The following is a 117,745-nucleotide window of genomic DNA, read 5'->3' as shown; positions in this document are numbered from 1 at the left end:
TTTGATAAAAAATGTTTGAAAGGTGGAGAAAAGCTCCACAAACACACAGAGTGTAAATTTAAAGTTGTAAAACCTGTTTTACTGAAAGCTGTGAGGATGCAGTGGATTTGTTTTGTTTTAGCTAAAGATGGTTCTGAAGTTAAACTTGTAAATATGCGTCTGGTTTCTTGTGCAGGGACATTTATAGAGAATATTAGCTACAATGAATACACACTTTGTCATTTTTATGAAAATAACAACTGGATCTTTTTTTAAATCAGGGTAATGTCTGTATGCATGTTTGTTTTCTGACAGCTGAAACTGGAACAGAGGTAAATACCTTAAAAGCTCTGCAGAAATACTGATGCTCCTGTTGTTCAGGAAATGCAACCATTAAAGTCAGCATTTGTTTCTGCTGATAAATGATCATGTTTGCTTACATTTTTTGTTTATGTATTGTCAAAGTCACAGAAATGACCTGAGAAGTTTGTTTCACCTGGTTTTACTTTAAGTTGCACATCTTAACCATTTTTTGCCTGATGCTGGATCATATTTTCTCTTCCATTTTAGCTGACTCAAACCTGTTGATAATGTTTTTACTTTCACTCAATGCCACCATCTCACTACTGTAAATAGTTCATTTTAACACAGAGATGTTGTGAACAAATATCCTGTATTTTAGGCTTTGCGGTTTAAGTTAAAGACTCCAGTGTTGGAAACGGATCAGTATGTTGTGTGACGGATGTCGGTGGCTCTGCCATCAGTTTTTAAAATGTCCTGCTTCTGTTGCTGCTGTTTACACTGTAAATGCTCCAGGATCCTGCATGTTGTGTTCACCGACTCAAACTCAATGAATTACAGTCATAATGACCAGTTTCACCTGGGTGTGCCATCTTTCTTCCACCTGCAGGTAAAGAGCTGTGGATCATTAAGTTGAACTTAATTAAATATTATTACATTTCTGATGGGTTTGTGTGATGAAGCTGCTCAGGTTCAATCATATTAAAACTTCTAGATTCCATACAAAATTTTTTTGACTGAACTTTCATCTGGAAAATGTTCTGGATTTTATGTAGAAAATAGACTTTGTAGCAGTGAAATAAGAATCCATTTATACTCTTTAAAAATGAACAATTGATTAACATTTGTAATTTAAGTATTATTGATGGAAGAGATCTCAGTCCACATACAGTTGTACAATTTTTATGTATTAAAATCCAATGGTAGGTTTTATATTTGCGCTGGTATAAAATGATCAGCCAGCATTACTGAAATGTCCTCTTAAGGACAGGAAAGAGACCAGCTGAACTGTGTCGAATACAAAATTTTACATTTAAAGGAACAAACTGAAACTCAGAAGCTGGGGGATTCATGGTAGGTATTATTGAACCTACATAAAAGAACCACAGACAACATATATAAGTTTTCTGACCAAGCTTTTGCAAAAGGAGAAGACTCAGCAAACTGCTCCTCCAAGCCGTTCACTGGGCGTTCTAAAGACCTTTTGTAACCCACGTTAAAATCTGAATAAATAGGAATAAATAGCTGCTCAGTTAAAATCTGAATAAATAGGAATAAATACTTGCCCATGTTAAAATCTGACATAAATAAGAATAAATAGCGGATTAAAAGTCTGAATAGAGAATAACGTCGCTGCCCCTTTAAGGAACCAGCGTCACAGACGCGACGCCTGGGTGACGCTGCGGTGCACAGACCAGAGGGAGGGAGCAGAGGAAGAATCGGAGGAAAAGAGCAGTTGATTGATTAACGGAAAAGAGTTAATATTATAGTTAAGAAGACATAATTTGCTTGGTCGGAAACTGACGGGGATTTTATGAAAACTAAGCTACATCGGTTTTGGTCAGGTTTTTTTGTTCGGTTGGAAGCTCGGTCGGAGCGAAGATTGGTCTGCCGTGTGCGACGCCCACATTCACAGACGGGATTCAAGATGGCGAGCCAGACCTAGACCTTCAATTCATCTTCTCCATCATATCAGGGAGGGACTCTCCTGCTATGATAATTCGCTGCCGGAGCGGTAGGAACTACAGGAACTAGTTCAAACCGAACTGAACAGGATTAAGAACTGATTTAAGAACTGGTGAAATTATTATTATTTTTCTGGACTGAATCAAAACTGAAGCTTTTCATTGAACTGAGAACCTGAACTCACATTTGGACTTGAACTTGAGTTTAAAGTGGCATACTTGGCTTTTCATATGTTATGTCTCTGAATGTGAATTGAATAATTGTGGTCCACTTTGATTTGTTTGAAGGTATTTCCTTACCTGTGAAAGAAAAAAAGCGAGTTAACTCAGAGAAAAAATAGGAATCCTAAAATAGGTGCAACCTAAGAAAAGGAGACTGGTCTAACTAACTTAAATTAGTTTGACTAAAATAACCTAGGAAAAAGAGACTGGTCTAACTAAATTAGATTAGTTTTACTGAAATACGCTAGGTGAACTAGTGAGTAAAAAGAAGTGATACATTTTTCTTTTTCTTCTTTTTTTAGGGGGGTTTTGTGTATTGTGTTTCATGTGTGTTTTGCATTCAGTAAATTGCCGGCTTTTTGCATTTAAAGCAGCGGTCTCTGGTGTTGTTATTCTTGCTTCCCCACTCCTTAGAGCCTAGAACTGGTCCAGTAGCGCAGTTAGCCGTGTGATACCGGTGCTACACTTTGGTTACAACTTTGTCTTTTATTATCAAGCAAAAAAGAGGGAGGGTAGGAGAGATGATAGGTAAGCAAGACAAGAGAGACAAAATACTTCTGCACACAGGTAGTTTCTCAAGTGAGGAGTATTCTGGTAGATAAAGAGGCAGCTGTGGAAACATAATTCAAGGTCTGGGAAACACACAGTAAATTGTTTCACATGAAGACGAACAGGCAGATGGGGCCTCCAGGCAGTGGCGCAACTACACATTATTCAGGTGGATGTGAAAACATAAATCGGTGCCCCCACCTCCACCCCCCCAGGGAAGGAACGTCAGGGTGAAGGAGCGACGCTGACCAACCCCCCCTGAGGCAATGATACGTGAAGTGTAAAAATCGCTACATTTACCTCGTTATGTGCGAGAGGTGCTGAAGTGTATGGGAAAACATAATCGGTGCGTCGCCCCCTCCAGACGGGGTTTTGGCGACCCCTCTGGTGCTGCGCGCCCCCCCCCGTTGCATACGCTGCATACCCACTTTTTGCGCCTCTGCCTCCAGGTCAGCTTATATACACAGAAGGAAGTTAAACACTTTAAATTAAGAATCACAATAATCTATAACAATATAATGTTGGGTTAATGATCTAAAATAATGAATGTTTCATGTTATAAATGTAAGAATGATAACACAAAAAATCCTAATATAAGACTCCTTAAAAAAAATGAACATGTTCAGTACCACGGAGTAGGCGAATAAGCAGAAGCAAACAGATTGTGACTAACTCCTAGAAAATTATATAGCATCTCACACTGACTTACAGAATTGATAGTAAAGCATCAACATAATATTGTTTACATTAACTTTACAAGTTATTTTTCCACACATTTTTAAAGACAAAGAAAAAAAGTAACCAGTTGTAACATTCAGCCAAATCCACACTCAGCTGTCGGGATGTAACGGTGCACAAATTTTCTTCCTCAAAATATCCAGTTGGTTCAGAACACACATAATTTCTGTACACATGCAGAATCTTCAGTTGCTGAACTAAAAGGACAATGCAACATATTTTAATGCAACTTCAAGAACAACACTGATTATTTTCAAGTAGTTTATTGTGGTGTAACCATCCATCAGGTTAAAATGTGAAGTTAAAGTCATTTCAACAAGCACGATCAAACAGGAACTCAAGGGACTGAACAGCTTTATAGAGAGCCACTAATCAGTGAGGCTAACTGGAGAAAAGGGCAAGAGAGCATAAAGATTGAACTCTGGAGCAATGGAAGAAGTTCATGTGGCTTGATGATTCCAGATGTAGCCTTTTGCAGAAAGATGGACATATCAGGGTAAGAAGAGCAGCAGATGAAGTGATGCAGCCATCATGCTTAGTGACTGCAGTACAAGCCTGTGGAGGCAGAACTATGATCTGAGATTGCTGCAGCTGGTCAGGTCCAAGTTCAACATTATAAGGTCAGCTGACTCCCTGAATATACTGAATGACCAGGTTATTCCACCAATGGAAGTTTTTATTCTCTGATGTTAAGGGGATATTCCAAGATGACAATACCAGAATTCATCAGGCTCAAATTGTGAAAGATGTGTTGTGCAGCTTCGCACAGTAGTTGGACTCTTCCATCATCAATAAAAAAAATGAATGCAACACTGGTTGAAAATAAATCTTATTACATTGAACAAGCTTATTAAAACAATGGCACAGTGAATGACATAATCAAAGCTAAATTCAGTTCAATGAAATATTAAGAGTGTTTGAACTTTTCTTTGGTGGTAGTTAGGCATAACAATTACTCATTTACTCACTTTGAATCAACATTCACAACTGACATTTACAACCTATCCACTCCTGATAACTTGGCTTCTCATTATAACAGTCTAAATGTTAATATACGGTTAACCATACAGATATGCTACACTCTTTAAAATCCACACACTATACGCTCGCTTACCTCAGTAAACTCAGATGGTTGTCTAGTGAATTGATTGTATTAATTATGTACAAGTTTAGATGCAATTCATGTGAGTAGCCAGTTGTTTCAGTCCTTTGAAAAAGTTTTTATTCAGCTTGGCAAAAACACAAAAAAACAAAACCTTGATGCAGTTTTAGAAAGTTAAAGCAGCACTTGTGGTTTACAGCAAAATCCATAAAAACAAAGCAAAATAAAAACAACAAAAAAGAAAAAGCATAAATGTCACTGAACAAAATAGGAAGATTAAAAATGAAAGATGACAATACCAAAAGCTTCAACTGTGAGACTGCATGTTAATACACAAAGGAAATCACTTCATATGTAACATCATGAACGTCTGTTTGAAAATGTATTGTCACTGCACATTGGTTTCAAAATACATGCAGCACCACCACAAAGTCCCATCACCCTCCACTTTTTCTTTAAAACATACAGGCACATAGGATAAGTTAAATCAGTCCATAACAAAATCAATTCATAAAAACAAGAATGAGACCAAACTACTGTAACTAGAAAACTAGAAAAATAAAAAGCAGTCCATATACTGGATTTATATACATTGATACTGGTGACAATAATGGGATATCTTCCCAGGTTTTATTATAAGATATGTGGTACACAGTAATGGTATTTTTAGTTTTGAATGAGTAAGTTTTTAAAAAGGCTTCATGTAATTGGCCATTACTTATGGAAACCACCTCCTTTGAGACGTTAATCTGATGTCCAGAGGTTCTGAAATATTTACTAAGAAGCCAATAAAACCAGCATTATATTTTAACATTATGCAGAATTCGATGAAAAGGATCAAATGAAACTTGGCCTCATTGTTTGCTAACACTACTGTTTCTAATATATTTGGCAGGATTTTTTTTACAGTTTTGAGGCTGAGACTCTTTCACTATTTTATTGCATTTTGTGACATTTATGTTCAAGTATTGACATTTTTTTTTTTTTTGGTGTGTTAAGGACAAACAGCAGCGGTTCATTTATTTTGAGCTGGTCATTTGTAGTAATGGAGGAAGAGCTACTGGAATTGAAGACCCTGGTTGCTCAATTAAAGGCTGGCAATGAGAAGCTGCGTGCAGAGCGTTCACCTTCCACATCTAGCTCCAGTGCTGGGCCGTCTTCAGCTTCTGCACCCCCCACTGCCCAAATAACGGACAGGTTAGTGTTTGTCCCACGTGATCGTAAGTGTCCTATGTTTAGGGGACGGATGGGGATTAGTGTGAGCGAGTGGGTTGAGGAGGTGCAGGCGTGTATGCGGGCACGAAATTTGTCAGCAGTAGATCAGGCCTTCTTTTTGTATGACCATTTAGAAGGAGAGGCTAGGGATGAGATCAAATATCGCTCTAGTCAGGAAAGAGGGGATCCGGCTAAAATCATTTCTATCCTCAAGGAGCTTTATGGATGTAATGAGTCACATGTTGCATTACAGGAGGCATTTTTCTCCAGAAAGCAATTAGATGGGGAAACATTGTAAGAGTTCTCCCTTGCTTTGATGAGCCTCATGGAGAAAGTAAAAGCACAGGCCCCTAGGGACATGCCTAACGCTGAAGTTCTCTTGCGTGATCAGTTTATAGAATATGTCCTTGATGGTGCGCTTCGTCGTGCGCTAAAACAGTACGTTCGTCTGAAACCGGCAGCAACACTGCTTGATGTCAGAGGTGAGGCAATGAGGTGGGAATTCGAGGGTTTGCCAGCTAGTATGCGGGGCCGGAGTAATTCTCTGCCTTCAGCACCCAGTTTTCAGTTTGCTGTTCGTGGTGGGTCACCAGCTATTGTTAGCCCCACTCAAACGGAGGTTAATGAGTTAAAAGAACTCTTAAAACAGCAACAGGAGCAGCTTAATCGGCTTACTCACAGCATTACCCTCCTCCAAACTGCACAAGGGCGCAGCCGCTCTCCACGTCGAGGTCCTATTATATGTCGACGGTGCCAACAGCCCGGACATATTGCTAGGGAGTGTGGGGGGCCACATGTTTCCTTCCGTCAGCCATCTTTCTCAGAGTCACGTCAGGGAAGTCAGCCTCTGGGAAACTAGCACCCACCGAGTTGCAGAGCCAAGGCTCGGGTGGGGCATCCATAGGCTCAACTAGTGGTTTATGTTCAGCAGATGTACCTAAATTAATTGCTTCTTGTCCACATATTGAAGTGAACATGGCTGGAGTGAAAGTGCCTTGCTTGGTTGACACTGGTTCAATGGTGTCCACCATTACAGAGAGCTTCTTTATTGAATTCTTTGAGCCCTGGGGCGAAGAGCGTTTAAGAGCTTGCCACTGGCTACAGCTAAAAGCAGCCAATGGTCTCCCAATTCCTTACATCGGTTATTTGGAAGTATCTATTGAACTGTGTGGCAAGTTGATGCCCCACTGTGGGGTGTTGGTAGTAAGAAACCCCCCAGATAGTGGTTCAGCTTCAGTTCCTGGTGTGTTGGGGATGAACGTCATAAATAAGTGTTACCAAGAACTATTTGGACAGCATGGCAATGCTCTGTTTAATACAACCCCTGTTGTGTCATTTCCCAAGCCCTTGGTTAATGCCTTACAGAAATGTCATGCAGCTGAAATGCAGTACACTCCTAAGCAGCCTAGTAAGGTTAGGGTGCGAGGCAGGAGGGCCTGACGCATTCCAGGAGGTGTAATGAAGATTGTGCCTACCACCTGCTGTGAGCAATACTCAGGCACCACACAAGTGCCTGAATCTAATTGGTTGTGGCGCTGGCTGCCTGTATATAAAGGACCCTCCCTCACCTGGTTGACATGACGTTGTTTTCCTTCCGGTTCAGACCTCGGTGTTTGTTGGTGCTGCACGCTAGGTAAGGCAGGCTTCACCTCTCTCAAGCAAACTTATTACTTGTGATTTATTTACATTTTCTGTATAACAGCTGCAAATTAATGCGTGCGCGCAAACGATGCGCTTAACGACGCTCTGATCGCCGCCGCCTGTACAAGCTCTACATTTCCTCCTTCCTTTTAGAGGCACTACATAAAGAGCTCAGTGGTAGGTGAAGTGCTGGAGTTTGGATGCTTTTAGATTCCATTTCTAACATTTATTTTTGATAGCCGCTGCTGTTTGTCCTTGGCTGGCTGTTTGCCCGCTGTTCTGGTTGTCCCCGACCGACGGTCCGCCTGTCAACTGGATAATCTGTCGACTGTCGTCCTGTTTGCTGGCTTCATGCCCGCCGTCCTGGTCGGCGTAAAGCTGGCTTCTACCACTCGTCCAGTGCGGCCGATTTGGGCTGATTGGTGATCAGCTCGGACTATCTTTCTACTGCCGCTCTGAGTGGCGTCTGCTACAGCGGATCGGTTTCTCCCCGGACAGACTCTTAATTTGGACTATTGCTGCTTGATTGTTTGTGGGCTGAACTGCATAATTGTATTGTTTGTAATTTGAATGTCTCTCTTATTTTTTGACAGGAACGGCCAGCTCGTGGTGTTGGTGGTGGACTTTCCGGGAGGTGGTACTCCTTTTGGTTTGGTGCACGATTTTCTTTTGTTTTGCCTTGTTTTGTTTGCTGTGTTTTTCTTTTAGGACACTACCCCAAATTGCACTCCCGTCCCTGAGTTGCGCTAACACTGACTTTTAATGTGTGAGTGGTTTTAGACTAGTATTTTTGATTAAACAAACTGTGGAATAAATAAAAATTGTTACATTGTGAGATTGTCTCAAGCCTCATCTGTAGCGGGTCTGTGTGCCTTTAAGGTAACTTTTTAGTGGAGTTGTTGCAACCAATTATTAAAATGGTGTTTTTAAACTTAAGTTCCCAATTATCACACTGCTCCTGCCACACACAAAAATAATAAATTCCCTTCTCACCCTCCGTGGGTGGTCTCTTTCATCCTCTGAGCTCAGGTCCTCTACCAGAGGCCTGGGAGCTTGAGGGTTCTGCGCAGTATCTTGGCTGTGCCTAGAACTGCACATTTCTGGACTGAGATGTCTGATGTTGTTCCTGGGATCTGTTGTAGCCACTGCTCCAGCCTCCGTGCTGTCCTTGAGTCCAGCTTTCTCCAGCCATTGGTAGGATTTCCTGATATCAGCCACTTCAGTTATTTGTCGGTGGTACATCCCATGTAGGGGCTTGTCCTCCCATGATGGTTCCTCCAGCACCTTGTCCTCTGTTCCCCATTACCTGAGACATTCGTTGAGCACATTGTCCGTTGAGGCTTTGTCCTTGATGTATTTATGGATCTTGGATGAATATATATATTCTCCATTGCTACCTACTATCGCCTCAGAGCCTTTATTGTAATGATCAGAATGTTTTCATACCTTATTAACACTCAATGATACAAAATGAATACCAGTTCTTCTCATTGGGAAACATTACATATCAATTATTCTATATCCTAAGTTCCATTAGTTCACCCTCGTAGTTTGCAACGTCTTTAGTCCTGTCACCTGTTGAGTTAGGATTAATGATGCCATTAATCATACATGCAAGAAAAACAAATCAAATTCTTTGTATGACTGAAATGCAGATTTGAGGCTGTCAATAAAATTATTCTATTAAGTTAATGAAGCAAAATTTGATTAGTTAAAAACCAAAATAGTCTTCATTCACTAGCAATGTTGCAGTGCCACGAGAAAACCTGGGCTAAGCAAAAACACGGGTTTAGTCGTGAGTTCAGACACAGGAGTTAAAAGAATAAAACGTAATGTTGCTATTTAAGATTTTTTTTTTCAGCAATAAAACAATTTATGAAGTTACAATGACAAAAAGCTAAAATTAACACAAAAATAACAGTTTTTACACGTTTCCAGTACCAGCAACAGTGGCAAAAAGTAATGAATATTACTTTAGTTTATAAGCTTAACTGAAACTTTCAGACTGAAATTAAAGATTTTTTTTAATCAAAAATCTTATTTTAATCATTTAAACAGTAAATAAAACTATAACATTATGAGGGAATGGACTGAGCTAAAAGTTATATTTTGATCTCTCAAACAAATTTTGTTTTGGCACATCACTGAGGTGCAGGGAAGAAATGTCAGCCTTTTTTTACTCACATTAGAGCGACTGATGCTAAACATAAAGCTCATTATGCATGCCAAGAAAAACTGAAACATCCAAACTTACCTGAAGATCTTTTGTTCTTCCACAGAAAATAGAGCACAGTTGTATTGACAATGGCAGTGACAATGGCAGTCAAAATGACAGCGACAGCGGCAATGTCAATGGCACATCCAGAACTTAATCCTTTGTCATCGCCTGAAACACATTACAAGAGGATAATGTTACTCTCACAATGTACCAGTAGACCACTTTACCTAACATACAAAATAGGGCTGAGCGTTTTGGACTAAAAATATTTCAAAATTTTTAAGCCTTATGGTGATATACTATACATATCTCAATATTTTTTTCTTTACATAAAGTAAAAACTAATAAAATAAACATTTGACTTAAAGCTTTGTCCAGGATGCAGACATATTTATTAAACAGCAGTATTTGTATGGAGATCCATTTCATTCAAGACAAAATAAATAAATGTTCCCATGAAATAAAACATTTAAATAGAAATGTCTATTTTTCCCCCAAGATTTATTTTTTAAATTTATTTCAAGATTTATTGATTGATTATGTACTAGTTTAGCTGTAATTCAACTTTGTAGTCTGTTGCTCCAGCCTTTTCTTCAGCTTGGCCAGGTTTAGGTTGAGCTTTGTTCCCATTGCAACTTATTTATTTACTTCACCAGGAAAATCCCATCAATATTAAAAATCTTTTTTACAAGAGCATTTCGACCAAGACTGGCAGCAGCACACAGAGTTTACAGAATATTCACAGTAAAACTCTTCTCAGAAGGTGAGATGGTGGCAGGCTCACAAAGACATTTCTTGGTCAAGCAGCTCAGTGATGGAAAACAATGTTGTGTTCCTTCTGCCATTTGAGATGGGCAGCATCACTTTCTACACAAACTGAGAATAGGTAGCTAGAAAGTTCACACTCTATTTCTTCCCCCTGTGTGAAAGTGGTACTGGTAGTTGTGTTGTGCTGGAAGAGGCTGGCCAGTAATCACTTATTTTTAACTGAGGTCACCACTGCTGCTTCTTCTAAGCTGAGGAAAGTAGATCAGATCAACATCTGTCATGATATGTGAGCAGAGACTCCGCTTCAGAGATTACTTTATGTTTTAATGCATCAATTTTTTCACTGTGAATGTATCTGACCCTGAAGCATGGATCCACAAAAGAAGCTATGTCCAACATGTCACAAAAAAATTGTTGTAGAGGTAATCCACAGAGCTGGTCTTGATGGATGAACAGAGCGAACCTCACGCTCTCCAGGTGCCAGAAAACTAGTGTTGTATAGGTATAGATCTGCTCTGACATATAACAGGGTCATAGTCTTCGCCTGAAAGAGCGTCAGTGAAATCCTGACACAGTTTCAGAGCTTTCTGAACTCCTTCAAGAACCTCTATATCCTGCTGGGTAGGAACAATTGGCCTGGTTTTTATGTAAACAGAAAGCACTTTAGAAAGAGCTCCTTCCTGCTCCAGAACCCCATACATCATTAGCAGCCTTACCATGACTTTCACTGTTACATGTGTCTATACTTTATGTTTGGAACTTATTTTGTCCTTAAGTTTAGTTTTCAAACAAAATGTTTAAGCAAATAAAGACTTTTTGAATTTTAATTTAAATGTTAACATTTAACAGTAAACCCAGTACTGAGACTGCTCTTGTCAAAGTGTTAAATGACATCCATATAAATACAGACTGTCAAAGAACCACAGTGCTGGTTCTGTTGGACTTCACTGTTGATGATGACATTCTGTCAAAGTGACTGGAGAGCTGATTCTGACTCCCTGGTCCAGCACTCAGTTCATCCCGCTCACATCCCGCTCACCACCTTGGATCTTCTTCCCTACACTTAAACGTCTCTTGGCTCCGCCCACTTTTCTGGAATTTTTCAAAATCTGCCAGAGGCAGAGTTTTGTCTTGATACGAGAGCTAGGTACACTTCAAAAATTTGGTGGTATTTTTAATTCAAAAACTATCGACACTTTTTTAAATTCAATACATGTGACTTCTCTCCACTCCGATGAGAAGTTACCTGTTGACACAAAGAAATCCCCGTTCTTTAGGTAAAATTCATGTTATAATGTTTTTCCCTCATCAAAAACACATCTGTGATGTTGCCTCAATTCTTTCCTGCATGTTTGAGAAATTCTTTAATCTCCTGTGATCACCTAACCTGGCCATTGCCTTCCTGTGTAATTCTGCTTGGAAAACAAAACTCACTTACAGCACATTCGTTTCTCAATAGCTGAGAGCCCAGAGCCTCTGTAGGAAGCAAAGTGTAAAAACAAGGGGCTGGTTTTTACCAGGCTAGTTGCAGTCATTCAGCTGTGCAAAACTCTTGTGGGAACCTAGCGTCACCTTCCTACTCAGTGCTTCTGTATCCAAGCTTACAATTTTCCACCTCACAGAACATCCTTTCCATGTGACTCCCTCACTCAGCTCCTTCAGACCAGCCAGCAGCTATTAGCAAACATCTGGTGGAACTGTGCATCTGCTGAGCTCATTATGTGAGCTACTTCTGAGTGCAATGCTGGTAAAAATGTTGTTAAAAGGTTATTAGAGGAGTGAAGTTATGACGACTTCCTGAAGGGAAAATGTTGGAAAGAGCAGGATTTTCTTAAAGCGACAGAGGCACGATTTCATGGAGTTAAACTATGAAATTAAAATTCTTTTAAGTCATGTTTGATATATACAGCATTTTTATAACAATTGAAAGTGCTATAAAATTAAATATATGTCTGTAAAACATGTAATACTGCCCCTGTAAGAAAATATGATAGGAATAATGGGAAAAAATATATATTAATCCAGTCGTAGTTAAATTGTCTTTATGTACCACAATCCTTCTCAAAATTTCATTTTAGAAGGAGGAATGATAAAGTAATACCAACTTTATTATTAAACATTTTGTCACCAGGAGGCAGCAATTTATTCTAACCATAACAAATTGTGGAAGAGAATAGTTTACTCATAACTCTCCTGTAGTGTTACCAACCCATTGTTCACAAAACTCACAGTCCAAATAAGTAGATTAAAAATCAATAGAATTGATCAGGAAATATCAAAGCTTCAGTTAATGGCCTTGTGTCTTTACTTGTCATGATAGACTGCATGACATTTAATAAAGTTGATCACAGTTTTCTCTTACAAATAGTCAAGTAATAAATGAACAGCAAGAGCTTTCTTTCCTTTCTTTCACTTTGTAGAACTATCAGAGAGCACAGCATTAATTTCCATTATTTAATTCATTAGAAGCACTATTTCATTAAAATTAGAAATATGTTCCATAGATTTGTAGAAAATAATTATCCATGCACTTGTTTCTTCAAGACATGAGTATTGTGAAGTTCTCATATCAGGAAAGTCAAAGAAAATCTGTGGAAACCCTTCAGCTCATTTAAAAAGAGGGATCTTATTTCTCCAATTTTTGTTTTTCTTGATTAGCTCCCTGTAAAATTAGAATAGACTTTATGAAGATCCTATGAAATCTGTTTCACCATTTTCAAAATTCCATTTTATTTTTTCCAAATTCCACTTCTTCAGCTTTCATTTTTCTGAATTCCATTTTTTCATTTTAACCATATTTATTAATCTAAAAAAGTATGTAAATATGTTGTAAATGAAAACATTAAATAAAATCAGTAGAGGTCAACATTTACTGTTATTCTGCTCATCAATATAATAGAGTGCTGGGGTTCAACAGCTCCCAGCCAGCATGCCTATGTGGGCCCCACGTGGGGGAAAGGAGGGCTGATAAATGGGTCCCATATGGGTTTGTCCACGGGTTCCACGGTGGCCCCACATGGGTTTGCCCATATAGGGCCACAGCCTACGTGGGCCCTACATGGGCTCTAAATGGACAAACCCATGTGGGCCCACCACCATGTAGGGCCCATGTAGGGCCCATGTGGGCTGTGGTCCTATATTGGCAAACCCATGTGGGGCCACTGTGGAACCCGCAGAGAAACCCATATGGGACCCATATATCAGCCCTCCTTTTCCCCACATGGGGCCCACATAGACATGCTGGCAGGGAGAACATTTGTTTTACAAAGTGTTAAAAAGTTTTTCCCACAATTGTCATCAAAAATGATGTGCAAACCTAAGATCTTATTTTTAAGATAAAATAAAATAGCTTTTTAAAAAATTCTTTAACTGAACTGAACACTAAAATATTCATCATGTAGAAAACTTGCAAAAAGTAAAAGCCTGTAAACACTTTAATAAAGATCATTGTTCATTTTCATTTCTGTCTGTCACAGACATGAAGTAATGACTGTCAGTGTTTAGATTTCATGTTAAGCTAATTCTGTGAAATTCCACATTTTATTGGGGTTTTTTTTAAAATTAAATTTCATCTACATTTTCAGCATTGCTGAAATCATAGGGCCCTACTTTAAATTTCTATTTGTTACACATAAATCTCTTAATAATCAAACTACATATTATCTCTGAGTACTTTGCTCTCAGACTGCAGGTTTACTGGAGGTTCCAGGAGTTTCTAAAAGTAATTAAGTGAAGTGATACATAAAAAATTAAAGATCTGTGAATCCTGTCACTGGTCCATTATCCTTTTTATAGCTTTTACTGATCTTTAAATCAATACTTGTGCTTATTTTAGGTGTAAGGAAGGCCCTTTTTAACATCTCTCTGACATCCTCAGTGTGGGAATCCAAAGTTCATTAGTTTTTCATTCAATAATAAGAATAATATGGCATTTAGCTTTAATCTCTTCTTACTAAAATCTTAACAAGAGAACAGAGTAAGACTTGGAGTTTTTCTTTTTCAGCTCTTTGGAGGGGAAGGATAAAATCCCAGCTGTATCTCATTTATAAGCTGGAATTTTATCATCGTTTTAGCTCTGGTGTAAAGTCCCTCGTTATCTTGAATTGAATTAGTACCGACAACCAGGAATCACTGCTTATTGTTAAGGGGTTATTCCAATGACAGGAACATATAATTTCACTATCTTACTAAATAAAAAGTATATGTTTAGAATATTCATTCTTCTTTGTCTAATCTCAGCAGAACTTGATAACACTAAAACTGAGGAGGTTCAGACTCAGCTAATGTCTTTTTAATTTGATCTTTCTTTTCATTCTTAAAGAATTTTTTTAATGAAATTCATAATGATGTTATATGTAAAAAATAAAATAACCACAAATGTTCATAATATCAAAACTAAAAACAAACTCACCAGATATCAGAACAAAAATCTCCTCTGAATAAATTTGATGGCAGAATTCGTTCTGCTTCACAAGACAACGATAGTGGCCATCATTGGGCACAGAAAACATGAAGTCTTGGGGATTTTGTGAGGTTACAGCTTCAACAGGCTTATATGCAGTCCCATCATCACTGTTCTGCATCTCCATCTCGACTTTTGAAACATCAGGAACTGAACAGATCACCCTTATGCCATCAGCTGTTTTTTTAGTGCTGAGTATTGGCTTTGGACAAACATCTGTGAAAACAGCACAGGCAATAAAAAAGATAAAGATTAGAAAAATACATTTATAATTTCCACTTCCTTGTATAATGAACATTATACATTACATTGCTACTAAATACTTGCAACTAAATTCTGGTATCTAAAGAATGAAAAGAAAAAAAAGATGTATAAAAATATGATTAAAAAAACAGATTCAGGCAGGAGAAAAAAAACTTGACAAATCGTTTTTTAAAACAAGCAAAAAAAAGCCCTGATTCTTAGAGTTGGTAATGTAAATATATTGTATGTATCTTAAAGTATTTCCACAGCAGGTAGAAAACAGTATAACAATAGAGCTTGCACATACACAAAATGTTTCACTTCAACTTACATTGTAGGTGCGTCCATATCTGATGTATTTTTTTTATTCAGTGAAGTTAATGCCCATCGGTCGGGTATCCAAAAAATATAGTTGAGTAAGTGTAAAAAGTATAGTGTAGTAATTTACTCCAAAAAGTGAGTTTTTATTTGTTGCCAAAGGTTTCTTAAGTAAACTGAGTAAATGTAACTAGTCACCCACATCTGTAGTTTCTTTTGTAAAGTCACTTTTTTAGGAGTTACCGTGAAACAACTACAGCTTGTGACACCAGCAAGTCTTACAAACTTACTGTCTGTTAGAATAGGAGTTGTTTATTGTAGTTATATAATGAGCCCTAGTTCTGTACAGTCCTCATTGTTACATTTAACTCACTGTACATTTTTCCCCTTGTTTTAATCCCATTATCCATTTACAAACTTCAACTTTCCACCACCAGATGAGAAACTACTGATCTTTTCAGTGGGGAAAATGCCACAACAAAGCATGTGCTTAGGCCACACAAGTGGGCGGCACCAGCCCTGTTTGAAAGTATTTATTTTTGTTACTTACAGTGATTTTCCACTTACATGTATTAAAACATGCAATTTAAAATTTGATTACATTAGACCATTAGAACAAACATTTTAAATGCAGAAATTTGGACTTAAAGTATGTTTAGTTTCAACATGTGCTTTTAATCTGACAAATGAGCCAAATCAGAATTCATATCCTAATGTACTGAATAAGACTGTACATGGCTGGGGTTAATTATAGCATGTAGCCTAAATGTGATCTGGGATCAGTTATGTCGTAAAAAGATTTGATAAAATTTCTAATGAAGATTGATCTTGCTGGGACCAATGAGATGACTAAACTTGTTATGGGTTTCATTAATGAAGCACAACTTCATTGTTTTTACCTATTATTAGTAACAATACATGTAAAAACAAACAAACAAAACAAAACAAAAAAACAAGTTCACTTCACAGGAATCACGACTCACCTGGCCCATAAAAGGTATGTTACACACTTGCTAATGCAATATTATCTTTGCATCAACATAAAGAAAAAAATAGAAGTTCAGAAGTGTTGTTCACACCTGATTAAGGTGAAAAGTGCCAAGACATTGGAATGACAAGGTAAATTAAATTAAGAAAATTAGTTTGACCTCAACAGTTCTTATAACATTAACTTTCAAAAATAATATTGTAATTGCATATTTTCCCTAACATCATGCAGCTCAATCTAAGATCAAATCTATTTGAGAACAATTATAAAACATTACATTTTAAAGATTCAACAAGTCTTCTATGACATCCTCAGTCACTGAGAAAGAAGGGATTTATTGTGATGGAAAGATTTTAATCAAATTCATTTAAACATCAAATAATTTACTATTAACATTTAAATTCTGCAGATAACCATTTTCCTTTTCTTCTGTGTTCTTAAAATTTTAGATGTGTAAGGATGACTAACTTTCATATTTAAATTAACTTTCTTATTAAGCTACCTATAGTCAAATAACACCAAATGACTGTCAGTGAAATGTTGGAAAATTAACAGTGAAAGTAATTTGATCCTAATCTCTTCTGTGAAAGGTAAACATTGTTGTTTAAGTGAGTTAATTAGTTGCGTGTGAAAAATTTTAAACATCTGTGCTATTAGCAGTGGAACTCAACTTTCTTTCAAGATTGGGTAAAACGTTTTGTACTTACGAACATCAAGCTTCATGTAGAACATCTGTCCTGGTGGCTGAAGAAGTGGAAATGTACAACTGTAGTTTCCACTGTCAGTCAGCTTTGTGTTTTTGATACGTATGGAGGCATTGCCAAACTGGAGCTGATCTTGGAAAAACTCGACACGATTTCTGAAATTTTCATTTTGACCAGTTAGTCCATTGTTGTAATGTTTGCCATTGTGATATAAAAACACCTCCTGCGTATCATCTTTCTTCCAGTCGAACGTTTCATGTGTGAGGTCGATCTTTCCACTGGGAGAACAGGGCAAGATGACATCACTGCCCTCTCTTGTTTGAACATCTATGAAAACAAATCACATTTTAACAAGATAAACAGGTGGAAAATTAAAAAAAAGATATTTACAAATCAAATTTTTAAGATAGTTTGTTGGTAGATTTGTCAAACCTAAATGAATTGTGGAAACTACATCGGGTCAACAAACTAATATGCCTAAAAAATATAGTCATACAAAAATAATAATTTTTGTTTTACCTCCATCATACCGTAAAATTGATAGTGATCTACATCTTGCAATAGATGGCATCTTGTTTGAATATACAGAATAGTTTTTCTCTAAAAGGAGAACTCCCTTCAATATCAGTAAATGATTCTTATTTACTGAGGAGCCTAGAGCTGTTTTACTGTTTAGGTTTGAAAGTTTGTCAATAATATTCAAAGATAAATAAGAACAATCTTACTTAGAAAGGAGTCTTTGTAATGGCTGTGAAATATATTTTAAAACAACTTTTGAATAATTATTCAATCAGAATCAAATAAAAACTGATTTTAATCTGGATTTTGAAATAAATAGGTTCAATGCTGAATAATTAATGGACAGCGAATAATTAAATAAAAGCAGCTCTAACAACTGAGCAACTAACTGGCATGACTGACTAATAGAGGGAGAGGTGTTTTTCTGTTGTCTCTGTTCTTTGCTCAACATAAACTGACTATGATCCATATATATGAAATATTAAGCATAATATGAAGAAGGAGTTTGATGGTCCCTGTTGTAGTTTAGGTCTTTTCCACAGTCTGTTCTGATTCAAAGAGCCTGGTGTAACAAACATAATAAAATAATAATATCTGTTTAGTGTAAGTGGCTAATCCTAAACTTAAATTAAAATTAAAATTCTTTGAAATTCTTGATCTGGTGGAAATTTATAAGAACTGAGGCTGCTAAGGTAAAGAGGGATCAAACAAATCATTTGTCTGGTTTATATTTGGCTTCTAACTTCCTTTGTGTTTCAAAAACTGATACTATAAACTATTTTTATTTCTATTTTTGACAACATTTTATCTGTACTTCCATTTTAACCCCTGTCTAAAATAATTTGAATAGCATTATACCAAATCTATGTAAGTGTACATTTCCAATATGGATTTTTGCAGTAACATATCTACATTCGTATACTAAGATTTAGTTTAGGGGAGTGCTGTGATTAACAGATTGTTTTTAATAATTCTTATCCATCATAAATCAGATCTAAAGACTAATTGTGTATTCAGGAAGTCAGCAGTAAATACTAAAGCTACATTTTAAGTCAGTGAATATCTCCCAGAATAACCAGCAAACCATAAAGGAGGCCAAACTAAAGGGACTGTAAACAAACATGAAAGGCCAGGTCTAAAACTGTGTGCATGTAATTATTGCAACATCAATTTATATTTTAACAGTAATAAAAACTAATGTTGTCCTCAAAAAACAATAAAGTTATGAATAGCTTAACATTATTCTAGCAAAAAAAATTATCAACTGTTTAAAGGGAAATCTATATTTAAAATTAAAACATAAATAAAAATCAAAAGGATCATGGAGAAAATAAATATAAAAAGTAGAAAGAGTTCAGATATTGATTTTTATCTTGCAAGATTATGACAAAAGTCAAATACTTACTGACAACAAGCTTGATGTTGAATGTTTGACTTCCTGAATTAAGACCTGAAATCTCACAGCTGTAGATTCCACTGTCTTGAATCGTTACAGTTTGGATCTGAATGGAGGCATCACCAGAACGTAGCTGATCTTCAAAAAATGACACACGATCTTTGAACTGTGGATCTTGACCTCGAAGTCCATTGTTGTAATGAACCCCAGCATCATAATAAAACACATTCTGACCATCTTTTCTCCACTTAAATGACTTAAATGAGAGATCTTCCTTTGTGGTTGGAGAACAGGGTAAGATGGCATCACTACCCTGTGATACAGTCACAGTGACGACACCTGGAAAGACAAATAACTTAAAAAAACAAACTTATCAAGGATAACAGACAACAGATTCACAAAACTACAATGATCTAAGATTGCCAGAAACATTTGATAATTAAATTTGTTTTAAGTTAACTCATGTCAATAATTACTTCAAGAAATCCACTTAAATATTTGTGGCACCATTAGCACAAGGAGACATCTTGCTTTCCTATCCATTATCTTCTAAGTTGTAGATGTGTTACTGTCACAAATCCTGAACAGTAGAAGGGTGAAAAATGTGGACTGGTCAACAGATAATAATTTGATTCGACAAGTTTTCACCAATAGTTCCCCTGGTGTAAGGGATTGTCCTACTATATTGTGGTCTTCAAAAAATAAAATGAAGTTGAAAGCAATTTATAAAGAATCAGAACCAACTTATAAACAACGTACTGAGGAACAACTAAAGAAAAGGAACTGTTTAAATAAAGAGAAAAATAATTCTGATGACAGATTTGTTTTACTGAACTGTTGGTTAGTTTTATGTTTTGCACATTTGCAGTTTTGGTCTCTTTCCTCCATGTTGTATGATGATAGAACAAGCTGCAGGCCAATGATCTCTGCATTAATGCCACAAGTTCTCATGAATATCTTCATGTCTCTTTGTGTATGAGAATCATCATCTCCCATAGTTCACAGAAAACTGATCAATATGCCAATCACAAAAATCAATACAAGTAAGGTGTCATATTAAAGCTTAACAAAATGTATACAGCTGAAAAACAAAAGTTTAAGTAATTTATGCATATTTTTGCTTTGATTGATCAGATTGTTTTATGAAATGAAAGGTTAAACTGGGATGAAATCAAAGCAGGACTGAGTAGAAGTTAAATTATAACATAAATGTTTTGGCATGGTAACCAAAATGTTGAAGGACCAGATGAACCCGAACCGCTCATGATTTACGGTTAGATGTGTTGTAGACTGATCCATCTCAGCCATTCAAAGTCTGGGGAAAATGTAGGAGCCAAGATTTAAAGAAAGAAATTCTTTAGAGAAAAAAACTTAATCAAGTCAGTAAAAACATTAAATCAATATTTGGTGGTAATGACCATTCTTTGTTTCAGTACATGTTTTGGCTATAAATAATAAACATACAGGATGATAAAATGAGAGAGTGGTTTTCTGTTTGTGACTGTAAAGCTGACTGAGTCTCAAAGAGCTCCTCAGTCTCTGAAAATAAATATGAAGCTGAGACAGTGTATGTTGGAGAGCTTTTTGTTCAGCATCCTCCTTTCCCTCTATAACTTAAACATCTCCATTTTCACTTTAAGGTGAAAGCCCAAGTAGTTGAAGCACTCGACAACTTCATTTCCTGTCCGAAAAAGCTGGCAGAAATTATTTCCTTCTAACATCAACCAGCATCTCCTTCGTCTCATGTTCAGGAGCAAATTATTTCTGCTGGATCATCCCACACAGCTACCCACTATCTCCTACAGTTCAGATTCCTGACCTTCTTCACAAAAAAATAATACTGTATTAGTCCTGACTTTGTTGTGGTTAAAGGTATAAAGAATGAATAGAAATTGACAAAGTTATTGGTTGTTATTGATCACCCCATCAGATGCTACCCAGCCAAAATAGCTTTGTCAGGTAGTCAGCAGCTCAGGTAAAGAAGAGCAGGTAATAGATGATAAATGGTTGGAGGGATGAATTCAGCAGAGGAAGGCCACCAACCTCAAATAGCCTCACTAAAAACAGCCTCAGATAAACTGATGAGACACCTCACTCTTAACATTGGCTCTCATTGTGTCACTCTTCCAAGAACCAGCCTGGGTCTGTTTACTTTCAGTTTTGAACACCCTACGCTCGGTGGATGGAGAATCCCTTCACATTTGTTCAATCCATCCTCAAGTCTTATCTTTCCAACTGTTTTGGAAAAAGTATTGGAGGTTTGGTACTGTCCCTCTTTGGAATTCAGAGTCAAATCTCATCTAAAAACTAGCTTGCTGAAAGAATAGAGAATGTTTCTGTGACAAAACAACAGACTAAATTTTAGTCCATTTGTACTCTGAGTGTTTTTGACAAGGCTAAATTAAAGTTTTTAGAAAAACTATCTTCTTTTTTCAACTGTTTTTTACTCTTTCAGAGAGACAATCACAGGGTTTCTGCAAAATTAATCACATTTAATACTTTTAAATGCCAAAGTGCACAAGTTCTTTTAAATACTATTTTAATCCCATTTTATGCTATAGACAGCATAATCTATACATAGTTTTGTGCTGTTTCAGGAAAATATCAAGTCATGTGCCTTAGTTGCAAACTTCTTCCAATTTTCAGTTCATTTAATTTTACACTGCCTTACTTCCTCATACTGTTTTTGTTATCATTTGAGCCATTGTGGTGTTGATTTGTTTTCAGACTGCTCCACCTGTTTAAGCATGCTTTTGAAGGCGTTTGTATGCTGCCTTCAACATCTCTTTTTTTTCTTTTTCAGTTCCTGCAGCTCATTTTTCCTCCGGGCATTACACCCTCTATCTTCTTCTCTCTCTTTAAAAAATAGCCTGTTTTATTTATAGCCTGAGTCATAACAGTGAAGTGTGTGCATCTGTGTAAGCGGAAGTATGTCAAAGGTCAGTTCTATGCAGTTCAAAATAATATTTAGGATGGTTCAAATAGATCACCAGGGGTCCGCAATTTACTGATCTTCTTTACTGGGAAAATTCGTACCACCATTAAAGGCAACATGTGCATTAGCTTTTATGTGTTTTCAGTACAACACATATAACACACATTATAAAACACGTTTAACTAGAAACACTTAAAGATGCAGTATGTAACTTTTAACGAAAAATATTTTTTTTACATATTTGTTGAAACTGTCACTATGTCCTGACAGTATGAGACATATGTGAAAAAAACTGAGCTTCTCCCAGTGCTAGAAACAATCAGAGCCAGGAGATGGGTCTTATCACTGTTCTCAGTACAACACATATAAGATTATTATTTATAATTATTTTATTAGGGGTAAATTATTTTATAATGTATTATTTTATAATCACTCAAGGTTTATCAAGCAGATATTCTATTTTTTTCTTTTTTTTAATTCACTGTAAATTCAAACATGGTATTTAACTGAAAATAGTAAATTGACTAAAATTTGTTTTCATCAAATTGCTATCAACACTCAATTTTAGTAAGTTACTTGGGATTTGTGGTTGAAAGTCCCTCCACTCTAATTGAGTTGAATTAATTTAGAAAAAGTAAGTTTTTGATAATAGTTATTTTTTCTGTGTTGGAAAGTACTTTGACTGAATAATGCAAGCATCCAAGTACAAATGCTTGACTTGAGTTCTTTTCTTTTCTGGACCCAGTAACTTATCTCATCTCACTCATGAAGAGAGACTAATCCAGGTATTTTCATCAAAAGAAGTGCATTCACATAGCAGAACATCAGACCAAGTCTCCATGTATCATTTTATCTTAAGCTAGGCTGTTAGCACTATGTTAACTTTAGTTGCCAACAATAACAGTCTGTGCTTGTGAAAGACAGGACTACCACTGTGTGTCGACCTATTAGGGACATCACCACAGTCAACTAATTTATTGTTTCTTTTTCTTGGGCCATTATCGCAGATAATTGCTTTTTTATATATATATAAAGCTGGACCTTTTGTATTCTGTTTCTGATGTTCCTGTAAATCTGATGCACAAGCAACATCTGCAAATGACAGTGATGGTCAAGAGTGAATTCATCTTTATTGTAGATTTTAATAAGAGAATATTTTTGTACATATTATGCATTTCAAATATTTGATGTTATTAGTAATTCTGTGAAGTGGGAGAGATGGCACAGGGGTAAAGCGCCACCGCAGCGCCGGTAAAAATGACTCGACTGTCAGAGAGTCAAGTCATTTTGAGGATGACTTGACTGTCCCAGGTTCGAGTCACGGCCTGATGACCTTTGCTGCATGTCCTCTTCATTTTTACCCACTTTCCTGTCTGACCATTCTCAAACAATAATTCAAGATATCTTCAATTACATTTTGAAGAGTCAAAATTTCTTTCAAGATATCTCAAATGACGTCGCCAGATCAGCCACATTATAGACATAATAAGCAAATATTATGTCTATGGAATAGAACCTTTTCACATGACGTCAGACAACATCCGTTTTGACTCGATCCAGTGTATCTTTAGTTCCGGTGTGTGTAGTTAACGCTGTTTCTGGACTCTAAAGCAGCTGCCACAAATACGATTTGAAGATATATCACTATTTGCAAACATTTTTTCTTCATCAACATAATCTAAACAGGACAAATTCCTCGCTGATTGATACCAGTTTGACTACGAAGGTATGTGTTTTGTTTTTTTTCTAGCTGTTAGTTGATATGCTAGGATAGCAATAGTAATTTGTTAGCTGGCTAACATTACGTAGCCTTTCTGTTTTGGAAATAGAACGCATTTAGGCTCTAATCTTAATCAGATTTTTATAGTATAGACTGGGGTTGCCACCCGTCATGGAAAATGCGTGATCGTATTAAACACTCCTCATTTACCCTAGTTTCACCACCCGCTCAGTAGCGACATTACCTGTAGCCACAAGTCCAAACCTTGACAGTTATGCCAAACACCCGCTGCTCCATCACGTCCTGAGAAGTTAAACTCTTACTACGATCAAGACATGAGGAGGAAGACGCTGTTTTAGATAGATAGAAATATTTATTAACGTTTCATTGGAGAAATGTGACGAGCAAATATATATATATATATTAGCTCATTAACTTCACATTTCTCCAATGAATATTTATCAAATGTTATGATTAGAAGGTTAAGTTTATTATACTTTGTTTTCCTGCAGTTGTAGACTTGGCAGTAGAAAATTGATAATATAAGAATAACACCTTTATATCCCTTTTAACAGGTTACACTTGATTCTGCTGTGGTGCCTGTGGAAACAAAGTGCATGAAGTTTGTGCTCAGGTGGGAAAACCCTGTGGATCACATGGTGGGACTTCAGCTTCAAACTGCTCACTACAGTTTACCATTGCCTCTGTCATGCACCAGTTCATGATCGCATGATCTACAGTTGTATCCGCCACTTCCTCAGTCTAAAAAGTCTATGCGTAGTTTTTTCTTACCGTTTTCATCAGCAGACGTTTTTCCAGTCCATGTTGAGACGCAGAGGTACAAGAGTAAAAGAAGCTCCATTGTTTTTTCAGTATTTACAAAACTGTAACAAAAAGAGCTCTATTTAACGAACAATCTACAGCCACTCCCTTCAGATCCACTTTCGGTTTCAGCTTCCACCACTGCAGAAACGCAAACATTTCACTGCGGTGAAGTTAGTTTCAAGTCGGACATTGGATATTCGCGCTCCGCGGAGTAAGCGGCGTCTAGCTCAAGGTCGATCCGATTCAGAAACACCGATTTCGTCCAGCCGCTCTCTACCGCTCCCTCTTTTCACGCCCGAAGGATCGCTTAGGGCCCATAAAGTTGTCTCCATAGACATCAATACATACGTATAATACGTATTAATGTCTATGGTTGCCTCCTCCTCCTCCTCTTCCTCCTCCTCCTCCTCCTTCTTCTTCTTCTTCTTCTTCTTCTTCTTCTTCTTCTGCAGATTTTAATTGCAGCTTAATATCCATCAATGTTCCATTACTGCCATCTCTTGGACATCATTGCTCATTACCTTTCCTTAAATTCTCCTATACTGAGGCCATGTATTTTTCAACAAACGAAATATCGTTCCTTTTCACTTCATTACTATTTAGCTGAGAATTGAGCAACCAGATTTTCAAAAGTTAGTTCCTTATTAAAGCCCATTTCCATATTAAATGATCTTCTTTGATTCACATATTTCCTGCAACTAATAAAAACATCTTGTATAGTTTCTGTAGTATTACACCAATTACATAAACCAGCAAGATGTTTCCTCATTTTAGAGTGCCATTCAAAAAACTATAACCAGTTCTTATTCTATTTATAATAATTTCTTCCCTCCTGCTTATTCCTCTAATTCTTATATCGACTTTATTTTGCATCCTACATAAACGTATTCCATTTATTTCATTATCCCAACTCATTTCCATAACTTCTTTCTTTCTTTAATCAATCAATCAAATTTTATTTGTATAGCACATTTCAGCAGCAAGGCATTTCAAGGTGCTTTACATAATTAAAAACAAAATAAAAACAGCAAACTAAACATTTGCCTTCAGATTTAGATAACTTTGTCAATAACTGCTTTTTTAATAACCTCCTTAGCCAATTTATCTGCTCTTTCAGGGGCTCCAACAGGGGCTTCCAGCCCTTCAACATTTATTCACTTCCAAGCAGGCGTGTCGTCATAGTGATAATTCAACAACAAAGACAAGTACAGGAAAATGCATCCCATATATGGCAACTCTTTTTAAGACAGATTAGGTTACACAGGATGTTATCGTTAAGCTATTTCTGTCACAGCTGTGAAAGCGTCTGCACATTGTCTAAAACATCTTTAACAGGAAATCACATCTTGCAGAAGTATAAAAACACAGCAAATACATCAGTAAATAAATGGTAAAAAGTATCAATATCCCTATCAGAGCTCTGTGCCCATTACTGATCCAGCCACAGGCCCATCCATCCGGTCCAGTAAGAATGAGTCTCATCTCATCAGTCCATAAAACCTTTGAAAAACCTGTCTTCAGATCTGTCGTGGCCCAATCTCGATGTTTCAACTTATGCGTCTTATTTGGTGTTGGTCGGGTTTCAGCCTTCCTTGACTTGGCCATGTCTCTGAGCTCTGAACATCTTACCTCTGCGCACTCCAGGTAGGTTGCAGTTCTCGAATATGACAGCACCAGAAGATAAAGGGTTCCTGGAAGCTTCATGCTACGGTCCAACCAGTAAGGCACAAGGACAAAGGCATATATAAAAAATATATTTTCTATTTATTCTTCCAAAAAATTTTAACAAAAGGCTTTCAACTAGTGATGGGTCATCTGAAGCCAGGCTTCGAGGCGTACTGAGTAAAAAGGGGGCGTGTCAGATGAAGCCCCGCTTCGGCACTTGTGTCATCTTGCTCATAGAGATCATGGTCTTGCTGAAAACCAGCCACCAAACTTTCAGAGAGCCTTGTTTCATCAGGTGATCGGCCCCTGTAAGCCCTGCAGTGACCCCAACCTCTCTGTGGCTGAGAAAGGTAACCAAACATACACTTATCTTTGTAAAATATGAATGATACTAAATAGGGGTCCAGCTATCTTAAGCCACTCTGTATCTGTGTCTCCTGCAGTCCTGACCACACCCAGCAGCTGGAGTTTGGACAGCGGCACCAGGGAGGCCCTGCCTTTCCTCTCCTCCCATGTTGGCAGCGTGTTGGCTCCACCGGTTCCCCCCCGGAACGTTCCTCATGGTATGAAGCTGTGGCTGCATCCATCTGTCTGCTCATTTGCTTGAGTATTTCTTCACTGATTCACTTGTGGATGCTGATTTTAGATCCTCATGATGCTTTTTCAACTTTTCAACTTATATTCTTGCAGTTGAAGTTCCAAATGAAAGCTTCCCGTCTTTCTGCAGTATATTTGTGATTATCTTTATGATGTTCCACACTGGGATAACAAATTAATCTCACAGAAAGGAGTTAAAAAGAAAAGTAGAAGGTGAACTTGGAATAAGATATTTTACATGTGGAAAAGCAGGAACCCAATAAAACTGGCTTTATTTACTATTATGCAAAATTCACATTTTGTACTTCTCAGCTGCTTCTAAAAACAGCCTAAGCATTTCAAAAAAAAAAAAAAAAAACATCCAAATGTTTTTTGGTAATAAGTTGGTGTTAGTGGAAAATGATTCGTTTCAAAAACATCCAGATTGTTGAGTCACATTCCACCAGCACTGCATTGTTACAACCTCATTATGTATGAATGATTTTGTGCAAACAATGTAAACATGCTTCGTACAGCTCATAGATCTATCCTGACTTGCTCAAGAAAATATCAACTTTAAAAGATTAGATTTAAATCCCTCCTCTCCATCACACACTCCTCCACCTCCTCACTGATTTAGTTTTCCTCCTGCTCCTCCTCTCACCCTGTCTCTTCTCTTTTCCCTCCTCCCCTCTGTCATCATTTCTTTGCCTCTTCACTCCATCTTTCTCCCTCCTTCCTCCTCTGAGATGCGAGTGTGGATTTTTCAGTCAGTCCTGCTGTGTCTCCCTCTGTAGGGCAACACCTGTCGATGCACTTTGATGCTTTCCACCACCAGGTCAGCGACCTCCCTCCAGCTCTCCCTGCGCGCTCCTTAAGAAAGGTACCCTCCTTCTCCTCCTTCTCCTCCATTTGCTGCTCCCAGTTCCTGCTGTTAGTTTGGATGCTTGGATGTCTGTCTGCCTACTCCCCTTAAGAAACACAAATATATGTATTATGCTTTTTTTAATCATAAATTGTTATGATTGAGTTTTAAACTGTGATAAGTTAACAGACTGACGAGATGAAGATCGACACAGGAAATCATAGATTTTTTTGTCCTAATTTCTGTGTTTTCCTGTTTTCTTTCCAGATGTGGTTTTAACTTTCATGTGTATTTTGCTGTTGTGAATAATTTGGTTTCTTATCCCACATAAAAACAACTTCCTTTAATTTTTTTTTTTTACTTTTTTTGATCACTTTGAATATTCTATTAAATCTAGAGACAGACCCAGTTATGATGATCATGAATCGTTTTTTATAACTGTTTCCTGTCTCCCCAGTCTCCCCTGCACCCTATACCTGCCTCGCCCACCAGTCCGCAGTCCGTCCTGGATGGCAGTAACTCCACACTCTCGGGCAGCGCCAGCCGGGGGTCTCCTCCCTCAGCGAGAGCAACTTTGGCGGCGCCACCTCCTCCTCAGACCCCCCGGCCAGCCGCACAGACACCCTGGAGTCCGTCCCCAGCAGCCAGGCCTGGACCACCGACCAGGAAGACTTGGATTCTCCCTATCAGCCCGTCAGATACAGCATGTCTGAGCCAGACGTCCTGGAGGGAGTTAAATCTCCGCCCTGCCGCAGCAACTCGGCCCCAGGAGGAGTCAACCCGGCCCAGGTGGGCTACCAGATCCAGCCTCAGGCTGCAGGGTTGGGCTGCACTGGAGCTCCACAGCCGGATGGGCTGCAGCAGCAGCAACACCAGTTTTACCACCACCACTTCCACCCTCACTACATCCCCCACAATCCACCTCTCTACCATCTCCATGAGCCCCCTCCTGCCCTCCCGCCTAAACCGTACCTCAGAGAGGGCTGCATCCCTGAGGAGGACCCCCTGATGGCCCAGTCCGGACCGCCGCGCCTGGCTGTACCTCGGCCGATGCCACGCAAGATCTCCCAGCCCATAATAGCAGCAACCAAGGATGAACAAGCTAAGGTGGCGTGGGAGCACGGCATCAGTGAGGAGTGAGGCCCGGCGATGGTTTGGAGAAACAGAACAGGAACTTCTTGTTGAATATAAACATGAGAGCCGAACTGGACCTGAAACATTTAGATTCTCCTCAGACGTCCTGCAGGAACCACTGATGGCTCAGCTGATCTGATTTCTCTCTGACTCTGTCCTGCGCAGTGACTCGTCCTCAATATCTGAACTTTTTCTTTTCGTCTCACTTCATCCCTGTACAAACTGAAATAGCTTTCATTCTACATCCATCAGGATAAAAACCCAGTGACATTTCCAAATGCTGCCACTTCCTAAAGCTGCACAGATGTCATGTTATTGATTTTGGTTTCATTTACAATAATAATAAACTCCATTCTAATGATGGGAATTTCAAGTACAAAATTTGCACAGGAATTGTATTTTTATTTTATTTTATACCTCACTCTGACAATGTTAAGTGAACGGCACTTTAAGAAAGGAACATAGAATCATAAGATTTAAGAGAAATTTTATTTACAACATATACTATAAAATAACAAAATGCAAACAGTTTTGAAGAGAACCAGATTTAAGATTACAATATTTAAAGGTTCAATTCTTTTTTTAGAAGCTTAGAACAACGAGCCCAACAAACTGAATCAGTAATTGATCTGGTACATTTAATGATGAGGGTCTTGATGGAAATGAAAGATATTTTTCCAGTTAAGAATGTTAAAATTAAAGGGTATATAAAGTTATTAAATCTATAATTTATATTTAAAGTTTATACTTTTGTTTAAAGGTGAAGTTGATGTAGAAATATGCAAGATGTTGGGTTTCTGAGTCCAAAGTAGCTGTTTGATAAAAAATGTTTGAAAGGTGGAGAAAAGCTCCACAAACACACAGAGTGTAAATTTAAAGTTGTAAAACCTGTTTTACTGAAAGCTGTGAGGATGCAGTGGATTTGTTTTGTTTTAGCTAAAGATGGTTCTGAAGTTAAACTTGTAAATATGCGTCTAGTTTCATGTGCAGGGACATTTATAGAGAATATTAGCTACAATGAATACACACTTTGTCATTTTTATGAAAATAACAACTGGATCTTTTTTTAAATCAGGGTAATGTCTGTATGCATGTTTGTTTTCTGACAGCTGAAACTGGAACAGAGATAAATACCTTAATAGCTCTGCAGAAATACTGATGCTCCTGTTGTTCAGGAAATGTAACCATTAAAGTCAGCTAGGGCTGTTGTAAACGAATATTTTAGTAATCGAGTAATCTATCGATTATTCTTACGATTAATCGAGTAATCGGATAAAAAAAAATTATAAAATGAAATATTGGTAAATCTGGCATAATACCGGTGTTACTATCAGATATCAATATCAGTCCAATTTTTCATATTTGAGCATCCCTAACAGTTGCTTTTTTGTAGTTTAGAAAACTAACCTGTAACAATAATAGCTCACTTTCTAAGTTAACCAGAAGAAAAGTTATAGAAAAATCTGAAATTATATTGAATTTAATAACAAAGAGGCAGGCTCACAAATATGCTTATAAAAAATGTCTACAATCCAGGTTTAGTTTATGTATTCATCTTCAGTGAGTTTAATAGATTAATTAAACTCACCTTGCCACCTAACCTGTCACGCTTTGGGTTTGAAAATACGGGAAATGCCGCCTGGAGTGGGAGGAGAGGGCGAATGAACGAACGTAAGATGGGGTGGAGGGGAGGAAATAGACCAGCGGACTGACGAACCGTTAGACCGGGGGACGAACACGGGGGAAGCAATACGGGATATTTACGACACCTTCAATGGTCACACTCAGAAACTCATCTACCAGCCATGTACGATGCGCTCCGCCACCCGTTTCTTCAGACCGGGATATGAAATTTATTGTGCGGTTCGTCGGTAAAGCTACATTTACACGGTAAGCATCAGCTACTCAGCCGCCCGCCCTGTTCAGTCTATCCGCTCACCTCAGCGCTCTTCCCGCCGTTCGCTTTCAACCAGCAGCCCCGGAGGAGAAATGCTGCCGTACTTCAGGCATTCCCCCAGTCATTTTAAGGATGCTTATTGGTTCCCCAAAAACGATAAAAAGTCGGGCATTATCATCAATCAATAAAATCCCCACGGGCCAATCTTGAAGATTGGACTTTATGCCGCTGAGACTTAGCTTTTGTCAACAACTCAGAGGCGGAAGTGAGAGCTCCGCGCAACGCAAATGAAGTCCCGGCCGGAACACGGTGCGCTAACTAATAAAACATAAATTAACGAAGCTTCGAGGCAGGTAAATTTTCCTCGAGGAATTTTAGTAATCGAGGTACTCGAATCATTCGAGGAATCGTTTCAGCCCTAAAGTCAGCATTTGTTTCTGCTGATAAATGATCATGTTTGCTTACATTTTTTGTTTATGTATTATCAAAGTCACAGAAATGACCTGAGAACAGTTTGTTTCACCTGGTTTTACTTTAAGTTGCACATCTTAACCATTCTTTGCCTGATGCTGGATCATATTTTCTCTTCCATTTTAGCTGAATCAAACCTGTTGATGATGTTTTTACTTTCACTCAATGCCACCATCTCACTACTGTAAATAGTTCATTTTAACACAGAGATGTTGTGAACAAATATCCTGTATTTTAGGCTTTGCGGTTTAAGTTAAAGACTCCAATGTTGGAAACGGATCAGTATGTTGTGTGACGGATGTCGGTGGCTCTGCCATCAGTTTTTAAAATGTCCTGCTTCTGTTGCTGCTGTTTACACTGTAAATGCTCCAGGATCCTGCATGTTGTGTTCACTGACTCAAACTCAATGAATTACAGTCATAATGACCAGTTTCGCCTGGGTGTGCCATCTTTCTTCCACCTGCAGGTAAAGAGCTGTGGATCATTAAGTTGAACTTAATTAAATATTATTACATTTCTGATGGGTTTGTGTGATGAAGCTGCTCAGGTTCAATCATATTAAAACTTCTAGATTCCATACAAAATGTTTTGGCTGACATTGCATCTGGAAAACGTACTTAATTTTATGTAGAAAGTAGATTTATACATCAGTAGCAGTAAAATTTAGATTACATTTATACTGCTTAAAAATCAAACTATGATCCCAGTAGGTTAACATTTGCAACTGAAGTATTATTGTTGGAAGAGATTTCAGAAGATTTTGTACTTCAGGGAAATAATCTTGGTTGATCTCTGACGCTCAGTCCACATAACTACAGTTGTACAACTATTACATATTTAAATCTAATGGCAGCTTTTATATTTGCTCTGACATGAAGAGATCAGCTAGTTTTATTGAATTATACTCTTAAGGACAGGTGTAAGAGACCAGCTGAACAATCCTCATCTTCCTGGACTTTAGTGCAACTTTCAACACCATCTGTCACACCACCCTCCTCCGAAAGGTTACCTTCTATTGCCACACATATCTCACACTCCATTAGACTAGTTAGCTAGTCTAATGAACTAGTCTAATTAGACTAGTTGAGTGTGAGATACATGTGGGAACAAGCTCTAGAATTTGCTGACTGACTCCAAAACAAAACTCTGAAATTAAATGAACCAGGGTATTTAAAATTTGCCACAGTTCCAGCAGGTTAGTCAACCAGTAATTTGGCTCCACTTTAAAATCTTGTTTATGGCATATAATTAGCTCTTTTGTCTTGGCTGAATCAATAAGCAGTTTGCTCTAAAAACATTTTTAAAGGATCTTCATGTTAAATAACTAAACAGATTCGCCCATAACATTGTTTTTCCTTAATAATCCAGCCAGAGCCAAACAAAATTTTTACAAATCCCTTGGGGCTCAAGAGTTTTTTTTTTAGCCATGTTATATTCAACAGTCAACACAGCATCGATGTGCTTCTGTTGCTTCTACATTCAAATTGGAGTGGAAAATAGAGACCAGAGAATTGCAACGGCTGATAAGGACCCGCTCCATAGCTTTACATGAAATGGGGCTAATGGCAATAGACCAAAACATGCTGCTCACAGCTTGTACAACTCAAGATTACTGGTTTGCTGGAACATTGAGTTTTGCTTAGGGTTAGGCTGTAGAAATGAATGGAAGTCAATGGAAAGTCCCCAAATATGGCATGACAAATGTGTGTGTATATTAAATATGGTAAACTGGCAAAAAATATTTTTTAAATAATGTAGAATTTCAAGCTTGTCTAATTTAAAACTGTGAAACATGATTCAGAGAGAAAAGTGTCCCACAAACTCTCCTGAACAATGTTTTGTTCTTGAATTTATTTCTGTTTTAATAAGAGAAATTACTTGTATCTTCGGTGAAGGGCAAAGACTTTAAACATGTAGCTTGTGATCAGATTAGTTTGTCCTTCTCCTTGTTGGTGTTTTATTTTATTGTAAAGAACAGCAACTTTAGAAGGCATATTTATAATTAGGTGTACCTCACATAGCACTTTATCTAGTCTATGAATTTGCAGGAAAAAATGTTGTTGAATTAAAGTGTTGTATTCAGCTAATATTTTATTAAGGGCCTTAATTATCCCCTTCTATTAAACACACACAAACAATATGTTTGTTAAACTCAGAGTTGTACAATTAATTGATTTTATTAATTACATACAGGTTTAGACGTAATTCAGCTGCATAGCCAGTTGTTTCAGTCCTTTGAAGCAGTTTTTATTCAACTTGGCAAAAAAAGTAAAATATAAAAATAACTGCCTTGATGCAGTTTTAGAAAATTAGCACTTGTGATTTACAACAAAATACAGAAAAACAAAGAAAAGCAAAAAACAAACAAAACAAAAAGCACAAATGCCACTGAACAAAACAGAGATTAAAGATGAAAGACAAAAGCATCAACTATGTGATTACATGTTAACACTCAAAGGAAATCATTTCATATGTAACATCATGAACATCTTTTTGAAAATGTATTGTCACTGCACATTGATTTCAAAATACATACAAAGCATTCCCACTGCTTCACTTTTTCTTTTAGCATACAGGCACAAAGGTCAAGTTAAATCAGTCCATAACAAAATCAATTAACAAACACATGAATGAGACCAAAATAATGTAGCTAGGAAAATAAAAAACAGTCTGTATATTGGATTCATATACATTCATACTAACAACAATAATGAGATATCTTCCCAGGTGTTATTAGGTTTTATTATCTTCCCAGTTCTGTTCATTATTGTGAATCACAGTAATGGTATTACTGGTTCACCAGGCTTCATTGTTTGTTAACACTATAGTTTCTAAAATAGACTAGAAAAACAAATAAAGCTTTAAATATTAAATAAAATGCTGAGGATGAGAAAATACAATAAAAAATGTTGGTAACACTTTATTTGAAGGGGGTGAATAAGACTGTCATGACACTGTCATAAACATGACATAACACCTGTCATGAACATGAATAAGCCTTCATGAATATTTATGACTGTTGTCATAAAGCGTCATTCGGTAAATTATGACACTTTTAATACAAAGTTGACATCATTCAAAATGTCTTTGTTATGACAACTTGACAGTAACCAGGAAATCATTACTGTTTAAACTTTACCTTTAATAACATAAAGATACCTAATTTTTAAAGTGCAATCAGTAATACTTTTAGAACAAATTTATGTCACTAATGATTTCTTGGTTACTGTCAAGTTGTCATAACAAAGACATTTTGAATGATGTCAACTTTGTATTAAAAGTGTCATGATTTACCGAATGACGCTTTATGACAAAGGTCATAAATATTCATGAAGGCTTATTCATGTTCATGACAGGTGTTTATGACAGTGTCATGACAGTCTTATTCACCCCCCTTCAAATAAAGTGTTACCAAAATGTTTTATATAAAAAAGTAAAAAGCGGCTTTTTAAAAAATGACAGTTGTAAAAATATACACAAAGCCATAACAAGCATATAGCTGCATTCTCTATCATTCATTAACCCCTAACTCTGTTAAAGTCACATCAATTTGGCCAAAACAGAAACCACTGACTATGAGGTATAAAAATATTCTGATCATTACAATAAAGGCTCAGAGGCAGTAGTAGGCAGCAATGCAATTTTCTTAAAACAGTAATTATATTTTACTGAATCTTAGCATGAGATGAGACTGAGTTTAACTGAATATAGTTTAATTCAATATAACCCGACAAGTTGGTCTGCCTCTGATGATCAGTGTCAGAATGAAAAAAAAAGGGATTGAATCTTGATTTGGTTAATAAACCTGAAATTTTCATTCAAAAAGTGAGATACATTTTGGTTGATTATTCATCATGTGTTTATAAAATCTTGATGTCATGATAATGACTGTCAAACTTTTTAAATGTCTTAAAACACTTTGGAGAGAATTTATCTTAGTGTATAATTTTTAAGCAATCAATGATATAAAATTAATATCAATTCTTCTCTTTGAGAAACATTAGAAATCAATTAATGCATTATCTCATGCATCATTTGTTGGTTTAGAAACCTCCTGAAGGGGTTCACCCTCAGGGTTTGCGAGGTCTTTAGTCCCGTCACCTGTTGAGTTAACTGTGTTACCTTCGCAGCCCAGAAAACGCCTGATGGTATTAATCACAGCTGCAAAAAAAGTAAAGAATATATTTCACTTAAAATCAAATTCTTTAACCTCAATACAGAATTGGAGGTTGTCCAAAAATTATTCTATAAAATTTAAGAAGTAAAATTTGATTTGACTGCATAGTTAAAATCCTAAACAGCCTTCATTCACTAGCAAAGTCGCAGTAGCCATCAGCAAACCTGGACTAAATCAGTTAAACACAGGTTTAGTTCTGAGTTCAGACAGAGGAATAAAACTAAATATTGCTGTTCAAGAATTACTTGTTCAACAACAAAACAATTTATAAAAATAAAATTACTAAAAGCTCAAATTAACTCATGAAATAACACTTTTTCCTATTTTCCAGTACCAGCAGCAGTGGTAAAAAGTAATGCAGGACATTAGTGTAGTTTATAAGCTTCATTGATACGTTACTAAAACTTTCAGACTGAAATGAAAGATATTCTTAATCACAAATTTAATTTCAATAGTTTAATTTATTGAAATCAGATTTCAATAATCTCATTGATTATTTAAATAAATAATCAATCATAATATGATGATTCTGGTGCAATGGAACAAGAACATTAAAAGATAAAGAAGCCTTTCTATATTAAAAACAGGGACCGAGATAAAAGTTATTTGCAAGGAACAAATTTTCTTTTGTCTCATCACTGAGGTGCAGCAAAGAAATTAAGCCTTTTTTACTTACTTTAGACTGAATGATGGCTAAATATACAGCTCATTATATAAAACAAGACAAAATGAAACATCATAACTTACCTAAAATTCTTTGGCGCAGAAGAAACCCAATAACTCCAAGTGCAACAACAGGAAGTGCAACAGCAAGTCCAATAACAGTTGCTTTTGTATAACCTGAAACACATTACAAGAGGATAATGTTACTCTCACAATGTACCAGTAGAACAAGACCTTACTGAATGCACAGAAAAGGGCTGAGCAATTTGGACCAAAAGTAATATCTCAATATTTTTATGCTAAATGGCGATATACAATATATATCTTAATTTTTTTTTCTTTACATAAAGTAAGAATAGAAAAATACATCCGAGTCAAAGTGTTGTCCCAGATACAGACATATTTATTAAACAGCTCTAGATAACAATTGGCCTAAAAATGCCCTCCTGGAAAATATTAGATAATCTTTCTCAAATAAAATTAAGTTGTTTTCTGTTGTAACAAAACAGAAAACACAGATGTGCAACTAAAGTTTAAACAGAAAGAAATATATCAAAGGACTAATTTGTTCTCTAAAGTCTGTTTCCTGCTATCTACTCCTGTAAACATCTTTTACTTTGGGCAAATAACTGTAAGCAAACTGAATTCAATGAACATAATTCCATCCGTTTCTCTGCTTTTTCGTGCAAAAGTGAAATAAAATTAAAATGAGTACACAACCAGGCCAACTACTGAACAAATTGCAGATTTTGTAACAAAAAAAGACTAGTCTGTCCTTTTGGTAAGTTAGAATGTTCTCATTCCAACTGTTTTTCTAACCTTTTTTTTAATTATTATTTCACCTTAGGGCACAGACGGCATGTAAGCAAGTAAACAAAAGCAAAAACCTTTTTTCTAGCATCAATTTTCTTTCTGTGTGTTCCAGCTTCTGAATTTGATCTGTCCAAGTGCAAGACTATCAGACAAGTCTTGGCTCACTTTTCTGTCCTTGACTGAGAGGTGGAGTTAACAGATTAAAAAAATAAATAAAAAATTCACCAGTCTGTATGATTTTCTTTTCCAGCAGTGAGTGCACTGCACCCGGTCCTTGAGCCGGCCTGCCCATCTTAAAGGATAGTAGTAAGTAATGACAGGAGAAATATGGATCTTATACACACAGTATGAATTATTAACAACAAAGTCACGTCTGAAGACACTATATGCATAAAATAAAAAAAAAAGTAAAAGCTTTAAGATATTATGTAAAATCTGCTCTGTTTGGGGTTATGAATCTAATCCATTTATTACAAATTCTGTAGAATTTGCCTTTTTTGAGTTTTCTCAAGATATACTAACTTCTCCATCTCGAAAATTTCAAAATCACTTCTTGCCAATCTTTAAATTGTACTGATCAATCTGTCATTGCTTTCTTACTTGTGGCTAAGATAATTTTTAACAACTTAAGATCCTCTTTGTGCTTAATTACATCTATTTGACCTGAGTGTAGTTAAACTGAATAGTGTTTTCAGTCCAAATACAAAGTAAAATACTTCTTGCCAGCACAGGTCCAGCTCTGAGGCCCAGAATATGTGGTAGTGGTTTGGCTGCCAATTGCTGCTTCTTCTATGCTGTTGAAGGCAGATCAGATGAACATCTGTCATGATACGTGAGCAGAGACTTTGCCTCAGAGATAACTTTATGTTTTAATGCATCCATTTTTACAATAAGTATGTATTTGGCCCTGAAGTGTGGATCCACAAAAGAAGTTATGCCCAACATGTCACTAAAATAATGTTGTTGAGGTAATCCACAGAGCTGGTCTTAATGGATTTACAGAGCAAACACTCACCCTCTCCAGGTGCTAGAAGATTAGTGTAATGTAGGTGTAAATCCTGACACAGTTTCAGAGCTTTCTGAACTGCTTCAAGAACCTCTATATCCTGCTGGGTAGGAACAAATGGCCTGGTTTTTATGTAAACAGACAGCACTTTAGAAAGAGCTCCTTCCTACACCAGAACCCCATACATCATTAGCAGCCTTAAGACTTTCACTGTTACATGTGTCGATATTTTATGTTTGGAACTTCTTTTGTCCTCAAGATTAGTTTTCAAAATGTTTAAGCAAATAAAGACTTTTTGAATTTTAATTTAAATGTTAAAATTTAACAGTAAACCCAGTACTCGGACTGCTCTTGTCAAAGTGTTAAATGACATCCATATAAATACAGACTATCAAAGAACCACAGTGCTGGTTCTGTTGGACCTCACTGTTGATGATGACATTCTGTCAAAGTGACTGGAGAGTAGGGCTGTTGTAAACGAATATTTTAGTAATCGAGTATTCTATCGATTATTCTTACGATTAATCGAGTAATCGGATAAAAAAAAATTATAAAATGAAATATTGGTAAATCTGGCATAATACCGGTGTTACTATCAGATATCAATCAGTCCAATTTTTCATATTTGAGCATCCCTAACAGTTGCTTTATTGTAGTTTAGAAAACTAACCTGTAACAATAATAGCTCACTTTCTAAGTTAACCAGAAGAAAAGTTATAGAAAAATCTGAAATTATATTGAATTTAATAACAAAGAGGCAGGCTCACAAATATGCTTATAAAAAATGTCTACAATCCAGCTTTTAGTTTATGTATTCATCTTCAGTGAGTTTAATAGATTAATTAAACTCACCTTGCCACCTAACCTGTCACGCTTTGGGTTTGAAAATACGGGAAATGCCGCCTGGAGTGGGAGGAGAGGGCGAATGAACGAACGTAAGATGGGTGGAGGGGAGGAAATAGACCAGCGGACTGACGAACCGTTAGACCGGGGAACGAACACGGGGGGAAGCAATACGGGATATTTACGACACCTTCACTGGTCACACTCAGAAACTCATCTACCAGCCATGTACGATGCGCTCCGCCACCCGTTTCTTCAGACCGGGATATGAAATTTATTGTGCGGTTCGTCGGTAAAGCTACATTTACACGGTAAGCATCGGCTACTCAGCCGCCCGCCCTGTTCAGTCTATCCGCTCACCTCACCGCTCTTCCCGCCGTTCGCTTTCAACCAGCAGCCCCGGAGGAGAAATGCTGCCGTACTCCAGGCATTCCCCCAGTCATTTTAAGGATGCTTATTGGTTCCCCAAAAACGATAAAAAGTCGGGCATTATCATCAATCAATAAAATCCCCACGGGCCAATCTTGAAGATTGGACTTTATGCCGCTGAGACTTAGCTTTTGTCAACAACTCAGAGGCGGAAGTGAGAGCTCCGCGCAACGCAAATGAAGTCCCGGCCGGAACACAGTGCGCTAACTAATAAAACATAAATTAACGAAGCTTCGAGGCAGGTAAATTTTCCTCGAGGAATTTTAGTAATTGAGGTACTCGAATCATTCGAGGAATCGTTTCAGCCCTACTGGAGAGCTAAATCTGACTCCTTAGTCCAGCACTCGGTTCGTCCTGATCACATCCCGCTCACCCCCTTGGATCTTCTTCCCTACAATTAAACGTTTCTTGGCTCCGCCCACTTTTCTGGAATTTTTCAAAATCTGCCAGAGGCAGAGTTTTGTCTTGATATGAGAGCTAGGTACACTTCAAAAATTTGGTGGTATTTTTAATTCAAAAACTATCGACACTTTTTTAAATTCAATACATGTGACTTCTCTCCACTCCGATAAGAAGTTACCTGTTGACACAAAGAAATCCCCGTTCTTTAGGTAAAATTCATGTTATAATGTTTTTCCCTCATCAAAAACACATCTGTGATGTTGCCTCAATTCCTTCTTGCATGTTTGACAAATTCTTTAATCTCCTGTGATCACCTAACCTGGCCATTGCCTTCTTGTGTAATTCTGCTTGGAAAAAAAAAACTCACTTACAGCACATTCGTTTCTCAATGGCTGAGAGCCCAGAGCCTCTGTAGGAAGCAAAGTGTAAAAACAAGGGGCTGGTTTTTACCAGGCTAGTTGCAGCCATTCAGCTGTGCAAAACTCTTGTGGGAACTTGGGGTCACCTTCCTACTCAGTGCTTCTGTATCCAAGCTTACAATTTTCCACCTCACAGAACATCCTTTCCATGTGACTCCCTCACTCAGCTCCTTCAGACTAGCCAGCAGCTATTAGCAAACATCTGGTGGAACTGTGCATCTGCTGAGCTCATTATGTGAGCTACTTCTGAGTGCAATGCTGGTAAAAATGTTGTTAAAAGGTTATTAGAGGAGTGAAGTTATGACGACTTCCTGAAGGGAAAATGTTGGAAAGAGCAGGATTTTCTTAAAGCGACAGAGGCACGATTTCATGGAGTTAAATTATGAAATTAAAATTCTTTTAAGTCATGTTTGATATATACAGCATTTTTATAACAATTGAAAGGGCTATAAAATTAAATATGTGTCTGTAAAACATCTAATACTGCCCCTTTAAGAAATTATGGTAGGAATAATGGGAAAAAGAATATTATCCCAGTAGTCATTAAATTGTCTTTCTGTACCACAATCCTTCTCAAAATTTTATTTTAGAAGGGGGAGTGATAAAGTATTACCAACTTTATTATCAAACATTTTGCCACCTCTCCTTGTGTTGTTTAAAGGATGCAGCAATTTATTCCAACCATAACAAACAATGGAAGAGAATAGTTTACTCGTACTTCTCTGCAGCTCCTGTAGTGTAAGTGAGTTTGCTCTAAAGTTGAAGGACTGTTAAGCGCTGTTCAGGTTTGTCACCGCTCTCAACCTGGAGTGTCGGTCAGAACACCACTCAGGCCAGGATTCAGCTCAGGACCAGATGTTAGGATGAGGTGCATCAGATGTTTAATGAAGACACGAGGCAGGATCCTTTAACTGTTCTGTATTCCAAACTGTATCACAGATAATAATCCAATGAACACGGATGGGCATAAAGGTGTCTACATGAAGGTGTGTGTGGTTTCTCATCAATGACGCACACTCTTAAGGAGAACACATATCTTGCGGTCTTTCCCACGTGTTAGCACAGCGGCTCGGTTACCCAAACTTCCCCACCAGATACCAGCAACGTTGGCTACGGCAAGGTGTTGACGTCATCACTGCCCTAACTACGGTATGCCTTAAGGGACAAAAGTAACGCTGAACAGAAAACACATAATACAAAGAGTAATACTCAACACCAAACTTAAACTATATATAAGGGTCTTTTGAACATGTAGTGTTACCAACCCATTGTTCATATAACACACAGTCCAAATAAATAGATTAAAAATCCATAGAATTGATCAGAAAATATCAAAGCTTCAGTTAATAAACTTGTGTCTTTACTTATCATGACAGACTTTATGGAATTTAATAAAGTCGATCACAGCTTTCTCTTACAAATATTCAAGTAATAAATGAATAGCACGAGCTTTCTTTCTTTCCTTCCACTTTGAAGAACTATCAGACAGCACAACATTAATTTCCATTATTTAATTAATTAGAAGCACTATTTAATTAAAATTAGAAATATGTTGTTCCATAGATTTGTAGAAAAAATTATCCTGCATTTGTTTCTTCAAGACATGAGTATTGTGAAGTTCTAATGAACACTTTTCTTAATGATTCATTCATTCTGCTCAGAATGGCAAAAATTATTTTGTCATTCTGAGCAGAATTCATCTTTGGTTAAAACAGTACATAAAATGATGACACTATACTTTGAATTCATGGATACAACAATTCTAAAATAATAATAATAAAAAAAACATAACTTGGACTTACCTCCGACACGTACAAATGTGGTTATCTTAATTTGATGATGGAGTTCCTCCTGTGTGGCTACGCAGGTATAACTGCCTGTTATAGTCACTGTCGTCTTGAGGAGAATGTTATAGTGACCCTCTGAGTCTGTGGTCTCATTCTTTTCAGCAGAAAGGTTGTGTCCAGCACTGTCATGCCAGACTATGATGGGTTTAGGAGAAGCTCCAAATACTTCACAGCTCAGTAGGGTCCCTTCACCAGTTTCCTTGATTGTTCTTACTGACGCTTTTGCAAATGCACCTGTGAACAGAAATTTGCCTTTGTGAGTATATTTCTTAATGTCTTATGTTCATCCTTGCAATTTTAGCTTTGTTTAAAAAAAAATTAAGAAAGAAAATAGTCCTACATTTGGTCATTAAATATACATCTGTCATCACTAAATTATCTCATAACTGCTTCAACCACTACATTAATATTTTTACTGTGTTTTTATTGTGTTTTTATGGAGGATAAAGATTGCAGGTTATTTCTTCTTTAGGAAATGATTTGGGCTCTAATGATTTGGTGGGAGTGTAAATGACTTTGTTAGTATTTGTTTGTTTCCTCATCTAACTGAGAGGTATTTGTTGTTTTGCGGCCGATGCAAAACTATTAATTAAGTAAGCTATATAGAGTCTTACTGGTGTGAGTCTTACTCTAAAGAACCCAGATGAAGCATTGCAGCAATTCAAGGATATTTAAGGATATTCAAGGATGACTATTACAAAGTAGAGTTACCACATTGCAGTCCACACTGCACTTCAGGACATCTACCACATCTCAAAGAAAATGTTGGAGTGTTTAAGGAGACAATGCCACACTCTACAGCAGATATAAGATGATGAAAGACTATTTAAGTTAGTTAATGGCTGATTGTGTCTGATATTGAGATTTATTACCAACCTCATCATGCTGTAATAAGACAGTTTCAGGTGAAAACAAAACTGTATGTTATGGTTGATGCTTTGTCCCATGACATGAATGACTGTCTTTTGACAGGACCGAACCTCAATCCAGACTTGGTAAGTGTTCTGATTAAGTTTAGGCTGCATGAAATTGCTTTCATGGCAAATATCAAGGAAGTGTTTTCCTAAAATTTACTGTCACCAAAAGACGAGGTCCACCAACAAAGAAGAGAGAGGTGAAGCTGACAGTGGTACCCATGACCAGAGTCATGTCTGGAGCTTCTTGAAACCATTTTTTGCAGTCATTGTAAAAAAAAAAAAAAAGTACATAATATGAGGCAGAATACCTTAAAGTGATAGAGGGCATCACATTTTTACTTGATGCAAATGATTTCATCCGGTGGTGTACTTCCAAGGAGAGACAGAGAAACAACTATGTCTCTAGTTTAAATTGCACCAATTGCAGTTTTCTGGCCAATTACTGAGTACTGATCTTTAAAAAGCCTGAACTGCTGATTCTGATTTTACCATCTTTCTGTTTGAAATGTTGCTAAATATAGCACGGAAGTGGATGAGGTAGTAAAAGTGGGGTGACTCTTATTAATTGCAAATGCACAGATATGACCTGGTAGGCCAGTCCATAAGTCAAGCCTCTGTCATGGGACAGTGGTTGATTTTTAGATCTTTCCTGAGGTAGATAAGATCAGGGGATTAGATCAGACTTATATGTATGAGGCAATCATCACTTTCCCAAAATTAAGGAAATTAAGGACCAAACCTCTAGTTGCATCTAAACCTCCATTGGCCCAGCTGAAACAATTACTGCCACTAGCTATTGAGAGCTGTAATAGGAACTGTTGGAAATATTAGTTTAATTATGCTAGTTTTAATGATGTTTAACTTTAGCCCATGTTGAAATATTAGATTGATCATGATTGTTTTGAGTAGGCCTCAATTTAGGTTAGATTTAGACTCATGGTTTAATCAATATATAACTTAATCAGTAGAACATTTTTTCTTAGATATAATGATCACATTTGGATTAATATTAGTCTAATTAGTAATTTTTCATATTAAATCACATTCTTAATAGTGCCTATGTCATTACTCATCTGAAAAATCTCTTAGCTCATTATAGCCAAAGAAGTTGAAAACTAATCAGATATAACATATATTTTAGTGTGGAAACTGCTCATGTCTGTTTTATAAGTGTTTAAAGATTATATAAAACATGTGCTAATTTTTATAATCAAAATCTGTTGTTTGATGCACTGGGTCAGAGGAGAGTTCACAACTATTGTGAAGTTCTCATATCAGGAAAGTAAAAGAAAATCTATGGAAACCCTTCTGATCATTTAAAAAGAGGGATCTTATTTCTCCAACTTTTGTTTTTCTTGATTAGCTCCCTGTTAAATTAGAATAGACTTTATTAGGATCCTATGAAATCTGTTTCATTATTTTCAAAATTCCATTTTATTTTTTCCAAATTCCACTTTTTCAGCTTTCATTTTTCTGAATTGCATTTTTTCATTGTAAGCATATTTATTAACCTAAAAAGTATGTAAATATGTTGTGAATAAAAAAATTTAATAAAATCAATAGAGGTCAACATTTACTGTTATTCTGCTCATAATTATAATAGAGTGCTGTGGTTCAACAGAACATTTGTTTTACAAAGTGTTAAAAAGTTTTTCCCACAATTGTCATCAAAAAATCATGTGCAAACCTAAAATCTTATTTTTAAGATAAAACATATCCTTTTAAAAAATTCTTTAATTGAACTGAACACTAAAATATTCATCATGTAGAAAACTTCCAAAACGTAAAAGCCTGTAAACACTTTCATAATGATTATTATTCATTTTCATTTCTTCTGTCACAGACATGAAGTAATGACTGTCAGTGTTTAGATTTCATGTTAAGCTAATTTTGTGAAATTCCACATTTTATTTTTTTGTTTTTTTAAATTAAATTTAACCTACATTTTCTGCATTGCTGAAATCATGGGTCTCTACTTTACATTTCTATTTGTTACACATAAATCTCTTAATAATCAAACTACATAATATCTCAACAGAGCAATTTGCTCTCAGACTGCAGGTTTACTGGAGGCTCCAGGAGTTTTTAAAAGTAATTAAGTGAAGCGATACATACAAAATTCAACAAAAATCTGTCCACTGGTCCATGCCCAAATCTGGCTTTGTGTGCTTAAAGCAAAAGAGCCATTATCCTTTTTAAAAAAGGTTTTGTTGGCTCTACTAACCTTTATTTGAAAGTAGTTTGACAGGAAAGAGGGCAAAGACATGCAGCAAATGTCACCAGGCTGGGAATTGAACCTGCAACCACCTCAATACATGGGTTGTGCTTTGGCCCTGCGCCACCACAGCACCCTGCCATTATCGCTTTTACTGATCTTTGATCAATCAATACTTGTGCTTATTTCAGGCCTAAGTAAGGCCCTTTTTAACATCTCTCTGACATCATGTTACATCTCAGTATGGGAATCCAAAGTTCATTAGTTTTTCATTCTATAAGGATAAGAATAATATGGCTTTTAGCTTTTAATCTCTTCTTACTAAAAACTTAACAAGAGAACAGAGTAAGACTTGGAGTTTTTCTTTTTCAGCTCTTTGGAGGGGAAGGCTAAAATCCCAGCTGTATCTCATTTATAAGCTGGAATTTTATCATTGTTTTAGCTCTGGTGTAAAGTCCCTCGTTATCTTGAATTGAATTAGTACCAACAACCAAGAATTACTGGTGATTGTTAAGGTGTTGTTCCAGTGACAAGAACATATAATTTCACTATCTTACTAAATAAAAAATATATGTTTAGAATATTCATTCTTCTTTGTCTAATCTCAGCAGAGCTTCATAATACTAAAACTGGGCAGGTTCAGACTCAGCTAATGTCTTTTTAATTTGATCTTTCTCTTTTCATTCTCAAAGATTTTTTTTTATGAAATTCATAATGATGTTATATGTAACAAAAACAACCACAAAAATTCATGATATCAAAACTAAAAAACTCACCAGCGATCAGAACAAAATTCTCCTCGGAATACATTTAATGGCAGAATTCTTTCTGCTTCACAAGACAACGATAGTAGCCTTCCTCGGTCACAGAAAACATGAAGTATTGGGTATTTTGTGAGGTTCCAGCTCACAAAATACCCAAAAAGTATTCCAAAAAGTTAGTTGTTTTTTTTTTGCCAAAAGTTTCTAAAGTAAACTGAGTAAATGTAACTAGTCACCCACATCTATAGTTTCCTTTGTAAAGTCATACATTTTTAGGAGTTACCATCAAACTACAGCTTGTGACACCAGCAAGTCTTACAAACTTACTGTCTTTTAAAATAGGAGTTGTTTATTGTAATTATAAAATGAGTCCAAGTTCTGTACACTTCCCATTGTTACATTTAACTCAATGAACATTTTCCCCCTTGTTTTAATCCCATTATCATCACAAGCTTCAACTTTCCACCACCAGATAAGAAATTACTGATCTTTGCAGTTGGGAAAATGCCACCACAAACCATGTGCTTAGGCCACACAAGTGGGCGGCACCGGCCCTGTTTGAAAGTAATTATTTTTGTTACTTACAATGATTTTCCACTTACATGTATTAAAACATGCAATTTAAAATTAGATTACATCAGACTATTAGAACAAACATTTTAAAGGCAGAAATTTGGACTTAATTTATTTTCAACATGTACTTTTAATCTGATAAATGAGCCAAATCAGAACTCATATGCTAATGTACTGAATATGACTGTATGTCTGGGGTTAATTATAGCATGTAGCCTAAATGTGATCTGGGATTAGTTATGTTGCAAAAAGATTCGATCAAATTTCTAATGAAGATTGATCTTGGTGGGACCAATGAGATGACTAAACTTGTTATGGGTTTCATTAATGAAACACAACTTTAATGTTTTTATCCACCATTAGTAACAACACAAACACAATAATAATAATAATAATAATAATAATAATAAAACAAGTTAACTTCACAGGAATCACGACTCACCCGATCCATCTTGTGTTCTGTCCTTTAAGATACATTCTGAAGGGGAAACAGAAGGTATGTTAGACATTTGCCCATGCAATATCATGTTTGCATAAACATAAAGAAAGAAATATAAGTTCAGAAGTGTTGTTCTTGCCATATTACAGTGAAAAGTGATGTTATGTAAAACTTTTTGTTTCAATCAATCAATCAATCAATCAATCAATCAATCAATCAATCAATCAATCAATCAATCAATCAATCAATCAATCAATCAATTTTAGCTATAAAGCACCCTTAATGTTGGAGGCATGTATTTTGCTCCCTTCTCTTTAAGAGGGCTGGTGGATATTAAAAGTAATTCATCTTTTCTTCACTTTCCTGGACTAGCCAGGGGAGTCATTGTTCATATTCTTTGCTTAATTTCTTAATGGGATATTAATCAAAATGCATTTTGATTCGTTCTTGATTGACTCAGTGTTTCACCTTAGGTAAGGCTTATTTATTTCTCTAACAGTGACAAGACAAATGGAACTAAGAAAATTAATTTGACCTCAACAGTTCATATCACATTAACGTTCAAAAATAATATTGTAATTGCATTTTTCCCCTAACATCATGCAGCTCAATCTTAGAGCAAAGATCAAATCTATTTGAGAAAACTTTAAAAATTATAAAATATTACATTATAAAGATTCAACAACTCTTCTATGACATCCTCAGTCACTGAGAAAGAAGGGATTTATTGTGATGGAAAGATTTTAATCAAATTCATTTAAACATCAAATCATTTACTATTAACATTTAGATTCTGCAGATAACCATTTTCCTTTTCTTCTGTGTTCTTAAAATTTTAGTTGTGTAAGGATGACTAACTTTCATATTTAAATTAATCATCTAAAGTCAAATAACACAATTTAAACAAGGCTTTGTAATACAATAAGAAATGACTTTGTTCATTAACAAAAATTAACAGTGAAATTAATTTGATCCTAATCTCTTCTGTGAAAGGTAAACATTGTCGTTTAAGTGAGTTAATTAGTTGCATGTGAAAAATTATAAACATCAGTGCTATCAGCAGTGGTACTTAACTTTCTTTCAAGATTGGGCAAAACGTTTTGTACTTACGAACAACAAGCTTCATGTAGAACTTCTGTTCTGGTGGCTGAAGATGTGGAAATGTACAACTGTAGTTTCCACTGTCAGTCAGCTTTGTGTTTTTGATACGTATGGAGGCATTGCCAAACTGGAGCTGATCTTGGAAAAACTCGATACGATCTTTGAAATTTTCATTTTGACCATTGTTGTAGTATTTGCCTTTGTCATATAAAAACACCTCCTGCTTATCATCTTTCTTCCAGTCAAACACTTGATGTGTGAGGTCGTTCTTTCCACTGGGAGAACAGGGCAACATGACATCACTGCCCTCTTTTGTTTGAAGTGTTGGAACATCTATGAAAACAAATCACATTTTAACAAAACAAACAAGTGGAAGATAAAAAAAAGATATTCATAAATCAAACAAATCAAATTCTTAAGATCCTTAGTTTGTTAGATTTGTCAAACCTAAATGAATTGTGGAAACTACATCGGGTCAACAAATTAATATTCCTAAAAAAAAATAATAATAAAAAAAAGTCATACAAAAGTACTTAATGTTTTTTTTTTTACCTGCAACGTACCATAAAATGACAGTGATTCATACGGAGCCCTACAGGGGACATGGGAATTTTTTTTTTCTTTTGCATTACCTCACAAAACATTTGCGTTCCCTCGCAATTTGCTTACTGCAATATTTGCTGGTCTATTTTGTGTACAGTCATGAATGTTAGTTTAACATTTCAAATAAACACACATTTAAAGAGCCTCAGTGAAAATGCGTTTATTATTAAGTCTGATTAAAAATCGACTCATTCACTTCATGTTTATGTCTGTTTGTGTAAGGCTGAGATGGAACGGAACTAAAAACAGCCCTTTAAACCATTCAGACAACCAACACAAAAGAGACGCAATTAAAAACTGTCAGATGACTTATTACCCCGTGATAATAACTCAGAAATAGTCCAAAGAGTTTGGATGTATTTTTTTCTTTCTTTCCTACTTACAGAAAGTTTCTGTTTATATCATAGGTTTGTGGTGTGTTTCTGTCCTAAAGATATAAAACTTCAGATATTTCACGAGACATTAGCATACATGGAAAAACCTCACGAAAGCCTTATGTTATAGCAGAAAGTATGAAGGGCACCGTAAGAAAGGCTTACAGTACTCAATTATGCCGCATTGCAAGGTAACACGAAAGAAAAAAAAATCCTGATGTCTCCTAGAGGGCTATGTAGATTCATATCTTGCAATAGATGGGATCTTGTTTGAATATACAGAATAGTTTTTCTCTATAAGGAGAACTGCCTTCAATATCAGATTCTTATTTAATGAGGAGATTAGAGCTGCTTTACTGTTTGGGTTTGAAAGTTTGTCAATAATACTCAAAGATAAATAAGAACAATCTTAAAGTATATCCCAGATTTATTAGGAGTCCAGAAAGGAGTCTTTGTAATGGCTGTGAAATAGATTTTTAAAACAACTTTAGAATAATTATTCAATCAGAATAAAATAAAAAACTGTTTTCAGTCCGGATTTTGGATTAAGCAGGTTCAATGCTGAATAATTAATGGAGACCCAATAATTAAATAAAAGTAATTCTAACAACTGAGCAACAAACTGGCATGACTATTATTCATAATAGAGGGAGGGGTGTTTTTCTAATATTTTAATATTGTGCCTAATATTTGATTGATGGTGCCTGTTCCAGTTTAGGTCTTTTCCACAGCATGTTCTGATTCAATGGTGTAACAAACATAAGAAAAATGATCATATCTTTTTGGTATAAGTGGTTAATCCTAAAAGTAAATTAAAAACCTTTGAAATTATTGATTTGGTGAAGATCTATAAGAACTGAGGCTGTTAAAGAAAAGAGGGATCAAACAAATCATTTGTCTGGTTTATATTTGGTGTCTCCTAACTTCCTTTGTGTTTCAAAAACTGATACAATAAAACTATTTTTATTTCTATTTTTGACAACATTTTGTTTGTACCTCCATTTTAACCCATGTCTAAAAATAATTTGAATAGTATTGCAGCAAATTTATGTAAGTGAACATTTCAAATACGGATTTTTGCAGTAACTAAGATTTAGTTGAGGGGAGTGCTGTGATTCAGCAGGATAAGAAATTGTTTTCATACTTTTTATACATCATAAATCAGATATAAAAACTAAGTGTGTATTCAGGAAGTCAGCAGTAAATGCTAAAGTTACATTTCAAATCAGTGAATATCTCCCAGAATAACCAGCATCTCATGGCGTCAAACTAAAGAGACTGTAAACAAAAATAAAAGGCCAGGTCTAAAACTGTTTGCATGTAATTATTGCAACATCAATTTATCTATTAACAGTAATAAAAACTCATGTCTGTACTCATGAGTACAGACTCCTGGAATATCTGCTGGAACATTATACCAGCAAAAAACAAACAAACAATAAAAACATAAATTAGTATCAACTTGTTAAAGGGAAATCCACATTTAAAATTAAAACAGAGATGAAAATGAAATGAATCATGAAGAAAATAAATATGAAAAGAAGAAAAAGTTGATTTTTATCTTTTGAAATAATGACAAAAGTCAAATACTTACCGACAACAAGCTTGACGTGGAACATTTGATTTCCTGAATTAAGACCTGAAATCTCACAGCTGTAGATTCCACTGTCTTGAATCGTTACATTTTGGATCTGAATGGAGGCATCACCAGAACGTAGCTGATCTTGAAAAAATGACACACGATCTTTGAACTGTGGATCTTGACCATCAAGTCCATTGTTGTAATGATTCCCAGCATCATAATAAAACACGTTCTGACCATTTCTTCTCCACTTAAATGACTTAAATGAGAGATTTTCCTTTGTGGTTGGAGAACAGGATAAGATGACATCTTTACCCTGTGATACATTCACAGTGACGACACCTGGAAAGACAAATAACTTTTTAAAAAACTTATCAAGACAACAGATTCACAAAACTATAATGATCTGTGATTGCCAGAAATATTTGATGGTTCCATTTGTTTTAAAATAAACTAAAATTAAACCCATGACAGTAATTACATTAAGAAGTTTATTACAGCCCACTTAAATATGTATTGCTCCTTTTGTACTAAGAGACATCTTGTTCTTTTATTTCTTCTCTTGTGTGTTGAAGATATTGTCACAAAACTGAAAGAGCAGAATGGTGTACAACCTAGACCAATCACAGTAGGAAACAGTTGAGTTAATCTGATTCGACAAATTTTCACCAATAGTTCCCGTCATGTAAGGAAACTTCCTACTTTATTGTAGTCTTAAAAAATAAAATGGAGTTAAAAGTAATTTATAAAGAATCAGAACCAACTTATAAACAAATTCCTGAGGAATAAGTAAAGAAGAGGAACTGTTTTAATAAAGAGAAAAATAAGTCTGGTGGTGACAAATTTTCACCAATAGTTCCCGTCATGTAAGGAAACTTCCTACTTTATTGTAGTCTTAAAAAATAAAATGGAGTTAAAAGCAATTTATAAAGAATCAGAACAAACTTATAAACAACTTCCTGAGGAATAAGTAAAGAAGAGGAACTGTTTTAATAAAGAGAAAAATAAGTCTGGTGGTGACAAATTTGCTTTTACTAAACTGTTTATTTTTTGTGCTTTGCACATTTGCAGTTCTGGTCTCTTTCCTCCATGTCGTACTGGAATAGATCAAGCTGTGTGCCAATGATCTTTGCATTAATGCCACACGTTTTTATAAATATCTTCATGTCTCTTTATGTATGAAAGTCATTGTCTCCCAAAGTTCATGAAAGTAAACTGATCAATATACCAATCAGAAAAATCAGTAGAAGTAGGGTGTAATATAAAAGCTTTCCAAAAAGTATACAGCTGACCAAAAAAGAAGCAACAATTTGAAGAGTCTATAGATATTTTTGCTTTGATTGATCAGATTGTTTTTATGAAATGAAAGCTGCACTGGCATGAAATCAAAACAGGACTGGGTAGAATTTAAGTTATAACACGAAGGTACTTCAGCCAAAATGTTTAAGTACCAGATATACCTGGACCACACCTGACCTATGCATAAATGTGTGGTAGACTGTTAAACTTCAGCCATTCCAAGTCTGGGGAAAATGTAGGAATCTAATTTTGAAGAAAGAAATCAAGAGAAAAAATTCATCAAGTCAGGAAAACCATGAAATTAATATTCAGTGGCAAAAATCACTCTTTGTTGTTGTACATGTTTAAGTTATAAGTACACCATTAAAGGCAACATAGACATTAGCTTTTATGTGTTCAACATAACGCGTTATAACACATTTACTTTAGACACTTAAAGCTGTAGAATGTAATTTTTATAAGAATTTTTTTTTACATATTTATTGAAACTGTCACTATGTCCTGACAGTACAGTATGAACTCCTCTAAACTCAGTACTCCCAGTGATAACTAGAAACAGCCAATCAGAGCCAGGAGGCGGGTCTTAGCACTGTCAATCAAAATCTCATGTGGATCTGACATCTCTTCCGCTCCCCCCTTGATGCAGCTTCTTCCAGATAGTGGAGCCTGTCGTTTATGCTCAGACTTGTGAGCATGGCCACTGATGACGGCAGATAAACTGTTTTTCTGTAACCATAAGTTATTTCTCCGCCATTACCTTTTAACAGTATTGATTGGAGAGACAGCAAGCTCAGTTCGTGGCAGTGGCAGTTTGTAGTGACACTTCCGGTGCCAAATGTGTCAGCTGCCATAAGCTATCACAGATTTGTAGTGGTAGCTTCCGGCAGCTGACCCTAGGTTGCCAGAGCGGTCACAGCTGCTGCAGCTGTTTTGGGGGGATGCTGATGCCAGTTTTTGGAAAACTTGTTAGTTGTATTACTTGTTAGTAAATAATTATTTTTTGAAAACCACTACCTCACCACCTTGGATCTTCTTCCCTACACTTAAACGTCTCTTGGCTCTGCCCACTTTTCTGGAATTTTTCAAAATTTGCCAGGGTAAGTATTTTGCCTTATGAGGGTCAGTTACACTTTAAAAAAATTGGTGGTATTTTTATTAATTCAAGTCCAAGTTACACTTTTATTAATTCCATACATGTGACTTCTCTCCACTCCAATGAGAAGTTACCTATCGACACAAAGAAATCCTCGTTAAGATTCATGTTATGCTTTTCCCTCATCAAAAACACATCTGGGATGTTGCCTTGATTATTTCTTGCATGGTTGAGAAATTCTTTAATCTCCTGTGATCACCTAACCTGGCCATTGCCTTCTTGAGAAATTCTGCTTGGGAAAAAAAAAAATCTCACTTACAGCACATTCGTTTCTCAATAGCTGAGAGCCCAGAGCCTCTGTAGGAAGCAAAGTGTAAAAACAAGGGGCTGGTTTTTACCAGGCTAGTTGCAGCCATTCAGCTGTGCAAAACTCTTGTGGGAACCTAGCATCACCTTCCTACTCATTGCTGCCGCATCTAAGCTTACGGTTTTCCACCTCACAGAACATCCTTTCCATGTGACTCCCTCACTCAGCTCCTTCAGACTAGCCAGCAGCTATTAGCAAACATCTGGTGGGACTGTGCATCTGCTGAGCTCATTATGTGAGCTACTTCTGAGTGCAATGCTGGTAAAAATGTTGTTAAAAGGTTATTAGAGGAGTGAAGTTATGATGATTTCCTGAAGGGAAAATGTTGGAAAGAGCAGGATTTTCTTAAAGTGACAGAGGCATGATTTTATGGAGTTAAATTATGAAATTAAAATTCTTTTAAGTCATGTTTGATATATATATATATATAGCATTATTTAATTAAAATTAGAAATATGTTGTTCCATAGATTTGTAGGAAAAAATTATCCATGCATTTGTTACGTCAAGACACGACTATTGTGAAGTTCTCATATCAGGAAAGTCAAAGAAAAATCTGTGGAAACCCTTCAGCTCATTTAAAAAGAGGGATCTTATTTCTCCATTTTTTTGTTTTTCTTGATTAGCTCCCTGTAAAATTAGAAGAGACTTTATTAAGACCCTATAAAATCTGTTTCACTATTTTCAAAATTCCATTTTATTTTTTCCAAATTCCACTTTTTCAGCTTTCATTTTTCTGAATTGTATTTTTTCATTGTAACCATATTTATTAACCTAAAAAGTATGTAAATATGTTGTGAATGAAAAAATGTAATAAAATCAATAGAGGTCATCATTTACAGTTATTCTGCTCATAAATATAACGGACTGCTGCGGTTCAACAGAACATTTGTTTTACAAAGTTCTGTTGAACTTACAACAGAGTTTTTCCCACAATTGTCATCAAAAATTATGTGCTTAAGATCTTATTTTTAAGATAAAAGAAAACCTCCTTATAAAAATGCTTTAGTTGAACTGAACACTAAAATATTTATCATGTAGAAAACTTGCAAAAAGTAAAAGCCTGTAAACATTTCCATAATGATCTTTGTTCATTTTCATTTCTTCTGTCACAGACATGAAGTAATGACTGTTTTAGATTTCATATTAAGGTAATTCTGTGAAATTCCACATTTTATTGTTTTTTTTTTTTTTTAATTAAATTTCATCTACATTTCCTTATCGCTGAAATCATAGGGCCCGACTTTAAATTTCTATTTGTTACACATAAATCTCTTAATAATCAAATTACATAATATCTCAACAGAGCAATTTGCTCTCAGACTGCAGGTTTACTGGAGGTTCCAGGAATTTTTAAAAGTAATTAAGTGAAGCGATATATAAAAAATTAAACAAAAGTCCATGCCCAAATCTGGCTTTGTGTGCTTAAAGCAAAAGACCTATCATCCTTTTTATAGCTTTTACTGATCTTTAATTAATCAATACTTGTGCTTATTTCAGGCCTAAGTAAGGCCCTTTTTGACATCTCTCTGACATCATGTTACATCTCAGTGTGGGAATCCAAAGTTCATTTCCATTCATTAAGAATAAGAGTAATATGGCTTTTAGCTTTTAATCTCTTCTTACTAAAAACATAACAAGAGAACAGAGTAAGACTTGGAGTTTTTCTTTTTCAGCTCTTTGGAGGGGAAGGCTAAAATCCCAGCTGTATCTCATTCATAAGTTGGGATTTTATCATTGTTTTAGCTCTGGTCTTACGTTCCTCATTATCTTGAATTGAAGGAACATATAATTTCACTGTCTTACTAAATAAAAAATATATGTTTAGAACAAATATTCTTCTATGTCTAATCTCAGCAGAGCTTGATAATACTAAAACTGAGCAGGTTCAGACTCAGCTAATGTCTTTTTAATTTGATCTTTCTCTTTTCAATCTTAAAGATTTTTTTATGAAATTCATAATTATGTTATATGTAACAAAAACAACCACAAATGTTCAAAATATCAAAACTAAAAACAAACTCACCAGAGCTCGGAACAAAACTCTCGTCTGAATAAATTTGATGGCAGATTTCTTTCTGCTTCACAAGACAACGATAGTTGCCTTCCTTGGTCACAGAAAATATGAAGTATTGGCGATTTTGTGAGATTCCATTATCAACAAGCTGACCAACAGACTTATTATCACTGTTATGCAACTCCATCTCCATCTTGACTTTTGAAACATCAGGAACTGAACAGATCACCCTTATGCCATCAGCTGTTTTTTTAGTGCTGAGTGTTGGCTTTGGACAAACATCTGTGAAAACAGCACAAGCAATAAAAAAGATAAAGATTAGAAAAATACATTTATAATTTCCACTTCCTTGTATAATGACCATTATGCATCACAGTGCTACTAAATATTTGCAACTAAATTCTGGTATCTAAAGACTGAAAAGAAAAAAATATGTATAAAAAATATGATTAAAAAACAAATTCAGGCAGGAGAAAAACCCTTGACAAATCTTTTTTTTTAAACAAGCAAAAAACAGCCCTGATTCTTAGAGTTGGAAATGTAAATATATTGTGTGTATCTTAAAGTATTTCCACAGCAGGTAGAAAACAGTATAACAATAGAGCTTGCACATACACAAAATGTTTCACTTTAACTTACATTGTAGGTGCCTCCATATCTGATGTATTTTTTTATTCAGTGAAGTTAATACCCATCGCTAGGGTATCCAAAAATTATAGTTGAGTAAGAGTAAAAAGTATAGTGTAGTAAATTACTCCAAAAAGTTAGTTTTTATTTCTTTGCGAAAAGTTTCTTAAGTAAACTGAGTAAATGTAACTAGTCACCCACATCTATAGTTTCCTTTGTAAAGTCACTTTTTAGGAGTTACCATGAAACAACTAAAGCATGTGAAAACAGCAAGTCTCACAAACTTACTGTCTTTTAAAATAGGAGTTGTTTATTGTAATTATAAAATGAGTCCTAGTTCTGTACACTTCCCATTGTTACATTTAACTCATTGAACATTTTTCCCTTTGTTTTAATCCCATTATCATCACAAGCTTCAACTTTCCACCACCAGATGAGAAATTACTGATCTTTGCAATTGGGAAAATGCCACAACAAAGCATGTGCTTAGGCACACAAGTGGGTGGCACTGGCCCTGTTTGAAAGTATTTATTTTTGCTACTTACAGTGATTTTCCACTTACATGTATTAAAACACGCAATTTAAAATTAAATTACATCAGACCATTAGAACAAACATTTTAAAGGCAGAAATTTGGACTTAATGAAGTATGTTTACTTTCAACACGTGCTTTTAATCTGACAAATGAGCCAAATCAGAACTTATATGCTAATGTACTGAATAAGACTGTACATGGCTGGGGTTAATGTATGTAGTGGATTTAGGTATGTAGATACATACATTTATGTCGATACATACATACATAAATTTAGGTAGCCTAAATGTGATCTGGGATCAGTTATGTCGCAAAAAGATTCGATCATATTTCTATAAAGATTGATCTTGGTGGGACCAATGAGGTGACTAAACTTGTTATGGGTTTCATTAATGAAACACAACTTTAATGTTTTTATCCATCATTAGTAACAACACAAACACAACAACAACAACAACAATAATAATAATAATAATAATAATAAAACAAGTTAACTTCACAGGAATCACGACTCACCCGATCCACAGATTTGTGTTCTGTCCTTTAAGTTGACACATTCTGAAGGGGAAACAGAAGGTCTGTTAGACATTTGCCCATGCAATATCATGTTTGCATAAACATAAAGAAAGAAATAGAAGTTCAGAAGTGTTGTTCTGGCCATATTACAGTGAAAAGTGATGTTATGTAAAACTTTGTTTTATTTCAATCTATCAATCAATCAAGTAATCAATTAATCAATCAATTTTAGCTATAAAGCACCCTTCATGTTGGAGGCAGTTTGCTGGAAACACATAATAAAAAGTATTTCTGAACTGGGTTTGAACCATCCAGGTTCACAGTCAGCAGGTGCAAATACCAGAGTTGTGAAGTAAACTGAAGCTGGTGGGATCCTCCCTTTTGCTCCCCTCTCTGTAAGAGGGCTGGTGGATATTAAAAACAATCTACTTTCATCTTCTTTCATCAATCGTTCTTGATTGACTCAGTGTTTCACCTTAGGTAAGACTTATTTATTTCCTTAACAATTTGGTGTCAGGAGGCAATTCTGACTGGGCAGAGACTGCACTACGTTTATGATGATCAGCCTGGAAAATTTATTTTCGAGTCTCTGCCCTTAAAGAGCCTCACATTTTTGTACCCTGGTGAAACACTATTTCAACTTTGTAATTTCTAAAAGTAAATAACTTTAGGCTGTTGGTGTGACCTCGGGGGAAAGAGTCAGTGTTTTGGGTAATCACTGCCAAAGGTGCAGTGTTGGTGTACTCGCTAGACTTTTGGGAGGCTTATAGGAGTCAACACAAGCGACATTTCTGTTTTATAAACAGCTCCTTTTATCCAGTTGAAAGTCTGTAGAGAAGTTGGTTAAACTTCTCTACTATGTAGAATATTGGGGATACCCGTCAATAGGGAGTCCAGGTGTGTCTTTGCTCCTTCTACGCCATGAAGTTAAGGAAGGAAGCCGGCTCCGAAGATGTTCCAGCTGTACAATAAGAATCCATATTCAGTTTGCACTTACTTTTTCCCTGACAGTCCACTATTAAGTCTGCAAATAGAATGATTTGGGCCTGCATAGCTTGTGTAAACGAACAGACAGACCTAACTGAATTCTGGAGATCTGGAAATTTGTGGAACGGTGCGGATGCTTGACCAGCTAATCCACCTGCATTTTAAACAGGGGAGTCTCTGTTCGGTTCCACAGTTTCCTGCTTGGCCAGTCTAAAAACAAAAAACGGGTGACAAAATGTTTTTGGTAAATCTTAGAAGCAAGTTTAGGTCTAAATAGCAAATAGGGGGAAACCAACTTAATTTTTCAGTCTCTACATAAAAGGTTTTACAAATAAATGTGAGGGAATGAGTGTGTATGAGTGATGTTTGTGTACAAACTGTCAGTGGAGCGATCTATGTGTTCAGTGGAAGAGGCATCCAGGTAAATAATTAAAATCATTCTTGGAATATCTGTCTTTGTGAAGTTTTTTCACAATGATATTTTCTAATATTTGAAATTTTCATTTCTGAGTCCGATGCCCGGAATCCCCCGGGACTGGACGTAGGAATTGACAGAGTTTGAAGTCGAGCTGAGGCTCGGAGAAAAGGTCGGACCTCCGCCAGTCCTGGAGGATCGAGTAAACACGGGACAAACTAAGGAACGCTGGGACACATTTTCCAAGTGAGTAAAATTCCCCATATTGTTACGGAAGCATGTCAATTAGATCATAAAAATAATAGTATAATCATAAAAAATGTAAAGGCTTTGGTAAAGAGTTTAAAAAATGACTCAGTGTGCACGTAGAACAAGGCAAACTAAACATTGCTAAAAAGGTTTTTAAGATCCCAACATTATCAGAAATAGGAAGATAAATTATGAAAAAAATATATATGAATGTTTTGTGAACGACATAAAATACGTAATTTAAACTTTGCATTAACTGAAGATTAAGTAATTCAGTTCATTCATAGCAACAGGAGTGAGAATTTAAATTAGAAATGCCAACATCAGCAAGATTATGTTTTTAAATAATTTTTTTCTTGTGAAAAGTTAAACAAATTAAGCTGAAACAAACTAGTCTATAAAAACACTTCAGTTACATGACATTAATAAGAATACAAATAAATCTAATATTTTAACAAGGAAGGACAAAAGGCACTAAAAAAATAGCTAGGCACAAAATCACTAGAAACACTACAAGAGACTGAAATGAGAAAAGAAACCAACAAACAAACAAAGTTCCAACCCTAAACTCAGAGTCTTGACAACAGGAGCCTTAAACAGTCTTCAGTCCAGTAATATTTTTTTATATAAGTGGTTTCAGGGTTTAGATTCAAGCCAGAATGTAAAATAGATTATGGCAATTACCTAGATTCATTTAGGATAACTTAAGATGAGCTCCTTAGATTTGTAAGTAAATGCACCTCAAACTGATCAAGCCAGGAGGGTTGTGTAAATTTAATGTATAACTTGGGCAAATTTTGAGTTTTGAATCTCTTATTTTGAGGCAAGGAATTAGCATGCTTTTAAAATTAAATCCACTAAACATGTTTTAATGTATCAGCTATTAACTAAAACAGATGAGTTTGGGGTTTTCTGCAAAAAATGTGATGAACTTTTGAATTTATGAACTTAGTAGAATAACTTAACATGTGCTACCCTAAAATAATAAATGTGCAACAATAAATAAATAAAATTACAGTTTTTTTTAAAGTCATGGGAGTAGTCGCTCGACTGCTGTGCCTCAGCTGTTTTGGTTTAAGATGGTAATGTCTTGTAACAAGTGAGCAGGATGTTGATCCAACTCAGTATTTAATGCATGAATGGGAAAAAAGGGAAGTGAGATAAATGAAAAATAAGAAAACAAATGTAGTTGACGTGAATACCATTGTTTCATATGAGATAGGAGCATAATTGGAAATAAAGTTATGGAAAATGCTTTCTCAGCAACCTCTGAAGTAGTATCAAAAAGCTTATCCTATAAATTAAGGTACACAGTTTATAACTAAAATGAAAAACAGTGTCTAAACCTTTCAGGAAAGTCTAAATTAAATATTTTTCCTCACTAAATAAATGTATTTTAATTAAAGATCTTACCAAGGGGTACTGATAAATATGACAAGCACTGCAGAGGGAGAAAGGGAAATATTTTATCCTTGAACATTTTTTTCTTTTTTCCTCACTTGTAGAGTCCATATGGTGCAGTTTTGTTGAATTTTGAAACAGTAAAGAAAATGTTTAATTGTTGTACCAGAGTCTCCTTAAGTTTGCTAGATTATGTTTTTGTTGGAACCTGAAGAAACTCCTGAACAAATTGCCTGGGATGATTTCTTAAAACTCAACTTCTTATCATTATGTTGTATTTATTTTATATATATTGCATTAATCATTTTTTACTGTTAACTCTGAAGTATGCCCCTTTTCTAAAGGAGCTCATTATACTAAGGTTTTTATTTCTTTTACTTTGGAATTTTTTATGTTACAAGACTTTCTTTACTTATATGTTATGTATCTCCTGATAGCACAGTTTTTTAAGGCGATCCTTCATACGATCAAAGGGAGGAACTGTTATGTCAAACTTTGTTTTCAATCAATCAATCAATCAATCAATCAATCAATCAATCAATCAATCAATCAATTTTAACTATAAAGCACCCTTCATGTTGGAGGCAGTTCGCTGGAAACACATCATAAAAAGTATTTCTAAACTGGGTTTGAACCATCCAGGTTCATAGTCTGCAGATGAGTTCCAGAGTTGTGAAGTAAACTGAAGCTGGTGGGATCCTCCCTTTGCTCCCATCTCTGTAAGACGGCTGGTGGATATTAAAAGTGATTCATCTTTTCTTCACTTCCCTGGACTAGCCAGGGGAGTCATTGCTCATATTCTTTGCTCAATTTCTTAATAAAATAATAATCAAAATGCACTTTGATTAGTTCTTGATTGACTCAGTGTTTCACCTTAGGTAAGACTTATTTATTTTTCTAACAGTGACAAGACAAATGGAATTAAGAAAATCAATTTGACCTCAACAGTTCATATCACATTAACGTTCAAAAATAATATTGTAATTACATTTTTCCCCTAACATCATGCAGCTCAATCTTAGAGCAAAGATCAAATCTATTTGAGAAAACTTTGAAAATCATAAAATATTACATTATAAAGATTCAACAACTCTTCTATGACATCCTCAGTCACTGAGAAAGAAGGGATTTATTGTTATGGAAAGATTTTAATCAAATTCATTTAAACATCAAATCATTTGCTATTACCATTTAAATTCTGCAGATAACCATTTTCCTTTTCTTCTGTGTTCTTAAAATTTTAGATGTGTAAGGATGACTAACTTTCATATTTAAATTAATCATCTAAAGTCAAATAACACAATCTAAACAAGGCTTTGTAATACAATAAGAAATTACTTTGTTCATTAACAAAAATTAACAGTGAAAGTAATTTGATCCTAATCGCTGCTGTGAAAGGTAAACATTGTTGTTTAAGTGAGTTAATTAGTTGCATGTGAAAAATTATAAACATCGGTGCTATCAGCAGTGGTACTTAACTTTCTTTCAAGATTGGACAAAACGTTTTGTACTTACGAACATCAAGCTTCATGTAGAACTTCTGTTCTGGTGGCTGAAGATGTGGAAATGTACAACTGTAGTTTCCACTGTCAGTCAGCTTTGTGTTTTTGATAAGTATGGAGGCATTGCCAAACTGGAGCTGATCTTGGAAAAACTCAACACGATTTTTGAAATTTTCATGTTGACCAGGTTTTCCATTGTTGTAATGTTTGCCATTGTCATATAAAAACACCTCCTGCTTATCATCTTTCTGCCAGTCAAACAATTGATGTGTGAGGTCGTTCTTTCCACTGGGAGAACAGGGCAAGATGACATCACTGCCCTCTCTTGTTTGAAGTGTTGGAACATCTATGAAAACAAATCACATTTTAACAAGATAAACAGGTGGAAAAATTTAAAAAATATATTTACAAATCAAATTTTTAAGATACTTAGTTTGTTGGTAGATTCGTCAAACCTAAATGAATTGTGGAAACGACATCGGGTCAACAAACTAATATGCCCAAGAAAACAAAAAAAAGTCATACAAAAGTACTTAATGTTTTTTTTTTTTTTAATCTGCAACGTACCATAAAATGACAGTGATTCATACGGAGCCCTACAGGGGACATGGGAATTTTTTTTTCTTTTGCGTTACCTCACAAAACATTTGCGTTCCCTCGCAATTTGCTTACTGCAATATTTGCTGGTCTATTTTGTGTACAGTCATGAATGTTAGTTTAACATTTCAAATAAACACACATTTAAAGAGCCTCAGTGAAAATGCGTTTATTATTAAGTCTGATTAAAAATCGACTTATTCACTTCATGTTTATGTCTGTTTGTGTAAGGATGAGATGGAACGGAACTAAAAACAGCCCTTTAAACCATTCAGACAACCAACACAAAAGAGACAATTAAAAACTGCCAGATGACTTATTACCCCGTGATAATAACTCAGAAATAGTCCAAAGAGTTTGGATGTATTTTTTCTTTCTTTCCTACTTACAGAAAGTTTCTGTTTATATCATAGGTTTGTGGTGTGTTTCTGTCCTAAAGATATAAAACTTCAGATATTTCACGAGACATTAGCATACATGGAAAAACCTCACGAAAGCCTTATGTTATAGCAGAAAGCATGAAGGGCACCGTAAGAAAGGCTTACAGTACTCAATTATGCCGCATTGCAAGGTAACGCGAAAGAAAAAAAAATCCTGATGTCTCCTAGAGGGCTCTGTAGATTCATATCTTGCAATAGATGGGATCTTGTTTGAATATACAGAATAGTTTTTCTCTATAAGGAGAACTGCCTTCAATATCAGATTCTTATTTAATGAGGAGATTAGAGCTGCTTTGCTGTTTGGGTTTGAAAGTTTGTCAATAATACTCAAAGATAAATAAGAACAATCTTAAAGTATATCCCAGATTTATTAGGAGTCCAGAAAGGAGTTCTTTGTAATGGCTGTGAAATATATTTTTAAAACAAATTTGAATAATTATTCAATCAGAAAAAAATAAAAAACTGTTTTCAGTCCGGATTTTGGATTAAGCAGGTTCAATGCTGAATAATTAATGGAGACCCAATAATTAAATAAAAGTAATTCTAACAACTGAGCAACAAACTGGCATGACTATTATTCATAATAGAGGGAGGAGTGTTTTTCTAATATTTTAATATTGTGCCTAATATTTGATTGATGGTGCCTGTTCCAGTTTAGGTCTTTTCCACAGCATGTTCTGATTCAATGGTGTAACAAACATAAGAAAATGATCATATCTTTTTGGTATAAGTGGTTAATCCTAAAAGTAAATTAAAAACCTTTGAAATTATTGATTTGGTGAAGATCTATAAGAACTGAGGCTGTTAAAGAAAAGAGGGATCAAACAAATCATTTGTCTGGTTTATATTTGGTGTCTCCTAACTTCCTTTGTGTTTCAAAAACTGATACAATAAAACAATTTTTATTTCTATTTTTGACAACATTTTGTCTGTACCTCCATTTTAACCCATGTCTAAAAATAATTTGAATAGTATTGCAGCAAATTTATGTAAGTGAACATTTCAAATACGGATTTTTGCAGTAACTAAGATTTAGCTGTGGGGAGTGCTGTGATTCAGCAGGATAAGAAATTGTTTTCATACTTTTTATACATCATAAATCAGATATAAAAACTAAGTGTGTATTCAGGAAGTCAGCAGTAAATGCTAAAGTTACATTTCAAATCAATGAATATCTCCCAGAATAACCAGCAAACCATGGGGTCAAACTAAAGAGACTGTAAACAAACATAAAAGGCCAGGTCTAAAACTGTTTGCATGTAGTTATTGCAACATCAATTTATCTTTTAACAGTAATAAAAACTCATGTCTGTACTCATGAGTACAGACTCCTGGAATATCTGCTGGAACATTTTACCAGCAAAAAACAAACAAACAATAAAAACATAAATTAGTATCAACTTGTTAAAGGGAAATCCACATTTAAAATTAAAACAGAGATGAAAATGAAATGAATCATGAAGAAAATAAATATGAAAAGAACAAAAAGTTGATTTTTATCTTTTGAAATAATGACAAAAGTCAAATACTTACCGACAACAAGCTTGACGTGGAACATTTGATTTCCTGAATTAAGACCTGAAATCTCACAGCTGTAGTTTCCTCTGTCTTGAATCATTACATTTTGGATCTGAATGGAGGCATCACCAGAACGTAGCTGATCTTGAAAAAATGACACACGATCTTTGAACTGTGGATCTTGACCATCAAGTCCATTGTTGTAATGATTCCCAGCATCATAATAAAACACGTTCTGACCATCTTTTCTCCACTTAAATGACTTAAATGAGAGATTTTCCTTTGTGGTTGGAGAACAGGATAAGATGACATCACTACCCTGTGATACAGTCACAGTGACGACACCTGGAAAGACAAATAACTTTTTAAAAAACTTATCAAGACAACAGATTCACAAAACTATAATGATCTGTGATTGCCAGAAATATTTGATGGTTCCATTTGTTTTAAAATAAACTAAAATTAAACCCATGACAGTAATTACATTAAGAAGTTTATTACAGCCCACTTAAATATGTATTGCTCCTTTTGTACTAAGAGACATCTTGTTCTTTTATTTCTTCTCTTGTGTGTTGAAGATATTGTCACAAAACTGAAAGAGCAGAATGGTGTACAACCTAGACCAATCACAGTAGGAAACAGTTGAGTTAATCTGATTCGACAAATTTTCACCAATAGTTCCCGTCATGTAAGGAAACTTCCTACTTTATTGTAGTCTTAAAAAATAAAATGGAGTTAAAAGTAATTTATAAAGAATCAGAACCAACTTATAAACAACTTCCTAAGGAATAAGTAAAGAAGAGGAACTGTTTTAATAAAGAGAAAAATAAGTCTGGTGGTGACAAATTCGCTTTTACTAAACTGTTTATTTTTTGTGCTTTGCACATTTGCAGTTTTGGTCTCTTTCCTCCATGTCGTACTGGAATAGATCAAACTGTGTGCCAATGATCTCTGCATTAATGCTACACGTTTTTATAAATATCTTCATGTCTCTTTGTGTATGAAAGTCATTGTCTCCCAAAGTTCATGAAAGTAAACTGATCAATATACTGTTGAGAAAATAAATTTAAAATAAGCTAGTTTTAAAACTTAACATGTCTTGATTCAAATGCCCTAATTGTGGTTTTGAAATTAGTATTGTATTCTGGCCTATTGACCTTTATTTTACTTGTAGTTACAGCAGATGGTTTGCTAGGATCGTTTGGACTGCCTTTTGTCTGTGTGGAAAACAATACAGTGGAAGTTGTAGCTTTTCACACTCATCTGTGAAAGGCCGTAAACACGGCAGGAGTTTCTGGCTTCAGATAGAGGTCAGAGATAGCTCCTCGTTGGATGAGCAAAGATACACCTTATTTGAATAAATTAAATACAAGAGGATAAAACTTTCTACACAGGACCTGGGATCCAGAGGAAGAGAGAGCCAAACTTTTTTCCAAAGTTAAACTTATTTTAGAAATTTCTTCCTTAACAATACCAATCAGAAAAATCAGTAGAAGTAGGGTGTAATATAAAAGCTTTCCAAAAAGTATACAGCTGACCAAAAAGGAAGCAACAATTTGAAGAGTCTATAGATATTTTTGCTTTGATTGATCAGATTGTTTTTATGAAATGAAAGCTGCACTGGCATGAAATCAAAACAGGACTGGGTAGAATTTAAGTTATAACACGAAGGTACTTCAGCCAAAATGTTTAAGTACCAGATATACCTGGACCACACCTGATTTATGCATAAATGTGTGGTAGACTGTTAAACTTCAGCCATTCCAAGTCTGGGGAAAATGTAGGAATCTAATTTTGAAGAAAGAAATCAAGAGAAAAAATTCATCAAGTCAGGAAAACCATGAAATTAATATTCAGTGGCAAAAATCACTCTTTGTTGTTGTACATGTTTAAGTTATAAGTACACCATTAAAGGCAACATAGACATTAGCTTTTATGTGTTCAACATAACGCGTTATAACACATTTACTCTAGACACTTAAAGCTGTAGAATGTAATTTTTATAAGAATTTTTTTTACATATTTATTGAAACTGTCACTATGTCCTGACAGTACAGTATGAACTCCTCTAAACTCAGTACTCCCAGTGATAACTAGAAACAGCCAATCAGAGCCAGGAGGTGGGTCTTAGCACTGTCAATCAAAATCTCATGTGGATCTGACATCTCTCCCGCTCCCCCCTTGATGCAGCTTCTTCCAGATAGTGGAGCCTGTCGTTTATGCTCAGACTTGTGAGCATGGCCACTGATGACGGCAGATAAACTGTTTTTCTGTAACCATAAGTTATTTCTCCGCCATTACCTTTTAGCAGTATTGATTGGAGAGACAGCAAGCTCAGTTCGTGGCAGTGGCAGTTTGTAGTGACACTTCCGGTACCAAATGTGTCAGCTGCCATAAGCTATCACAGATTTGTAGTGGTAGCTTCCGGCAGCTGACCCTAGGTCCTAGAGCGGTCACAGCTGCTGCAGCTGTTTTGGGGGGATGCTGATGCCAGTTTTTGGAAAACTTGTTAGTTGTATTACTTGTTAGTAAATAATTATTTTTTGAAATGACAATGTTTTTGATTATTAAATAGTGTAAGACCTGTAATACTTTGACTCCATTTACTTGATGGAGCTGCCACAACTTGTGTAGCAGCTGCCACTAGGTGCCATGGCTCGATGAAGCTCAGATTAAAATGATCTTTTAAAAACGTCCAATCTTCCAAGTCGGTATTAAACATAGTTTCATTATGGCTACATTTATGTCTTAATTTTTTGATCTGATGTAACATTCTAATCTTAAATGTAATGTTTTTGTTAGCTGTAAGTGGAGAATCATCATAATTAAGAGAAATAAAAGTATTTGAAACATCGATCAATGTGTAATTAATCTTTAAAATGTGTTTCACTTACTGATAAAGTTACAGAAATAAGTTGACTGTTCAGTAATATTTTAATGTATCGAAAGGGTCTGTACTGTAGGGAGTGCAGATGTTGCTAGGGAGGAACAAATTTTAATTCTTCCTAGGGTCCCCAAATGGCAAAGGCTGCCTCTCTATGAATATGTTGTTTTTCATTGAGACAACAGACTGGACTAGAAATGCAACAGAAAAATATTTACTGGAAAGGACTGAACAGACTTTATTTTTCTTAAGGAAGTCATCAGGGGCCTCATGCATAAAAGAATGTGCAGTTTTGACACTAAAACTTGGAGTAAAGAAAAATGTAGAAAAGTGCGGCACCCCAAAAAAAATCAGATGCATAAAGCCGTGTGGAAGCAAGTGGCCGCGCACCTTTCCTTTATAAATCCTAATTTGTGGGAAATAGAGCGCAGCTGCTGGTCCGTCCTGTTGCCACCCACCAATACATATAAATTAGTATATATAACCGGAAGTCTGCCACCATGTGTAGCAATAACCATGGCAACATCCTTGTTTGAAGCAGTATAAGTATTTATAATAAGAATTATATATTTTATTTAAAAGGTGCTTTGAGGGCACATAATGTCACCTTACAAAAATAAAAATACATTTTAAAGAAAAAAAAATCCAAATTTAAAAAATAAAAAATAAAGAGATTGTGCAAATGCCTGTCTGAACAGTAGCGCATTCAGCTGGGATTTCAGCGCGTTCAGGGTCCTTTGAGTGGAGAAAGAGGACGTGTATTCTAAATCAGAAGTCTCATTCTCGCGGCCCATGGGCCAATTGTGGCCCGCAGGACGATATCTCGTGGCCCCCACCATGATATGAAAGTATAATATTAGTGCAGCCCACAGAGTGAGCAGACCTCTGAAGGAAGTCCCACCCGCCGTTCCTCGTCATGACTGACATTCGGTGCTAGGCTAAGCTACACTGACTTCATGCACACTACGCTTGCAACAATAGTGCAGCGGATGATGGAACATTCTGGTACACTCTTAGAAATGGCTGTAAATTTACGGTGGAATTCCAGCAGTAACATACTGTTATTCCAAACTACGGTACGATATTGTCAATTTGATATCTTCTTCTGTTGTCACAATCAAGACTGATGACTGGCAGTAAACTACCGTAAAATAATTGTACAATATAGTTTTTTCCCCAGGAAAGACATTTTACTTGTATTTGCATCTTAGAGAACCAGCATTTAAAGACAATATTAAACGGAAAGAAAAAAAAATACTTTCCATAATAAATCTTTTAGGGATTACAGAGCATAATCAAAAATGTTAGAATACCAGTGCTGGTGTTGTTTGTTAAAAATACAATGTTAATTATACACTTGTTTAGTCAAATTCAAAGATAGGTTTGTCAGTTCCCCTAAAGAGATGGTGTTTGCTAAAGAGTTGCCCCCACAATCGCAACGTATCTGTGACGTCACGTGTTTGCGCGGGAGACGGCAGTATGGCGTCTTGTCTGGAGCTTATCAAGGTAAGTTCCCCAAAGCTATTAAAACTTTGGTCTTTATGTTGTCTTTTTAATGTTCTCTCTTTAATGCATTTATGTAATGTAATGTAATGGTGATGTATTGTCTGAATGTTTGTAACTCCCTGGCGGACATTATACCACAATATATGCTGCGTTTATACTGTTATGTATTCTGTATCTCAATAAAGATCTATTTAAAAAAAAAAGGTAAGTTCCATGTTAAATCATCATGTGATTCTTGAGAATAGAGACAAAATGGGTTTTAATTTCCCCCTTTTTTTTATTATTTCTCAACTTTATGTATGCAAATATGACAAACAATGTTTTGGAAATGTAAATATGCTAAGGTGCAGGCTCCCAGTTGCAACATTTTTAAATTACATTTTTAATCGACCTGACTCAGAACTTTGTCATCACCATCTGACAAAAATAAATATAAAATGATTTTTAAAATACCCTATTAGTGATATTTTTACTCATTGTACAGACAAATGCTTCTCAAGAAACAAAAGAAATATTATATAAAACAAAAAACAACCAAAAAAGTCCATCTGACAGAGTATCCAACTTGAAACTAACTTCAATGCGGTGTTGACATGCATGACAGAGTTGACCCAGAACTGAAGGTGGTGACAAACTAGTGAGTAAAATGAAAAAGTTGATACATGTGAGCAATTTATGTAAAATACATTAAAATTTATTAATTACACATTTAAGTGAGATTTGTCAACAATTTCACTGAAAGAGTCACAAAAACTCTAATGGAGTTGACATCTGACGGAGTTGACGAAATGCCAAACTACCTCAATTCATATGATGTTATTCTGAAGGAGGCCATATTGTAGCTCATCAGGTCCATGAAATCCTTACATTATACCAAACTTAAGCTTTTATTTCACAAAATTTCATCACAGTTTTGAAAATTGTCACTTATGGAGTTGACACATCATGGTTGTGACAAGCAACTTAAGAATAAAACAGAAGAAAAAAACTAAAGAATAACATAAGCTAACCAGAGCTAACTAGCCCTCCTAGCAAAGGAAAAGAAAGGAAGAGGTCATGGGGTCCTCAGAAGTTCTGATGCCCCCCAATAATGCCTGATTTTTTTTTAATTTTTTTTACATTCTTTTCATGTCTGACGGTGTTGACAAAAACTAGGGACAAATGTCAACGGAGTTGGAAAATATCTACAAATTATTTTTAATTCAATTTATTGATACTTTTATAATTATTTATATACTTAATTGTCATAATGTATAATTTTTGTATTTCTTTAATTGTTTTAAACTATTATTGAGTTCTGCTCCTGGACAAGGGATTTTACAGGCATCATCCACGGACTACAATGTTTGAAATAAAAAAATATTCAGCAAACACCAGGAAAACATACATTGTTGTGCTCACATGACCCAGGTTAGTTTAGTCAGATATTTGAAAAAATTACATTTTGTGTATATTTTATTCAGATTTTGTGCTTTATCCATAGGACCTGTTTTGTCCCTATTCTCAAGAATCACTGGTTTTTGATTTTGATTATTTTTAATGAATGCATTAACTTTCTGTTTGCGCAACAGTATCAACTTATGCTTGACGTAAGTTTATTTGTTTGAATATCGCGGTACGACTGTTCAGTACAGGGGTGCTCAAGTCCAGTCCTTGAGTACGGTGGCCGACAGGTGCAAATGCGCAGCAAAAGAGAAAACATGCAAACAAAAGAAAAGACACGCGCTCAAATTAAATGCGGCAAACAAAAAGCAAATAAAATGCAGCAAACAAAAAAGAAGACACCCCCGAATGAAATGCAGCAAACAAAAAAGAAAACACCCCCGAATCAAATGCAGCAAACAAAAAAGAAGACACCCCCGAATCAAATGCAGCAAACAAAAAAGAAGACACCCCCGAATCAAATGCAGCAAACAAAAAAGAAAACACCCCCGAATCAAATGCAGCAAACAAAAAAGAAAACACCCCCGAATCAAATGCAGCAAACAAAAAAGAAAACACCCCCGAATCAAATGCAGCAAACAAAAAAGAAAACACCCCCGAATCAAATGCAGCAAACAAAAAGTGTTGAAAACGGAAGTGCTCCAGACCACTAGGGGGAGTCTAACAAAAAATAGCTGTGTCCGAATTCAGGCTCTGCATCCATAGACATAATATAATATATATATATATATAATATATATAGCTTCTCTCTTCTGGTCGTCCATATTCGTGGCCTTCGAAGGACCTGTCTTCTGTAGATCGGGCCGTTTCTCACATAGACATAATAAAAAGACAGACACCTAATGGACCGCTCTCGTCTTATCAATACATACTTATATAAGTATACAAATATAAATAAATAATCATTAATACTGATTAGGCTATGCATGATTATGCACACACACACACACACACACACACACACACACACACACACACACACACACATATATATATCAGTGATTCTTGAAAATAGGGACAAAACAGGTCCTATGGATAAAGCATGAAATTTGAATAAAATATACACAAAATATATTTTTTTCAAATATCTAACTAAACTAACCTGGGTCATGTGAGCACAACAATGTATATTTTTCTTTTTTTTGCTGAATATTTTTTTATTTTAAACATTGTAGTCGGTGGATGATGCCTGTAAAAGCCCTTGTCCAGGAGCAGAACTCAACACATTCTTATAGTTTAAAACAATTAAAGAAATACTAAAATGATATATTATGACAATTAAGTATAAGTAGTCATATAAATAATTATAAAAGTATCGATAAATTGAATTAAAAATAATTTTTAGATATTTTCCAACTCCGTTGAAATTTGTCCTTAGTTTTTGTCAACACCGTCAGAAATGAAAAGAATGTAAAAAAATCAGGCATTATTGGGGGGCACCAGAACTTCTGAGGACCCCATGACGTTGTCTTTTCTCTTCCCTTGCTAGGAGGGCTAGTTAGCTCCGGTTAGCTTAAGTTATTCTTTAGTTTTTTCTTCTGTTTTATTCCTAAGTTGTTTGTCACAACCATGATGTGTCAACTCCATAACTGACAATTTACAAAACTTTGATGAAATTTTGCGAAATAAAAGCTTAATTTTGGTAAACTGTAAAGATTTCATGGACCTGACGAGCTACAATATGGCCTCCTTCAGAATAACATCATATAAATTGAGGTAGTTTGGCATTTCGTCAACTCCGTCAGATGTCAACTCCGTCAGAGTTTTTCTGACTCTTTCAGTGAAATTGTTGTCAAATCTCACTTAATTGTGCAACTAATTCATTTTAATGTATTTTACATGAATTGCATTACTTCACATGTACCAAGTTTTTCATTTTACTCACTAGTTTGTCACCACCTTCAGTTCTGTGTCAACTCCGTCATGCACTGTCAACTCCATCAGATGGACTTTTTCTTGTTTTTTGTTTTAAATAATATTTATTTTATTTCTTGAGAAGCATTTGTCTGTAAATTGAGTAAAAATATCACTAATGGGGTATTTTAAAAATCATTTTAGATTTATTTTTGTCAGATGGTGATGACAAAGTTCTGGGTCAGGTCGATTAAAAATGTAATTTTTTTTAAAAAATTCGCAACTGGGAGCCTGTACCTTAGCATCTTCATATTTTCTAAACATTATTTGTCATATTTGCATACATAAGGTTGAGAAATAATAAAAAAAATATATGGGAAAATTAAAACCCATTTTGTCCCTATTCTCAAGAATCACTGAATTATAATAAATAATGACATTGGCTGCCTCTTTTTTCTTCATTAGTACTTCATGTTGGTGACTGAAGCCTGTTATGATGACTTCAACACATTTCTTCTGACAGGTTGGTAGAAGAAATCCTCTCCAGAATGTTTCTATAAGCTGACTAATTTCTATAATGCCTAATGTCTGAGTTGTGTTCATGGTAATTATTTCTGACATTTTTATGCTTTATGTTGTAGGTGGGAAAAAGATGCTCTCCAGGGTAAACCGGGTGGACAAAGTATGTTGTTGGGTCTGGTTAGTTTTGCTCACCTCTCTTTAAAATCTGTATTTTTTTTTTATCCTAATGTGTCTGCTATTTACCCTGTTGTTCCTCCAGGCTGGGAAAACCAGGCATTCTTCCGTTGGTTCATGTGCTTCGTCCTACATCCAAAGGCCACAAGAAGAATCCAAAACAGCTCATGTCAAACTGTGGGCCATGTTTTCAGATATGTGTAGGTATGTGGTTATTCTAATGATTCTGCTTTGTAGAAGCACTTTCTTATTGTCTTTGTTTGCTATCTGAATGTAGCTGTGCTACTAAATATATTTAATAATTTTTATTTGTCTCCTTATCATTATGTCAAAGATGCAAGCCAGCTGCCAGCTTTGAAACCTTCCCCATTGCCGTGCAACCAGGACAGCCCGTCCTCCTGCATGTTGGTGAAAACAAGAGCAGTACCAAAGACGCTTCACAAGATCATCCAAGGTAGATTTTGATGAACTTTGAAAGCACACTTCTCATTCAACTTCTGTACAACTTCTGTACATTAATCCAGCCTACAGTTTTCAACATTGATGTGACTTACACGACAATTGAGGAGTTTAAGATCCTTGCTTTTACTTTACCTGACAGAGTGGACACTATTTATTATGATGATCATTTAAATGCATACTGTATCAATAAGAGGATTTGTTTTATGTTCTTCCAATTAAGGACTTGGTTTATTACAGTCCCTGTGGGAAGCAGTTTTCTGCATGGTCAGCATTGAAGGCCATATTGTCTTTGAGAGGGTCCAGCCAACATTCCAGACAGCACAGTGTTGTCCATCTTCTTCATCTTCAGCCTCCAATGAGGCAGCCAAGACTTTGGTTCATTCAACGGTAAAACCATTCCTGTATTTTTTTTTTTTTTTTTACAATGACATGGTTTTAAAGCAAGTTATGATTAACATTTGACAAAGGTGGTGATGTTTTCTCTTTACGTAATTAAAAACAGCTTTATTTAAATATTGTACCAGCTGTTTTCAAAATACCTCACTATTTGTATACTCGGGAATTTTCCCATTTTTAATTTTGTTTTTTAGTCGCTTCATTAGGATTAACCCAGAAAGGGGCAAAAAAGCCAGTCATGGGAAGATGGTATCCAAAAACACAGGAAAGACAATTCAAAAGAAAAAGTGACGGTCAATGTTCAGGTTTCCACCTTCATCAAAAACATGCTGGACTTTGAGTGGCATCTCATTCAGATTAGGTATTAATGTTCTATCGTAAAACTAAGTCTGTACTGTACTAATATGTTTTTAGACTTAACTTTAATCAGTCAAACCGATTTGCTCAGGAATACATTAAATATTTGAGTGAACCAAAATATTACAACTAGATGTTACCTGACTTAATATATGTGTTTAACTGTCATTTGGGAAAGCCCAAATGAGTCAGGTGTTCTCCCGTGGTATACTAAACCTGGACCAGCTGGCAGCAGGCGAGGGGAGCTGGGTGTTAATCCAGCGGGAGCAGACGTCTCCAAAAACGTCGGACAGATATTGCAATTAGGTGATGCACTGATGAACCGAGCAGAAAAGTGAGATTTGTACATCTACTAACATTGTTTAAATCATGTTGTGTCACGGCTGCTAAGCAACATAACCTGAGGTGGAGGCTAGGCAGCTAGCTGAAGGCTACAGCTTCTCTCTGCAATGCTCTGCCTTCGCAGGATCCCACTTTCGTAGACCGGGTCGTTTCTCAAGCCCATAAGTTTGAAAGGATGCAGACCCTGAAGTCGGACACAAAGCTCTAGTGGTCTGGAACACTTATTTTTATATATTTTTTACATGTATTTTTTGTTTGCGTCTTTTCTTTGTTGTATTTGTTTTTCTCGTTTGCTGTGCGTTTGCACCTGTCGGCCACCGTAGTATTTTAACGATTCTGTATTTTACTTCTGCTGGGCTCCATATGGTTATGTGTATTTGTTATAAGTTGCATTGTGATCACTGTTATGTGTAGAGTGTTATGGGGTTCCCCTGTCTGACTGCTGACTCCCACTCACATGTGATGGACCTGTCATTTGGGCGAGGGATCAGGGGAGCGGGAGGACCCGGACCAATGCTGACAGAACACCGGAAGAGCGGAGAGTTCAGTGTGTTTTTAGCAGTGAAGGTATTCAGTTGAGTGTAACGGTTTGTTAGAGGCGCAGCTGCTCGCTCTTATTTCTAATAAACCCTGTTGGCGGTACTACGTCCGCGGTGTGTTGGCGTCATTACAGTATTTACTTACAGTACACCACTTTAAAAGATAATTACAGGATTGAAAAGGTAAATGTCCAGTAAAATACTGGAAATATCTACAGATGCCAGCTTTTTTTTTTTTTACCGTTTTTCTGAAAAAATGGTAAACTACTGGCAGCTACAAATGCCAGTATTTTACAGTTCTTTTAAAAAACGGTAAAGTACTGGCAGCTACAGACGCCAGTATTTTACCGTTCTTTTAAAAAACGGTAAACTACTGGCAGCTACAGACGCCAGTAATCTACCGTCAAGATTAATTACGGTACAGCAACTGTGGATTTACAGTAAACTTCTGGCGTCTATAGCTGCCAGTATGTTACTGTAAATTTACAGGATTATTTCTTAGTGTACCAGTTGCCCTTCCCTGCAGTTGCCTCACCATGAACAGCTTCCATGTTGTCTTAACAACATGGAAGCAGGGGAATTGAGAATCCTCAGTCATTATTAGTCTGAGGGCAGCCAGACTCATTTAGTTTTGCAAAATTGTTATATTTAGCTAAATATTATTGTTGGGGGGGATCAAGCAGGCCTCCTCACACACATATTCATTTTTTTTTTTTTTTACAAATTAAGAAGAAAAAAAATTCAAAAAGGGCACTCGGTGCAGTAGGGAACATCAAGGATAAAAGGGACCGGGGCTCAAGCCCTCTTCACCCCCTGCATACATTGTTATGCTATACATTTATTAGCCCACTTTTCTGTGTCCTGAGTATTCTGTTCTTTTTCGCGCCACACTTTTTGTCTGGGCCGTGCAGAGACCACTAAAGGGGCAGGTGCTCAATAAAAAAAAAAAAGGGCACATCTAACCACATTCTAGGACAGAATATTAACAAAGCCACACAGCTTTCAGAGTTTAATAATGATAAATTACAAAACTGTGAGATATACAATCAAAGCTAAGGAAAATCTCTATACAGAGCATACAACTATGCATATGTAAGATATTTTATTAGTAATTTATTTCTGCAGGTCTATTTTGTTATAGGAAAGTATTGCAATATTCAAATCCACAATTTAACAAGATATGTAAATCAGAGCTAGACCACCAGACATATTTTGTATTTACAGAATTACACTATTAAAAATGTAAACAAGGGCACGAAGCAACCTTTTAGTGTACTGTAATGTATAAAAAAGAGCTGCCTGTTTGCTACACTTGCAGTGGAGATGAAGATGGTCCATTCAGGAAAGCAGAGCTGCATCAAACTTTAACGTGGAACTGCTGAAAAAAGAAAAAAAAAAAGAAAACATTTAATTGTTAATGCATGTCACCATGAGAAAAGCCTACTGAGTATTGCTTCAAAAACTTTTTAAAAAATTAAAATCACACATTTATGTCTCATGAAGTGAACTTTTTTTTTTTTTTTTTTTGCAAAAAAACTTATTTGCGCTTGTCATAAACCTTTTCTTGCTATTCTAAGTTTTTGTTTGATTCAAAGTTTTGCTTGTGATTCTCACACTAAGTCATGGGCAGGGCCCAAAATCGCAAAAAAAGATTTCTGATGTGTGCAAATAAATGTTCATGTTTGGCAAATAACATTTTAAGTTCATTAGACAAAAATGAGTTACTTAATTTTAAGAAAAAGTTTTTTTAAACAAAACTTTTTGTTTTAAAAAAATTCCAAAAATTACAATTCCAAAAGTTTTGATTACAATTTTATTTTACTTAACTGAGGTTCATTTTTTTTTTTTCATTGAATAATCGGGGGGAAAATTTTTAACTGCATACTCTGCGAACCAGACCCTAAACTGAAAGTCTGGGTTGAGTTTTTTTCCCCTTCATTAATTACACACTTTTATTACACACATTATATCTATCATGGTAGTTCAGATTGAGTTATTTTTAATTCTAAATGAATATCCTCGTTGGACTTTTATTTAAGTGCTATTCTCCTTCAAGATACATTTACCTAACACTAGAATAAATGCAATGTACATTATGCAGCAAAGCAAATTAGAAGACATGTATCCATTATGGAAATGATCGGTTTTGGACGGGCGATGTGCCCCTATTGCATAAGCGATATTGAAGAATGATCATTAAGGATACAGGGAAGAAGCTTTTTGTTATCTTGCTTTGCTAGCAAAGTCGTTAGCTAGCAGCTAGCTAATAGCACAACAAAAACAGCCTAATCTCTGTCTGATAAAAATACTGAATCGATAGATAAGAACAGTTTTTCCTCACCTGGCTGTCTCCTCCCGTTCAGTAGTTCTTCAGAGTAAGCCAGACGCAGAGGCCTGTCAGTGTCTGTTGTATTTCATTACCTCTCTGCTTAAACCGCTACTCCGTGCTGAAGCAGAAACGATTTCTGTCATCTGGCAAGATGACCCCCCTTCCCCCCGCACGTACCTGCTTTTTGTTAATATGAAAACAAAACACCGCACTATAGATTGTAGGCATTCTTATTATATTCTCATCCCTGTACACAAGGGCGTAGGAACGAGTCTGTCATTGGGGGGGACGCATATCGGAAACCTGACAGATCAGTAAATAGCTTGAGCAGAATTGTCAATTATGCCATCCAGGGCCATGCAGGGACCACTAAAGGGGCAGGTGCTCAAAAAAAAGGGGCACATCTCACCGCATTCTAGGACAGAATATTAACAAAGCCACAAAGCTTTCAGAGTTTAATAAACAATGATAATTTACAAAATTGTGAGATATACAATCAAAGCTAAGGAAAATCTCTATATAGAGCATACAGCTATGCATATGTAAGATATTTTATTAGTAATTTCTTTCTGCAGATCTATTTTGTTATAAGTATTGCAATATTCAAACCCGCAATTTAGCAGGACATGTAAATCAGAGCTAAACCACCAGACATATTTTGTCTTTACAGAATTACACTATTAAAAATGTAAACAACAAATAATTTTAGTATGTTATGTGTCAGAAGAGGGCTTAGAAAATAATACCAAAAAAAAAAAAAAAAAGTCTGACCAAAAGGGCACGGAGCAAAAGGGGCAGGTTCTCAAGCAGCCCCAGCCCCTCCCTCTGCACGTGCCTGATGCCATCAACACATCAGTAACGTGTTACTCTAATCTGACCGTTGTTTCAGTAACAAGTATTCTAACATGTTACTATTTACAATCCAATAATCAGATTAAAGTTATGCATAGTATAATGACCGTCATTCCAGGATGAACACTCACTTTAGCATTTGCCTCTCACAACTAGCAAGCTAAATACTCTGGTAGCACAGACAGGCCACCAGATTCTGATATATGTTATTGGTCAAAAGACATATGATTATTGGTCAAAATGCATTGATATAAATTGACTGGCAATTGAACTGGTTCTGCCTCTTTCTAAAACCAAAGTAGAAAACAGCTCATAAAATAGAACTCAGCAGTTTTAAACTCAATACAGCAATTTGACCAACAAAAATAAAATCTAAACAAGTTTTGTTCTTCTTTAACAACTCTCTACATCAGTGCAACAGTTTGATCTACAAAATAAATAAAAATTATACCTTTCACATCTAACAGACACCTTAGCTCCTCACTGTTAACTCAGTCTCACTTTCCAGCCCTGCATTCCGTAACGTACCAAAGATCCATGAAAAACACTGAGGTAAAAAGACTGAATGTCTTTTTTTCCCTGTCATTTTCAGCCGCAAACATTTAACTAAAATATCTATGGATATGTTTCTGTCTCTGCCTCCCTCTGACTCTCTGCAGCCTGATGTTCCTGCATGGATTCATGTATTTACAACAGACACTTTAGTAATGTACAGTGTCAGAATGTGAACTAAATATAAAAAGTATGTTTTTATCATACAGAATGAGAATTTAAACAACTTAATTTTCAGATGTATAAATTATTATACATCTCAACTCTATTTACTGTGTAGCAAAAATTTTCACTAATTTATTTTTAAACCTCTCCTCAAGCACTTTTTTATTGTCTTCTGTAATTAATATAATTTTTAATATAATTAATTAATATAATTTTTAATGTAATTAATTATAATTTTTATATCTTTACACTGAAACTCCACCTGGCTCTCTTATGTATTCCCTGACCTGCTACTCTCATAATAAAATAGTTTAGTGTAACCAGGATAATTTTTCTATATTAGATTCAATTTATTTTCTATTTTGTTAGATCTAGTTTTATTTATTTTTATTTAAAGGTTAATTAAAATCCTCCTTTCCTTAATTTAACACAAACCAAGCGAGAACATTCTTCTCGCGATTTTTCAACGTCATGTGACAGATGCACGTCAGCGTCCTAAATTGACAGCTACGGCTTATATTGCTGCTGAATCGCACCTTAGGTAGGAGACGCTGTCGGACTCTGACGTGCAGACGTGAACATTCGGCTAAACGTTGAAACGATCACGGTTTGTCAAGAGGGAACTGGTGAGTGTTTGTTCGGGAGCTAGCATGCTAGCACTAGCCTCCCCAGCTGTTAAGTAGCTGACGCTGATCTAAAGCACATTCAAATTGAAATGCTTATTGAAACTATTGTTGTGAAAAGAGTAACTTGAATTTGCATAAGTTGCATTTAATTATGTAAACTCCTGTAATTAGTGGAGATGTGCCGATCAGGTTTTTTCCTGCCGATACCGATACCGATCACCCATGAGGGCCGATCACCGATATCGATCACCGATACCGATCACATAATAATTATTTATTTATTTTTTATCATAAACCCTACCGGTTACATAATGTGGAAAAAGGAACCATGAATTCACCTTAATTTAGACAAAAACTTGTTTTTAATAACTTTTTCCAAGAAGAAAACTAAACAAAACAGGCATTGTGCAAATTGTACTGCTATTGATAATACTACCTTTAACAGACTGATAACATATGAAGGCTCTGAAGAGGCTAAATAATGCAAAGAGCCAAAATAAAACCTCTCAACATTGCCAAAAAAAATTCAAGTATAAAACTTAACATTCAAAGGCAAAAACAGGTTCCATTACAATAAACAATCCAGAGTTACTGAATGAAAACTTCCTGATAGCATGGCGGCTAGCTGATTACTATGAGGGGCCGTTTAGGACAAAATTTAGGTTTTGTCTCTCACACACTACCAAAAAGTCTCGCATACTCCAAAAAAGTAGCCTTGCACACTCAAAAAAATTACGTTTTGTCCCTCACACACTACCAAAAAGTCTCGCATACTCCAAAAAAGTAGCCTTGCACACTCAAAAAAATTACGTTTTGTCCCTCACATACTACCAAAAACTCTCGCATACTCAAAAAAATTACGTTTTGTCTCACACACACTACCAAAAACTCACGCATACTCAAAAAAATAGCCACGCACACTTAAAAAGTAGTGTATGTGAGCGAGCTGGTAGTAGTGTATGTGAGCGAGCTGGTAGTAGTGTATGTGCGCGAGCTGATAGTAGTGTATGTGCGCGAGCTGATAGTAGTGTATGTGCGCGAGCTGATAGTAGTGTATGTGAGCGAGAAAGTTAACGTTTGTGTGTGTGTGTGTGACATTTTAGTAGTGTGTGTATACGCAATTTGAGTATTTTTTGAATGTGCGTGAGTATTTTTTGAGTGTGCGTGGCTATTTTTTTGAGTATGCGTGAGTTTTTGGTAGTGTGTGAGAGACAAAACGTAATTTTTTTGACTATGTGAGAGTTTTTGATAGTATGTGAGGGACAAAGCGTAATTTTTTTGAGTGTGCGAGGCTACTTTTTTGGAGTATGCGAGACTTTTTGGTAGTGTGTGAGAGACAAAACGTAATTTTTTTGAGTGTGCGAGGCTACTTTTTTGGAGTATGCGAGAGTTTTTGGTAGTGTGTGAGAGACAAAACCTAAATTTTGTCCTAAACGGCCCCTCATAGATTACTGCTAGCTCTGATTGGCTGTTTTTGACTGAGCGGAGTAATTATGCAGAACAGGGAGGAGATCGATTATTTTTTCAGAGATTATCTGTCTCATGTTAGGACAGCGAAAGTTTTAATACATATGTAAAATGTATTTTTTTTAAGTTAGATGTTGCAGCTTTAATCAGAGGTTCGGTGTGAGAGTCACTACCAGGTGGAGCAGAAGCGGCGCTCCGTCTGTCAAATATTACTACCTGTAGCGTAGCAGCGGTTCAACAGGAGAGCAGAACCAGCGCCTTACATCGCAGCTCGAAGACTTAAATAATTTTCCAGGTTATTTGTTTAGCTTTCTGACCGTCATGCTTATCCGGGTGAGTGTTTGTAGCTGTGCGCTGCTTTACCTGATATCTGATCGCTCCGTATGTCTTTTTTACTGCAGTGAGCCTCGATGTAGCCAAACTCCGTCAAGTATGGCATTGTTTTTATGCCATATTAGATTCGTTGTGTTGATGCATTTTGACGTGCTTTAATTTTCCGCCGCAACACGCAAACTTCCCCATTCACTCAGTGCGTTATAGTTCCACATCGCTTAGGATTTGTTGCTGCGCGTTTGCGCAGTGTGAAGGAAAAAGGAGACCAGCTGCACAGGCAGGTTGGAAATGAGATGATCGGTATCGGCAACAAGAGCCAATGATCGCCGATCACCGATCATGCACTTTTTCACGGAAATCGGCCCGATTATGATCGGTGACCGATCGATCGGCACACCTCTAGTAATTAGAAAATACATGTACATGTTGTTTGATTATTTAGGCCTGTTTATACAGGCCAGGTGTATTGCAGATCCCCTCCTCCGCTCAAGGAGTGGCTGAAGGGTTTAAGATGCATCACGGATTGTCTGGCTTCATGCTGACCAGACTGGCGAGCTAACCGTATTAGCGGATCTGGAAATACAACACCTATCATCTGTGAAAACTTCCGAACTGGTTGGAGATTCGGCCCAACAGTCTTCACTGACGGAACTGGACATTTATTTTTTGTTTTTCCTTTCATCATCAACAAAGACTGACTGACTTTCTTGGATTAAGGAACCCTTTTGAACTCTAAATTGTGGACTAATTTGTATATATTGTAAATATCAATACAACTCACTGATTTTGCACCATCTACTTGTCTTTGTGTTTTTGCAATTTGCCACCTCCTCCTGCAGACGAACCTAGTTTTTAAGAAATCACTTGGATTGACTTTTATTTGGATTATTTCTAATCCTAGAATGTAACTTGGGTTACATTAGGTTATTTAAAAATTAAAAACAGTTAATACATATTTCAGTAAACTAAATGAAGATCTCGCCAGAGCTTCTTCAGCTTTCTTCAACATCATTCTAGCACTGCTGTTCTCCTAAATATCTAAATAATATAATATATAAATACATGTTAATTGGTCGAGTATGATCAGATGTTGCTCACTTTAAATAATAAAAAGGCAAATTTCGCTGCTGTTTCAGTCTCATTCTAAATCATTGTGACTAGACTAGCTAACTTTTAAACAAAGTTAGCAGTAAAATTTTGGACATATGACTATCCCAGAATTAAAACGGCTTAACCTAAAAGATTTAGTTCTATATATGAAAGTAAAATGACAAGATGTTATAAACGAGCGATATTCATAGAAAAATTCCTGATTCAAACGGAGTTTCTCTGACTCCGTCTGCTGCTGCCTTTACTCTGAGCCGTTCAGAGGGGGGAGGGGGAGGAAGCGCTCTGCTGAATGCGCTGTTGTGCGCCTTCAAAATGAAAGCATGCGAGTGGAAGACTTAAAAATTCTTCGCAACAGCTGTGAAATTATTGGGGGGGGACGAATGTGACTCTCTCCAATATTGGGGGGGACATGTCCCCACCGTCCCCCCCGCTTCCTACGCCTATGCCTGTACATCCTTTTGCAGTGATGAAAGTTGCACCCTCCCCTATGCTTTGTTGCAGGTCGAATGACGCAGCACTCACGTTTACGTACATCTATAAAGTACATGCATTCGGTTCGGTACACTGCCAATGTAGATCAAAACAGAAAAATACCATCTACAACGTCACTTCAGATGTGAAAGACGATGCATTTTTATCTCTGTGTAACAATCTGCCTTTTAACAGTTAAATACAGATGCGACAACTACAGATCTGTCCGCTACTTCCCCAGTCTAAAGCATCTGCGCAGTTTCTTCTTACCGTTTTCATCACCAAGCGTCTTTCCAGTCCAAGTGGAGATGCAGAGGCACAAGACTAAAAGAAGCTCCATTGTTTTTTCAGTATCTAGAATATTTTGACAAAAAGAGCCATAAATAAAGAAATTAACTTTATCTAACGGAGCAGAGCTCGATCTAACCGACCGACTGCAGCCACACCCGTCAGATTCACTTTTTACTTTCGGTTCTGGCTTCCGCGAACTGCAGAAACACAAACGTTGACTATTTCACCTACACACTACAGCGTTCATACAGCTAGTAAACGTGTGTTAATAATAAGTGCGATTCACACATTGACTGAGCTACGTTAAGAAGAACGTTGATCTTTTCAAAAATGTATTTTTTCTGTAAGATCTTTATAGTTTTAAAAGCAACGATTTAATTCCACATTAGAACTTGCTTAAAAAGATGACTTCAAATAGTGACTTCTTATAGTGCCCTGATGAACTAGCTGCTAATTAACCTTTTTTGCAATTCATTGTAAGAGGAGGAACAAAATCATTTACAGGAACAGATTATTTCAGGGGCTTAAAAGTTAAACGTTTATCTGTCACTCCTATGTCAGGACTCTGGGTTTTGTGTTAGGAGTCTTTGTGTGTGTTTCTGTTTTATCAGTTATTTTCTAGTTCACTTTAATTTTACCTTTCAGTGTCATTCTAGTTTCATGTTGATGTAACTTATTTTGGTTAGATTTGTCTTGTTCTTGTTTTCCTTATCTCAGTCCCTCCGTAGTGTTTCTATAGTTATGTTTATTTCTTAGTTATTTCGTTATGGTTCTATTGTTCTTAGATGTTTGAGCCTATGTCTGTTTTTCTTTAGTAATTCTAGTTAGGTTATTTCTTTGTTTAGTCCTAGTTATATTCCTTAGTTCTTGTTATTTTTAGATCAGTCTTGTGTCTGTTTTGGTTCTTTCATAGTTTTCCCTCATGTCTTTTTCTCTTTCTAGTTTATCATGTCTTCTTTAGTCTTAGTGTTTATTTAGCATTAGACTTATTTCCAGCTTCCCTGTTTCCTCCCTCACTCTTTGTCTTTCCCTGTATATCTTCCTAGCTTCCCTGTGCCACCTTCTACAGATGGCACAACCTCAGCCTGAATCCTGCTCCAACAACTCACACCTATAATCTGTTACCTCATTGTTTCCATTGGTCCATTGTTTCCACCTTCTGCCTCCCTGTTTTTAAGCTCCTCTAGTTCAGTCACAACTCTCCAGTCTGTCTCGTCATTGTTGCTCCACCTAGCAGGTGGTCTGAGCAGGGGGTCCTGCAGAAGAAAAGAAAGTAAAGTCGGGGTGGGCATGATAAGTCGGGCAAGAGCCAGCCTGAAACGTGGAGCTGGGTAGAGAAGTCAGGTCAGCTCCACCAGCCCTCTCCCTCTATAGCTGGAGCACAGCTGCTTTTATAGCCAGGAGACGCTGGGCCCTAGCAGGTCTTGGATGCCGCAACTTCTGGTGTGCTTCAGGACAGAAAACAATTAATAAAAGTGGAGGGGGACGTCACACTGTGTTTGTGTAAAAAATTTAATTTAAAGAAAGTCTAACAAAAAAATCCCAACAAAACATCTCCCTCTGATTATTCTGGCATTTAATCGATATAAATAGTTTTGGTCATTCTAACTGACCTAAAATAGGTTTAGTCAGACATGGAGGAAAAACAGTTTATGGGTGTTTTAAATAGTACATGTATGACTTGAGCTGTATGTTGTTTTCTCTGGGAAGGATAGAGGAGGAAAGTTTTCCTATTTATTTAAAGAACACTTAGCCAGGATGATGACCACATAATCCTACAGCTGTATGCAATTCCATCTTGACTAAAGTTTTTATTTCAAATCAGAGTAAGAACATGAAAACACAACCTGAACATAGCAAAAACTGTGTATGCCAAAGTTTGGACATCTTTCTATTTGCTGTAGCCACAGTCAATTTACAGCTTTAATATTTTCACTCTGTGATACTAACAGTATCTTGGTCCAAGGATATCATTGCAGCAACATTATGTTGATTAACCCCAAAACTGGAATGAAGTACAAAATAAAATAAAGATTGTGTCCAAATGAAGAGTAAACTTTATTTGACTTCAGAGCCAAAAAACATCCAAAACTAATTTCTGGGCCATGAAATATCTGCAAAGACAAACGCCTGCTTTGTGGTGTAGCTAACATAGAGGCCTATTGTAGGAGCATTTCTCCACACATTTGTTTTTCAACCAAGGAACAGAGAGCTACCAGTCTCTGCGGAGTAAACAGAGATGTCATCGATATGAGCTTCTATAAATTATTGTAAATATAAATGTACACAAAAAGCAACTATATATTAAACCCAACAGAAAGTAATAGGAATAGAAAAATATATGGATCATTTCCAGCTGCAACTAAAATTAATTAAATTCAATTCATTATGGACACATGTAAATAAAAGGAGACACACCGTTTTAAAGTTTTTTTTAAATTTTTTTTTAAATATTGTACTCATTTATTTTTTTAAAGATCTTCTGTTGGTTAAATCAGCAGCAGGCACTGAAACAAAGAGAAAAACAAAATAAAATGAAAACAAGTTTCTTCCTTTATTATAAACAAATAGCAACACTAGTTACTAGTAACTCTAGTTACTACAACTAGTAACACTAGTTACTATAACTAGTAACACTAGTTACTAGTGTTCAACATTCAAGTTTTGCCAATAATGAATGTTGAATGAATGTACTGAATGAGCCTTAACTGGGAAATATCCATAGCTCAGTATAATATCCACTTCTCGTAAAAACGGAAAGAAAATGCAACAGACACGCACATTAAGCAATCCAAAGTGTTTTACATAATAAAAAATCAATTACGAACTAAAATACTTCCTATATTTTTCTTCCAAAAATCTGTCCAAAATATATATCTAATTTAAAGTCACACCATGCTTAAATATCTCCTATTATTCTACACTTTATAAACTTCACACACCAGGCAGGGTTTATTAGACAACAGATGCCATATATTTAGTGCATTTTGGGCCCTTTTTATCTCCACCTTCCATTTTCTGCTATTTATTAAATGCTAACAGGAGTAGTAGATCACCATAATTGTGACCATCTTGGCGTTTCATCTTTCCGAATCTTGTTTGGAAAGATGAAATTGTTCTCAGACCACAGGGGAACTGAAGCTATATTGTGAAAGGCCAAACATCGAAATCAAATCCCTCTGTGTCTGCAGTGCTGCTGAATGCTGCCTTTCTTGCAGATTCCTCAGAGATTTTCATCCTTGGTGTAACTACAATCTCAAACTGAAGTTATTTGTATCTATTTCAAAGTCAGCAATTTTTTTTGGCTTGCCTGCGGGAGGGTTTGGAGTTTGTCTCCTGCTGTTTGCAGAGACAAACGACCATGCACTTACATCAAAAGTAATTTAGAGTAACAAATTAACTCATCAGTCATGTATTTGGATTGTGGGAGAAAGCCTGAGTACGTAGAGAGAAGCCATTATGCACAGGGAGCACAAACTCAATGTACAGTAAATAAAACCTACAGTGGGACTTGAACTCTGGAGCTTTTGCCCAAAAGGCAGTAGAGTGTCTTATAAGGACTTCAACAGAAATTAGACTGTTATCTGCATCCCCAAGTTTACAAGCATTGATTTGAGATAAAGTTCCATTTTATTTTTTCTCAGGTTCCATTTCTTTTGTTTATATATAGTTCCAAGGCGCCACCTACTGGAGAAAAAAAAGCATGATTACTTTGCATGGCAAATGGCAAATTGATAAATGGTTTGTTTGCCTTAAATGTACTTTATTTAGAGCATTATTTATTTTGTGAATTTTCAGGAAAAAGGACACTGAATCAAAGTGTCTTTTTGCATGTATTTTGATTTTCTTGGGCAAAAAAAGTCAAAGATTCATGCTGATGTAACTCTTATGATGTGATTACAATAACTAGAACACACAATAAGACCAGTGCTAGTGAAATGTGTAGGTGTATTAATGAGCACAGACCAGAAAATAAGTTTAAACTGCCAGTTTATTATTTGTTGAAGAGAAAGGAAACAACAATATTACAAACAGTTGACATACATTTAACACAAAATTCAATAGAAAATAGTTTCCCTGTTTCTTTCGGGATATTGTCTTTCATACCTATCTTGAAATTTAAACCCAATGTCAAGTATTAAAAGGATACCATTTATTCAACTTAAACATGTTAGGTTTATTCTTCAAATAAACTCTGAAATGATCACAAGGACACAAAGACTGTCTTTTTCAAAAGGGGAGAAGCGTGTCAGACTCGACTGCGTCAGATGAGCCAACTCCAACGGGGGCTTCCAGCCCTTCAATATTTATTCACTTCTAAGCGGGCATGTCGTCATAGTGATAATTCAACAACAAAGACAAGTACAGGAAAATGCATCCCATATATGGCAACTCTTTTTAAGACAGATTAGGTTTACACAGGATGTTATCGTTAAGCTATTTCTGTCACAGCTGTGAAAGCGTCTGCACATCGTCTAAAACATCTTTAACAGGAAATCACATCTTGCAGAAGTATAAAAACACAGCAAATACATCAGTAAATAAAGTTTGAAGGACTGGCTGGGGGAGATGGTTGGTTGAAAGGCAAACCAGGAAGAGGAACAATCCATCAGGCTGCTGGAAGCAGGGTACTTGATGTTGAAGAATCTGCCTCTCTCTACTAATAGCTGTTATGTGTATACACATGAATATGCAGATAACATTAAAATTTTACTGCTAGAAACAATCTTAGAAAACACAATATGATTAATTTTGTAATTGACAGGGCCCCAATTTTTTATTTATTTATTTTATTTTTATGAACAATTTCATAGAACAATTTCTATGGACTGCTAAAACATTTTTGATGTTAGGTTGTCTTGTTTTTACAGTCGTGTTGTAGTCAAAATGTTTTGATTTTAATTATTTGTCTATGTTTGTGCATTGTTTGTCTTTGTCTCATCTCCCACCCCTCCTTGTTTGTGTAGGCCTTTGTGTATAAATTCCCCTGTGTTCATTGTGTGAGGTCAGTTTTGGTTTGTTGTCCTGAGTTAGGTAGGTATGCCTTAGTTGATATTTTTCTTTTGGGCCCATTTTGCTATATTTGAGATTTGTTGTTGAAAGTAGTGATGACCAAATGAAGCTTCGTGAAGCAATGAAGCTTCCCAACCCATTGATTTTGAGTGCCATCATCAAAATCATTAACACACATGAACTATGTTGGTCAAGGTTCCTTTTATTTCAGCCACTGCTGAAAACAAATATTCACTTCCTGCTAAAGAGCCCCCTGGTGGTTGAAGAAAAATCCACATATAAATGGCTTGTAGTCCGGAAAATACGGTAAATGAAAAAAAAAATCTGAATGCTCTCTGGTATTTGTTCTGTTCTCCGATATGTATATTCAATAAAATCTTGAGGCTACATAGAAGCACGCGTGAGACAACTCCATCTTAGCAGGTGCTTTTTATTCTGTCTGCCGCCAAACACAATACAGCACAAAGGTTCCTATCCACAGATAGCCTGATACTACAGTATTGTTCAGGGGGCCGCACCAAATGTGGAGGCGGGCCGGATGCGGCCCGCGGGCCATAGTTTGGGGACCCCTGACTTAAGTGATGCAACATAGGATAGGAATAGGAATTGTAATTTTTTATAGAAATAAACTCTTTGGGTTGACATATATAATTCAATTCAATTTAAATTCAAAATACTGTATTGATCTCAAAGGGAAAACCTGGAAGCTTCCAAGTATAGCCTAGTTTTTCTTGCCGTTTGCTGTTTATATATTTAAGACTTTGAAAGAAGATGCAACGTTGTATTTATATGTTAAATGTTATCTTAAGGTTGTCCAAGACACCTAGAAATTTATAAAATTAAAAAATAATTATTCTTAAAAAATGCTGTGTGACACTTTATGTATTATGAGGAAGTCAGAAATAATTTTATTAATCTTATCCATGTCTATGTCTCTACCTGCATTGCTGTGTGCAGGTGGAGGTGAGTCCGCTGGAAAACGCCGTCTCTGTGGTGGAAAATAAGAACCAGGAGCTGCGGACTCTGATCAGTCAGTACCAACACAAGCAGCTGCATGGGAACATCAACCTGCTCAGCATGACGCTGAACGGAGTCATCGACGCCGCCGTGAACGGAGGCATCGCCAGATATCAAGAGGTTGAGAAAAAAGAAAACCTTAAAATAAGCATTAACACTCATCTTCTAATGAGTCCTTCTCTGTCCTGCCATCTTTGTTCTGTAATGAGAGTTTTTATTATCATGAAGTTTCCCTGCTCAGGTTTTATTGTGGCTCTCTTCTTATTTTAGGAGTCCAAATGAAATCTTTGTGTTAATATGGAGAACATGAGCTGTTAAGATCCTCCAACCACCTTTTGAAATAATGAGTTTAATTTTGAGTCTGTGAAAGGTGTATATCTTATTACTGCTGGTGTATGAAAGTGAGTTTGATTCTGTAGTTTAACAACAAAGACTTGTATCACAGCGTTATAAAAATATATTCAGCTAATTGCAGATATTAGCAATAATCCTGCTGCCATTAAAAACAAACCTATTCTTTCTTTCCAACAGGCTTTCTTTGATAAGGAGTACATCACCAGCCACCCTGAAGACACAGAGAAGATCACACAACTCAAAGACCTCATGCAGGAGCAGGTGACACAAGATCCACACTTTACATCTTATATTTCATTTAATCAGGGAGCGCCATGAGGTTTGCATTTATTTTTCAGGAGGAACCTGTGTAAGAAAACACACAGAGGTTTAACATTTACATTGAAACAAGTAAACAAATGAAACAAGTCAGAGGTAACATAATACAGATCCAATGAATCAATAAAGAATAGCAGAATGCAGTCTTCAGCTGTAGATGTCTATTCAAGAGAAAACAAAGTATATAGATTTAATGTAGCCACTCTGATTAATTAAATCTCTAAACCTTTATTCAATACATAAAAAATATGCTATGACTGGTATTTTATTCGAAGAGGACTCAGAAACTAGAATATTAAGCACACAGTGATTTCAGACTAATTCAACAGATGGAAAACAAGTTCTTTTATAGCTAAGATGTTTGAGTAAATAAGAAAGAAATCATCACTCCTTCTCATCACTTACTAAAACATTTCTTTTGGTTTTCTCACAGGTTCACATCCTAGGGGTGGGCTTGGCTGTACACGAGAAGTTGGTGCACCCAGAAATGCGTCCCTTGCACAAGAAGCTGATCGATCAGTTCCAGATGATGAGGAGCAGCCTCTGCCATGTGAGTGCACAAGAAGAGCTTTAAATTTCATATGTGAAGCTTTTATCATCCATGCTTGAAAGAAATGATGTAAGGAGAGAATCTGAAGCAGAACTATTGTTCAGTAGTAATTTTGTGAGCTTTTTACAAGCCTTAATATGATGAAACAAACCTAAATCAGCCGTGTGTCTGGAGGAAGGTTTCTTTTATCATATCATAGAGGATGAATCAATGTGCTGAAGGAACCTAATTAGCTGGATCTTCAAAGAGGATGTTCTTCTGCCTGAAGCAAAGACATCACCGCTTTGAGTCTAAACTCTTTCAACTTTGAACATTTCACCTCCTGAATTTATAAATGATTCTTTCAGGTGTTAAACTTCTGCCTGGTCAGACCAAAACAGCCATGAATGTTTCTGAAAAGCCTTTTTGATGTAATTTTCTCTGATTTTAATCTCAGAATGTGTGTTTATGAAGGAGCGGTATGAATAATCGGAGCAGGGCTTCTATGTTGCGTTTCAGGGCCCACCTGGTTTTGATAAGTCTGGTTCTGGAGTCAACAGAGGGATCCTGGCCTCTCACAACCCCATGAGCCCAGAGAGCTTCAAACTCGTGCACCGACACAGGTCTGCACCACACACACACACACACACACACACACACACGCACACACACACACATGGTTCAGCTTTGTATTACCTTTCAGTGAGTTTTAACACTGTAACTCATCTGTTCCACAATCCTGCTGTCACATCATCATCCAGAGTAACTGCAGGTCTGCAGCTTCAGCTTAGAACATAAATAAGTTAAAGATGGATAGGATTGCCTATTTTTATTTAAACATCTCACTTTTTAACTTGTAAAAAATGTACAGTAAGCTTCTGATTTATGAATAATTGTCAAAAAAAATTTAAGTAACCTTTGGTAGATATTTTAGCTTAGTATCCAAACCTTGTTCATGGCTCATCATATTAGAGGTGAAAAGGTGTGAATTTTCTCAGCTTTATTCCTTCCTTGTAGTCATTCTTTCACCTCCAAAGCTGCATACAGGATTAAAAAAATGTGTAGCATTTGATTCAGCAGAGGCCAAATTAGTTTTTATTGTCAGAGGTAAACTCTGAAGAAATTCAGGTTTTAAAGACACAAAGCTTCTTCTCTTTAATCACTGCCATCTGCTGTTTCTCCTTTATAATCTTCTGTTCATATCACACTTTCTGAACTTACACCATTTCCTCTCTCTGTCTTCATTCCCAATTGATATCAATCTGTGTTTGACTCCTTGCATGTTCTGATTGCTGCTGATTTTCATTTTCCACTTGCATGAATATTTTCTGCTGTTTTGGCCTCTTTTTGCCTATTTTTTTGTTGTTCTGCAATCTGCATGGCTCCTCTCTCTTTTGTCCGTCTTCCTTCTGACTATTCCTAACTCAATTCCTCTTTTATTAATTTTATTTATAATATTCCTGGTTTTCCCTCTCCCAGTCCCATTGCTGTTTTGACTCCAGTTCGCATTTCCTCCCCTTCTCTCTCCTCTAACTCCAGTGAGGCAGGAAACCTGCTGATCCTGGCAGACGGCATGGTGGTGGAGCATCCAGAGGATTTCTATCGCATGCAGGTCAGTTTTGTTTCTTTATACAGCTGTGCTGTGCTACTGATCTTTATTTCATGCAGATGCAATGCTTAAGGTTTACCAGCAGATGTCACCATATTTCCATTGAATCATTTCAACACACCAGCTTCATACTAATCTATTTTTCAGGAAAACATCAGTTTCTCCCTCAGTAGTTATTATTTTAGATCTAAACTGTTTGTTTCTCTCTGCAGGCCAGTCCCTCCTCTTCCAGTCTTAGCTCCACCCACTCTGCTCCGTCTCAGATGATAAACTCCACCCCATCCACAATGAGAGGTGAGCAGCTCAGTCACTGCACTAAACTGTTGCAAGAGAGATTTACTCATCAGACACACAAAGAGGAAAAAGCTTTGTGCGTTTAAGTTTTGTATGTTGTGATGTTTGTGACCAAGGTAACCAAACTTACACTTATCTTTGTAAAATATGAATGATACTAAATAGGGGTCCAGCTATTTTAAGCTGCTCTGTATCTGTGTCTCCTGCAGTCCTGACCACTCCCAGCAGCTGGAGTTTGGACAGCGGCACCAGGGAGGCCCTGCCTTTCCTCTCCTCCCATGTTGGCAGCGTGTTGGCTCCACCGGTTCCCCCCCGGAACGTTTCTCATGGTCTGAACTCAGAATAAGATATTTACATGTGGAAAAGCAGGAACCCAATAAAACTGGCTTTATTTAACGGTATCTATTATGCAAAATTCACATTTTGTACATTTTGTACTTCTCAACTGCTTCTTAAAACAGCCTAATCATTTAAACAAACATCCAGATGTTTTTTGGTAATAAATTGGTGTTAGTGGAAAATGAGCCGTTTCAAAAACATCCAGATTGTGGAGTCACATTCCACCAGCACTGCATTGTTACAACCTCATTATGTATGAATGATTTTGTGCAAACAATGTAAACATGCTTCATATAGCTCATAGATCCTGACTTGCTCAAGAAAATATCAACTTTAAAAGATTAGATTTAAATCCCTCCTCTCCATCACACACTCCTCCACCTCCTCACTGATTTAGTTTTCCTCCTGCTCCTCCTCTCACCCTGTCTCTTCTCTTTTCCCTCCTCTCCTCTGTCATCATTTCTTTGCCTCTTCACTCCATCTTTCTCCCTCCTTCCTCCTCTGAGATGCGAGTGTGGATTTTTCAGTCAGTCCTGCTGTGTCTCCCCCTGTAGGGCAACACCTGTCGATGCACTTTGATGCTTTCCACCACCAGGTCAGCGACCTCCCTCCAGCTCTCCCTGCGCGCTCCTTAAGAAAGGTACCCTCCTTCTCCTCCTTCTCCTCCATTTACTGCTCCCAGTTCCTGCTGTTAGTTTGGATGCTTGGATGTCTGTCTGTCTACTCCCCTTAAGAAACACATAAATATATATATTGCGCTTTTTTAATCATAAATTGTTATGATTGAGTTTTAAACTGTGATCAGTTAACAGACTGACAAGATGAAGATCGACACAGGAAATCATAGATTTTTTTGTCCTAATTTCTGTGTTTTCCTGTTTTCTTTCCAGATGTGGTTTTAACTTTCATGTGTATTTTGCTGTTGTGAATAATTTGGTTTCTTATCCCAGATAAAAACAACTTCCTTTAATTTTTTTAAACTTTTTTTGATCAGTTTGAATATTCTATTAAATCTAGAGACAGACCCAGTTATGATGATCATGAATCGTTTTTTATAACCGTTTCCTGTCTCCCCAGTCTCCCCTGCACCCTATACCTGCCTCGCCCACCAGTCCGCAGTCCGTCCTGGATGGCAGTAACTCCACACTCTCGGGCAGCGCCAGCTCGGGGGTCTCCTCCCACAGCGAGAGCAACTTTGGCAGCGCCACCTCCTCCTCAGACCCCCCGGCCAGCCGCACAGACACCCTGGAGTCTGTCCCCAGCAGCCAGGCCTGGACCACCGACCAGGAAGACTTGGACTCTCCCTATCAGCCCGTCAGATACAGCATGTCTGAGCCAGACGTCCTGGAGGGAGTTAAATCTCCGCCCTGCCGCAGCAACTCGGCCCCAGGAGGAGTCAACCCGGCCCAGGTGGGCTACCAGATCCAGCCTCAGGCTGCAGGGTTGGGCTGCACTGGAGCTCCACAGCCGGATGGGCTGCAGCAGCAGCAACACCAGTTTTACCACCACCACTTCCACCCTCACTACATCCCCCACAATCCACCTCTCTACCATCTCCATGAGCCCCCTCCTGCCCTCCCGCCTAAACCGTACCTCAGAGAGGGCTGCATCCCTGAGGAGGACCCCCTGATGGTCCAGTCCGGACCGCCGCGCCCGGCTGTACCTCGGCCGATGCCACGCAAGATCTCCCAGCCCATAATAGCAGCGACCGTTTCCCCATCAGATACTGTTCCCCCTGCGTCTTCTTGCCGCTCCGCCCCGCCCACGCGGCAAAATACCCGCGTCCTCGTGATAAGCACTGAGAAAGCACGCGTGTAACAAGCACACGCTTGTTCAGCGCGCTTATCTGAGGGCAACCGTATCTGATGGGGAAACGCGGATTCACGTTATGCATTCCCGCAGCATGTCGGCGACGTCCTTCTGCCCCCGACCCGGTTGTGGCGCGCCGGAGTCGGTGAGGCACCTGCTGTGGGAGACCTGAGTGAGGCCTGTGGGAGTGCAGCGCTGCCAGGGACCTGTGGGCAAAGGCCGGTCTTGTGCCTTGATACACAGCTAGTGCTGTACGGGGTGAGCCACCGGAAAAGAGGCAGATGCCCCCCGTGGCTGTGATCCGAATGGCGGCAGCAAGAAGAGAAACCATCAGAGCTGCAGGTGGCGCGCCAAGGACACAGCCACAAAGAAGAATCGCCTGCGCCTCCATGGACGAAGGAGCCGGCGCTCCACGGACCCTGGCTGCTCCATGGCTGCTTCCAATGAACCTTCAAAGCACACTTCACCTTCAGTGCAAAGTACCATGAATGAATGACCTTTGTTGTATATTGCTGTCAGTGCTGTTTGATGTTTTGAAATAAAAGTAGATTACATGCTGGTGTTTTTGTAGATTCGAGTGGCTTCTAATGTCTTTTAAAATGAATTTGGGGATTATTGATGGCCAATAGTTGTTTAGTGGATTTTATTTGGTAGTAAATTGACAAAAAAAAAAAAAAAACAACAATTGAGCAGAGCTAAGGGGAAGACTGGGAAGCAAACCCAAGACGCTGCATTGAAAACTAGAGCCTTCATATGTTAACCCCTGTGCCACAACAGCACATCCTGCCAGTAGTATTTCAAAACTCAAATTTCTATGTTAATATATACTTTACACAGTTCTGTGTTACATTAACACATTCATAGTGTTAACTAGTATGTTAACTACACTAGTTTTTGGGTAAATTAACACTGATGTGTTTAATTTCAACTACTGTGAGTGTTGATTCAACTATATCACAAATAACACTTTCAAAAGTGTAACTTCTACACCATCCAGAGTAGACCAATATAGACACTTTCAAAGTGTTGAATTTAACTCTGTAGGAGTTGATGGAACACTTTCAAATTTGCTGTGTAGTAACATCAAATTTGGCCAATAATGAAGTGTTGAATAAGCTTACTGAATAAAAATGAGCCTTAATTGGGAAATATCTATAGCTCAGGATTTCAAATTGCAGCTTCTCGTGAAAATAGAAAGAAAATGCAACAGATACACATATTAAGTAATCCAAAGGGTTTTACATAATTAAAAATAAATTACTAAAATACTAGTCATATTTTTATTCCCCCAAAAATCTGCCCAAATTATCTAATTTAAAGTACCACCATGCTTAAACACCTCCTTTTATCCTCCACTTTATACATTTCATACACCATAGCATTTATTACACAATAGGTGCCATCTATTTTAGTGGGCTTTGAGCTTTTCAATGCTATTTATTAAATGCTAGTAGGAGTATTAGATCACCATAATTGTGACCATCTTGGTGTTTCATCTTTCCAGCTCTTGTGCTCAGACCACAGGGGAACTGAAGCTACTGTGAAAGGCCAAACATTGAAATGAAATGCCTGTGTGTCTGCAGTGCTGCTGAATGCTGCCTTTCTTGCAGATTGTTCTCAGAGAATTTCATCCATGGTGTCACATTAGAATCTCAAACCAAAGTTATTTGTATTTCTTTCAACATAAAAAGCTGTGCAAAAAGATGAAATAACAGGATGAAGCAGTGTTTTGCAAGTTTACAATCTTATCCCTGTTCTATGTTAACAGCATGAACATCTTGCTAAAAAGGGACAACTTCCTGAAGAGAAAAAAGACCAACTTTAAAAATTTTGTGCTATTTTTTGTTTGAGCTGCCTTGATGGAGAAGCAAGACATCATGGTAACTCTGAACAAGCCAGAAATGAAAAACTAAAATAAACATGTACATGTAAAGACTGTTTGATCACTTTTGTTCACAGTGAACAAAAATCTGAAATAAATCCCTTGATGAAATCTGAAGGGTGCTGACAATTATCTTTTGGAGTTGGAGATTACATATTTACCAAAGTCTTAAAACTTCTCTATTCTACCTGGACTTCTTTTCAAGTCCAGGTAGTTTCATAAGAACATCCTCCTGTCTGATGATCAGCTCATACCTACACACTGGAGACACAATCAAAAATACGAACAAATTACCTGAATAACTTCTGATATCATATATTTTTAGTTGGCATAATTGTATGATTGGAAAGATCTTAAGGAAACCATTTTTAACATGAAGGAAAGGAGATGTTTCTCAGAGAAGCTTCATGAGTGTCTGTCTATTTCCAAGTAATGAAATAGAGACAGACTGGTGCTTTGCAGTGGTGGTCAAGGAAAATTAAAAACAAGGGAAATTACGAAATTCAAGCCATCTTAAATAACATTTAAAAAATAAGAACTAAGCATTTCTTCATTTTGCTTACTTTTCTCAACAGTGGTGCATCTTTGTAACCAAGGAATGATGGTCAGATAGGTGACATGCAACTTTTTCCTCACTGAGAATAAATAAAGCTTAAGTTTTCCTGTATAGGTCAGTTAGAATGACAAAAATTATTTCTATTAGGTAAATGCCAGAATAGAGACCATTTTTCTTTTTCAAATATAATTTACTTTCTTCAAAGTCAGACGTTTTTACAAATAATTTGCTAATTTGGCTTGACTTGCTTCACTTTGTAGGGTTGCAGGAGGGTCTGGTGCCTGTTGATGGGAAAGAGGCAGCCCATCACAGAGCAACACAAAGACAAACAACTGTACACATACGTTTAAGATAATTTAGAGTGATAAATTAACCCATCAGTCATGTATTTGGATTGTGGGTAAAAGCCAGAGTACATGGAGAGAAACTATTATGCACAGGAAGCACATATAAACTCAATGTAAAAAGATCCTAGGAACTTGAACCCTTCAGCTTTTCCCCAAAAGGCAGCAGGGCAGCAAGCTTTTAAATACTATAAGGGCTTCAACAGGAATTCGATTGTTATCTGCATCCCCAAGTTTACAAGCATTTGGTTTGAGATATGCACCATTTTATTAGTTCAAAGGTTCCATTTATTTATTTTGTTATTTTGTAGGTGCCACCTACTGGAGAAAAAACATGATTTGTTAAATCATGGCAAATGGCAACGTGATTAATGCTGATTTAAATTAAAACTTTTCCTTTATGATATTCAGCTAATATTTTATTAAAAGTTTTAATTGTCCCTTTCTTTTAACTTACACAAACCTACAAACAATACTGTTACTGCTGTTTATTAAACTCAGCAATGATAGTTGCAAAGTAAATTTTATTAATTGTGTACAAGTTTGGATGTAATTCAGCTGTGTGGCCAGTTATTCCGGTCCTTTAAAATAGTTTTTCTTCAGCTTGGCCCAAAAACAAAAAACAAACAATAAACTAAAAAAAAACAAAAAAACAACTACATTGGTTCATTTTTAGAATGTTAAAGCAGTACTTGTGGTTTACAGAAAAATACAGAAAAAAAGCAAAATTTTAAAAATGAAAAATCACAGATGTTAGTGAACAAAATAGAGAAATGAAAGATAAAAGACAAAAGCATTAAATGTGTGACTACATGTTAACACTCAAAGGAAATCACTTCAAATGTAACATCATGAACATCTTTTTGAAAATGTATTGTCACTGCATATTGGTTTCAAAATACATACAGTGCCACCACAGTGTTCCTACTGTTTCACTTTTTCGTTTAACATACTGGGACATAGGTTAAGTTAAATCAGTCTATAACAAAATCAATTAACAAACACAAGAACGAGACAAAAATAATGCATCTAAGAAAATAAAAAGCAGTCCATGAATTGGATTCATATACATTCATAGTGATGACAATAATGGGATATCTTCCCAGATTTTATTAGGATATGTGGTTCACAGTAAGCCCATTCTCATAAGCTAGATGGTCACTACTCATGGAGACCACATCCTTTTAGACCTTAACCTGAAGTCCAGGAGATTATGAAACATTTAATGAAGCAAAAAAATAAAAATAATAATAAAATAAAAATCATCATTATTTCAATATTATGTAAGTTACTGAATTTGAAAAAAATAAAATAAAATATTAAGTATCTCATAAAAAAGCAAAGATTTAAATACTAAAATGCAGATGAAGAGAAAATGCAACAAAACATTTTATATAAAAAAGTAAAAAGCTGCTTTTTGAAAAAGAAAATACACAGACAAAATCTACACACAAAATACAGCTATATGTATACAATATACATATAGCTGTATTCTCTGACATTCACTAACTCCTAACTCTAACTCACATCAAATTTACAAATTTAGAATATACTTAGAAAGCCCAAAAAATACTTACTTTACTTTTTACTAGATTACTTTTTTATATTGTTATTTGCTGCCCAGAAAAGGAATTAAAACATACTTAGAATCCAGGAAAACTAACAGAACAGGAACATTTAGATGTTATTACTAATTAGAAATTGTGGAGCACTTATTACTTTTACAAAATTAGAACATAGTAGGCCACAGACCCTTGGAGAAACAGTGCCAGTATCAAAAGAAAAAGACAGATTGAATCTTGATTTGGTTAATAAATCTGGAATCTTAATTCAAATGAATTTTGGTTGAAGTAATTCCTCTTCAGTCACACATATGCAACAGTTAATTATTTACCATATGTTTATAAAATCTTGATGTGATAGTAATGACTAACAGACTTTTAAAATGTCCTAAAACACTTTGGAGAGAATTTATCTTTGTGTGTTATTTTTAGGCAATCAATGTTATAAAATGAGTATCAATACTTCTGAGAGACATTACATATCAGTTAATCCATATCTCATGCATCATTAGTTCATTTACAAAATCTCCTTGGCTTCTGACATATGCCGTTCACCTTCAAAGCTTGCAGTGTCTTTAGTCCTGTCACCTGTCAAGATAGGATTAATGATGCCATTAATCATACATGCAAGAAAACCAAAGAAAATATTTCACTTAAAATCAAATTCTTTGGATTAGTGAAAAGGAGAATTTAAGGCTGTCAATAAAATGATTATATCTAGTTTAGTAAACCAAAATGTGATTAGTTAAAAACCAAAATAGTCTTCATCCACTAGCAATGTTGCAGTGCCACAAGAAAACCTGGGCTTAACAAAAAACACAGGTTTAGATATCATTACTACTTAGAAATTGCTAGCACAAAAGTTCAAGTCCTAGCACTGAGTTCAGACACAGGAGTTAAAGGAATAAAACTAAATATTGTTATTCAAGAATGACTTGTTCAACAGTAAAATCATTTATTAAATCAAAATGACAAAAAACTAACATCAACTCACAAAAATATAAGTTTTTACACTTTTCCAGTACCAGCATCAGTGGCAAAAAGTAATGCTGGACATTATTTTAGTTTATAAGCTTAATTGATACATTAATCAAACTTTCAGACTGAAATGAAAGATTTGTTTTAAAATCAAAAATCTGATTTTAATAATTTAAACAGTAAATAGAACCAAAACAATACAAGATTTAAAAAAGCCCTACTATATTAAAAAGGGACAGAAAAGTTTTAAAAGTTAAACTTGCTTTACAACAAATACATTTTGTTTTGACCCATCACTGAGGTGCAGCAAAAAAATGTCAGCATTTTTTTACTTACGTTAGAGCGACTGATGATGCTCATTATGCATGCCAAAACAAACTGAAACATCCAAACTTACCTGAAGATCTTTTGCGCCTCCAAAGAAAATATTAGAGTACAGCTGCAATGGCAATGACAATGAGAACTCCAACTCCAAGTCCACCCCCATGAATTAATCCTTTGCTCGAACCTGAAACACGTTACAAGAGGATGACGTTACTCTAATGTACCAGTAGAACAACCCCTTATCTAACACACAGAATAGGGTTGGACGATTTGGACCAAAAATATGTCTACATCTTTAAGCTGAATGGCAATATAAAATATTATTATTTTTTTTTAATTATACACAAGTTTAGATTTAATTCAACTGTATAGTCACTTGCTCTAGTCTAGCGGTTCTCAACGTGGGCGGTACCGCCTCCCAGGGGACGTTCAGAGGACGGCAGGAGGCGCTGGCGGACATTTTTACAAAAGGGGGATGCTGGGTTGCCTTTGGGGGGCGTTTGGTCGAACACTGCTCTAGTCCTTTGAAGCAGTTTTTCTTCAGCTTGGCCAGGTTTAGGTTGAGGTCCATTCCCATTGCAACTTATTTATTTATTAACATTTACTTCACCAAGAAAATCCCACTGAGATGAAAAACCTTTGTTGCAAGGAGTATCCTGGTCAAACTGGCAGAACATTCACAGTAAAACTCCTTTCAGAAGGTGAGATGGTCACAGGCACACAAAGATATTTCTTGGCCAACCAGATCAGTGCTTGACAGACAACTCTGTGCTCCTTCTGCATTTGGAGAGGGGTAGCATCACTTTCTACACAAATTCAGAATAGGTTGCTAGAAAGTTAATTTTCTATTGTTCCATCTGTGAAAGTGGTGTAGGTAGTTGTGTTGTGCTGGAAGAAACTGGCCAGTAATCTCTTCTATTTAGTTGAAGGAATATTATTCTAAAATATTAGAAAATAACAAACAAAACATTAGAGAAATATGGAAAATGTTGAATAGCTTGATAAGAAAGAATTCTTCCAAAACTATTCACCCTGAATATTTTATCTATAATGACAAAACTCTGAATGAAATGGCTAGAATAGTGAATGGATTTAATGGATATTTTGTAAATGTGGGGCCTAAGTTAGCAGAACAAATAAATGACTCAAACTTACAGGATGGGGACACTGTCAAATTCTATAGAATTGAATACATCATCAATGTACCTGAAACCTGTAGATCACATGTGTCAAACTTAAGGCCTGGTGGCCAATCTGGCCTGTCATGGCTTTTTATGAGGCCCCCTAGCCTCTACAGGGAAACCTAAATAAATAGAACTATAACATAGTCATATAACAGTGTGCTTAACTGTTATCAATCAAATAAAAGGAGATTTTATATGTTTACTGCTAAACTACAATAATCAGTCCCTCCAGTTTCTCATGAATTATTGTGCAAATTCGTGCAAAATCAACAAATCCCTGCACTTTTTCAAGTGAATACATAATTATGAGTTTATATATTTTTATCCTCGATACTGAGCAAATGTTTGTAAGCTTTTGAATTTGAAGCAAGTTACAAAAAAATCAAAAAAATCTTAGCAAAAAGAAAGAATTTGGATAATTCTAGTTAAGCTAAGACAAGACAGATTTCACCAGATTTCACCATGAGAAAAATGTGCTTGTACCTTTTTATTTGATATTTGTAAATATCTGGTTTCAAATGTATATAAAATATTTAAACAAAACACAAACCAAATCAGTACCTCTAAAGTAATTTAGATGTACTGATAAGATCTGTTTTCATCTTTAATAACAGATCTTATGAAAGATCTGTTTTGATCTTTCATGAGATCTGTTTTCTGTTAAATGTCAAAAAGATAAGAAATTATCTTTGACCTGAGGTCACCACAAACGTATCATCAAACTTATCATCATAAAAGACATTGCAGTTCAACAAGTGTCTCTCTACAATTATCTAGCACAGTGTTTCTCAACCTTTTTTGTGCCAGCTCCCCCCTAGCCTTTATCCAGGTCCCTCACCGTCCCCCACCAAAGAATTTGCAGGCTACTTTGCACTGACCATTATTTTATCATTAATATTATTGTAACTATTGTAGATGTTTTGATTTTTATGCTTGTTTCAGTATTTATCATCAAAAATTATTTCCCAAAGAACAAAAAAAGCCATGGGAATAGAAATTATTTTCACAGGTGTTTACAAAAAATGCCATGAACATTTAAGTTAAATTCAGCAGGCCTAACAGCAGCCAATCAGAGTGAAAAAAAATATTCTTATTTTGTGCCATTTTCTAGTTTTTAAATCTTGCACAAAATGATCAGATAAAAGATGAACAACATGCCAGTTTAAACTTTGAACTATTTGCAAACCAACTGAGCTCTGCAACATTAAAACATGGATAGAACCGTAACTACATTAATCATAGCTGTTCTTCTCTTCAGTGTTTGTCAGTTTCTGGTGGTGCAGCTCTGTGCTGCCTTCAGGAGAATGGGACATCAGAGTATCATCTATAAAACTTCACCCACATGGCATTTATTGTGCAAACCAGAGATTTAAGTGGAAAAACAAAAGTTCCAGATACTTTTAATGCCATACAAATATGAGACAGAAACATGGATTATATCTTTATATAGACCTGTCTATTGATTTATAGATTAATAGTTTTATTGGACAGAAATTACACAGAACAAATCTGGTTCTTAATCAAATCCTAATGAGTCAAATTGAAAGTGTCATGGAGTCATCAGCCTCATGACATTAACACTAACATGGAAAATAATATTGAAGAAATAAATATATCAAATCTAATTAAAAACATAAATAAGTGATCAGTTCTTTACTGTTATGGTCTGTAAGATATATTTATTCTCAGTATCAGATATGGTGTCAACAAACCCATGGCACTTCAACAATATTATTTTACCTTTTATCTGGAAATAGTGTCTGTTTATTCTTGCCATACAGTATTAGTTATTGCTCTAAAGGTATTGCCATACCAGTTTATTACTCTGTATTTACTTTAGTTTCTTAGTTTATTCTTGCATTTTGTTCTTCATTCATTTCCATTTAGTTTCCTTTGATTAGTATTATCCTCTCTTGGTTTATTGCTATGTCCACTTTAGTTTCTTTCCTGTTGCTAGATTTATTTTTATTCAAGCCATTTAATTTTCACATCTAGTTCGTCACTCCGTTTTATGTCCGGTTCTCCTGTTTCAGAGTTCTGCGCAATGTGCGTGTCTTTTTTTCTTTTTTTTTTTCTTTCTCACCCCCTAAGATGCAGGGCAGTCGGGAAGCGTATCGATGGGGAAAAGGCAGACTGACATAAACCTTTTAAAACAACGGAAACAATTTCTGCATTCTGATTATTGAAATTTAAAAGTGCTGTGTTGTTCTATCACCCCCGTTTCATACCGGACCACTTACAGCACTGTTGTTAACGATATAAAATGAACGCTCTCTAAAGTGGTATCACCATGGAGGGATTTCTTTATTTCAATGGGTTCATTTTTCAGAGGGATACACAGTGAGGTGATTTTAGCTACCAGTAGCAGGAGAACGGAGCTGCGCCAAGAAGCTAACAGAAGCTAACAAACACTGAATAGAAGAAGAGCTGCCATCGATACAGTTGCAGCCAAGCATGATTTAATGTTACACAATACAGTTTTACCAAGTTGCTCAAAGTCTAAACTGGCATTGTTGTGCATTTAAGGTGTAAAGTTTACCTTCAACCAAACGGTCCCCAAAGGCATCCCAGCGCCCCCCTTTTGTAAAAATGTCCGCCAGCGCCCCCTGCCGTCCTCTGAACGCCCCCTGGAGGGCGGTACCGCCCAGGTTGAGAACCGCTACTCTAACGGTTCAAATGAACAGTGTGCTGTGTTGGAAAGGCCATATTGGCTTTCTATGCTCAGTGACTACACTTTCTAAGAACATTGAAACTGTATGCGTGGGCACTAATTTACTGAAGTAAAAAAAGTTTTTTTTCAAATACAACATAAAGATTAAAAATTGGACTAAAATTGGTTTAAAACTCAGTCAAACCTAATTTTAAAAATGAAATTGTAGAGAGGAAACTCACCAGAAAGCAAATCCACCAAGGTCTTGTCTGAAGAAATTTGATAGCAGCTTTCTTCTAGTTTCACAACACAGTGGTAGAAGTCTTTTGTGGTGACAACAGCTTCAAGGGTAATGGCAACGTAGTTTCCATCCTGAGATTTGTTAGGAGTTTCAGCAGTAACACTGATGTTCTTACTATTCTGTAACTCCATTGCAGAAGTGCCAAGTTGAGTATAAGGACCACGAACTTTACACTCAACCCGCTTTGCACCATTATTTTCTTCTTTAACAATCCTTATAGTCGGCTTTGTACCTATACCCATGAAATAAACAAATGCAGCAAGAAAAACAAAAGGTTAGAAATTAAATATTATGTGTCTTTTTCATGCAAGACTAGCAACACAGAAACTGAAGGGGCTTAAAAATTGTTCCAATAATTTTTGTTTTGAAACATCTCTGTTAACAAATATGGTAACTAAAAGGTCCTAATTTTTTGACCATGTATTCACAGAATGTATTCACACCTCTCTAGCTATGAATTCTCTATTCCTATATATTGTTTGGTTATAGCCAAAGTGACTTGTATCCTTTTTTTTACTTCATATGGATCTTATAATTTTTTTAGTCTCCAAACTTTGCACATAACATCCTCCATCTAGGCATAATATATCAAAAAAATATTTACATCAAGTTCAAAATTGAGCTCAGGTGCATTCCCTTTCCACCAATCATCCTTCAGATGTTTCTATGGTTTAGTTGGAGTCCACCGCTGTTAAATTTGAGAGAAGTTTGTCAAATGGACAGGACTTGAAAAAGTCTAGATTTCGTTAAGATCCCACAGTTGACAGAGCATGTCAGAGCACAAGTCAAGCCTGAAGTCAAACAATTTGTTTGTACACCTCTGAGATAGAGGCATTAATCTGGATAAGAGTACAGAAAAAGTTCTACTGTTTTGAAGGTTCAAATGAGTATAAATGACTCCATCATCCATAAATGGAGAATGTTTTTAACTGCAAGACTCTTTCTGGAGGTGGGTAGGTATCTATATTGAACAACAGAGAAGGGGTCTTAGTTTTAGGTTTATTATATGTCTTCAACTCAGAGCTTGTTAACCCTGCTTTCTGAAATGAGGCCTGGTGAAAATGTAATGTCAATGGCCTCTTTAAAAATATGTTTACTGTGAAATATTGTGATGTGTTCAGTACACTTTATACATGTGCCTCATTATAGTTTAAATAAATTGTAAACTCAATCTATAATAAAAATAATGATTTACTGGGGACATATGGCTCATTTTCTGAGTTCTATAAGCCATGTTCCTAAGTAAGCTCATTCTTTCTTTACTACAACTGTTGAATATGAGTGCATATCAGCAGGTGCATTATGATGGAGCTTGACTGTTTGCTCTAAGTCCCAAAGCTAAAAAACTTTGCTTTTAATTGGTAACTTTGACTCTAGTCTATGCTCAGAAGGTCATATTGGTGCTACAGTCAATAATTAAAGCTAGTCTCTAACCTTTACAATTTAACAAATATGTTTTATACATATTTGTTAAAACTTTCACCATGTTGTAACAGTGTAGTATAAAACAGATTATCTGTGAAAAAAATCTAAATCCTCCATCTCCCCATGAACTATTACTATTGCAATATATCTGAATAAATGCTTCTAACAACCTTCTGGTCAAGAACAACCTATCAAAGCCAGGAAGAGAATTGTAGGCAATGTCAATTAACTTTGGATATACGCTGCTTAATGTGCTGATGCACCTACTATTAAAGGAAAACTATCCACTGTCATCAGTCGCCATGCTATCAACACTGAGCAGTGTATTTGTTTAAATGACAGCAGGACCATATAGGGATAGGGCAGAGGAGCTCAATTTTTCACAGATTATCTGTCTCAGATTATACTGTCATAATTTTAAGGAGGTGGGACCAAGTCAGTGTTTTACAAGTCTCAAGTAAGTCTCAAGTGTTTATCCTCAAGTCCCCGGTCAAGTTTCAAGAAAAGACTGTCAAGTCAAGTCCCAAGTCGGAAACTTTTAAAACATTAAAACATGATGAAAAGCTCAATTTTACATGCCCCTTTAAACATAGGTCGTCAGCCAAATTTGATGAGCAACGAGGCATCAAATAAGGCTGTCCAATTTCACTATACATTTTTCTTCTTGTTGCTCAATTGCTTTGTCCCCATATAAAATCAAGTAATTTACAGGGCATTTTTTATCACCATCAGGACAATATGTCAACTTGCTGATGACATAACATTGGTTTTAAAAGGCAGCTCACAGATTTCTTCTGCAATTCTTTTAGAATTATTCTCTAACACTGCTGGTCCTTATCTTAATATTGAAATATATGATACAATTATTTTGGTTCGGGTTGGATCAAAAGAAGCATTAAATGGCTGTCAACTTGTTTCTACCTGCATGAGTAGTGATTTATGTTATTTTAAGTAATTTGTCTATGATAACAATGCTATTGCTAACGCAAACAACAACTTAACCCATATTATTTCTTTGTGCTTGGATGTACTTGTAAATAATTTATTTAGCTTCTGTAAACCCACATGCTAGAGTTGTATGTTAATGTTGACTCATTCTGCATAATGTAGGTCAACCATTTGCAGCAATCTACAGAAACCCCATCAAAACATGGTTCATGCGAATGCTTGTCTTTCAAACTAACTGTCCAATAAAATATCTGAAAAAACAATTTAAATGATGTGATTCTGTTAGAAAGCGGTCGCTGCAAACTCTGGCATTGTTAGTTTCCGCACCTCCTGTTTTAGTCGAAGATTGTAGATCCACTTTTCTCGTCTTTTTTCGGTATTTTTTATTTTTTAACTCCCTTGCGACCAACTACCTTAAGTACATGAAGATTTGAAGCTGGATCAACAGAAATAAGCGGCTGCATTTACTTCCTGATCTCCATCTACAATGCGTGATGTCCGTACTACATGATCTACAGCAAAATTTCTTGTTTTGTTTCTGATCGTTTTCCCTAAATTTTACTACGTTGCCATTAAACTTACATGAGATTCCCATATTCTGTTACTAACCTGCTATGTATACTCTTCAAATTCGATATTCATAGATCTAAGTTCAAAACTAACGGTAGCTATTTTTGTGTAAACAAGTTTTCTCAATAACGGACGAGAATAAAAAAAACAGCTATGTCATTACTTTAAATAGGCTAGGATGATATATTTTCTGTTTTAGAACGATTTAAAATCTCTGACCTTCTATATTTATAGAACGCTCCAATTGCATGGTTCATGCAGTTTGTTTTTTCAGTGTGCGTTGTTCCGCTTTGTATTTGGTAAAGATTCGGAAAAAGGACTCACTGTCTTCTATTTCTGGGTCGTTGGTTCTGTCCTTTAACCTCATAAAACACGAAGGATGTATGCGACCCAATATTTAAACAAAAACATTGTAAAAACATTTACAAACCGTTTTTTTACATTCATGGGCTGTGTACTCAGGTTCGTTTGTGAAGTAAAGTGGCATTTCTCCAAACGCACTAGACAGCTTGGGGATGTGACTTTCTATTAAAATATTGCAAGCCAACAATCCTGTTGTAGTTAAAAAGTATGTAAACACAGACTTTTCACATAAACAATGTCTTCTTTTATTTCGATAATCGTCACATATAAACTGAAGCGGAAGTCAAACTGACTCAGTTTGGTTCCACAGAATGCAGAACAACGTAGACTGAACAAATTCAGTGACCCACAAAATTTATATTAACAATTTAACGGCGTTAAGAAATTATTTCGCCAATAAAGCACATTATCTCCTCGAATATTAGAAGACTTTACGCTAGAGATTAACAAAGAAATCGAGCATATTTACCAAACGTAGCAGACCTTTACCTTCGTCAGCCAATCAGAAAAGAACAGCACTTCACAAATGACATTTGCGTGTTTTATAGATAGCTGATTTATTAAAATTTTAATTAATTAAAATTAATTAAAATTAATTTTAATTAAGATTAAAATATTAATCTTAATTAATATTTAAGATTAATGGAAGTTAAAATATTTTTAATATTTTAGGGCATTTGACTTAAAACTAAGTAAAATAAATGATAAATAAATTTCCCTTTAAACACATAGAATTCAAACATAATAAAATGTGTGGAAAAAATAGTCAGAGTGAAGTATAACAGAAAGGGTCATTCTGGAATGCTTGGTTTGGGATAGAAAAAGGGTTGGTGTTGAGACTTTTAATTTTTTTTTGTCTGTGGCCATCTGCTGGTAGGGCTTTGTGTTACATTTTTAAAATATCCGCCTCTATCCCTTACTGAATCAAAATGTAGTAAAAAGGTGGAGAACAAAACAGCAACATTACTCCCTGAATTTCAACTTGATGAGCGTTATTAGACAAGTAACTACAATTTATTACCACCTTACAAGCTTTTAATAAGTGTTAAAAGCTGTAAAGTATGAATATATTTTACCTAATTCATTTAAATAAATATATTAGTCCCATCAGTCTAATGATGAATTTGAACCATTGCATAAAGCCCCTGCTAGCTTGCTTTACTGGATATAACAATTTTCATTCTAAAATAAGGTATGAAATTTGAAGAAAGCACAAGCCATCTGGAATGAAGCTGCAGATATGTATGACTATTCAGCTCTAAGAGGTTAAGTTGGTACATTCTGAAAGGAAAACAGAAGGCATGTTACACACTTGTTTATGCAATATCATCTTTGCATCAACATAAAGAGGGAAATAGAAGTTCAGAAATGTTGTTCACATCAGATTTAGGCAAAAACTGACGAGACATTATGGATAACAAGAGAAATGAAATTAAGAAAATGTCTTTTATCTCAACAGTTCTTATCATATTAACCTTCAAAAATAATATTTTAGTTATTTTTTTACTAATATCATCCAGCTCATACTTAGAGCTGTATGATAAGTTTTGTCAAAACCTGTGATAAACTTCAAAAATGCTTTCTATTCTTTTTTCTATGTTCCTACAATTTTAGGATAACTTTCATATTTAAATCAATCTTCTTATTAAACTATAAAGTCAAATAACACCATCTACACACTGCTTTCTAATACAATGACAAATGGCTTTATTCATTAACAGAAATTAACACTGAAAACAATTTGATCCTAATCTTTGATGTGAAAGAAAATAATTGTTGTTAAATGAGTTAATTAGTTGTGAGTGAAAAATGATAACCATAGGTGTCATCAGCAGAGGTGTTCAACTTTCTTTCAAGATTGTGCCAAACGTTTTGCACTTACCAACAACAAGCTTAACGTAGAACTTCGGTCCTGGTGGCTGAAGCTTTGGAAATTCACAACTGTAGATTCCACTGTCAGTCAGCTTTGTGTTTTTGATACGTATGGAGGCATCGCCAAATTGGAGCAGATCTTGGAAAAACTCAACACGTTTTGTGAAATTTTCATTTTGACCAGATTTTCCATTGTTGTAATGACTGCCATTGGCATATAAAAACACCTCCTGTGCTGGTGTGGTATCACTTTTCTTCCAGTCAAAAAATTGATGTGTGGGGTCAGGGAGCGCACAGTTCAAGATGGCATCACTGCCCACTTCTGCATTAACACATGGAACATCTATGAAAACAAATCACATTTTAACAGGATAAACAGGTGGGAGATGAACAAGATATTTACATATCATACTAATCAAACTTTAAACATTTTTAGTTTGTTGGTAGATGATTCATTAAGACTAAATACATTATGGATGCTATATCAGGTGATGCAAAATATTCCTATAATGTTTCTAAAAATACAAAAAATAATCATAAAAAAACGCTTACATTTTTTCACATCCAACATATAAAATAATGCTGATTTATATCTCGCAATGGATGTCATTCTGTTTGAATAGTTTCTGTCTAAAAAGAGGACTGTCTTCCAATATGATGGATAAAATCCATCATATCAGACTTTTTGCCATTGTTCCAGGCAAAAAGTCCGATATGATGGTGTTATCTAGGAAAATGTGAATGACAATTCAGTCGCAGGTCAAGAATATTTAAAATTTCAATCTTCTCTCAAGTCTCACCAATACATCTCAGTTCCCAATTATCCAAATTAGTGTGGCCATTCCACTGAACCAAAACTAGCGATATCTCCAAAATTAATTCCATCAGCTAGTGAGTTTTAGAATCCTCAACAGGGCTGCGAGTCTCAGCAAGACTTGCATCCAACTTGCACCTCTGTCCTGCAGGGCAGTCTGAGTCTCCACTAGTTCAGCCAAGTCCGTTGCAAATTTGTCAATATACCAGGTATTTGCCAGCTCCAAACAGTGGGCTCTCCTGAGCCCAGAAAATTTGATCAGTTGCATTGAGAGACCGGTTGACCAGATCCATAATTTGTAGATTGAGAGGTTGTGCAAAAAAAGCTCCAAAAATAGAGACAAAAACAGAGCAGGCAGGGTAGGTGAGGGCAGGAAGGGAATAGAGGGAAATAAACCATCCGCCACTGAGAGCAAGAGAGGAAAGTTACTATATTGCGGTACTATTCTTTGGAAATTGTGTAAAGTAAAAAACAGGTAACAAGCAAGCTTTCCACCTGCAGATCAATCAAAATCACAGAAAATAACCAACATTTTCAGAGGTTTGCAAAAGAGTTACCTATCCTTTACAGACAGTGCAGGTTTTACATACTTTTTGAAAAACAATAAAGACACAGTACAAGCTATACTGAAAAGTTTATTGCTGGCATGGCCTCATATAAGCAAACGCCACCTACCCATCTCCCTTTGATAACAATAAACATGTTGCTTTCAGACCCCACATTATGAAGATCCTGCCTACTGTTTGCTGTAAATTACTTATTTCTGTAGTTTGAAGCACCATCATGAAGCCTGATTCCATAAATCCACTGTCAGCTGGACAGAGCAGGCAGCACTGAGAATCTTTATTTCTATGATGAATTTAACATTATCCAGACATATTTAAATTGTGATAGAAACTCTAGATGACAGCTTGAGCCCTCAATAATTGTTTACTCTAGATCAGGGGTGTCAAACTCAATTTCACCGAGGGCCACTTCAGCATATTGGCCACCCTCAAGGGGCCACATTGACGGTACAAATCAGGAGTGCCCAGCTGCAGTCCTCTAGACTGCAACTTTTAGATGCATCCCTGCTAAAACACACCCCAGACAAAAGGTTGACTTCCCTCATTAGCAGCAACTCAGTTCTGTAGAGCCTTATAATGAGTCAATGATCCAAGTGTGTTAGAGAAGGAACGCATCTAAAGTTGCAGATGGTAGCTCTGGAAAACTAGACTTGGGCACCCCTAGCATAAAATGTATGAAAATACAATGTTAAAAATAAATTAAACACCTCATATTGTTAAATAACGCTTTGGAGCTTCTGGTTAGGAAGCGCATTCGAAACCTTTGGTTGAAATGGCGCGTTAAATTCAAGTCTCCATTACAGACCAGAGAAAACTAAAGAGAATGCAACGTTGTGTTAATCCATTTGAGGAGCCGGCAGTTTATCTTGAGGAAATAAATGACGATGCAAAAGTTAATTAGACTGTAACATGCGCAGTCCGCTGCTCAACCACTGCGGACGCGGCTCCGCCCCTGCAAAGAATTAAAAACCGCTGGAAGTAACTCATCCAGAAGATTTCATGGTGGTCAGGCAGTCATTGATCTAGAGTCTAGATCAATGACCACCTGACCAAGACATCAGTTTATGAGATTGAAAGGTTCAGTTTGACTAAGTGTTAAGTCACACAGGAGAACCACAAAACTCTCATAGACCTTTTCTTTTCACTGAATGCACCTCAAATTTTCAGTACACAGATGACTGTCGAGTGTATCAGACTTTCTGTAAAGTGCAGTGAATGGGAATGTTCTGCTGTTGATTCTCACTGTTCTTAGGAAGGAGAAATGTCAGCTTGTCTTCAGTAATGTAACATTGTGCTAAAACAATACTCTGTCCTCGGTGAAATATTTTTCACATTTCCTCCAAAGTGTACCTATTGTTTTATTGTGCTAATTTTCATAAACATGTTGACTGTAAATTTTGAATCTATTGACAATTTGTACAATTCTGTTTATAGTATATTAGCAATGTACTCTTGAAAAATGTGTGTAACATTTTATTTGACGTGGTGTGCAAAAGACTTGACATGATAATGTTATAAACACCTGTTAGTAACATACTAAATGGTGTCATGAAGTGCCATTCGGTAAATGACACTTTAAATGGGAAGTTGCTTTAAAAGTTGGATTAGAAGTCCATTAAAAGTGCCAACTTTGCATTATTTTGTAAATAATGACACTCCAATGCTAAGTAACTAAATTAAAGTAATTTTGCATTAAAAGTGTCATTATTTACCAAATTACACTTCATGACAATAATCACACATTCATAAAGACTCTTTCATGTTTATGACAGTGTCATGTCAGTCTTATGCACACCCCATCAAATAAATGTTACCAAAATGGTAATATATTGAAAGCACAATGTAATTAATTTCACCTGTAAAGTGTGTTGTAATTGATCCTTCTGTGTTCTGGTAGCCTGATGTGTTTGCAGTACTGTAGTGTGTATGAAGCATGTAATGTACAAAATGGCAAAACAGAATAATAAGACATTAAGTAGCTAAAAAGTTTACTTCATTAGCAATTATAATAAACCAAAAGTATAATTGTAGCATACTGTAGCACACTACTAATATATTAAATAAGTATTGCCAATATACTTAAAATACATTCCATATATATTTTAAATGTAATTAAATAACAATAATAGTAAATTCAAAATATACCAATGAAGCATGTTTATATTACATATTAAGAAAATATAAAGTACACTATTTAAGTTGTTCCAAAAAAGTACGTTGAAGTATGCTTAGTACACCTTAAATTAAGTACTATTAAAGTAAAGTTACTTAAGTACTATTAAAATACAGTAAGCACAAAATTAGTATGTCAAAAAAGTCACACTTCAAGTATACTAATTCTAATTGAACACGTCTTACATCACTGGCCCCGCCCAGGATGTTCATGTGAGATCCGGAACCAAAAAACGTTGACTTCAACCAAAAACAGGAACATCAAAAAAACTTAGACTCAACCAAAAACTTAGGCTGTCAACCAAAAAGTTCTGATATGCAAAAATAAAAGTTTCAAACAAAATGTAGTGATTTCATTTAAAAAAAGGTTTTCAAAGGATTTTTTATAACTCTTTCAATTTGATTGAGATATTTTTTTAGTTTGAAGCATTTTTTTTTGAAAATACAAAAGTTTTGATCACAACTCATTTTTTTTGTTTAATATGATTTTTTATGGAATACTACTTTTTTTGTTTGACGTGAATTTTGTTTTGATTGAATAATTGTGAAACAAATTTAACTCCATAGTTATGCTATTGTATTTACAGATTACTACAGTAAATAGCCTGAGGTTGCATTCAGTTCTACTGTCCCTACAGATGTTATTGCTCGCTTTTTAGCCACCGTTCAGGAGGGACGGTAAGCAGATGTATCTTGTCTCAGATAACGGCTGTCAGTTTACTTCTCATGCATTTAGTAATTTTCTGAGAGAGAGAGAGAGTTGCAGAACTTAAGGTCCAGTGTATACTATCCTAAAGCAAGTGGTGTTGTGGAAAGATTCAACAGAGTACTTAAGGACCGCATACAAACATCTGAAAGAAGTCACAGCTCATGGAAAGAACCTGTAACAGAATTCCTGCACAACTACTGAGCTACTCCTCATGGAACCACTGTAGTAACCCCATTTGAGCTACTGAGAAACAGAAAGATGTGCACCAAGTTAAACATACTCTCAGTAGAACTAAAAAGTAAAACATGCCCAAATACGAGGGTGAAACAAAAGCAAAATAAAATGAAGGAATACATAGACAGGAAAATGAGAGCTAGAGTACCAATAGTCAAAGTGGGTGACACTGTTCATGTTCGCAGACCTGAGCATATTTAAAAGGATCTTCAAGATTTACAAAACCACAGACTGTCATGAAGAAAGTTGGACAAAACACTTTCTTACTAAGTGATAGACACAAGTGGAATGCTTCAAAACTTGTACACTTCCCAAAACAAGCCTTAACTGGTTCAGAACAAAACAGTGACACTGTATTTAATACCTTTGCACTTCCAGGAAACACTAGTGAATATTCTGCTGCACTTAGAAGTCAGAGATCTAGGAATGTGCCAAGATGGTTGACAGGTTTTGTAAGATAAAGTGAAAATTAATGTAAACCACTACTGTTCAGACTGGTATTAGTGTTATATAGGACAAGTAAAGATATACTACTGTTTTCCTAAAGTAAAATACAATAAAAAAAAGAATGTTCATCCTATAATTCTTATGGTTAACAGTGAAACTGGTAATTTTATTCTAATGCTGACATTCATTTAATGTACTGTTGCTATCTTAGCTATTATTGTTTGTAAACTTTTCAGATTTAGTTTAGTTTTCTGTTGTGAGTTATACAGTGCAAATGTTAATGTAAGTAACTGCTTCAGGAAAAGGGAAAATGTTCTGTTCTGTTATTGTATAAAAAGGACAGAAGGGGGAGCTCTGACTATGTATGTGACAAAATATGCTGTATGTAGGGAAGAAGAGACCATAGAGTAAAGGGAGAACTGAAACTGAGAAGAAAGCTTATTTTCACTATTTCAATATGGCAACACCTCAGCAGTGGAGAATCGGATTAGTTTGTGAAAGATTATATTTTTAATTGCAGACTGCATCATAATGAACTTTGTTGTACTTTTAAATGTGTTGAAATTAGTTGTAAACAGGTGTTTTCTGGATATGCCGCTACAAAAGCGCACTTTACTGCTGCCACACTGGTACTGCAGCCGCCTCTCGTGTTACTGCCTTATGGTATTGTGGATGCCAATATGATGGAACTAAAGCTTTGGTTGCTTATTTAAAGGAACACTGCGTTCACACTGCAGTCTGAAGTGACCCAATTCATATGCACACCCCATCAAATAAAGTGTTATCAAAATGGTAATATTGAAAGCACAATGGTATTTGTTTCACTTGTAAAGTGTGTAGTAATTGACCCTTCTGTGTTCTGGAAGCCTGATGTGTTTGCAGTACTGCAGTGTGTATGAAGGATGTAATGTACAAAGTGGCAAAGCAGAATAATAAGACATTAAGTAACTAAAAAGTTTACTTCATTAGCAATTATAATAAACCAAAAGTATAATTGTAGCATACTGTAATCACACTACCATTATATAAAATATGTATTGCCAATATACTAAAAATACATTCTAAATATATTTTAAACGTAATTCAATCACAAAAATAGTACACTCAAAATATACTAATCAAGCATGTTTATATTACATAAAAAGCAATATACTTAAAGTACACGGAATGCAACTTAAGTTGTTCCAAAAAAGTATGTGAAAGTACACTTAGTACACTTTAAATTGTGCTTTAATATAATTAAAATACTATTAAAATACACTAAGCACAATATTAGTTGTTCCAAAATGTCACACTTTAAGTTAACTAATCCTAAGCGAACTTGAAGTATACTTATGATTAGTCTAACTTCCATTTTTAGAACAATGACTTAGTCCAATGTGTAGGAGAAGTAACAGCAGTGCTGCGGAATGACAGACTGTCAGAGTTGCTTAAATGAGGGACTAATTGTGGCTCTCCAGCTCAGCCTAAACACATAGTAAGTAAATAGTTGAAGCATAATAATAAAAATCAGACTACAATTTGTTATTTTATTACTTTGACTGAATCATGATAAACTGCCTCGTAATTCCTTGGAAATCAAAACTGGCTAAATAGACTTATGTTTTGTTTTTGGTTTTTTTTTTGTGTGTGTTTTTTTGTCAAAGGTAGCAAATATTTCAATCACATTTAGCTCTAACTTGTTTGCTAATGAGAAGAGATTAGACGGGAGGGAGGGGCTGAACATTTCCATTAGCAGACAGCTCAGCGTGTGGGAACCGAGAGCAGAGGAGCACGTAGAAAACCGAAAGTTACGTCTAATTCTTACCATCTTTAACGTAGAACCTTTAAAGACACAAAAGAATCATTTATTTTTCTATAAAACCCCAAATATCTGGGAATTTATGAGACTTCCCAGATATTAATTTTTACTATATAAAGCAACTTCAGTTATAATAACACAACGTGTTTTGAGAGCCACTACAATAAATCAATATTTATGAGGAATTTTATCAAATGGAGTCACTCAATATAACTTACGGTACGGGGAGTAAACGGGATAAAACAGAAAAGTAACAGAAAGAACCAGCGAGGAGTGTATGAAAAAGGTGAGGTGAGAGTGAATGCTTGAACAAGACTTGGGCTGATCAGTTAACAGGTCGCAAGTGTGAGGGGGGAGAGAGAGAAAAAGATAGACGGGTGAGAGAGAGAAAGAAGAACATGGGGCGAGGGAGAGCACAATACGAACTACGAAACGAATCTAACAAAATAACTAGACAAAGAAACATATTAAAACTAGGGCAATTAAAGGACTAGACACAAGAAATAAACATAACTAGAATCACTAGAGGAAACTAAAGTAAAAATAGAAACCCATAACAAACTGAAACAACCGAGGATCCTAAAACAAATGTTACCAGGTAGTAGTACAGTGCTATAATACTTTCATCATGTTTCCTGTGTATTCAGTGTTATATTTTTTCGCTTTCCAAACTATTTGTAAATATGAAAAATAACAGTAAAGCAAAAATGTAAATATATGAATTAATAATTTTTAACATAATTTAAATCATACAATACACAATTGATAGGCTTCTGTAAATTCTCACTGATGAATTACCTTATAGTGTTGGAAGCTCAACAACACTATAAGTACTTACACAAATCCTCAAATCCTTTGATGCAGGTCAAATGACTCAGCACCCACGATTTCTTTTTAAAAATACAAGCAGCGGTATACATCCAGTATAGATAGAAAAAAAACATCTATATCTTATAACAGAACTTCAACTGTGAAGGACGATGCATTTTTTAAATCTCTGTTTAATAATGTGTCTTTTAATACAGATAAATGCAGACGCGACAACGCAGACGTGACTACTTCTAGTCTTAACGGTCTATCAGCTACTCCGTTTTTTCTTACCCTTTCCATCACCAAACGTTTGTCCAGTATAAGTCAAGACGCAGACGCTCAAGAGTAAAAGAAGCTCCATTGTTGTTTGAGTATTTAGAACAATTAAACAGAAGTTCATCTAACGGAGCAGATATCCAACCTACGGACCGGCTGCAGCAACTCGAGTAATATCCAGTTGCTTGCGGTTCCGGTGTTACATCGATTCTCGTTTCCCCACAGGCTTCCGCGAACTGCAGAAATGCAAACGTTTCCGGAGAGTGCTCTTTTAGAAAAATCTAGACAACTTTAACCAGACTACAGTGTTTAATTCAGTTACAAATTTCAAATTATTATCTGTGAGTTCTGCTAAATTTCATGTTTTATTAACGTATTGTTCTGTAAATGTCCAATGGCTTTTTAACAGACAAATAGTAACTATATTTTATTAGATTTCATAGTAATTAAACACCAGTTTTATACTATTAATTATTCATATCACTCCACTTTATACCGTGAAGGAAATTTTCAGTCTGGAGCTGTTGACTAGTCATCTGACTGCCTTCCAGTATTTAGTGTTTAGAGCAGGGGTCCCCAAACTTTTTCCTGTGAGGGCCACAGGAAAAAGTGGCCCTCTTTTTCCTGTGAGGGCCACTTCTGTGGGGGGGGGCCATAGTTAGTTTGTAACAGAGAAAGTGTGACGATTGCAGGAGTGCCTAAATGTAAAAATGTATTGTTTTCCAGAAAGCACAATCAAATAACCCTCTCTGGGTTCTTCACAGAACAAAAGTCAGGAAATAAATAATTAAATAAATAATAACCTAATAACCCTCTCTGGGTTCTTCACAGAAAAAATCCAGGAAGGATTACAGTCCTTATTTTCCAAACTATGAGCCACACTGGACTATAAACCACAACCCCAAAGTTTTTTTTAAAAAAGAAAAACAGTAAACATACACATATAAACTGCAGATATCTCTGCCGCTCCAGGTTTTCCACAACGATGCAGCAGCAGCAGAGGGGGGTGGACACCCAAAATTTGAGTCATAACAGGTCAATTGAAAATCACATTTATTAGGTTTAAAAAGAAAAATTTGCCAAGTTTAGATTTAACTGAACTGATTACGGTAGTTTACGAATGGTAACTGTAACAGTAA

The 117,745-nt window shown here is 36.0% G+C and overlaps 4 protein-coding genes across 6 annotated transcripts; 2 read left to right on the top strand and 2 right to left on the bottom strand.

Moving 5' to 3' along the window:
* Nucleotides 1-4,286: 4,286 nt before the first annotated feature.
* LOC106909985 (hemicentin-1-like) lies at nt 4,287-82,714 on the bottom strand. 2 transcript variants are annotated; one of them, XM_088005756.1, is made up of 12 exons: nt 82,516-82,714; nt 63,877-64,206; nt 61,320-61,652; nt 56,753-56,794; nt 55,084-55,356; nt 50,312-50,641; nt 47,750-48,073; nt 46,643-46,678; nt 41,690-41,968; nt 14,829-15,095; nt 9,686-9,817; nt 4,287-9,006 (listed from the first exon to the last, which is right to left on the bottom strand). In XM_088005756.1, the coding sequence occupies exons 1-12, from the start codon at nt 82,583-82,585 to the stop codon at nt 8,948-8,950; spliced, it is 2,475 nt and encodes an 824-aa protein (XP_087861882.1). In that variant the 5' UTR covers nt 82,586-82,714; the 3' UTR covers nt 4,287-8,947. The 2 variants fall into 2 exon arrangements, with proteins under 2 accessions (XP_087861882.1, XP_087861883.1); XM_088005757.1 differs by lacking the exons at nt 4,287-9,006; nt 9,686-9,817; nt 14,829-15,095 and adding exons at nt 34,479-35,296; nt 36,060-36,152.
* Nucleotides 25,572-30,229, top strand: LOC148159714 (uncharacterized). Its single transcript, XM_088005755.1, has 4 exons — nt 25,572-26,542; nt 26,636-26,755; nt 27,566-27,651; nt 28,091-30,229. Exons 3-4 carry the CDS (start codon nt 27,580-27,582, stop codon nt 28,640-28,642), a joined length of 624 nt encoding a protein of 207 aa, XP_087861881.1. The 5' UTR covers nt 25,572-26,542; nt 26,636-26,755; nt 27,566-27,579; the 3' UTR covers nt 28,643-30,229.
* Nucleotides 82,715-87,831: 5,117 nt separating the features above from the next.
* Nucleotides 87,832-92,016, top strand: LOC148159713 (dedicator of cytokinesis protein 3-like). Its single transcript, XM_088005991.1, has 8 exons — nt 87,832-87,855; nt 88,507-88,686; nt 89,098-89,181; nt 89,672-89,788; nt 90,287-90,390; nt 91,307-91,379; nt 91,589-91,670; nt 91,880-92,016. The coding sequence occupies exons 1-8, from the start codon at nt 87,832-87,834 to the stop codon at nt 92,014-92,016; spliced, it is 801 nt and encodes a 266-aa protein (XP_087862117.1).
* Nucleotides 92,017-97,104: 5,088 nt separating this feature from the next.
* LOC148159712 (uncharacterized) lies at nt 97,105-116,795 on the bottom strand. Of its 2 annotated transcripts, XM_088005758.1 has the most exons (7): nt 116,622-116,795; nt 108,788-109,120; nt 108,176-108,186; nt 106,867-106,903; nt 103,541-103,831; nt 99,538-99,648; nt 97,105-98,750 (listed from the first exon to the last, which is right to left on the bottom strand). In XM_088005758.1, exons 1-6 carry the CDS (start codon nt 116,728-116,730, stop codon nt 99,569-99,571), a joined length of 861 nt encoding a protein of 286 aa, XP_087861884.1. In that variant the 5' UTR covers nt 116,731-116,795; the 3' UTR covers nt 97,105-98,750; nt 99,538-99,568. The 2 variants fall into 2 exon arrangements, with proteins under 2 accessions (XP_087861884.1, XP_087861885.1); XM_088005759.1 differs by lacking the exons at nt 106,867-106,903; nt 108,176-108,186.
* Between the last annotated feature and the right edge of the window lie 950 nt (nt 116,796-117,745).

This window comes from Poecilia mexicana, unplaced genomic scaffold (genome assembly GCF_051168715.1).
Source record: "Poecilia mexicana isolate PSO_F unplaced genomic scaffold, ASM5116871v1 scaffold_5, whole genome shotgun sequence".
In the NCBI taxonomy this organism is placed as follows: domain Eukaryota; kingdom Metazoa; phylum Chordata; class Actinopteri; order Cyprinodontiformes; family Poeciliidae; genus Poecilia; species Poecilia mexicana.
Note: the sequence above shows the minus strand (reverse complement) of the source record. Positions and strands in the feature narration are given on the sequence as shown.

Coding starts and splice junctions, on each gene's coding strand:
- LOC148159714 (XM_088005755.1), top strand. CDS start 27,580: ATGCACTTTGATGCTTTCCACCACCAGGTCAGCGACCTCCCTCCAGCT. Junction 27,652..28,090: donor CTGCGCGCTCCTTAAGAAAG/GTACCCTCCTTC, acceptor CTGTCTCCCCAG/TCTCCCCTGCACCCTATACC.
- LOC106909985 (XM_088005756.1), bottom strand. CDS start 82,585: ATGGAGCTTCTTTTAGTCTTGTGCCTCTGCATCTCCACTTGGACTGGA. Junction 48,074..50,311: donor CCACGTCAAGCTTGTTGTCG/GTAAGTATTTGA, acceptor TTGTTTTCATAG/ATGTTCCAACACTTCAAACA. Junction 46,679..47,749: donor CTACATGAAGCTTGTTGTTC/GTAAGTACAAAA, acceptor TTTCCCCTTCAG/AATGTATCTTAAAGGACAGA.
- LOC148159713 (XM_088005991.1), top strand. CDS start 87,832: ATGGCTTGTAGTCCGGAAAATACG. Junction 89,182..89,671: donor AAGACCTCATGCAGGAGCAG/GTGACACAAGAT, acceptor GTTTTCTCACAG/GTTCACATCCTAGGGGTGGG. Junction 89,789..90,286: donor TGAGGAGCAGCCTCTGCCAT/GTGAGTGCACAA, acceptor GTTGCGTTTCAG/GGCCCACCTGGTTTTGATAA.
- LOC148159712 (XM_088005758.1), bottom strand. CDS start 116,730: ATGAACTTCTGTTTAATTGTTCTAAATACTCAAACAACAATGGAGCTT. Junction 103,832..106,866: donor CGACCCAGAAATAGAAGACA/GTGAGTCCTTTT, acceptor TCATGGGTATAG/GTACAAAGCCGACTATAAGG. Junction 99,649..103,540: donor CTTGGTGGATTTGCTTTCTG/GTGAGTTTCCTC, acceptor AACGTGTTTCAG/GTTCGAGCAAAGGATTAATT.